Below are 144,179 nucleotides of genomic sequence, written 5' to 3'. Positions count from 1 at the left end.
CATTAATATTAAATAATATTTAGTTACATCAATTATTTTTAATTTAACAAAAAATCTAGACTACAATGCACAAAATTAATTAAGTTAGTGATCAATAAATTACTGACTGTAATTTGTTGATCACTTTTGTGTCAACAAATTACAGTCAGTTTTCCATGTTAAATACATAAATATATATCTAATATAAAATATATGTAATATAAAATATATCTAATATAAAATATATCTAATATAAAATATATCTAATATAAAATATATCTAATATAAAATGTATCTAATATAAAATATATCTAATATAAAATTAAAAAAAAATAGTTAACTTACTCAAATCTTTCCAATTGCACTAAAAAATAGTTTTCAGCTCTTTCCAATTGCACTAAAAAATAAAACAAAATTTGCTTAGCTAAGTTGCCTAGTTCTTAAGAATCTTAAAACAAATAAGTAAAAAACCAAAAACAAACTTTTATTTATTAAAACTACTATATTTAAACAAATTAAATTAAACAAAGAACAACATCTATTCTCCTTAAACGCTAAGAAAAATTTTTCAGCTCATATTTGCTTGCAGACCTTGCTGGTCAAACCATCTGAATAAGAAACACATTTAGAAACTTCTTTAAAATGACAGATGCAACATTGAAGTTTAGACGTTGACTGGACTAATTATTAGTAGATGTTTTTAAAAAATATATACAAATTAACAATACTTTGTTCTTCTACATCGCATAAATCCATCATATGATAAACCTGAAATGAAAAAATGTAATGAATAAGTAAATACAAAGAAAAACATTACATATGAATCGAAAATCAATGTATCTATAGATTATTGTCAATAACAATAAGAGCATAGAAGTAGTCATTTAGAGAAGTGCTAAAAATAATACCATATAAGCTATACCTACATTTATAGATTCAGTGAAATATTTTATACTTATCATCATTTAAAACACTTAAACATATTTATTAGTAAAAATTCTTGTTGAAACCGCTTTAACCAATCTTTATTTAATTTGTAACAAAAGAAATTATACTTAATTTAAAAAAATTGCGTCACAAAATTAATAAATAAGAAAAATCATTTTTTTGTTACAAAGTCTTCAGACGACCCCCTTAACTGTTGTTTATGTTTACATTAGCTTTATATTTTCAATGTTTTTGTTTTCAGCATTAATAAAATTGTCATTTTTAAACCCAATTGGACATTTTGTGCAATAAAAAATTGGTGATTTTGAAAATGAAGCCTACTAAAAAAGAGTTGCCAGAAATGATGAAGAATCTTGTTGTTTCTCACTATCAAAATGCGAAATCACTGTCACAGATAAAAGAAATGCTTTGCATGCCAAAATCCACAGTTCAGTCTATCATAAAAAATTTCTACTGAGAGTTCTGTTCAAAATAAACCAAGAACTGGCCGCCCAAAAGTTCATTCAAAACGAACTGATAAATGGTTGGTACGAAAAATCAAGATGCAGAGAAAGCTGAGCGCTTCTAAATTGACTAAGGATTTAGAACTTGATCTAGGACAAACTGTAAGTGTGCAAACAGTGAGACGATGTTTAAAGAAACAAAATTTTCATGGAAGTGTAGCAAGAAAGAAGCCCTTCATTTTTACCAAAAAGCATGTTTAGAATTTGCTAAAAAGTATGCCTAAAGTTCTGGGAGACTGTAATTTTTGCTGATGAGAGCAAATTTAATTTGTTTAGATCGGATGGACATGTCATTGTTTGGAGAAGATCAAATGCAGAGTTAGAAGAGCAAAATATGGTAGCAACAGTCAAACATGGCGGGGGCGGTGTCATGGTTTGGGGCTGTATAGCGGCTTCTGGGGTTGGTAAATTGCATTTTATAGAAACAACCATGAACGCCCATGTTTATATTGATTTCCTGAAACAAAACTTGAACCAAAGTGCTGAAAAATTGGGGTTGACTGGTGTGTATAAGTACTACCAGGACAACAATCCGAAGCTCAGTGCTTTTGATACACGGCTCTGGATGCTCTACAACTGTCCTGGAGTGATCAAAACACCAGCTCAAAGTCCAGATCTCAACCCAATTGAGCATTTATGGTCAGAATTGGAAATTGAACTGCATAAAATTATATATATATATATATATATATATATATATATATATATATATATATATATATATATATATATATATATATATATATAAAGAAAAAAAAAGATAAATTGCCTCAAATAAACTAACTCTATTCACTTTGACCACACGACTTAGCATTTTCATAAAATATAATTATAAGTACATTTAAAAATCTTACGGGAAACTTTTACGATTCAAAAACACGCGGTATACTGTCGGTTAATGGTTGGCACGGAATGCCAACAGTTAGCCAACTATAGCCAATACTGGCCCGTCAGTTGGACCAACTGACGGGCCAGTATAAAAACGTGTTTACTGGGGATCATACTTTCTAGCTCACACACTTCTTTTAAAAATGCACTTTTTATTAAGCTAGAATTGTCTTTTTATATTACTAGCTAGAACACTTCTATTTAAATATCAAAATATTAATAACTAGATTTTTAAGTTTTGATTTTAAAGAATTTATTGATTGATTTTTTTGTCTGAAATAGTAATAAAGGTGTATTTAGAAAATATTTTGTTAAATAAATAGGGGTCGCAATAACAGGTAGAGAATTAAGAATTTTATTATTTTTTCGGAGTACGATAAAGTTACTAGTTTCTCTTAAACTTATTATTAGTCTATTGAAAGAAGTTTTCTGTAACTGATTCTTTTGGAAGAAAATTCAGGAACTTTTATTTTCGTACCGAATATTACGAAACATTTAAAATCGTCAATGTTCACTTCGCAAATGGTGCTTACGAAACGTAGCCTTTCACAAGTTAAATTAAGAAACAAAACTATTTTGCTAGATACGAAAGTAGCGCTTACGGAAGTCGCACTTGCGAAACGAGCTCTTTCGCTTAATGACGTTTTGATGTCTATTAAGAAAGTTTGTTGGCCAAACGGATATAATTGTAAGAAATAAAATCTTAATATACCAAAAATGTTTAAAATGAAACTTTATTTTCAGTATCGCAACATAGTAACATTGAAAACTTTTATTTTTTGAAATAATGATAAAAACCTAATTTCTTTCGAAACGAAACTATTTCGCACCCTAACTTGGGAAACAGTTCTTAACGGAAAAAAACTTACGAAACGCAAAATAATAAATATTTAATTATGATTTATGAATGAAATACGTACAATTAACAAGGTAACATGCATAAATAAACCTAGACATTCATAAAATAAAGTTTTCAAAATGTCATTTAATGAGTAGGAAGGTTAAATAATGAAGATAACTGAACAACGTTAACATACGAATTCAATTGCGTATTCGGAAACAATGTTTTTGTTGAAATAAAAAAAAACCTAATTTAAGTTAGGAATGCTAAAAATCAATTATACATTAAAATGCGTAAAAATAGCTCTCACTTGTTTTCAAATAGAATGATATTATATTTAGTCATCCCGACAAGAAAGGTATATGTGGGCCACATGTGGCCATAGTGCTTATAAGTGGATTTAAAGCGTGAAACTATATTCTAGATGTTTATCGATATATAAACTGATGATGAGTGTGGCCCACGTGTGAAACACATAATGCGGTCCACATAATTATCCCACTTAATGCGGTATACTCTTTAAATAAACACATGCTAAAATAGATGTGGTTATGATATGGGCCATTCATTATCTTGCCACATCATACAACGCTTTAAACTTTAAAATAAATTACTTCATTCCATTGTGAAAAGCGCAATGATATTTTATGACGTCAGACGCTTATCAATTTAATATATATATTTTTTTGTTAACATGTTTAAGTGGTTTTGTAATGCAAATTTGTGTTTTTTTAGTTTATACGGTATCAACAACTTAAATAAATGTATATATATATATATATATATATATATATATATATATATATATATATATATATATATATATATTTTATATATATTATATATATTATATATATATATATATATATATTTTTTTTTTAGGTATCTCTTTCTCATTTAACGCCCCTTGAAATGCTGCCGCCCAAGACAAACTGTCACAGTGCCTCCCCCTCTCGGCGGCCCTGATTATAGGCCTAACAATGTAAAATAAATTATAAATCTTATTTTTTTCATATATGAACAAAATAAGATTTATAATTTATTTTACATTGTAAAATAAATTATAATTGAGCTAGAAAAAAAAACGAAAAAACTTTTTATTGATAAATTAAATATAAGTAATATAACATGTTATTACAAAATTATATTATTATAACTTTTTGCTTATTTTTTAATATTATAAAGTTTTGGTTGCTTGCGCTTAGGAAAGCTTAGGAGCAGGGCCGTACCGACGGGGGTCGGTACCCCCAGATATGCAAAATTCCCCCCCCCCCCCCCAGATATGCAAAATTCTGTCGGTTTTTGACGGAAAACTCGAAAATCATGGCTTCTGTCGGTTAAAACTAAAATTTGGCTTATAAAAAAAAAAAAAAGATCTTGTCGGTAAATTTCGCTTTTTCCATTTCCCCCCCCCCCCCACCCACGTCTTTGTCGTTCGGTACGGCCCTGCTTAGGAGACCTTGCTAAGCGCGAGGCCTGGAGCGGCTGCCTCAGGACGGTTCTAATATATATATATATATATATATATATATATATATATATATATATATATATATATATATATATATATATATATATATATATATATATATATATATATATATATATATATATATATATATATATATATATATATATATTATATATATATATATATATATATATATATGTATATATATATATATATATTATATATATATATTATATATACATATATATATATATATATATATATATATATATATATATATATATATATATATATATATATATATATTTATGTTCAGGTGGTTTTGTAATGCAAATTTGATTTGTTAAATAGAGTTTCAACACTCTAATTTGCATTACAAAACCGCTAAAATTTATATTGGGTATATTAATAATATATTATTGTTAAAAGGGTATTATATTATTGTTAAGGGGGTAAAAGGGTATTATATTATTGTTAAAGGGTAATATATTATTGTTATTGGGTATATTAATAATATATTATTGTTAAAAGTTATAATGGGTATACCCAATGCTTCCCACGCGTGGGCCATTTGAACTTTTGCGCACAAATTAAGCGTGGCATTTGTTCTTATTTAGTGTGGTTTTAGTGCTATAAACATTAAAGCCACATATGGGACGCATCAGCGCCATCCCATAAAGGAGAGTGGGAAATATATGGTTAACATGCAATTGCCATATATGGCCCACGTTAAATTTTCTTGTCGGGATAAGTCATAAATTTTTTAAACCCAAAATAAACATCAACATAATAACTCTAAATTTTTTTTTTTTTTTTCAGAATTTTTTGTTCTTTTCTTAAATATTAAATAAATTTATACAATAAGATAGTTAAGATTAAAAAAATCGTTATACAGTAACAATTAAAAAATCTTTATACAATAACAAATATAATAGAATATATAAGTATAAAAATAAAAAACAATAAATAGAACGCGGAGACTCGCAGAAGACCTTTAGGTTTTATCATCGAGAACCGCTCGTGAATATTAATTGCATTAAAATAACATTAAATAAAGAATAAAACAAAAATGTCAAAGAAATAATTTGCGAACAATATAAATTTCGTAAGAACATATGAATAAATTTGTAAAGAAATTATAATTGATTCTTATATACAAAGTTTGATAAATATATAATAATATATACAAGATAAATATATACAAAGTTTGTATAAAATAGTACTTATTTCATATACACGTAAATTTCTAATTAGTCTAAATAATTTAACTTAAAGTTAACTTAAGTTAATAAATTAATTTCTTTTTCATAATTACAAATTTCTAAATTAAAATCCGACATGATAAAGATTATGCCGTGTGATGATGCAATTAACCCTCCGTCGGGCGCTTGATCAAATTAATAAAAGTCAATCATTTTTATTTCGTACGAGTTTTTGAGTTGACTTATTGTTCTGCTTTTTAGTAGCTTCATGTCTTTTCATTCTTTTCTTGATGTCTTCTATCTGGATGAAGCTACTCAAAATGATTCATCAGAAAAATCTAATCATCGAAGGACGCCATGCTACTCTTGGTGTTAAAAGGTTGCGTAAACAATTTGATAAGATTTTAACCGAGTCAAAATTTGTTGCAAGAAATATTGGTGTTTTACGTGAGTTTTTAACTAATCGTCATTAGCCAAGTCAAGATGATGCCGTGCTGTATTTTAAAATTAATGTATATTTTGTCATCATTGTCTTGATTCATTCTGGCCTCACGCGACGATTTTAGTCGTTAAAAGAACGTTAAAATAAAAACTTTTTTCAGTCGTTACAAGAAAAACTTTTTGGATTTCTATAGCAGTTTAAAAATTTGAATGACGAAGATGTTGTATTGGCTGCTCAACATTTTCAGCGCAAATATGACAAAGAAATCTCACAAGAACTCGAAAATAAGGTTATATTTCTTAAAAGAATCTATGGTGCTAAATTTAAAGTAGACTACACACCAAAAAAGTTGCTGGAAGAAATTCTTGGACTTGGTCTTTCAGATCCCCTTCCAAACATTACAATTGCATTACGCATTTTTATCAGTTTGCTGCATCGAAAGCTTTGGGCAAACGAAAAGACAATTTTAAGAGTTTGTTGTTTTTTTAATTTTAAAATATATAGTCGACTAGTCGGGTGTTCAAAACATTTGGGTCGGATTATTTTCAGTTTTCCGGGCTTTTTTTTTTAAATAATAATAAGTGAGTACTTTTTAGGACTTGCCCCCCTCCAACACCTTTTATTCCTAGCTTTGCTTATGCCAGCATGACAAACGTTATAAAAAAATCTTTTATATTTCAAGAGCGATAACCCATACCTTGTCATTTCCATCTAATGCATGATAATACCTCTATGTTAAAACAACTTGCGACTCGAAATATCGAAGCTTGTATAGATTGTCAAAGAGTAAGTTATTAGACTAAAGATGAGATATTAAAATTTTTTTGATTAAGGGGAAACCCCCTCCAAATTTACCCAAAGTTTATAACAAATATTTTTACTTATTTATGCATTTTAATGCATGCAGAATTCAAAATTATTTGTTTGTTCACTGATTTTAAACATTTAATGCTTCAAGTTTAGCATATTTTTAAGGTACCTCGAAATTTATACCATAGCAACGCCCATAACAACGGTGTAGCACCTCATTAAAAATCCTAATAACTAATGTGTATTTTTAAATAGCTGCAGTAAAATTGGTTTGGCTTCTTTACTTATCCAGCGAGCTTGGTTTGGGTTCTTTACTTATGCAGCGAGCGAAAAAAGTCTGGTTTATCAAGTCAGTTTTTTTTTTTTTTTTTTTTTTTTTGCTCGTTTACATTTGTCGTATTTTACAAACAAACAAACAAGGCATCTGAAAGAAGATCATAATGATCTTATCATCAGAACCTTTTACAGCTTTAGACATTTTACAGCAAAACAAAAATAAATTTAAAAAAAAAAAATTTCAGTAAACAGTGTAAATAAATCTGACAATGCTATATAAATAAAATAAAACTTCGTGTAAATAAATCTGACGTTACTATATATATAGAATCTATATTATTTATATATAAGATAAAAACAAAAATTAAAACGTTTCATAAAGCGTATTTTACAATAAATTAAAAGTTCTAAACAAAGATTACAAAGTATCATTTAGAAGTACTTGACTACGTCATCAATAGATAAAATAAAATTTTTCAGTTTATATTTGAAAGTGGGATAAGTGTGAAATATATCAAAATTTGACAAAACAATCTTATTCCAAAGATACGGTGCGCGATAAGCAATACAAAACTTATTAAACTTGGTTCGACAAAAAGGTTCATACATGAGAAAATTATTTCTAAGTGTATATTTATTTATTGGTTTTTCACAAAAGAGTTTTTTAGAGACAGATAAGGATAAGTCATTTTTCCACAAATACATAAAGCATAAGACATTAAACACATTAAGCTCATATATATTGAGAATTTTCATTTCAATAAAAAAAGGTTTGGAATGAGTGTACCGATCCGCAAAATTAATTAAACGGATCGCATGCGTCTGACGGCGGTAGAGACATTGTAACTTACTTTTTTCTGTGCTTCCCTATACAATATTTGCATAATTTAATTAACTATATATAAATGAGTAGTAGAGTTGAGTTAAATTTTTTTTACTTAAATATGTTCTGGATTTATATAAAATTCCAATGCTTTTAATTTTTTGTGCTAATATAGTCGATATGTGCTTTCCATGTGATGTTTTCATCAAGAAAAACAACCAAAAACTTTGTGACATAGTGTCTTTTTATCTCAGTATCATCAATAATAATTTTGGGCAAATTTGGGAGTAAATAAGCTTTTTTTGAGACAGGATGGAACAGAATCCATTTTGTTTTGTTACTGTTTAGAGTTAGTTAATTGCATTTGAACCACTTGGATATATTTTTAAGTTGCTCGTTCATGCTAGAGAAGAGTTTGTAAATATCATTATTGGAAAGAAATAAGTTGGTATCATCAGCAAACATGATACTCATTAAATTTGAGGCTTTATTTAGGTCGTTTATATAAATCAAGAACAACAGTGGTCCCAAAATGGAGCCTTGGGGAACGCCACATGATGTATAGAAACTCATAGAATAAATAATAAATAGAAAAATTAGAAACTCATTAGAATAATTATTATTACTAAAAACAAACTGTTTACGGTTTGATAATTAACTTCTGAACTATTTTATGACTTTGTAATTTACTCCATAGTATTTCAGTTTTTGTATCAAAATTTGATGATCGACAGTATCGAATGCTTTCGATAGGTCAAAGAAAAAACCTAAAGTATAATTAGATTTTTCAAAAGAATTTGAAATTTCACGTACAAATTGGATAATTGCATGCTCCGTAGAATTGTTTATTTTAAAACCAAATTGGTTGACGTATAACAAATTATTAGAAAGAAAATAATTGTATAGTCTATTGTACATAAAGCGTTCGAATATTTTTGAAAAAGTGCAGAGGACGGAATTAGGACGATAATTACTGATATTTTTTTGATCCCCCTCTTTTAAAATAGGGGTAACTTTTGCAATTTTTAATCGGTTAGGAAATACTCCTTGATGGATAGACGCTCCATATACTTTAAAAAGAATATCTTTTAATTGTTCAAAACATTCTATAACTATATTACCGTTTATGTCATCTGCACCGCTTGCTTTGTTTTATTTAAGTGATTTGAATGCTCTTTCAAATTCTTGAAAAGATAGTTTTGAATATAATTCGTTGGAACCATTGCAATTATCCATCTTTACCAGAAAATCGTTAAATTTTGCTTTGGTAAAAGGAATTTTATTTGCTAGTTTAGGACCGATGTCAATAAAAAATTTGTTAAACTCATGAGCTATATCTCTTGGAACACATATACGTTTGTTATCAACAATAACCATCTGGGGGAGAGAACCTGAGCATTTCATTTGTCTACCACTAATTTTTTTCATTACTTGCCAAATGCGTCTTGAGTTATTTTCGAATTTATCTAGGAGTTTGGAGTAGTAATTTTTTTCAAGTTTTTACGAACTTTTTCAAATAGATGTTTGTAATCTTTATATATTTTCTCATTTGAAGATGATTTTGTTTTGAGATATTTTATATACAGCTTCTGTTTTATCTTGGATGATTTTTTAAATCCCTTTGTTACCCAAGGATTGTTTATATTTTTTGGAGTTATTGTTCTATCAATAATAGGGAAGTTTGCATCATATACGGAGTAAAAGGTTTTAAAAAAATTATCGTAAATTTTGTCTGCATTGTCATTGAAGTTAATATGCTTCCAGTTCAGTAATGATAATTGGTTTATATTAGTATGGTTAAAAGTGCGTGTTTTAGTTTTGATTTATTTATTTTTATTTTCATATTTTGAATTAAGTGTAAAAAGTATTGCAAAATGGTCAGTAATATCAGATTTTAGGATACCCGTTTGAATATCATTGTTGAATATATCTGTTGTAATGATATTATTAATCAAAGATGCCGAGTTTTTTGTAACTCTGGTCGGCCTATTTATTAAAGGAATTGCCCCCGTTTCAAAAAAGGAGTCATAAAAGTTTTTAATTTTGTTATCTTCATTATACAGAAGACAATTCATATTTAGGTCCCCAAAAATGAAACTCTTTTTTTTTTCTTTAATACCTAAAATATTAATATCTAAAAATACTTTGTTCAAAAAAAATGCTCAAGTTCTAAAACAAGACAGATAAATGGTATGTTAAATAGGAGAATGACAAAGTCTTTTAATAAATATCTCCTAAAAACACACTGCTGAGGTGATATTTATTTAAGTGTTAAAATTCAAGGTGTTAAAGTAGTTAGTTAAAAAAATACACACAAAAAAAAAAAAAAAAAGGGGGGGGGGGTCTGCTACTTAAAGAACTTAAGGCAATACTAATAAAATCATATGTTAAATAAAAGTATGAAAACTCTCCTTTAATAAATAACACCTAAAAACAATTTTTTGAAATTATTTCAGTGTTTAAAATAAGAAAAAGAGTAGTTTATGAAAAATCAAAAAAAACCAAAAAACAAAGCAGTTTGTTTTTTTGGCAAAAAAAACGGGTTTTTTTGCAAAAAAACAAGAACCAAAAAAACGACTCACCTCTAGTAATAAAAAATATTTTCATTCACATAAATAAGCACTCCTCCGCCGCGTTTATTTTACTTGTCTTTTGAGCGAAATTAATTTAAAATGTGGAATATTAAAATTAGAATTACTATCTAAGTCATTCAAAATCCACGTTTCAGTTAAATAAACTATATTAAAACAATTTTTTGTTTCTAACAACAACTAACAACAACTACTTTTGTTTCTAACAACAACTAACTTTTTGTTTCTAACTAACAAGTTAAAAAGTTTTTCAAAATTGTTATTAAGACTTCGAATATTTGCGTGTAGAATTCTAATTTTATTTAAATTTTTGTCATAAACATTTTTAAAAAGAAACCCTTCTAATTCGCATGAATAGTGATATAAGCAATCCAAGCAATTTTTTATATTAAGGTTTATATTTTCATCAGAATTCAATTCAGTAAAGTTAAATCTTATAAATTCAAAATCACTTATTCCAGCCATTTCTATTATTTTTTTTAATTTATCAGATCATTCATTTTAGAAAAGTTTCTTTTTAAAATTTAGTGTAAGAGATAGGGTTTCTAAATTCTTTGCATAAAATTCTATCATATTTAATAATAACATGCTTATGCTCTGTTTTTATGAATAGACAACTCATTCTACTATCTCCTAATGAGGGTAAAGCTCGAAAACTCAGTTTTATAGTTTTGAGGCCGGTTGGTAGTCTGGTTTTTCAAACTATGTGGTAGCTCTCAGAGAGGCTGATTCGATCAACAGCTAAAAAATATCAAATATTAGCAATGCCATGTTGTGCATAGATGGTGTCCCTGTTTGTACTTTTGGTGTGCATTGTTGAGGCCACATTTCGAGCCCTTCGTTTCGACTTGAGGTTTATAATAAGTAATTAGGCAATTGCTTGGACTATTAAACAGTGCACTGAACACTGTCTATGCTAAGAGTCAAGTTTTTTAATATGTTTAAAAATTAATAAAGTACCAAAGCAATAAAACACAAAAACCGTCGGCATCACCAAGTTGTTTAAATCTATCATTCAATAATATTCGCGGTCTTCGAAGTAACTTTTCTTCTGTTGAATCTTATCTCTTGCAAAGTTTACCAGACCGACTTGCTCTATATGAGACTAATTCGAGTTCATAGCGTTGATGGTTATCTTCCTTTGATTTGTAAAGACTCCTATAGTCATATGCTTGGCCTGGAGATTTACAATCGTAAGAATTCACCCATTTCCGGAAACTTGGTTTGAACCCACAAACTATTCTTTTATGTGCTTTCGTTTAGTACCACTTTACTCTATTGTCATTCTCTTTGTTCTATTTCGTTCTCCTTTATCTCAAGACCGCACTCTTTTTATTGATACTTCTGAACAAATTGACTAAGCCCTTTCTCTTTATCCATCAGCCAATACTATTGTTGTTAATGACTTAAATGCTTATCACACTGAATGGCTTGGCTCTTGTGTCAGTGATTCTGCAGGCATTAAAGCCCACAACTTTTGCCTTTCTCAATCTCTAACTCAAACAGTCAACTTTTTAACTCGCTTTCCAAATAATCTAAATCATTTATTTTCTCTACTCAACTAATTTCTTGTTTCTGATTATAGTCATCGCTCAGTTTCTCCACATTCATCCTTACGTACTTCTGATCACAATTTGATCTTTAAAACTATTATCTAATTCTTCTTCATTATCTGAATCCCCCATCATTGTACCTCTTACAACTACCTTAAGGCTTACTGGACTCTTTCCGTAATTATCTTTGTGATGGCCCTTGGGTAGAAATCATTTGCTTTCCTGTTGACAAATTTGCTTCTTACGTAACTTCGTGGAATCAGGCTGGCATGGATTCTTTTATTCCCTCTCGACAATACCAGGTCAAGCCTCACTCTTCTTCATGGTTTTCCTCACATTGTGCTTCTTCAATTTCTAATCGAAACCGTTACTTTCATATCTATCAGCAAAACAATTCTCCAAAAATTAGAAATCTGTTTAATACTGCTAGAAACTATTGTAAAAAGGTTTTGTCTAACGCCAAAGGCCGCTATTCTCAGGTCATAAAATCTTGTATTTCATCACAAAAAATAGGCTCTTGTGACTTCTGGAGAATCTTTAATAGTATCAATAATAATGGTAAATCTGTTATTCCACCTCTCTTGTATGGTTTAGACTTTATCACCTCACCTTAAAACAAAGCTGAATTGTTTGCTAAGAACCTTTCATTAACTCAATCTCTTGATTCCACTAGTTGCGTTCTAACTGATTTAACCGTCAAACAGGTTGATCCGTTGCATGACATTCGTATCACTACAGCTTCTGTATCTAAAGTGATTTCCTGCTTATTCTCTTCTACCGCTTGTGGTCCGGACAACATACCTGATATAGTTTTGCAAAAGTGTTCTACGGAATTTCGTCTATACTTTCAAAACTATTTAACAAGTGCTTATTAAAGTCTTGTTTTCCAGCCTGCTTGAAAGCGGCATCTGTTATCCCTATTTTCAAAAATTCTGGAGAGCGATTTGATTTGTCTAACTACTGTTCCATTAGTCTTTTTCCTATCATAAGCAAGGTTTTTGAATCTTTAATTAAAAAACGCTTAATCTCTTAACTTGAATCTAATAATTTACTTTCTGATTATCAATATGGATTTCAATTTTGCTTTTCCACAGCGGATTTCCTAATAATAATAACCGATAGGTTTTATCGCGCATTAGATAAAAGTGCAGAGGTTAAGGCTATTGCTCTTGAAATTTCTAAAGCTTTTGATAAAGTTTTGCATACTTGTCTTTACTATAAACTTTCTTCTTACGGTGTATCTGGTAACATCTTTAAGACTATTGAATAAGACTATTGAATCCTTTCTTCTCTATGGTAGTATTAAAGTTGTCCTTAATGGACAGCACTCTTCTTCATATTCTGTAACTTCAAGGTTCTATCCTTGGCCCTATACTCTTTTTAATTTACATCAACGATCTTCCAGATACTCTCACATCTAAGGTGGCATTGTTCTCTGATGATACTACCATTTATTCTTGTCGTGATAAGAAGCCAACACTCTCTGATTGCTTGGAGAGGCATTTGGCTTTAAAAAGGATCTCACTTCTGCTACAGCATGAAGTTCACAGTGGCTGGTGAACTTCAATACAGATTAAATTCAGTTTTTTTCAGCCAATCGTTATCGCAGTAATTTAGATCTTCCTATATTTATGAACGGTGTTGTACTCGATGAGTCATCTACTCTTCATCTTCTAGGATTAACTCTTACTTCCGATCTTTCTTGGAAACCATATATCAAATCTGTTGCAAAATTAGCATCTGCTAAGGTTGCATTTCTTTATAAAGTCGACACTTTCACTCCAGATTCTATTCTCTATATCTATAAATCTCAAATCTGATCTTGTATGGAATACTGTTGCCATATCTGGGGCGGATCTTCTAATGATGCCCTTTCTCTTTTAGACAAGGTGCAAAAACGCATTGTAAACATAGTTGGACCTGCTCTTGCAGCCAATCTCCAACCATTATCGCATCGTCGTAATGTTACTTCTCTTTCTTTTTTCTACAAATACTAATTGCGTCTCTTGTGTCATCTCCTAAAATTCATTCTCGTGTTACTCGCCATTCAATTAAGTCTCATTCTTTTACTGTGACTGTTCTTAAGTGCTCCAAAAACTCTAATTCGTCTTCTTTTTTTCCTGGAACATCAGTGCTTTGGAATTCGCCTCCTTCATCTTGCTTTCCTGATTCATATAATTTGCAATCTTTTAAGTCGTCTGTCAATTGTTATTTAGCTCTACAATATTCATCTTTTCTCTTCCAGTAATTCCAAATATATTAGTGGTTGCTTGGAGCCTTATTGGAAGCAAAGATGTTAAAATTTTTTTTTATTTATAATAGTTTAGGTGTTATAAATCCACGGAGAAGTCACGGTTCTATATATAATATTGGGGTTTTTATTACACTATCAAAAATCTTCCATCGGCATTTAACCCTTGTTTTATTAATGTTTATTTGTTAGCATTGGGCTATACTCATAATATTGCAATTTATGGATTCGGACCAATTTTAGAAAAATTTGTTCGAATCCATAATAATTAATTCTTTTAATGGCTTACTTAGTTTATTGAATCTTTTTCAGCGATTCTTTTTATACAATTTGCTTAGCAACTAAAGATGATATTCAAACAAAATTTGAAGAAGAATTATTCGAGAAGCGTACTGTTGATAGCTACAATACAGATTTTGCTAATAGATACCAATAGATAGGCTGAGCAATCAAAACATTTTAACTAAGTCAAAAATCCATGAGGTGTGAAGACTGAATGACCACTTAATAAAATAAGAGGTTATAATGTTACTGAAAACTGGTGTTTGGATATTATGCATACCGTATTGGAAGATGCTGTCCTTATTGAGTTAGGGTGTATCTTTCATGGTTCATGTGTATTAGACAAATGTCTAACCTTATATGATATAAATAAAGCTATGTGTTAATTTTAGGGAAAAAAATGTTGAAGCAACTCATAAATCTGTACAAATTATAAAAATACAAGAACCAGGTCATGTACTTGCATCCTTCATGAAAGCAGTGCAATGCTGGGCTTTTTTTTAAGTGCTTGCCAATAGTTGTAGGAGAAACTGTCCCTTCAAAAAATAAACACTGGAAATCTCTGCTTCACTTTTCCCATTTAGTCAATTTAATATTTGCACCGTACTTTACACATAAAATGTCTGTTTATATGAAATATTTAATTTCTGATCATCTATGTTTAGAAAGTTATACTGTAACAAAAAAGTTAGGTTGGGTCCTAAGTATCATTTTCTTGTACATTTTCCAACTATCATTATGAAATCTGGTCCACTTGTTGGCATGAGTTTTATGTGGTATTAACTTAAAAATTCATTTTTTAAGAAATATGCACACATTGTATGTAGTTATACTAACATTTGTTACTAACTAACAAACAGGCATTACCAGCAGGCTTTGGAGACGCAACTCTCTAATAAACACATCCGCAATTTCGCTACTTTGGTTAAGCACATTATTGAATCTACTTCCTTTTTTTAATGCTATACAGAATACACTGTGTTTCAAATAATGGGAAGAAATTGCTGTTGCAAAGACATTATATAATGCAAGTGTTATATGCAAACAAGTTCATTTTATTGTCGTCAATGTAGATATGGAGACTGGATTACCAAAGTTTGGAAAAATTTTATGTTTTATTTCAAGTGCAAGTAATATTTAAAGGGAAATGTGCAATGGAAAGAATTTAGAGGAGTAGCATTTAGTTGTAGAAGTAGTAAAAACAGACAATTTTATTTATCACCTTCATTCTTATAAAGTAATATATCCTTGTCAGCCTGTTTATGAGATCTTGAAATTTACTGATTTAGTTAATTATCACCCACTTTACTGTCGTTCTTTGTTTGCTAGTTCTGAAAAGAAGCACTTAGTTCGAATGCCTTTATCACATTTTATTATAACAACTTATTATATTATCTATAATATATTATGTATTTAGAATACACACTGTCGTTGTTTTTAATGATCCCTAAAATTTACATTTTAAATTTTTTGCATGTTATTCAGTATTAGTTTATTTACTATACTTTTTAGTTTCTAATACTATTATAAAGCTCAAATTGCATTGTTTTTAATTTTAAAATGTGCAAAGTTGTTCTTTATTTAATACATTTTTTGTTGATTAGTTTTAATCTGTATATAATTATGATGGTATGGTATGCCAGTATGATAATTTTTTTAGACACTATAAAAATCTAGGCTTTCTTTGGCTTTTGCCAAAAAATTTGAGTGTATTTATGTGCATGCCTTTCTAGTTTTTACTTTGTTAAAAGAATGAGTCTTACAGTAAACATACTGGCTTCTTTACTCGATTTAATAATTCTTTCTAATGAAGTACAACAAAATTTAATTGGTATGCATAACTTTCTGGTGTATTTTATATTTTTCTGAAATTTTGTCGTAATTTTTCAATACCAATAATGCAAAAGTCTATTTTAAGAGTAAATACTGTTATTTAGAGTCTAGATTTCCATTAAGATCATTCTTATTAGCCACAGAAGATGATCTTGTTCAACTTGGGTTTAGGATGGCAGAAAGGTTGCTGCAAGCGTGGATTAGAAGTCAAACTATTTTAACACAAATCATTCCATCAGTAAATTAATTCACTCCTTCACTACGCCTATTGAGTACTATTGCACTTTTTTCATCTTCATCCAATACCAATAGCTATCCTAATAATACAGCTCCAAGTTTGATCTGTTTTAAGATTAGTTTCCAAAAATTACTAATGGGTAAACAATACAGTGGAAATACTACCCTAAATAAGCATTTTTAGGGTAAAATCATTTAAATTTTACTGCATTCATTTTAAGATCTATCGATCTTTAAGTAATAAAATCGATACTTTCCTAGAATCATAAATAATCAACTTTTCCTTAGATTAGTATTGTTAACAATAATGATGTTGAATAAATTCGGTAACTCTGTGAAAAAAGAACAAATGTTCAAAACAAATCAGAAATTATTTATCTAAGGGGTCGTCCGTAAAGTACGTGCGCTCTTAGGGGTTAAATATAAAAGTACGTACGCACTAATTAAAAAAAGTAATTTTTCTTAGTTAATGCTTGTATTTCTAACTTATCACCACTAACAAATACTTAACTATTCTAGGTGTTTTTTAATAAATAACTAGATATTTTTGAATATAATAATAAATAAATATTTTTTTTTAAATAATAAAACCATGACTGTGAAATGACAGTTGGGGAGGGAGGGAAGTATACTTGCCCTTAAAGAAGATCTAATTACAATATTTTTTGGAAGCTTTAAAGTTCTTTTTACCAAAGGAACTTAAAAATTACTAAAAGAAGTTAAGGGCAGGGTGATAAAATTTTTTTAAGTAATCACAAATTAAAAAAAACTGTTATCTTTATAGGTTTTAAAACATCGTTTTAATATTGTATATAAAAAATTATTAATATAGTCTTCATTAATCAATTAATCTAAATTGTTGGTGATCTAAATAAAAGGGTGATTTCACCCGATCAAATATGTTTTTGATGACATGAGTTTGATTAAAATTACTTTCATTTACTGTTAAATACGTATCATTGTTTTCAATGTCATTTTTATTTTCCACAGAGGTAGTGTTGATTATGTTTTTAAACACGCGCTTGTGACGCTTAACACTTGCTTTAGAAGCGTGATAAATTTTGCATGTTTTGTAAGTTCTTTTATTAATTTGTTGTGAAATTGATGGGCAGTACAAATTAAAGAAAGCTTCCATCGAAATTTTTGAACCTATATATCCCAAGCGTTGTGTTAGAGAAGAAAAGTAAGGTTTAGGAATATTTCGGTCTACCTTTGGCTCACGAATAAAAATTCCTTCAGCAGCATGAGACATTGCAGCTGGACCTGGTAAAAGACATTGAGGAAAGTATTTTTTCCTGGAACTTCGCCAAGGTTTATAGCAATTCGAAACATCGCACTTCTTTAACAATCATTAAAAAATATTGACTTTGTCTTATTGACGTGATTTTCAATCTTTTTTGAATCTTGCTCTGGTATTGGTGACAGTTGGGAAGATTCAATATATTCAGCACAAACAGAATAGTTATCAGTTACTACATGAGACCATACCTTAGCTAGAGTTTCCGGAGCTTTAGCAAAAAAAAATTTTTATAAATCAATGTCAATTGTTTTTCCAGAGGCATTTAGATGTGTCCCAAAATGATCATGTGGCAAAACCAATCCTGCTAACTCTCGACTCAGCGGAGCCATACGCCATTCAACATTGTTATATGCTGAATAATGAGGTGCATGAGTTCCTGTTAGACATCCAAATCCCATTTTATAAATCTTGCAATTGCAACTTGCAATGGTTTGGGAAACCTTGGATTTTCTTTAGGACCTTCATCACATGCAACAACAAATATAGCTTTTACCTAACCTTCTGGAGTACAAATGTGAAGCTTAAAATTTTCAATTGAAACAAGACGCTCCAAATCACGGCCATGAGTAAAAGCAGTGCTGTTATTATGCTTCATAGATCTAATAGCAATATACGTTGGTCCAGAATATGATACTGCGTCAGCAAATTTTTTTGGATCAATAATATAAGCTGTATAAAAAACTTTTTTTGTGTGTGTTTAACACGTCATACTTTATTTATTTTAGTTATGAGAAAGTTAGAAATACTGGAGTATGCCTAATCAAAACCATTACTGATTCTCCTAATTTTTTTTTTAACTAATGATTTGGATAAAGATGTATTTTTAATATTTATTTAGATGCTGTACTTGTTAAAACTTGTAAATATTGTATCAGCTCTATATTTATGAGTTTATTTTTTCAATCACTTTTTAATTTGATATTTTTTACTAATGAAAAGACAAGAATATATATATATATATATATATATATATATATATATATATATATATATATATATATATATATATATATATATATATATATATATATATATATATATATATATATATGTATATATATATATATATATATATATATATATATATATATATGTATATATATATATATATATATATATTTGTGTTTGTTTTCATAAATATGTATATATACTATTTTAGTATGATTAAAATTTTTATCTGAGTATATGATTTTAGTGAAAAAATACCACTTTGCAGGATGACACAATCGAGAGTGCATTAAAAACCTTAGACGACAGAGGAGTCAAACAACCAATGCTCCTTCATGTGTTTGGTCAATATTTCATCAAAGCAGATAACACAGTTATTACTTTTTCTTGTTGTAGTTGCTTTATAGAGGCTTTGGAATATTTATCTATGACTTTTTATGTATTTGCTGTTGAATATCCAAAGAAATTGAAATTTTTCTATGGATTTTTAGAAAAGGTTATTGGTATGCAATCAACTATTCGAAGTTCGACAATTGCTGACTTGTTCAAGCAATTAATTTATATTCAAAATTTTAAAACAAGTTCCTCTAGCGATATTTAATTTTTCATTTTTTTAATTGTTTTTTTTTTTTTTTTTTTTTATGGATTCGATAAGTCCTGGTTTAAAAAAATTTTCAATTTTCAATTCTTTTATTAACAGTATTTTAATTTTATTAAATAATTAAAGGTTAATTAAATTTAAAGATTATTCAAATTAAAAAATTATTATTTAACTAAAGATAATTAAACTAATTTATTATAAATGTTTCCATATGTTCTGAAAGTTATGTTTTATCTTGTTTGCTTGATAAAAATGAATATATTTTCTATATTTTACTTGATTTGCGTTTGTACCGTATTTGTTTAAGTATTAAATTGTTTATACTTTTCAGACCTTTTTATTAATTTGTTTTCTCCAAAGCTAAAAAAAGTATAACAACCTTTACTTAAGGTGCGTTTTTTTAAAGATTTTGTTTTCAAAACTAAAATAGCTTCTATTTAAGGTTTTATTTTATTAGGACATAAATTATTATTAGGACTTAAAATATCTAAACTATAAAAAAAACTCTTAATCAGAAATCTAAAAAAAACGCTATTAAAAAAATTAAAAAAAAATTCAATAATAAAAACGAAGCCGCAAACAATCTAGTAGCCGTTTTCGAATATAAATAAACTTTTTACAATAATGTGGATCAATATTATGCGCAAAAGTGTGCAAAGTTACTCATAATAGTTTCTAATATAAAAGTGGTAGCTACACACCGGTGTGGAAGAAAGTGTAGAGAAAAACCCCACACTTTCCGCTAATGTGTAGGATCGTTTTTTCTCTCAACAAGATGTCTATGCAATACAGCTCTTCGCAATACAGCAAATACTACTTTGCAATACAGCTCTATTTAATGGCAGCTTTCTTCTTTTAAAGTTTTCTAAGAAAAAACTAACAGTCTATTGATTTAAACGAGAAGAACGTCTGCTTTTTTTTTTAGCGGAAATACTTTTTTATAACATTAACTAGAATATGTATTCAATCTTAAAAGCGTTTTTTTCCTGATCTCAGTACTGTCTCCTCTGTTTCAATAGATACATTACTTCCTAAATTTTCACCAAGTCTACCAACCTTCTCTGGAATGGAAGCCATTGCCGTCATTTAATACAAGACTGAAGCTTGTAATACAAGCACTGTTAGTAACTATACGTTTAAATATAGGAGAAGGCGGGGTAAGATGGCGAATGTTTTGAAAGCCCTTAGTTGTTGCAAATCTTTCAGTCATGAAGCAATAATACTATGTCAGTATGTTTATGTTATCAAAATAATTCATTGCCTGCAAGAATTTTTAGTTTGCAAGTAAAAAAATTTTAAAACAATTTTAAAAAATACCAACTACTCTTAATTAAGTAACACAAAATAAACACAAAATAAACACCAAATCGCCAAAAAATATTGCTAAAAAAGTTACACCCGAAGGACACCATCCATTATAAATAACTGAAACAGAAACATGCGCAAAAGTAAACTTTGCGCATAAAATTGCTTTAATAATATTAAAAAAAAATTAATTAACGTTTTAAAATACAAGATGTAAAATACAGTTTCGTTTTTCACCCATTTTTAAGTTTTTTTAAGGATTTGTTATATGAAAAACCATCTTACCCCATTCCCCATCTTGCCCCGTTTTCCCCTAAACTTTGAAACATTAAGAAGTGTATAGAATAAAGTTCAGATAAACAGAGGTTTTAAGTGTCTTATGTATTGAACCTAATATTACTACTTAGCTGAAAAAACTAGATTTTTATTATTGGGTCTAATACATTTATGATAACAATTGAACTTGTATCATTGTAATATTATTACGACATGTACATTTTGTACTATGCTAAGATACGTAACTAATATCGATGCTACTCGTACTCGTACTAATATCAATAGCTATTGTTATAGCATTATATCAATAGCTACATATCATAACTATGTTGCTAGCTACTACATAACAAGAACTCTATAGCTAATTGGGTAATAGCTACCTATAGCTGTAGCGATATGTGAACATATCGCGGGTTTTTAGTAAGTCATTTTAAAACAATATGTGGAAGCTACAAATCTCAGCATTGTAGCTTGCTAAAACCTAACAATATATTTGTAGGTAGTCAATATCGCTTTAGATATTGGCTACTATAATGTAGCTAATTATAACAAGTTCGTAATTATTAGATAGCTACATATTATAGCTTTGTAGCTATCAACATTATAGCTTTAGATAAAACTACTAAATAAATAAAAAAAATAATGCAATTATAAGCAAGAAAATGAAAAAGTTTGGTATAAATAGTATTCTCAACATTTTGTCCTAACAATTTTCGCAGCCAAATTGCTGTCTTTATTGTTACAAGTTGCACATGGAAAGGTCACACAGCTAAACATCATCTTGTTTTTAAATAGAGCTAAGCAGCTATCAGGGGGTTTTTTATGAGCAACGTTTTGAATCTGTTCTCCATAATATGTTAAAAACTTTAACATATTATGGAACACATGTCTATACAGGTTTTCGGAATTAAAACCTGTATAGACATGTGTTTGTCACGAACCAGGCCTAAACCAAAAACACGTGTATATTACAGTCTTACTAGTTTTTTGTCAAATCTTGCATGCTTTTATCAGTGGTTTCACATTCCTAACAGAAAGTTAATATAATATAATACTGTTTCCGTAACGGTGAAACCATTAACATTATAATTGGTAAATAGTAAAATAGTTTAATTTACGGAATGAAAATCATTTTTGACATGCGTTATTCTTTTTGTTTTAGGATTTAAACAAGCAACAGAAACCAAGCATTTTTTTCTGAGTGGTGCCAGCTGGGTAGTGTTTTTCTTAGAAAAGATATAGTGGAATACTCAAACCTTTTAATCTAGATTTTATTTACTATTGCAAATCTTTAGATTGTGATTTAATAAATATTTGTTAAATCTTGTACATTATGATTTACCGAATAATATATGAGCCCCTGAGATGCATAGCTGTATAAGTCACTCATATCTAGTTTTGAGAAGTTTAATATCACTATGGCTGTGAACAAAAACAGCTGTTTAGTGAGGAGAATAACAAAAAACATTTCCAGCATCATTATCGATATCATTAGACTTATACCACTCTGCCATGTAATAGAATAAACAAAATGCTAACCGTTGGTGGCAATAACTCAAAATATTGAAAAAAGTGACTTATACCACTATGCATCTCATGGGCTCACATAATATTATTAATAGTAGATTACATTGTATTTTAAAATTACAATATATTATTTTATACAGATATCTACAAATGATATAATTCCATATCAAAAACCATACTTTACAATATATTGCAGATTATAATATTATGCAATGTAATATTGCATATTGTATTATACATTATTTATGCATGTTAAACATATGAAAGGCGTAAATAATGCAAAGTAAACTTGATATTTGGCGGTATTAAATTAAATGGCCAAATTTTAAATCAATTCTTCGGGACGACGAAATAACGTTTATTAGAATTTGAAGTCTATCAGTGATTTTTGATGTTGTTTATGATAGTATAAAAACAGCGGTGGATAAAGGGAGTGAAAAAGTTTTGCCATGATCCCCTTAAAAAATTTATTTTTTCATAGAGACACGCAGCAAATAATTCTTTATTTTGATATAAAAAAACGAATTATTTGTTAAGTTAAAAAGCTAAAAAAGGGAGTTAAAGCTTGAAGACCGTTCAAAACGACGGCGTCATTTATTGCATGAGTTTTGAAATACTTTTTGTGTGTTTGTTAATAAGGAGTATTTTATTATAAGAAAAGATATATACTATTATTGCTGAGATATATACTATTATTGCTGAGATATATACTATTATTGCTGAGATATATACTATTATTGCTGAGATATATACTAAGAAAAGATATATACCATTATTTCTGAGATATATACTAAAAAAAGATATATACTATTATTGCTGAGAATAATTTATCTGTAACCTAATGATTTACAATAATAAATTCAAACCATTATTTACAGAAGAATTGTCGGTGATTAAAAATACTTAAAACTTTGGTCAAAAAATTTGAAGAGTACAAAAATCACAAGTTCGATGACAAGGTCAAAAAATATCAACAACAGAAGTTTTACATATAAAAATGTCTTAATGCAATTTTTACAAAAATATATCATTATAAATTAGTTACAGATCTACTGAACATTTCTGTACAAGTTTTGTTAACGTTTGTTACTCAGGTAACAAACGAGAGAAATTACAATATGAAGACCAAGCTTTTAAATATAAATCTGAACATACATTATTGGCTAAAAATTTCTGTTTAAATAAATATATCAATTGATTAACCTAATTTGATCTAATATACAAACGGTTTTTGATCTTCAAAACATCTTGTAGTAGTCATAATTTTTCTATGCATATACTACTCTGCCGTTGTCATTAATATTCAAGAACACTCTGTTGTGGTCATCATCATATTACCCATTTTTTTAGTAGTTGTTTTACAACGCCGCCCTAAAAAGATTGACAATAAAACAATAAAAACAAATAAAAAAAGAATTAAAAAATAAGAACATAAATTCAAATTAAAAACAAATACATTCAATAAACTAGTAGTAATTTAAAATAATCATAATAGTATTTTAAATTTATATCCCTAGTATTTATCCCTAAAACTTTTACGGTATGAAACCACCACAATTAGTTTTCAGATATATTTATTATTGACTAATAAATATCAGCTAATTGAATGAAAGTTACTTTGCTCCCAACTTGATGCACATGCAAATAGTTTTAATGCACTAAGTTTGTTTTTTTTGTGTTAAATTTACCAAATTTATATGGATACATACATACATACATACATACATACATACATACATACATACATACATACATACATACATACATTTATACATACATTTTAGCAGATTTAGGCTAACACTGCACTAATATATTTTGAGTTTGATATTGAAAATTTCATGCCTGATCTTAATCGTTAGTTGATATATGTACCTCCCCAGTTCAGCATAAGTATATCTAAGTCTGTGTATATATATACACACACACACACACACACATACATATATATATAATTCTCTATATATGCATATCAATTACCTTGTTGCCGGCTCTCTGAAAATGAGTGTGATTCAGAGAACATAGAATTACTACCAAAACTGCCAAACATCGAATCTCCAAATCCTCCAAAAAAGCTATCATCTGATTTACTAAAAACACTATCTTCCCCTGAGTTTCTATGTGTCTGATGAAATTGGTTTCCAAAAATATCAGTGTCCTCATCATTATTGTCAAAGATACTGCCAAAATTAAAACTAAATTTATTAGAGTTACTGCTTTTCCTTCCTCCAAAATTTCCAAAGTTTTTGAAAAAGTCACTGAAATCGAAGTGAAAAGCAGATCCATCAAAACCAGCCTTTTCCTTTAGTCCATCTGAACCATACTGATCATATATTTTTCTTTTTTTCTCATCAGAGAGAACTTCATGAGCTATAAACAATAATAGCAACTAATAAAACAAATAAGAAAAATAACAAATTTAGACCCATATACATAACTAGAAATTAAAAATAAAAATATACACCTATACTAGAAGATATATATAAGATATGCACCTCATGAAAACTAATAATTGTAGAGCTATTTATGTTACTGTTTTTCTACTTAATGTTTGTACAGGAAAACTAGAAAAAACACAACTTCTAATGCAAATATCTTGATATAAATAAAATAATAAACTTTGCATATACTTTTATATACCTCTATATCACATCAAATTAAAACCAAAGACAAGATCAAATTTAACCAAGAACTAAGGTCCTTGATAATAGACTTCACTTTATAAGAATTATAATTACTTTTATGGTAATTTAAATAACAATTTATTACCTTCAGCAATGTCCCTGAATATACTTTCTGCATCTTTAGATTTATTTTTATCAGGGTGATATTTAAGGGCAAGTTTTCTAAATGCTTTTTTTATATCTCTTTCACTAGCGTTTCTGGAAACACCAAGTATTTTATAATAGTCTTTTGTTGATGCAAACAACTCTTTTATTGATATACATGTAAAAGTCAAGATAACATAATCCAGCCTCATTTTTTAGAGAATAATTTCTTTTAATAAACTAAACAATAATCATAATTCTAATATTAAAAACTCAAGCAATAAAAGCAATTAAAAAACTAAATATTGGAAAAAAAAATGTTTTGAAATTTCTCTGTCGACATCAGTAATAAAACAATAAAATAATATTCTAATGTTGCTACCATATGTCACCCAAAAATAATTTTACACAATGAGCCACTTTTTATCAGAGCAGATATAATTTATTCAGATTTTAATACCCTGTGCTCAATATCTTCGAACAAGTAAGACATCAACACCAAGTTTTGCATACCCGATAGTTTAATTCGCTTGTTTAAAAACATTATTTATAGTTGAAAAAAGTACACTGGCACAACTTTGATTGGTTTATATAAAGTATAGTTTATACCACAAAAATATTAAAAGTTAAATACGGTTTTGCTATATTTACAAAATTTGTCCGCGCTCAACTTTTACAAGTTTCGGCGAACTTGTAAAACTTAAATCGAAACTTTTTATAAAACCCTCAACTTTGACAATCTATATAACTTCAATTTTAAATAAATTAAATATTTGAATAATTCGAAATAAATAATGATTTAATATTTTTGCTTAATACAACTACTTCATCTTGGGTTAATAAAATTTCTCAAAGTTTTTTTTTTCGTTTATTAAGAACACTGTACAACAACGAAATAAAACGGAAATGCCATTGACACTACCTTATGTATTTTGATTTGGAGATTACGAAAATGATGTCCGTTTTGTTGTGTGACCTACGAATTTTGGTTAAATTCACATTTTCAAATTTTCAATTTTCACTATGAAAGTTGTTAATGTGGTTTTTAATATATTTATTAGCAGTTGTTTATGATTTATTTATTATCATTTCTTTATCATATACCTATTTGCATTTGTTTAACCTTGTATTAGACTAAAATTCTGTTTTATTTTAGATAAACTACAGTTAGCCATGTAATATATAGATATAATACAGTGTATACTGAAACAAGAAATGCCCAGTACTTGTAAAAATCAAGCCGACAACTTTTGCTACATTTGTAGCGAACTGACTTTAAAGAGATGCAGACGAAGATTGACACCACATTTGAAAAAACTGTATGAACTATACTTTGGTTGCAAAGTCGGCGACCAGGATAAGAACTGGGCGCCTCATGCATGCTGTGTGAGGTGCGCTAGTTCACTATCGCCGTAGGCGAACAGGACTCGTGGAGGAAACAAACTGTTTCATGATTCCAATCTTCTAATCAAGCTTGGAATCATGAAACAGTTTGTAAAGGCATTAGATCACGACAAACCAGCATTTCAGTATTTGCAGACCAAATTTCCTAAAATCAGTGACGCCAAAATTAAAGAGGGTATTTTCGTGGGGCCCCAAATACGAGAACTGATGCTGGATGAAACGTTTTCGGGAACGATGGATCAATATGAACTTGCAGCATGGGATGCATTCAAACGGGTGTGCCAGGGATTTCTTGGAAAACATATTGCACCAAATTATGCTGATTTGGTAGACAGATTAATTGCATCCTATCAACAACTGGGTTGTAACATGTCGCTTAAGCTCCATTTTCTTCATTCCCATCTTTCCTTCTTCTCTGTCAATGGAGATGTATATGATGAAAATGGCGTGCGCTTTCATCAGAGTATTGCCACAATGGAAAGCAGATACAAGGGAAAGTGGAGCTCCGCCATGCTTGCAGATTACTGCTGGAATTTGCAGTGCGATGAACCCGATGCAGCATTCAAACGCCAGGCTAAATACAATTAAATAAAAGTAAACAATTTGTGTTAAAAGTGATAATAAACATGTTCATACACTTATTCATACGTATAGAAAAATGCATCTTACGTTACATCTTTAAATCGTTATTACAAAAAATTGTGACGTGCTACAACATAACTGATTACATATTTGGAATCAGCACGTCTAAATTAATAAAGATAACCTAATTTGGTTCTTTTTTTTTTCAAAAAGTTAAAAATTGTTGTACAGTGGAATTAAAGACTTTGTCCCTTTTCCGAACTTTCTTGGGATTATGTTCCATTGGTTTGATCTAAAGTGTTTTAAATAAAATTAAAAAACGTCCGTTATTTGGATTGACTACACATAAAAAGAAAAAGAACATTTGCAAAGTGTTTAAACCGATAAATTTCCTAAAAAACATGCTTTTTCGATCAAAGTTAGTGTAGAGCGGGCTATATCGGGACAGTGGGGCATAACGCGACAGTTATGCCTGAAGCCTTATATCTCAGCTAAAAATTAATTTTTTTTTTAATGTTTTTTTGATAAAACATTTTAAATTATTGTGCTTCATTATTCTAAAAATAAATTTTTTTTAGAGGTACCTAAATTTTTACTTAAATGCATTAAAAGTACCAAAATTCATCAATAAGTTTGCGAAAAACTAAATTTGCGTATTTTCTTAAACAATTTAAAGACAAAAAATTTATCTTGAACTATTGCTAATTTGCTATATTTATTTTAAAGTTTAAATTTTTTAGACAGTATTTATAATCCTCTGTTAGAATCTAGTTTTTAAAAAATATTTGGAACTGAACTTTTTGAATAGTATTAATTTTAGCATGTCAGGATACCAAGTTTTTTATGTAATTGACTATATTACCACCAATTCGTAATGCTGTTTTATCTAATTTGTAATGCGTAACTTTAGTTATAAATTCAAAGAAGTTTTTGTTTTTATAACTTAACTTCAATTATTATTATTATTATTATTATTATTATTATTATTATTATTATTATTATTATTATTATTATTATTGTTATTATTATTATTATTATTATTGTTATTATTATTATTATTATTATTATTATTATTATTATTATTATTATTATTATTATTATTAGTGTTTAATGTAAATAAGGATGGTAAGAAATTATATAAAAAAAGATCAATCATCGTAAAATGGAATGAAGTGCAGTTTTAGCTGTGATTAAAAAAGAACTTGAACTACAAAAGCTGATACATATGGCATATTTAAATTTGCTCTACATTGGCGTATTGCTAATAAGCCAGCTTAATGTTGCCGTCAAAAATGTTGCCGAATAATTTCAGGATATTTTTTGTGCGATTTATTATGTGATCCATAATATTTTTTGCTTAATTTTAAATTTAGTAGTAGTTGCCAAATTAATAATATAGAGGTTAGAGCAGAGTGGAGGTTTCCTATAATAAAACACAACAAGTTTTTTTTATTTTAGTTGTTATTTTAGGGGGTGTAGTTTATATGGGTACGTTACTTTTTTAGGAGTTTAATGTCTGAACATGTTTAAATGACATTTTTTTTACCATTTTAAAGCTTTACAATTAACAAATAAGCGCTGCAAAATGTAAAAACCTTGCTAGTCTAGAGTTTCCTTACTTTGGTTGTCGTTGCATATATTTAAAAGTTTTTGTTTTTTTGCTTTTTTGTTTTCTTATATCAATGAATTTTAGAAAATTTTTAAAAAAAATATTAACTTTGATTAGTTTATCCAAAACTTGTTTCTTAAGTATCCCTATATGCCCCGCTCTACCCTATATTGTTCTTCACTTAATAGGTAAAAGTAAACAAAAAATGCTGACAGTTGCGGCTCTTTTTCTTCGTTTTCCTTGAGACATTTTTTATTGTTTAATTGTCTGCATTGAAATAATTCCAGAACCGAGCAAACTCAACAAATAAAAATAGCATTCAAGAACTTGAGATTTTGCAGGTCTGGAAATTAAGGCTAAAGTTCAATATCCATAATATACATCAATTATATCATACTAAATTATATAACATAAAATCTTGATAGGCATATTACATTTTTGATAAATTTTTAATTAAGTTTGCTTGTATTCCACTTTGGTGCTTTTACCTTTAAACAATCTAATCATTTATTTTGCAGACCAGATATTTTACGGAAATATCTATAAACTAATGACATCCGCAATTTCTTAAAAACCACCTTAACTAACTTACCTACAATTAGTGCGACAAAATTGCTATTTTCAACCAAAATTATTTTAGTAGTCTTTGTTATAAATTTTATTTTACAAACTACAAAAATAATATTAAGCTCATATATATACTGGTAAACCCTTAAAAATTTATATAAAAATTTTTTTTTTTGGGGAAAGATGGGTTAAGATGAAGAATGGGGCAAGATGACAACCTACCTTTATCTCTAAAACTAAATATACAAGCTGACTCTAGATGAGAAGGAAGTACATTATATTTACTAAATTTGTTTATGCTTTCTTTTTAAATATAACTTTTGAGATGCTAAGTATTGAAAAGGTTTTTCATGACGTTGAGTAAAAATTTTTAAATTTTGTTTGAAGCGAGAAGTATTTATCTTGATCAATCTGAAAGTCATGCAAAAAGTATTAAGTTATGATAATTTATTTAAGTATAGTTCTGATTCATTTTGAAGACTGTGTTAGTCTGGAGCAAGATGACGGACAAGTCATCATGTCCGTCATCACAACTAATGTTTTTTTATAAACTGTAGGAATTTTGCCACTAGTTTTAAATCGGCAGGACTTCCTGAAGATCATACGATTCTTCACGCATATTTTTGTAAATTATTCATACCTCCGTTTTTTTGTATTTTTATAAATTGAAAATGTGAAATTTTTATACTTAAAAAAATAACTAATATTTGCATACCTTAAAATTATTTTTTGCATTTATATGTATTTAAACCGTTTAATATATTAGTTACATTGTTTAAATAAACAAGAAAATACTCACCTTTTAATTTAAACAATTAATATTTTAAATTTCTATTTAAAATTGTTGACAAAATCGTTGACAAATCGTTGACAAATCGTTGACAAAATCGTTGACAAAATCGTTGACAAAATCGTTGTTAAAAAAATCTGTTGTAAGCATACGTATTTTTATTTACTTAAACAAGTTAACTTTATAAAATACACGTTGAAAAGTTTAAAAATTATGTGATAAAAGTTGACAATAATTATTTTTAGTTTTTGTTGTTGATAAATCGGATTAATAGTTTTAGTATAAAAACCCACAAAACCATTTTATTTTTATTACATGCAAAAAAAAATTGATAGAAGTTTTTTATTAATAATATTTTGAAAACTTTTTCGCAAGTTAATTAACATTTTTTTATTATTTTTATTATATATTTGTTGTGATTGAATTTTTTTTTTATTAAAAAAATTTATTTTTTAGGTGACGCTTGTTTTGTTAAAACTACCTGAATAATTTTCCAGCAGAATTTTTTACCTGGACAATTTTTAAAGTCTTGGGAATTTGTACCTGGTTTATATCTTTTGTAAATTTAAAAAAGCAAGCAAGTAATGGATGCAGACAGTAACGGTGCAGTATGAGATTTTTACTCCCGCGTTTCTTTTACTCCCTAGTAAAAATTTCATATCAAATTTTACTCCCATTATGAGATTTTTACTCCCATAAAATATTTTGCGGCAAAATGTATTTTTGCAATTAAACCAAATTGTATTTTGTAAATACTTTTAAACGTTTTAATTACTTCGGTTTTTGAGGAGCAATAAGGAAGCGATATATAAATAAAAATATTGAAACCTTTGTAATCTATTAATACAGCGGCGAATGTATTGTTAGAATTATCAAACTATGATAATGTCAAAGCTGAACCAATATCAAAAACGTCGAATCAAGCAACGCATATTTTAATACTCAACATGAAAGCAGTGTATATGTTTCAAATGAAAGAATAGCGAAATGTGCAACTTTTGATATGAGAAAATCAATTGCAGAAAAGTTTGGAATTGTTAGAAAACACTATGTCACCGTTGGAATCATCTACCTAACTCTTTGTCCGATGGGAAATCTATAGAAAGACCATTAAAGGAGATGGAGACTTCTTTTTTAGAGCAGTTTCTTTATCATAACTAGAAACCTTTTCAGTTTACGGCTTAGTAACTTAATATTTCTAGACAACTCAACTGGAATCCACATTGATGCTGTGATTAACAGTTGAAAATCTAGTGCATTTACTTATGTATTTATTTCAAAAATTCTAAATATTGTTATTTCATTTCAATTATTGGGTTTTTTTTTTTTTACGCTCCATATTTAATGTATATATATACGCGGCGTTAATTTTTGTCGAAAAATCTCGCAACGCGAATTGTCCGCGCGACTATCAAAATTAAATGTTGTGTAGACTGGAATATTTTTATGTTTGGTTCAGTCTACGCTAAAATATGTAGTTAAGAAATCAAGGTTTATGGCTTAATTGGTCAAAAAGTGAATGTTTTAATGTGTTAATATGTTAAAATATAAGTTATATTTTTTGTTCATGAAAGAATTTCTATAATTCTACACATTCTTCGTATTATTTAAATCATGATAAATAAGACTACAAAAAGATGCTCGATAAACCACATGTTACCTTTTCCATACACATAGTTTTACATTTGAAATCGATACTTGCATTAATATCTTTCTTTTTAGCTGAAGATTTTGAAAGTTAATAACTATAACTTAAGATATCGTATTCTTTTGTGTAAAAATTTACGCATTTTGTTTTCAAAAAGTCTTTAAACCTAAAATAATTAGTTATCTTTAAAATCTCTAACTAAATATGGACCTAACACACTAAGGACCATATGTGGAATATTTTTAGTAATGAAGTAAAAGATAAGTCTGAGTTTATCTGTAATGTTTCTATGTGACTTTTTGACAAATTTTCAGAAAATTGGCAGCCATTTTAAAAATAAAATGTTTTTTTTTTAAATACTTGATTAAAAAAAAAAAAAAACTATTTTTTAATAAAGACTTATCTTGGATGTTAAAAATTTGTTACATTTTAAATGTTTTTAAAAAGATTTTATAGTTAATAAAATAATTTTTGTACAAATAATATATTTGTTGGTATAAATAGTATATATATATATATATATATATATATATAAAATAGTATGAATAAATGTTTACAAATATCTTAACTTGCAACGTGTAACTGGCTATACATCAGTGTTATTTATGTTTAACCGAGAAATGTAATGAGATCATTTTATGAAGTTTACGTTTATTCTACTTTATCGTGTTATTAAGATATTTAATCTTACTAAATACTACTTTTCATTCTATTTTGCTGAGATAAGCAGACTTAGTAGGAAAAAAAACTGCTTGAAAATTTTTGAAGTTTAAAGTTTTTTCTTTTAATTATTAGATCTTCATAATTGTTTATACTATTTATTATTTTTACTTTTATATTTTTGTTTTCTGTTTTTTCAATGTTTTATTTTGTATTCATGCATTTCAAAGTTATGTTTTCATTAAGTTTTAAAATTGTATGCAAAAGATCTTGATTTTATAATCCTTTTTTTTTTTGTATACTTGTGTTATAAATTCATTAAATAATTTTATGAAGGATAACTTTTTAATTGGTTACATATTATTAACTTATTATTAAGTTATTATTAAATTGATAAACATTTTTATCACTGAGTTTTATTCATTACAACAATTTTATTATTAAAAGATTTCTAGGAATGTAAAGGCTGGTACTACTGTGAATAAAAAGTATAAACAGTTACAAAAAAGTATTTCAGGAATTATAATTAGTATACTTAAATAGACTGTTTGAATAATGTTACATTAAATTAGTAACTAACTGGCATCTTTACAGATTTTTCGAACTGACATTTTAACAGATTTAAATGTTTGCTATTAATAATTTTTTGTACATATGTTGGTGTTTCTCTCATTTATATTCATTAACATCCATTTATATGTTGCTTGTTCAAAAACAAAAGCTTTTTGTGGTATGTTTTTTGACGTTGAATAATATCTGATACAAGATATCAGATTATTATAAACCTTGATGTTTGGGTTAGAGTTATTTAAGTAAAGCCATGATCCAAGCAAGTATTGTGAATTTCATAATAGATAATACAGATTTAATGACTTCCAAAATTGGTACTGCAAACATTGTGGCTTAAGAAGCTGTTCAGTTGTATGGCCTTTTTATTGAAAAATTTGTGCTAACAAATATCAAAAAAAACGTACAAGCAGCAAATTTTTTTGTTTCATTTCTGAAAATCCTTTTGTATATTGATTATATCTCAATTTCGGAAATTATTTTTATTCATAATAGTTGATATATTTTTTAAACTTGAATTTTTTATATCATTTCAAGATATTTTCATACAATATTTATGAAGAAGATAGCATATTCAAAATATAAAAATAATTTGTTTAGTTTTGATAAATATTACCTGTTATAAAAATATCAATAAGATGACACCTTTCCTAATGTCATGCTTTTTATTTTATTTTAAATAAATTAAGGTGTAGATGTATATAGTAGTTCTATTTATTTAAGATTAAGTTAAGTTTAAGGTTAGCTATTTAGTCCACAACATATCTAAAGCTAGGCTGTTCAACAAGCTATGCATGAATATGCATATGAATGAAAATAGCTATGATTGAATGAAAATAGACCTTGGATGATAGATTGGTAGGAAAGTAGTAATTTTTTACTTTTGCTTTTTAGGTATTGGCAGGATCTACTGACAACTTACCTTACGAGGTTAAAAGAACCTCCGACTACAAGCTAATTTAAAATATTTTTTATAGTAGTATGTTCTTTATTTTATTTACTAATTAGATTAGTTATGTTTCATGATTTCTTTAAATTATTTTTGAAGATTGATTAATGTTGTCTTTTTACAAAATTATAAGTTTAAAGAATTATTTTTCATTTAAATTTTTAGTTGTTTAATAATTGATTTTTATTTATGAGAATAATTATAATTAGTGTGTTTTAATAATATTTTTTCTGCGAATATCAATACGATATTATGTTATCGATGTGAGAGTACAATCTCAAGATATTATGTTATCAATGTGAGAAAGAAAAAAAAAAAGAATTAAGTAAACTAAAAAAAAAAGAAGAAGAAAGAAGAAAAAGCAATAGTTGAACTCGAAGATTGTAGTGAATTATAAGAAGAATTTAGTTTGTTTATTTTATAATACGCTTTTAATTTAATGTAATTATTCTTATTTTATTTCATTTTATTTATTTTTCTACCTTTGTTTTGTTTATTCTTTATTTTATTTTTTTTTTAAATTTATTATTTATTTTTGTATACACTTTTTATTATTATTATTATATATCTATATAGTTTGTTAACTTATATTACTAAGTATAAACTTAATAATTTATTATAATATATTTTCACATCTTATAACTTGAATATTTTACTTATAATCATTCATAATTTTTTATTATTTTAATACAATTTATTTTATTTTATACTTATAACTTATAATTTAACTAATTATAACTTATTTTTAATATATATTTACGTTATTCTTCCCTAACAGTGTTAAAAGTATTTTTTTCATTATTAGTTTTAATTTTTAAATAAATATTATTTTATTAATTGGTTTGTATTATTAATAAATACTATTATTATTTTAAATATTTTTGGTTATATTGCTGTTCATATTACTGTTTGTTTCCTTATTTCACTTCATCCAATCATTTCATTTTATAAACTGTACTACTTAAATGTCTACTCACTGGAAAGATTGTTTCAAGAAAATTAATAAAAAAACCATCACTATCTTTAATGTAATCATTGCCTAAACCTTTTTCATAAAAAATGTTGTCGTTTGAATGATATAGAATTTAGGACATTGAAAACTCTAAAACATCTTGGTTTTGTATTTCATTTAAAAAATATATTTTTCCATTTAGTTCTTTATCTGACAAGAAACTGCGTCTTCAAACAATAAATGATAAAGTGATTCATATTAATGAACTCTCACACAACATAACATCTTTTCCCAACACCAAAGAGTCTAATCATTATAATGAACTTAATGACTTCATTTCCCATCAATTTAATAACAACAATGACGATGACGCATACATCGAAGAAAACCCTATTAATTGTAAATAAAGGACATAGAATGTTTCAACTCTGCTAACATCGACAGAAATAGTTTTTCTCTTTTTCAATTAAATATTGCTTCTCTTATTAAAAATTTTGACGAATTAAACTCACTTTTATCTGTTATTACCCATAAATTCAGTATTATTGGCATAACTGAAACTAAACTAAAAAATGACATCCTGCCAACTATCCCTTTAAATCTTACCGGGTATGTTTATGAGCACACTCCAACAAAATCTTATTTTGGAAAAGCTTTACTTTATATACCTAATACTTTAATTTACAAACCTCAAAACGTTCTTAATATGCTTAAACCAAAGTTTTTAGAATCTGTGTTTGTGGAAATCACTTTTCCTAAGAAATCAAACATCATTATCGGCTGTATTTATCGCCATCCTAACATGGATTTTTCAGAATTTACTAAACCATATTTAATTCCAGTTTTTGAAAAACTATATATGGAAAAAAAAAAAAAAACTTTTTTAATGGGCGATTTTAATGTCAATCTTTTATTAGCAAACTCTGACAATTCTGTCTCTGAATTTTTAGACTTCATTGCTTTAAATAACTTTCTTCCCTTTATTTCATTGCCAACAAGAATCACGAATCACTCCAAAACATTAATTGATAATATATTTTCTAATGCAACTTCTACAAATACTTTTGCTGGTAATTTTACAACAGTTTTAGATAATTTACCCCACTTTTTAATACATCCATTATATAGAACCGAAATTAATTCTCGTAAAATTTGCATTTTTCGTCTCTTAAAAATATAAATTGCAAGAAATTATGTAGTGATTTCTCAAAAGTTAGCTGGACTAATGTAATCAATGACGACAAAGGTAAGACTAATAAGTTGTTTGAAGAGTTTTTCACAAGTTTCAATTTTCTTTTTGATAAACATGCACCATTAATAAACACCTTCTGAGACCCCTTGATAAACAATTGCTGTTTATCAAGGGGTCTCAAACTTTGGGTAACACTAGGAATCTTGACTTCAATTAAAATACGAAATAAAATATGTAACAAATTTCTTAAAACAAAGAATCCTAATAACAAACTTAATCTAGAAAAACCATATAAAACATATAGAAACTTACTTGTTGCTTTCACCCGTTGTAGTAAAAAGAGTTAACTCATATCCTTCCTGCTTATCTTCTATGAACTCCATGATATATGACCCCATTAAATTTTTGGAATCTTTTAATTCATTCTCTGTTTCAGTTTCGGAAGAATTACAGAAAAAGAGTCACTCATCCAATACCGGCTTTAATAAAAATCTTAAAAATCCTAATTCTCAATCAATATTCATAAAACCTACAGACAAAAACGAAGTATTATATATTATTCATTCTCTTAATGACAGCAAGGCTTCGGGACCTAACAGCATTCCAATATCTATTTTTAAAGCTCAGGCAAATGGTATCTTTCCTGCACTTTCTGAACTATTTAATCTGTCATTCATCATCGGTGTATTACCTGATATCTTAAAAACTACTTCTGTTATCCCAATTCATAAAAAAAAAACTCAAAATTTAAATGTAATAACTACAGACCAATCTCATTATTATCATATGTAAGCAAACTTTTAGAAAAACTTATGTATTCTCGTTTTTACAACTTTTTGAATAACTCCGCTTGTTTTCATATTTGACAGTTTGGGTTTCGCTCAAATCCACTTCTCATACTCTTATTAGCATTACCGAAATGATTCGTGGTGCAATTGCAGTGGTTCCTTTGCTTGTGGTGTATTCATAGATCTTCAAAAAGCTAATACGGTTGATCACAAAATTCAAATAAAAAAATTAAACTACTTCGGAATACGTGGTATTACTAATCATTGGTTTTCTTTATATATTAAGGATCGCACTCAGTTTGCTTCAATTATTGGATTTGAATCCACACATAAAGTTATTAAACATGGTGTTCTACAAGGTCCCGTTATTGGACCGATATTGTTTTTATTACATATAAATGATTTATCATGTTCATTAAAAAACTCCAAGGTACATCATTATGCTGATGATACCAATTTTTTATATATCAACAAATCACTTACGACTCTTTGTAAAAAAGTTAATCAAGATCTTCATCGCTTATTTAACTGGTTAAATAGTAATCGTATTTCGTTGAATGTCAATAAAACTGAATACATTATTTTTCATTCCCCTCAAAAAACTATTGATAATATTAAAATTAAAATTAACGGAAAAAAACTTTTTCCGTCAAAATATATAAAATACCTTGGAGTATATCTTGATGAAAACTATCTTGGTATAATCAACTGTATCATCTTAAAAAAAAAATAACTTACACGAGCTAACAGAATGCTTTCTTTAATTCGTTACTATGTTTCTATCCAAACTCTTCGAATGATTTGTTCTTCTTTATTCTTTTTTCACCTTTACTATTGCTGCATTGTTTGGGGTCAAAAAAGTAACTTTTTAGTTAATGGCATTGCTAGTTTACTACGCGCATCTATTAGAATAATGACGTTTTCACCAATGAGATCTGATATCCAAAAAAAATTTTCTGAACTAAATATCCTAAAACTCCATGATCTTGTAAAGTTTTACAATTGTCTATTTGTGTTTGACTTTTTCCAAAATAAACTACCAAACTCTTTTTTATATTTTTTATTAAAACAAATGAAGTTCACAATCATCACACCAGGAATACAGAAAATAGTAAGCTATACTATTCTTTTTCCAGCACAATTAAATATGGTAAGTTTTTCACAAAACAACAATGTATTTCCCAATGGAACCAGTGTATTCCTGCATTAATAAAAGAGTCTAAAAAAAAAATATCCCCTTTAAAAATATATTGTTGAAGTGTATTTCTTTATAATTTCTCTCTGTACTGAAGTTGTCTTCGGTATATAATTTCTTTAACGAACTAGTGGTTTGATTTTTGCTTTATTTATTATTTATCTGTATTATATTTATTTATTATTGTGTTATTATAACAACATTTTATATTATTATTATATTTAATTACTATCTATGATATGTACATACAATTTATACTGTACTAGCATGAGTTACCCGGCGTTGCTTGGGCCAATATTTAAACTGGCTTACCTGATATCTGTACACAAAAATGGGCCCAAAAAATGGTCCCCTCTGATCCCGGGGTCAGGGGGGCCCATTTTTGGGCCCCCTTGACCCCGGGGGTTGGGGTACGGGGTCAAAATCCAGCTAAGAACCTTCTCCCCCTCGAGGACTACCCCCATGCCAAATTTCATCGAGATCGGTCCGGCGGTTTGGATTTCTATAGAGAACTAACAAACAAACACACACACACATTGCCTTTTACATATATAGAAGATTACAATTATTCTTAATATTATTGTTACTTTATTATTGTTGTTATTATTTTGTATTATTAAAATAATTATTACATATATCATTATTACTTGTTTAACAATCTTTTCTTTTTTTCTCTCTCTTATTTATATTTTTTATGTTTTTTAGGTGTCACTCCAGTCACTAGTTTCTAGCTATATAAGTGACACCTAACCAAATTCTATTAATTTACGATGAGTATTTGTAAATTTATAATCTCAAGATATCATCTTATCAATGTGAGAGTATAATCTCAAGATATTATGTTATCAATGTGAGAGTTTATTCTCAAGATATATTTAGAAATGGTAGGATGCATACACGGTATATATTACAGTATATAGACCTATGATCCATATGCTTTGTTTTCTTATAAATCAAATTCAAGTTTAACGCAAAATACCCTTTACTGCACAGTGGGCCAGAATGCACTTTTACTGGACAAAATTCATAACTAATTTAATATTAGAGCTATATTCACTAAAATTAGTATGAGTACTAATATGATGTCTGCGCTTTTTATGAAGGTAATATTTTTTTATTTCGTTGCTATGGATACCTTTATTTTGCTTAGCAACAACCTACTTTTGTTATCTGCAGATATTTTATAAGTGCTATATTCACTAAATTTGGCATGAGTACCAATATGAGATCACACTTCTTACAAAAGTGATAATTTTTTAAATTTAGTTGTTATGGATACTTATATTGCTTAGTTACCGGATACTTTCCTTAGTTACAAAGTAATAAATTGATATTTGAATATCTTATCGGATTTTTGACCCACCTATATTGAATAAAAATTGAGTATTTAGGTAAATAATGTTTTAGGAATAATAAAAGCAAAAATAGTGCAAGAAAACGTTATCAATTTTAAATTACATCAAAAAATTATAAAACAATAATATCGTTTGAAGATTGTTTAAGTAATTGTAAAACATCTGAAGGAAATGCTTTATGATTTGTTTGGTGTGATGTTGATTTACGCAATGATGAAATAACAGGATCACTGGAAACTAGGTGTCTATTGATAAGATCAGTATTTGTTGCTTTTCTGGATGTTTTTCGGCTGAAATTTTCGCGATAAGATTTAAAGTCTTTATTTCTAGCCTCTTGAGCTTCCTCTGACATAAGTCCGATGGGTAATGTAAGGCTTTTAATTATGTCATGTCCATGTATCAATACTTTGTGAACTGATTGAGCCATGTAATACCATGGATAAAGGGACACATATAGTCTAAAAGTGTCAAAACAATAATCCTTGAACTTTAAGCAGTCTATTTCAAATCCTGAAGAGAGCGTTACCAAGATAATGTAAAATCTGAATATAAGGTTTTGGTCAATACCCAGAATTTCAGCTGTTTGTTCATATGGTGCAAAAGCACGCCTTGAGGTATTGCCATCATTACTTGTTCCAGAACCACCACTTTTAGGGAAATCAACAACAAGTCCCATTTTGTTCATAAAATCAGTCTGAATCTTTTGTTTAGCTACAGATGCCTTTTCTTTGTGTTCTTTAGATCTTGCTTGCCACTTTCTTGTTTCTTTTTTATATGCAATGTGCAATAACATCTCAAAAAATCGAATCCATGCATGAAGACTGGAAAGACCATATTTGAACTCTCTGTTAGTATAATCTATATTAAGGATATCAAGACTATTCATATTTTTTGGAGAGACACCACACACTGAACAGCATTGGTATGAGTTATTTTTTTCAGATAATATTGTTTGAACCTTCCCATCAATCATTGTAAGTTCAATAATACAATTCACTTCAATAGAAGATCCGCAAACCTCTAATAAAATCATACCCAAGCTTTCTATCTCACTTTTAATGTACTGATCTTCTTCAATCACAGATTCCTTGGATTCCATTTTGTATGCAAATCTTATGGGTCTACAATAGGCTGTGGAGGACAACTTTTGATTTCTCCAAATAGGCACCTTTTCGTTGCTGTTGTTAAATCCAGTCAAATCCAATGGGACAAGACAAGTAATAAATAATGTTTCTTCACGCTTAAAATCTCTGTTTATGTCGGGTTCTGATAAAACTTGTTTATAAATGCTTTGGCCAGTAGCACCATTAAAACCAGCCTTACACGTTAGTGTCATTGTTTTTATTGCTTTGTCGTTCAATATCAAGTGCCTTAGCACAGGTTCCTGAACTGCACAGATTCTTTGCAAAGTATGAGTCATCAAATCTTTTAAAGGAACTGAAGCTGAATAGTCCTCCACTGTTATGTTTGCAGGATAACATTTCAATTTTGCATCTCTGACATCATTGTAAGCGGGGTAGATGTTATATTCTTTCTCCAAGGCTCCGCTTCTAATCAATTGATAGGAAGCTTTTGTCAGACTTGCATCAATTATTAAAGCCAGTGCTTCGTCTGCTGAATATTTAGTTGCTTTATCTGTATTTGATATATTTAAAACATTCTTGGCAGCAATAACAACAGATTCATCTCTAAATTTTTTATTAGCAGCAAAAAATAATTCATTGGATGAATGAGATTCAATTAAACAAGATACACGCCGTTTTTTAGTTTTATTAGAACTATTATCAAATGCAACTGGTTTTCAACCACGTCTACTTGCAGTTGGTTCATTGTCTTTTTTTCTGACAATTAAATATTCATAAAGCCAGTTCACAAACTTCTTTTCAAAATTTTTCACAGTATAGTTTGCAGATTTCCACTTTTTTTTACACAAGTAAACAAATCGTTGAACAGCATGTCTAAAATCAACGTCTTTAAAATCAGCAAATTTTGGCTGAATAAATTTTAATATAACTTCACTAATATTTTGTTTTGAAATACTAAGATTGTTTTTTTGGAGAAAATTATGAATGTCTAAGTTTAACAAAACCATATCTAAATAATTATTGTAACAAGTATTTTGTATTTAAAAGTAAAATGTTATAATATATATGCCGCCTGGACTACTAATACTTGTTAATAATTAAGTTACTACAAGTGTTAGCAATTAAAATTAAAAGTAATTAAATTACTGTCAGTGTTAGTAATTAAATTACTAACAACTACCGAAAATATGTTGTTGCTATGTTATGCAAAGTAAGGTATCCATAGTAACCAAAAAAAGTTAACCTCATAAGAATTCTGAATCTCATTTTAATACATACCCCCAATATTGTGTATTTAGCGCAAGTAAAATACTGTTAAAGCAACGTTAATGTAAAAATGAGTTGTTGCTATGCAAAATTTAGTACCATAGCAACCAAGTTAAAACATACATAAAATCTGAACGGGGATTTAAGGGGACGAGCAATCAATTAAAACTCGATTGAAGCATCATATAGCTCAAATAAATATAAGACAACACATGGCAAATTGTGGTAATTATTAGTTATTGTGCGGCAAAAAATAAGTTTCTTAAGAAATTTTTTTTTTTAATCTGTGATTTTCAAAGTATAACTGAGATAACATGCTATGACAAATTTATTTCACACATTGGTTTTTCTTATCTCTAAATACTCTAGAATAACATGTACTAATTTTTTGTTTCAAAAACGTAGATGTAATTGAAATATAACACAACGTTGATGTCACCGTTAATTACTTATTTATAATTTTTTTATTTTTTTATTTTATCTCAATATTCAAATGCTTAGAGTCCTGGTAACTAAGGGATTTAATATAAATAAATTATCAATAGATTTCTCCTAATATATGTAGATACTAAAATTAAATAAGTTTTCAAGATTAGACAACTAAAATTTTTCCCATTTCGTCCACCTACTGGCCCACTGTGTACTGATAGAAACAACTCGCAAAAAAAATGTTGATATTGATTTGTCTATTATAATTCTATAGCTATATTTTCATGGTTTCCACTTATTATGCCTGTAAGTTTAAAAACACGCGCAAACTGGCAATCGCAAGATTTTTGAACACAAATTAACGCCGTGATATGGCCCTTCAGGCATTTTTTTTTGAAAGTTACGTTCTGAATGTCTTTTAAACATTTTTTAAACATCTTTTAAACGATCTTTAAGTAAGAATGTTTAGAAGCGGGTAATTTTTTTTAAAAGTTACGATCTAAAGTACGCTCTTCTATTCCCCAAAAATGAAGCATATCCTATTATATCCTTGTCGATTCCATATGTTGCATCTTCGAGCAATTTATTATCACAAATTATCAAGCATCTCAATAAATAAATCTTTAAGTAATATTTAAGTATCTAATAATTTCCTCGTGTACCTCGTCGCGCATACGGTTGAAAAATTTTCCAAAAACCGACTTATGTTTATCTTCATTGCCAGTTTGATAAAATAAACTGGTCTGAAGAAGCAGTTTATATATTCTTTTGTTATATATGCTAATATATTTTTTTTCGATGGTCAAACAAAGAGTTAGGTTAAAGCGTCCAACGGCGACATTTTGTTTGTTAATAGTAATGCCTAAAATTTTGTAAATTGATTTAATCGTTACAAAAATATTAAATAATGTTCATATTAAACGGAGTCGCTTTTTTACTGCTTTTTAAAAAGTCACAGTCTTTAAAACTTTAAAAAGTATTCTCAAAATTCAATAAAGTCGAAAAATACATTTTGCTGCAAAATATTTTATGGGTATAAAAATCTTATAATGGGAGTAAAATTTTAGTATGAGATTTTTACTGGGGAGTAGAAATAACGCGGGAGTGAAAACCTCATACTACAAGATCCAGGATTTTTTGGTGTTTGACTTCCAGATATGGAGCAAACTCCAAACATTTGCATGCTTATGCTTATGTCAAATAAAAATGCTTTACAAAAAATTGCAAGTGATTGGAGGCTGGGAACGAAATAGTTTTTTAACTTCATCCAACCCCCCACTCCCCCACCCCCCACCCAAAACGTGAGAGGCATCAGTTTAATAAAATGTTTTTTGTACTATTCTCAACTAGACCTATATTTATTTTTAGATTTTAAGTTTCACAGTATTATCTCACCGCGTTCAAAAATTATGACCATATAAAATTTGTAACCTCCTCAAATTGAGGGGGGTTTAAACTTTATATCGTCATAATTTTTGAACGCTGATAGATAAAACTATGAAGCTTAAAATTTATCTCTTTCTCTTTTTAAATCTTGGTTGCCTACTTTTAAAGATCGGTAAACTCAATCGTATATTTTATATTAATCTTATACTGAGAGAAAAAAACCACTTTCTATTTGTAACAAATATACATCATCAGTTCTAGAGTGCGATGTTGTTAATTTGTTAGAAACAAGTTTGTCGTACGCAGAAGCAATGGAATTAGATTATAATACTATTAACGCAAAAGATGAAGACGTTTTTGTTTGTTTAAATGTAAATGCAAATCTTGCAAAAGTTGCTGACGTTGAGGTACCGAAAAAAGTAAAAGTGCCAAAAGTGAAAACTCAGTTGTACAAGATCAAAAAAAATAATGTGATAGAAAAAGTCTACGGTATTGACCAAAGAAAAAAAGGTTAAAAGACTTTAAAGTTGTTTTACGAAGATCCTGTCATAAATCACTTTACAATATCAAATATAATAATAATAACAAAGAAAAAAAAATCAAATTTACCAGTAAAAATAAGTCAAAATAAACTATATGTAACAGTGCATTTAAAATATAAATATACTGGATAAAATATATGAAACAAAAGAACTAAAAGCAAATATTTTCTGTTGAGAAAATAACTTTATTTAATTTTTTTTTTTAAAAGAAGGTCCATTTTAAAGACAAATCAAAGTTATGCAAAATTATTTTTTTCCATAAAAAAGGACCGCAATAAGAAATAAACAGTTGTTCAAATTTAGTTTTGCAAAAAAGTTATTGGAGATTTTTTTCATTACGAAGATTGTATTTGTTATGGGTTTTACATTATAAAGGTTTATAAATACATTAGGAGATAAATGGTTTTTACATTTAAACATGAAATATTACAAACATTTAGTTTGTATACATTTAAGGGTTTCATTTCTCTCAGAAGTGGTTTTGAATTTGAAAAATGATTTACAAAATTGATTAGGTGAGCTGCGTGTTTAAGATGCTGATAAAAAAATTTAAGTTTAGTTTTGTGGGCGCTTCTCCATACAATATTTGCATAATTTAAATGGCAGTGGATAAACGAATAATTTTATTGTTTTAATTGTTGTTTATTTGACATATGTTTTATACACATATAAACATATGTTAGATAAACATTAACATATAAATACATATTACTATCTACATTTGCTCCAATACTTTCAGCAGCTTTCGTGTTTTACCGATATTTAGGGACAACCTTATTTTTCAATTTTTGTGTCATATTACTAAAAATTATGTTTGTTTGAGATTGGACTAGATTTGCGTCATCAGCAAAAATTTTAGTGGTTATATATATTAAAAATAGTGGTTATATATAGTGGTTATATATATTAAAAATTATAGGGGCCCAACTATGGGTCCCTGTGGGACGTTTTGATCACATATGATTTAAAGCTATTAGCTTTTCTTTAAAATTACTTAATCTGTTTATATATATATATATATATATATATATATATATATATATATATACATATATATATATATATATATATATATATATATATATATATATATATATATATATATATATATATATATATATATATATATATACTAGTGTCTTTGTATGTTGTTTTTATACATTGATAGTGTCAATGAAGTTGTGTACATTGTATACAAAATGCATTCAATCACAATGCTAACACTGCAATTTTTTTCACGATTTAAAACCAAAAAAAATAAAGTCAACGATGCTAAAACTGGTTGGTAAATCATCTAGGTAGACCAATCACTGAAGAACAGATTCCTGCACTCGCAAGGCATATGACTTATTAGCAACAACTGGCATAGGAAAAAAAGAGTTTAAAGAAACCGGAATCTGGACCTTTAATTATAAGATTTTTTTTTTAAATGACTTTGCACTATCATTGGCAAGTAATAACCCAGCGCCAACAAATCAGATTGTTTGCATCAGGAATGATAATGCATCAGGAACAAGTAAGTAAATTAAATTATTAAGGCAATTAGGTTCTTTGTTTATTTCTTAGAACCAAACGTTAAAAATGTCTTTATTACTTTTTTATGCAAATCTTAACCTTATTGTTTCAATCTTTATTATTTAAATATCTAATAATATCATTAAATTATTGGGCACTTATGCTAAATAATAAAATAAAACATAACATAAAAATAAACCTGATTATTTTTATGATGATTTTGATTGTATTTTTTATATAGTCTTTCTATAATATTTTGTTCCAGTATTTTGTGATCACCGAAAAGACAGCTCAGTATCACAGATGCGGTTGACTTGAAGCGGTTTCATCAGTATTGACCATGTCATTTAACTTCAAGTAGTCTTTATTGTTACCATTTGTTAAAAATGAAATCGAAATGTATTCAGTGAAATGTAGATTAAAAGTAGAACCCAGGTAGAAATAAAAGGAAGTGTAGTAAAGCAAAAGTGTAAACAAAGCGACAAAGAATTTTCTTTTTTAAACTGCAGTTTAATTAGCTGCACTTGAGAAACAAGAAAAATTTATAAAGCAAAATATAAAGAAAGTTGGTAAAGAAAAAAAGGCCAGCTTAAAAAAGTTGCAACTAAAAAAAGTTTGGAAGATGATTTGAAAAAACTAAACAAGAATGAAATAGTCAAAAAAAAGTAAAAAAAAAAATTATCATTTAACTTTTGATAAAAAATTGATGAAACTGCATATTATTTATTTATTTAACCATAAAATTGAAAGAAAATTACAGATTTATTTATAATTTTACAAAATTAGGTTTGGTGTCACTCGTATAGTTAAAAACTATTTATTGGAGTGACACCTTAATAAAATAAGAAAATAAAGCGAAAAACAAACAAACAACAAAAAGAAATAATATAGATGGTAACCAAAAAATAATTATAATAAAAAAAAGAACAATCACTATTAAAAAAAGCCCGACTAATAACAAAAAAGGAAAAAGTGAATAAGCTGACATGAGAGATAATGAATGAATGAGAAAATACAACGTTATTGGTAATTTAAATTTATTTATGGTGATCCTATTGATCAATTATTTGGTGATGACTGGGATATATGTAAATTCTATGAACACTGGTGTCATTTAAGTAACGGTAAATATGTTAAACTGAAATTTATTTTTACTGTATGTTACTCTTGTATTGGTTAGACATTATTTTATCATTTTATAATGAAATACAGTGTTTTATTTGACAACAGTTTTATTTTGTTGTGTTGGAATTTCCTACAAACAGGTTTCTGGGTGTTTTTTTTTGCATAGACCTATATAAACATATAATTTATTAGTTTTAAAAATTATATCACATCTTTTTTTATACGTTTTTGATCATAGTTTTTGATGTGGTTTTGGTTTGGTAGAATTTTCTTTTCTTAAGTTGCCATCTATGCGGGGCAAATCGACGACTTAATTTTGAACACTTTCCTAACGTTTTCATGGTTCTGATTAAAGAACTATTCAAAAAATGTATTAAGCAAGTTTTGAGGATATTAGATGAAAGTTTATCTGATGCCTTAAAAGCAATCGGTAGTAGAATATATTAGACTGTCTGCCATATTTATGAATAAAAACTAAGAATTTTACTAACATTGAATAGTTTCAAATGTTATGAACGAGAAAAACAATCCTGAAAGAAACTAACATCGTGATTGGTTAAAACTGATTGGTTGGCGCTTGCTGTAGAGGCTTTAGATCCAATCAAAATGTTTAGTTCAATCGGAATCCGGTTTTAAAATCATAAGATTTTTTTGAAAAATTTTAGAAATTAAGTTTTTGCCACCTTTGAATCAATTTTTTTGGCAAGGCAAAAAATCACTCATAACTTTTAGAGTTAATATCTGACGTAACCTTCTCTTAACGCTCTCTTTTTTCTAAAAATATAAAATTTGCTTGACACTGATTGGTCGACTAATTATTTTAATTCAAAAGTACAAAAACAACCAGTTTTTTCGATTTTCAATAAGAATTATGTTTCACATTTTTCTTGCAGGATTAGTAAGCATCGTAGAAATCTAGTCCAAAAATGCAAAGAAAGATATAAAGGATTTTTTTAATTAATAAAGCTCATTACATGTTATATAGAAATTTATTATAATGCTAACAATTATCAGAAAAATTTAAATAACTGTCTAAAAAATTATTTTAGATGATTTTTTAGAAAACAGGTTCTGTTTAGTAAGTTCAATTAAGTAACATCGTACACATTGCCCAGATTCTTGGTTGTGATTTTTACTCAAATCAACTTATTTTTTTTCTGAAATAACCTATCAAAGTTTTCACAAAATTTTTTTTTTCGAATAAGATTTTTTTCTTGATTATCCTCCCTCCCCCTTTTGTCGATAATTTTTCAAACTTCCCTTATTAAATTATGTCAAAATTTGACTCCCCCCACCTCTTTCCCAAAGAAAATTAAAATTTTTAAAAAGCATACTTTTTTTGCATTTTTTGTAAGTAATTTGATTTATTTAAAAACGTAACATTGTTGACGTCAACTTTTCTTTACCTCCCCCCCTCAACGATTGGCAAAAATTTTCAGACCACTCTCCCTCTATTTTGTTGACATAGTTAATAGACAGCCCCTTAACTATATTTAAAATCCATAGTATTATAAAAAGTAAGGATACTTGAATATTATATTAAGTAAATACATGTATATTTAAAGGTTTATTGTAACTGGATTATAAGATAATACATAATAGTATACTTGAACAATTTCTTTACAAAACATAATTTTGTTTATATTTCGCAGGTTTTTATTTTAACATTGATGTCTAAATAGTTGTTGCTAATTTATAGAGTAACAAGTATATTGGAAGGTTTAGCGGAGCTGGATCTGTTTAAAGGTTCATTAATATCTAAAATTTAAAGATTACTAAAAAAAAAAACTAAAAACAAACCATGAAAAACTTGTAGAGAAGTTCTCTGTATTTTTGTTTTTTTGCAAAAAAAAAACGCGTTAGTTTTTTTTTAGTCGTATCGTTTTTCCTTTTTTTTTTTTTGTCATTCAACGCCGAAAAGCTAGTTTTTTGAGGTCACAACCCTCTCTCAACTCTTTAACTCCGAAACGTGTTTCGGAGTTAAAGAGTTGACGAACAAGGCCGCTACAAAGAGAAAAAGTTGAAGCTGAGGAACAAATTTACACACAAAAACAAATTATCCAATTTCTTTTTGTGTGTTATTTCAATTTAGTAATTTATTTTCTTGGAAGTGATTGGCCAATAAAAAGTATTCATATCCTGTCCGTTATTCATACAATTATCTCTGATCCCAAATATGGCAATTTTGTTTACCTTCCGTAAAACTTATTAATAGCTAATTATTTACCTTCCGTAAAACTTGTATAGTTTTTATTTTAAAGCATTGTTTTGCAAAAACAAAATAAAAAATTGGCAACTACTATATGATTTGAATAATATTATCTCCACAGTATATCCAATACTCCATTTTTTTTAAATATACACAAAACCCAATCATACACTTTCCATACAAGACAACTTTTTTGCAAGGTTGGAGATGTCTTTCTCATATTGATTACTGTCTTAATGTTGTCTGTCTGATTACTGCCATTGCCAAAATGTTATTAAAATAAACGCGAAAAATTAGGATAATAAGTGGGATCCTTAACCATTCCTTTGTTTATGGAAAAAAAATACTTTTAAGGCTAACTTATCGTCAAAAAGAGCTCTAAAATTATTTCCAACATACTAGTTCATCCTCTAGCATACTTTATTATTTATCTAAAATTCTTTAATTGTGTTTTTTTTTTTCCATCATTTTACTTATATGTTTGGAATTAAAATCATTATTACCTACCTCTTACATTTACTAACTATTTTTAATTATAGGGAAAATTGTAACTATATTCTACGCTGCAGCTTTAAGTTATCTGTACCTAAATGTCGAACTGTTTATTATGACTATGAATCCATACAACATAAAAGCATACAAACATAGAACAATCTCTCTTCCCAAATCAAACCTTTTAAATCATTCTCAAAATTTAAAACTGCCCTATTTAATTATAAAAAAAAAAAAATTGTTTATAAATTGTATACCCTTCTAGCACTTATTATTTATAACTGTATCTCTGAGCTAATATTTATCTAAAATTTTTCTCTTTTCTGTTATGTTATAATACTAATTTAAACTTCTTTATTAAATTTATCATTTTAATCTTTCTCGAACTGAAACATTTTTATTAGTATTCTCTTCATCATTATCACTGTTATTACTACTATATTTTTATCATAACAAATATTATTATTCTTACTGTTGTTATTATTGTTGTTATTATTGTTATAACTATTGCTGTATTGCTGTTTTTAAAATTATTGTTGTTATTATTGTTGTTATTATTGTTGTTATTATTGTTATTATTGTTATTATTGAAAATATATTAGCCAATTATGAAAAAGAAACACCACCGAAATAATATATTTGGCGCTACCTAAAAATAAAATCAAAAAGTGTGACAATAATTGGTTTCCTTATATAGGGTTGACGCGTACCTAATCACGAGCTGTTGTTCGTGCAAGTGTAATCGTAAGAAATATTTCAAACAGCATAATTACTTTGTCTAAATCAAACCAAATACAATAAAATAGTCACAAACAAACGATATTTATTCAAGATAAATATTGAGAGAAACTTGAACAAACGCAACTAAGCATTAATATTTTAAGAACGTTGTAGCAAATTAACGTTGTCAGCCCTCCACATTTAATGGGAAAGTCCCTCACTTAATAAACAAACTTTACATTATGCTATAAACTTATCTATTTAATTTTACTGTCAGTTTATTTATTATTACTATTTTTTTTGACAGTTGGTTATTTTGATTGGTTATTTACCGAGTTATTTTGTAATAAATATATTGGTTTATTATGTATAATTTTTTGTCCGTTAATATTTCTCGATAAAGGCTTCTATTTTTTAATATTTATTTTAAAGTTTTTTATTATTGTAAAATAATCTTTTGAAAATGTAAATAAACTTTACGAAACATGTCAAAAATAAAAAACATCGTGTTATTTTTTTAAAAATAATTACTTATTTTATTATGCTATTACGACGTTTAAGATATATATATATATATATATATATATATATATATATATATATATATATATATATATAATGAAAAATGAATGCCAAGCAAAATAACAACTTCAAAAAAAGTATTTATTTACATAATATTACCACATATATATTTAGCACTAGAAGCCTTTTAATGTTTCATCAGTAGTGCTAGTTTATTTATTTTTTTTGTTTCTTTAGAACATAAAAGTGATAAAAATTTATTGATGAAAGTCATTTGCATAAACAAAAGCATGAGACTTTTAACTAACACTTCCTGTTTTAAAAAAAGGAATGTTTTGCAAAAAATCACAGTGATTTAAGCCTGGGAACGAAAATGGTCAAAAAAGTTTAATTCTGGAAAACGCGAGATCAATGAGTTAACAAAATAATTAGTTTTACAATTTAATACTAAATTTATGAAACAAAAAGTACAAAAATATGAAAAAGTGTCGTCATACTCTACAAAAACTTTCCCAAGAAAATTTAAAAATTCTCTACACTTTTTACATGTAAAGTTATCTAACATATGCTAATATTGCCTAGGGAAGTACAAATAAATCTAAACTAAATTCTCTATATATACACCAGAAACGCGCATCAAGATTGATTTATAATTAAAAAAATTCTCTCATGCCAATCCTTTACTTAAATACTTGAATGCATTAAGTATTTATCGAATTAAGATCTACCAAAATATTTTATTCATGCTTAAATATAAGCGCGGATTTGTTCCGACTTGATTTACTAATAACTTTTTTCAAACCAACGCCAACAGATATATCACACAAGGAACAGGAAACTTTACATTGCCATTAAAAAAATAACAATATTCTCGAGACTTTCAATTGCATACCATAGCCCCAATATATACATCAAAATAATACCTCAAAATATAGAACTTATTAAATTGGATAATCTTATTCCCATGAAGGAAAAAACTAATAGATATCATAATTAACTAAACCAGTTTAATCGATATGTATTAAATGTAAAAAATAAATAATAGTAGTAACAATTAAAATTAAAAAATACATACATACACACATACAAACATACACACATAGATACATACATACATAGATACATACCTACATATACACATACATACATACATACAAACATACATACGTACATACATACATACATACATACATACATACATACATACACACATATATACATACATACATTCATAGATATATATATATATGTGTGTGTGTATATATATATTTATTTATATATATATGTATATATATATATATATATATACATACATACATTCATAGATATATATATATATGTGTGTGTGTGTGTATATATATATATATATATATATATATATATATATATATATATATATATATATATATATATATATATATATATATATATATAATAAATAAAATTAACAACTATACAAAGTAAAATATTACTGAACAGTAGACCTCAAAAGGTTAATGTGTGTTTTATAAATTTACTCTTTAGCGCTCGATAAAGTTCAAACGCCGTTCAGAAAAATTCAACTAAAAAAAATCGGCAAAAAACATAACAAAAAAATAAACAAGAAAACAACTATTTTTGAACTTTATTTTTTTGAAGGTTATATAAAATTAAAAGTAGTATTATGATTTTAATGGACAACTTTTGTGCTATAATTAGAAAAACAGGCTGGACATAGTTAAACACCACATAACTGACACTGCCAACTTGTGTTGACTCGAGTTTGGTGCCGAGCTACACATTTTATTTTTTTTTCTATACTAACTTTCACAAGATTGTGACCATATAATGGATTGCCATTTGCTGTATGTTGGGAAAGTGGATATGGAACACTTGTACTTCTAGCCACTTCAATCTCTCTTGATGTTTGCCTTTTAATTACTTTAACTGGAAAATAATCTCCGGCTAAACTTTCCACTATAGCTATTGAAAAATCAATTCTTGACATTGGCTTATGTTCATTCGTATCGAGCTTATACAATAAATAGCTATTTAAAATTGCCCTACCAAATCGAGAAAAAACAGCATTAGTTGTCCACTTAATTGTTTTATGCCCAGACAAGTACACATAGAGCTGTGCATCACCCAAATCTACACCGCCCATAGTTTTATTGTAAAGGGCAACAACATTTGGTTTTATAACTATATTTCCTCTTCTGTTACGCATTTCAGTAAAGCCTGCTTTGGCAACTGTAGATAGTAATATAGGCTTTTTTTTACCATCTTGGTATGCCACACACAACAAAGGACCTTTTCTATATTGACAAACCACCTTGTTTTTTAATTTTGATTTAATGCAGATTTCTGGTAGACCTTTCCTGTTGACTCTTAATGTGCATGTTGCAGTGGTTTGAAGAGCATATAGATCTAGTAACATTTAAGGAGAAGTATAATAATTATCAATACCTAAGTGATGACCTTGATGGAGGGAATTAGTTTGGCACCAAAGACAAAAAACTAAATTATAAGTCATACCATAGGCAATGGCTACTACATCTGGGTCTTTTCCTCCTCTGCAAATTTCAAATTGACACAAATAACCATTAATGCTGTCTAATATAACTTAATCCCAAATCTAGAATGACGTTTGTTTGGCATATATTGACGCAGATGTGGTGTCTTCCCCTTGTAGCCAACCATACTCTCATCTATAGAAATGTCTCTTTGTGGATATTAATAATAAAGACATTTGTCGTTAAAATGTTCAACTAAAAACTGAATTTTATAATATTTATTGAAAGGTTGTTGATTTGGCACATGGATGTCTGTAAAATGAAGAAATTTAGGCAAAAGTTGAAACCGGTCACGATTGAAGAGGGTAACAAACCAGGGAGCAGAAGCATAAGGATGACTTTTATTCCAGTACAGTTTCTCTCTAAAGGATAGGTGTGATACACCAGTAAAGTCAACAACATCAGGACCATGGTCATCTCCTAGAACAAACACTTAATCATCTGAAACATTACCACCAACATCATCAATATAACATCGCCATCAGAAATGAAGTCTACAAAAAAATTAAAATTATCATACCAGTTGATAAATTTGTATTAAATAATATTGTATACAATTTTTAAATTAAAGTTGTCGTGCCTTCATCAAACAAACTGTCATCGATGGAACTTAAAAATTCTTCGCTGGTATAACTCTCAACATCCATACAACTTTCTTCACTGTCGCTCATTTTTAATGCCAAATATATAAAAACAATATACCAAAAGATAGAAAAAAATGTGCTCTATTTAATGCTACCATTTTAAATATAAGAACAGCATTATTTTGCAGTAAAAAGTCATAGTTTCAAAGACCACTCTTAAAGCCACGATCTTAACTCTTCGCGCTCTGACAGCCACGATCGTGGCTCGTCGCGCTCTTAGGGTTAAATTTTTTACTTTATTTTGTATTTTAAAGGTTCTCGATGAAAAGACTTCTCATAGTCTACTGCAACTTTTCTTACAACTGCACAATTTTATTTTGTAGGTATGGCAAGTCCATAGTACTGGTATATTTTTTAAAATCCGGATTAATAGGCAGCACTTTATATTATAAACCACGAATTTTTAAATAAGTTATTTTAAGTATTTAAAACCGATTGTCAAACGCTCATGCGCATAACAGCATTCTTAAGTTTCTTTTGGTATTGTAAATATGTCTGGTGTACATATATACAAATTGAAGACATGTAAATATAATTTTTTTTTTTGAAATTAATACTATTGATTTTTGCAAATCAAATCAAATAATTTTTTTTTTAGCTGGTAGCCTTAGGTAGTAACCGGTATCGGACCTCAAACCTCTTGGTTCTGAGCAAGATCTCGCCACGGCTGCTTTAAAACGTTTTAGTGTTCGACAACAATGATTGTGCGAAACTTCTACACTCCCAAAAATATTATTAGACTTCCATCTCAGCAATATTTTTTAAAACATTTTTGTTTGATATCAGTTTGAACATACTAAAGTATGGACATACCGAAAAATGAACACACTTAAGTATGAACATACTGAAGTATAAACATACTGAAGTTTGAACATACTGAAGTTTGAGCAAACTGAAGTTTGAAGATACTGAAGTATGGACGTAATGAAGTATGAACATACAGAAGTATGGACATACTGAAGTATAGACATACTGAAGTATGAACATACTAAAGCATGGACTTTGCACAATACCTAAATGTCAATAAAAAGTGTCATATGATACCTCTTTTACATGAGCTAGAAGGTTTCTGACAGATTTTATAATGGATGAAACACAATTAGCAAAATTAAGTCTGTAGCAATGAGTAAATATAAAAAACTTATTGGCTTAAATTATATAGATGGCTTGCAAATGTTTACATTCCCCTTTTTAAAAAAACATGCGCGTGCATACTTGTAGGTAGAAAAAACAAATAATCGGAAATTTTCCAACAAAAAACATAAAGATGTTTGTATGTAATGTTAGGAAGCTCATTACCTTATTGATTTTTTTAGCAAAAGTTAAATTATTTCAACCAGTTGTTATGTCATTAATTACTCAAAAAGATGTGAAAACTAATGAGGATTTAAAATTTATGAAGCTTTTTTTGGAAAATCAGCTATTAAAACAAGAAGACTGGATTAAACCAATCCATAACATTGAAGTTGCTCTAATTTCTAGTTCGATCCAAAAAAAGAGAAGAAAAAAGTATGCTAAAGTATATAAACGAGGATCCTTATCAATATTATCATCTACGATAAAGAGCTTGATAACTTAATTATGACGCTAAACGACCTAATAATAAGTCTACAATTTCTAAATATTTTCAAGAGAATATTTATAAAGCAAAATTTTAAACTTTTTACTTTCAATTAATACAGTACTAAACTTAATTGAAATATTCAACTTGAAAAATAAGCTTGACTTGAACAAAGTAAACATATTTCATACAAAAATCTAACATCATAAAAATATCTTTTCAGACTTATCTTAAATGGGAATGGAGCTCTTTTAAAAAGTTAAACTTACCTCACTCACACTTGACGTTGGAGGACTACAATTTTCTGGTCGCAAAATCTAGATTTCTAATTTCCTATACATAATTTTCATATATAGAGGAGTTTGATGTATATAATGTTACCCGTTAATTATATGACTGTGAAAATCATTCAATTTGTTAGATAATATTATGTTAAACATCAATGCCGTTGATCATTTTAATGAGTGTAGCTGATTAATGTAAATGTATATTATCAGGGTGACCAGAAAATTTTAATGTTCATTTAAAACTTTAACATAAAAAGCAACAAAAAACTTCACATAACCCTTTACTTTTATCCAAAAGCATAAACTTGCTTTAAAAGTACTCTCATTGACTTTTAAATAATGATGTTATTTTGAGACTTAAAAAACACATTTTTTGCAATCTTATTTTAATAGTCATTTCAAAAAACTTATAGTTTGCAACTAAATCAATAAAAATTCGCTGAGTTTTGCATAATTTATTTGATTTCCTGACTTTAGCAGGAAGTCCAAGTTGCCGGACACCCTGATTATTTATAAGAAATAAAAGTAAATCTATAGAAAAACATTATATTATTACTTACAGATTAAAAATCTAAATACATTTTGAAGGAGGGTATTAGTTTTAATTTGTCGCTTGTCTGGTTTAAAAATTTATTACTTTTTTGTACTGTACTGAACTCATTTTGTTTCAACACAAGTATAAAGTTTTTAAAATTACCTAATTTTTTTACAATGCCATAATTTTTCTAAAACTAGGTCTTTATTTGCTGCTAACTTACCTACCATTTTCTGTTGATTTGTTACTGGTTCATGTTACAATTGGCACTATTAGGTGTCTCTAACCACTGCACATCGGATGGTAATTTACTACTACTTAAAAATATTCAATTATGATGTTGTTATTTATTAAATTTCAAAAGATTTTTAAAAGCAATATGAATTAAAAAAGCTATTGAGAATTTTTGTTGTTGTTCTACAAGACGAATCTGAATATAAAATTTGCAGAAGAACATAAAATACATAAAAGTTTTTAATAGCAATCAAAGTTTAAAAAAATAATAAAAAACTTTTATTTTTACAATATATAAAAAAAAATGTAACTAATTATTTATGTAATTACATTTTTTAAGTAACTAATTATTTCAATCGTAAGAACACTTACAAAGTGTATTTATATTATGAACTTAGCAATGCATACTTTAAAAGTTTTAATATTTTCTGCCTACAAGTATGCGCGCGCATGTTGTTTACAAAAAGATGTGAATTTAAATAACAAGGAAAGGAATAACATTGATTAGGGAAATGTTTTGTCTTGTTTTGAAATGTAACTTACTGAATCAGAAATGAAAATTTAGACTTTGTGTTTCAATATTTGTGTTAACTTTAGTATCCCATAAAAACTACAAGCATCTCTACTGTTAGTAAAAAGCTCTTTGTTTTTATTTGTAGCAACTATGTCGATATCTATAAACCGAGGAATTGCAAACTTATTTTCAAATTGGTGCTCACCCATTGCCAAAAAATGTGGGTTTTTAGTTTAAATTTAATTTTTTTTAATTTTAAATTGTTTATATCACATTTTTTAAAAATGAAAATAGTCAAACTTTTAGTTTTTCAAAGAGAGTATTTATATTAAGTCTTAAAACAAAGAGTATTTATGCGCTTAAGCACAAACAGTCTTTAAAGTGTTTGCGTTTTTAAGGTGTATCTACCTGTATATTAAAAAGTTTTAATTAAGTTCAAAAATGATGAGAATTATCTCTGTCAGTATAAGTGCATAGAAGAAGAAGCAGGTTTAAAAGGGCGTATTTCCATCACATCCGTACATACATTATGGATGCTGCTTCATTTTAGACATATCTAGACAACCCTATCTTATATCAGTTATACTTAGACATTTTATCTCAGACATACCTAGTATTTTATCTCAGTCATACCTAGACATTTTAGGGAGTCTTTATTGGACCAAATTATTCTAGAACAAGAGAAATCCATAAAAGGGTTCCTTCTATTCTCATAATTTTTTTTTTACCTTAAGGTTTCATAACAAAATACATAAATTCAATAACTATTATATTCAACCATTAAAAAAAAATCATAATATTCAATGCACAACTTAAGATAGACTTCCAAAAAACCATTTTTTGAAAAACTCTCCCCTCGTCTGTTCTCCATGGCAACATTGATCTATGAGTTTATTGTAGCGAAACCGAAGCGTCTAAAAATATTTGTATAAAAAATTTTAATCGACGACATTTCTTGTGGTAATAATAAAGTTTAGGAAACGTAATATAAAAACGTCAATAAAATGTTGTCTAAAACATAATAATAAAACATTTATAGAAAAAAAATTACGTAATACAGATTAACATAACATCAGATTTCGTTATTTTTATAAATCGAAGTTTATATATAAACTTCGTTATTAACAAAATATATAAATATAGAATATTTTGTTTAAATATAAACGAAGAATATATATTGCTTATATATAAGCAATATATATTCTATATTTATACATTTATAGCCAAAAAAGAATTCTCTCCTTTCCATAAAAAGTGACTTTTTCGAAAAATTTTTTTTTTTTTCTTCAGTTTCTCTAAACTCTTTAAAATGTTAATTCGTTGAAACGCTAACTCGTTTTAACGAAAATTAACATTTAGCTTTAAATGATACGAATATTTTGCTTTTCTCGATCCAAAATGACAAAAAAAATTTTTTTTGAGAATATTGCATATGTACAATTCCATTAATATACTTCTTTTAGTTGAGGATACCAAGGGGCAAACTAAGTGATCGCAAATTTCAATATGTAGAAATATTCGTGGCCTTTAAATATTTAGTTTATTGAAAACCATAAAGACAATTTATCAGATTGCAAAAAATTCATTGAAAATAAATAAGTTAAACAAACAAAAAATAAATTTACGACAACTAAAGTATTAAATATCACTAGCTCATGACAAAAGTTAATCACAATATTATAAATACATGATATGTAATATAAATAATAATTACTATACTTCAAGTGAGAATAGAAAAAAATACAATACGTCTGTATTATATTTTTAAATAAAATAAAATTAAAAATCTTTTACAAGCATGAACTTTTAAAAACAGTTTTTAAACTGTTACTAATGTCAACTTTGAAAACAACTTCAAAAACAACATAAACTAAAGTTCAGATTGTTTATAAGCTATTGTACTAAATTTTCTATTTTATTGTAAATAGCTTTTCTGCTTATGCCTTGAAATAATGTTTATACCATTCAACCAATTTTTTCTATGACTTTAAATTTAAAGGTGGAAGAGGTTTTGAGTTTCAAATAAAAGAATTTTACTAAATTAATTGATATGCTATTACTTTTGCTAGAGGGAAATTATAAATTGATAAAAGTATATTTAGAATATATGTATATATATATATATATATATATATATATATATATATATATATATATATATATATATATATATATATATATATATATATATATATGTATATATATATGTATATATGTGTGTGTTCATATATATATATATATAAATATATATATATATACATTTATATATATGTGTATATATATGTGTGTGTACATATATATATATATATATATATATATATATATATATATATATATATATATATATATATATATATATATATATATATATATATATATATATATATATATATTAATTAACATTGTTAATAAAGTGAAAACTCGAACAATAAAAATTAAATTATTTACGTAAAGATTTGTATAATTGCAATATAATTGCAATAGTTTTATATTTATATTTCACCTAGAGTTTCCCATAGATATTTTTTATACAAACTTCGCCAAAGCTTTTCACAAAGTCACTTGTTACACAAATTGTGAGTTTATGGCATTAGTGAAACCCTGCTTAGACGGACTAAAATAAAAGTGGGTCAACTAATTTTTGTCTTATTCATTAATGATTTGCCAGACACCATTGTATACTATATAAAACTTTAGGCTGACGATAGTAAAACTATATTGGAGTCATTAAATTGCTGCAAGATGCCATCTTTTTCGAGCTGACATAGATAAAATAGTTGACTGGTCACACAAGTGGTCACACAATTGGCCTTTTAACACCAATAAATACAGAGTAATGCATGTTGGACGCATTAACAAGCAAACACACTCATACACAGTGACATAGTCAGATTGAACTCGCTGTGTGTCTCCTCACCTAAAAATAGATATTGCGATGATATCCAATATCTTTTAAGTCAAAAGAAGTGCAACAAAAACAATATCTGAGATAAAACATCTACCATATGAAAAAGATTACTTAGGCTGAAATTTGCATCACTTAAGTATCGCAGGAAAATAGGTGACCTAATCCAACAGTTCAAACTTACTCACCATATTGAGTATTCTACTAAATTCAATATCAAATTACAATCTCCGTGGACACAATCAGTGACTTTTGCCTCAACAAAGGTTGCATTGAATGAGAAATTTTTTTACAAAAAGAGAGTAACAAAACACTAGAACTCTCTTTCAAAGGAAGAAGTTAATTTACCTTCTGTATATTTCTTTAAGAAATTTGTATCATAGGCTCCTTGGCCAGCCGCTTTGTACGACTTACCTGGGTCAACATTGAGGAGCCTGATGTAGCTTTCCTTCATTGGTTTAGATTACATTTACACTACAAGATGTACATAAAATTGCTTTTGTATTCTTCAATATAAACATGATAGGACATGGGTTATTTTAATGTACACTTGTATTTATATGGACTTTATTATACTTGTATTTATACTTTATTATACTTGTATTTATATGGACTACTAATTTTGAAATAAATAAAATAAGCAATATATAGAGTGAACTGGAGTAAGAGTAAACGAAAAAAAAAGTGAATGGTCTAGCAATCTTGTTTCTGTTACATATATTGAAAATTAAAACAAAAAAATCTTTAAATATGTGAGGCACCATATTGTAGAGAATTGTGTGCTCTATTTGAAGGTGTAAAAACTGTTTAAAAAAATTTGTTTTTGTCTTAGCAAACTTTCAAATATTCACCCTAGTAAAAAAAAAAGTTTTTTTCATAAAAACCAATTTCAAAACTCCCAAAACTAAAATTAGATTTTGTTAAACTAAAAAGGTTTTGAAGAAAATTTTATGATGATCAAGATTCTCTTTTCAAAATCGAATTAGCTAGTTCTGGAAAAATGTTATGGGTGACAAACTGATATAAATATTTTTCAAGGAAGAGTAAACATGCTAATTGCTCACACTTATGCATTAAGATAAGCGCGACTAAATTATTTAATAAATTAATTTTTTTTTATTAATTAATTAAAAGGTAAATAAATTAGATAGCCTTTGCTATCTATCTAAAATTTTTTTTAACAAAATAACTCGTACTTAAATTTGTAAAACGCAAACAATTTACACTGAAGAGCAATTGCAACTTGCAGTAGAACAAATCAAAAAAGGCAAAAAATCACTCAGTGAGGTTTCAGAGGCATACAACATACCAAAGGCAACTCTTTACAAGCTTGTGCACAACAAAGACCAATCACATGTTAGAGGTACAACTACCGTACTAAGTACCGGATTTGAATTTGTTCTTGTTTCAGTACTTATCAGTTGAGCCAATTGGGAATTCGGTAGAATGTTCGCAGATGTAATTGCAATAGTTGGGGGTTATTTAGTATCTACAAATCAAAGTCATCTGTTTACATCAAGGGGTATATCAGGATGAGAATGGTATCAAGGTCTCACAAGATAATGGAGTTATAAATTAGGCATCAGAGTTGCAGGCAATATTTTGTCTAGCACAGCTTCTTCTTGTACCGAGGACAAAATAAAAAGTTATTTCAAAACACTTCAAAAACAACTTCTTGAAACAATAACACTTCGGGCAATTTGTGGAACTTTGATGAAATTGGATTTTCAGGCAATCAAGGTAAACAGCATATAAATTGCAGGCTTGGTGCTAAAAGCCCTTTTAAATTTGTTGGTAACAACGAAAAAATTAATTATAGTCGGTAATTGTGTCAACACTACCGGTGCCATTCTGCCACCATTCTAGTTTACAAATCAGTCACACAAGTTACTTGCGATGTTGTACGTATTTGCATTGAAGATAACACCAGGCTAATATGTTTATTGTTTCATTCGTCTCAGATACTTCAACAGTTTAACATAGGTGTTTATTGTCAGGTTAAACAAGTTTGGCGCAAATTACTTACAGAATTTTATGCCGCTCAAATTTCAATAACTTAACAAAAGAAAATTTCATTCAACTATAAGCAAAACTTTTTAGTTTTGGTGACACATTTATATGAACACAAATAATCGCTTGATTTCAAAATAACAATTTGTTCCCAATTGATATTACCAAAATTGTTCAATCAAAATAACAAATTGCTCAACCCATCTGAGCCTGTTTCATTATTATCAACTGAGCCTGCTTCATCATCCTCATCCCAGCCTATATCATCATCTAACATCAGTCAGTATCAAACTCCAACAATTCGTTAACTTCAAAATTTAACAACAACGGCAGTTACTCCTGATCAAATGTATCGAATGTTGCAACACTTCACAGAAAGACTCAAAGGGAATTTGTAAAATGTTTCACAGCGCCACCATGTTGAAACACAAAAAACCCCAAAAGAGTTAACATTCTGAGAATTTAAAACCAGTTTCTAAGTACATATGAAGTGATCGAGAAACTAAAGCAAGACGATGAGGCCAAAAAGTCACAGCAGTTAAAGAAATGCAAAAATGACTTCAAGATGAAACTCAGAAGGGCAACATTTAAAAAAACGAGACAAGACATAAATATCAAGAGGTGCAAATAGTGTCGCAGAGTTTGGGAAGAAGCATTGCCAACTCAAAACAACATATGGTATCAATGTAAAGCTTTTAGTTCGACAAATCAACAAACCCAAGTATTGGGTTTATCGATTGTTTACCCAAAAAATATAAAATTGGTGAAGAGTTTTTTTTCATGAAAAAATTCTGCAAACCTGCTTCTGACCATGAAATAACTCAAATTTATTTAATCAATAAATAGTTTTTTTTGCATTTCGGAATAAAATAGTTTTTTTGTAAACTTTGTTCTAATAAGATCAGTTTTCATTTTGTTTTTGATTAATTTAGCTTGATTTTCTTAATATCTTAATCAATTGTTATTAAAATTGTTACTTTTCCCCAATTTTAAAGGGAAAAGTAAACGTTTTTTTTCTTCATAAAAATCGATTTTTTTAAAATTTTCAAAATATTTTTCTCAATTTTTATATACTTATGTAATGTAAAAAGTTCTCTTTAGAACAAAAAAAATAATAATAATAATTATGATTTTTCTTTAAAAAAATAACTTAATTTGAAGCTAAACTGTTTACTCTTACCCCAGTTTACTCTCTCTCTATCTCTCTGTCTGTCTGTCTGTCTCTCTCTTTCTTTCTTTCTCTCTCTCTCTCTCTCTCTCTCTCTCTCTCTCTCTCTCTCTCTCTCTCTCTGTCTGTCTGTCTGTCTGTCTGTCTGTCTGTCTGTTTGTCTGTCTGTCTGTCTGTCTGTCTGTCTCTCTCTATATATATATATATAAATTTTGTTAAAGCTATAAAAAATAAGCACACTAAACTATATTTTTTAGCATAAAAAATAAGCATAATAAACATATTTATTTTTAGAAAAAGTAAAACTAAAAATAATAATAATATTTTCTTATCAAAATAATTTGACATCAGATCTCAGGTTCATTGGACATCAGATCTCTAATTTGTGATTGAAAAAAAGGGCCTAACCTACTAACAATGTGCTGAAAAATATCAAATATCAATAAATGGTGAAATGACGTTTTTGAATAATTTCAAAATAGTAAAATTTAGAAACTAGCAAAAAGATGTCAATTAGAGACTTACAACAAACTTTATCTTTTATCGAAAAGAATAAGACAAAGCAAAAAAATACCCATTGGCAAACATTGTCTGGTGGAATTTTAAGACTACCACGATCTATAAACTTGAGGTAGTCACCAAACTTTTCATAATAAAGTAATGTTTGATTGAACAAATTGTTTTCATTATATTCATTTCTACATACATAGCCAACAATATATATCAAAGACATTTTGATAGTATCAGAAATTGATGACTCTAGTTTTTCTAAATTGTCAAATACTTCGCTACCTGTTTCACATATTTAAAGATAATAACAGTGATGGGTGATTTATATGCAACTTTTCTACAATTTGTTGAACATTTATAAAGTAGGCACCCCCGAAACCTTGTCTTAGTTTCCTATATTCTTTTTCTAAATGGTCACTTGTAAACAAGCCAAGAAAAACATAATCATAACTAGTTGTTAATAAATATTTACATAGATCGACGGTTTTGCAGTGTCATTTGGTAATTGCTTAACTTATGTGGGAAAAATTTTAAGGCAAGTAGATACATTTTGCCTTTCAATTGGCATGGAAGCTATTGCAATTTCATTCAAGTGTAACAATTTGACTAACTATTTTGATTCTAATTGATATAACCATTTAAGGTGATCCCATTTAGCATCATTTTTTTGACATATACTTCATTATGAATAATTATATAAATTTTTTGTTTTTCTTTAATGTTTTTGAAAAATGAGTCTAAGAAACTAGCATCATCAATTTTTCAAACTTTTGATGTAATGTGTGTCAAAGTACTAACTGTTGGCAATTCAAAATCATTTCTTAGTTTATTGTATAAAGCACGAGATATTGAAAAATATTCAAAACTACATACAATTGTATCTGATTCATTTTTTTTTTCTAATCAACTTTGCAGACATAACTGATATTTGTTGCTGAATAATGATTTTCTTATGACTTATTTCAATGACATTTAAAAAATGCATAAATTCCTCAAACTTTGACCAAGAATCTACAATATTTATATGATTTTTACACAAACTTTTTCTAAAACATTTTATTCCAAAATGAAATGTTCAAAGTATAAATTCTCAAAAATTTTAACAAGAAATAAAGAAATGCCATCATAAAACGTAATAGATTGAACATTAATTGTTGTTTCAATCATATATGTTGCTATTGAAACTAAAAATGTTCTGAGATTATTTAGTAAAACATTTTTAAAATCCGTATATCTTGCTTCACCCAACAAAAAAGTGCTAAGTTCATCAGTTGTAACATTTTTAACAACGCTAAAAGATTCCTGTGTTTTGCGATGATGTGGTAATGGAGTAGGAATTTGACTTAAAGGTATTCCTTGCCATACAGATGGTGGCATTTTTAGTCTTTCTTTTTTTTGTACAGTAAATTTTTTGCAAAACTGCTGGCCAAAGTAATTGGCAAATAACAGTTTCATCTGAAACTAAAAGATTAGAATTTTGAATGCTTTTTATCCAAATATTTCTTTGTTCGTTATCTTTAGGGAAGAGATAAACTGGTATTTTTTCAAAGTTTTTATTATTTTTAATACTTTGATAATTAGTTTTGTAGCCATAATCACAACGATTTTTTGAAATTTATAAAGTATAATCCCCCATCGCACAGCTAACAGTTGTGCGATGCCCATCGCACAGCTTACAGTTGTGCAATGAATAGGCCTTTAGTATAGAGCCCAATGCTCAAAACAGATTGTTGAAAATCTTAATTTAAATGTTTCAAACTGTACAGAAAAGACTTAATTCAAGTTGTTTAATAAAATGTCTTCAGAAAAGTAAACCCCTCATTAACGGTGTTTAAAAAAAAACGTTTAGCATTTGCAAAACTGCATATTAACAAGAGTGAAGCATTTGGGAACTTAGTGTTATGGTCTGATGAGAGTAAATTTTAAATAATTGGTTTTGAAAAAGGATAAAAAATTTGGTGCAGATCTTGTGATGCACTTAGATAGAACTCTTAATAAAACTGTCAACCATGGAGGTGATTCACTTATGATTTAGGGATCCTTTGCTTCAAATGATGTAGGAAGGCTAGTGAATGTTGAAGGTATAAAGACAGGGCAAATACATGTTGATTTGCTTTCTAAACATTTATGTCAATCTGCTAAAGAATTGAATTTAGATCGCAAATTCTTTTTTTAACAAAACAATGACCCTAACACACAAACCGCAAGTGGCACAATAATTCCTTAAAAAAAGTAAAGTTAACATCCTTAAATGACTGCTACAAAGCCTTAACACCATTGAAAATGTATGGGCAATTTAAAATCTAAAATACTTCTTAAAAAATAAACAAATGAAATAGAATTTTATGAGATTTTTGTGAAACTTGGAATTCAATTGGTCATGACATCACGTCAAAGCTTGTGATAAGGATGCTGAAACATTTAGAAGCAATTGTAAAAGCAAGAGGTGGTGTAAAAAAGTGAAAATCAGACATTCTCGCATTTGTAATAACAGTTATTGACAAAACATTATACTTCATAATAAAAACTTTCTTACTTTTGTCACATTTATTTGGGATGGAAAAATTATTTTGGAAAGATAGCTAATTTCATTGAATAGAGTTTTGCATTGAATTAATTTATATTTTTAAGTCAAAAAAAAAAATCCCATAACTAATTTTGTGGTCCCATTTGATGTATATACTTTTAAAATCTGATTGAAAATAAGACAAGATTTTAAAAATGAAACCGCTATTTTTGTAGATGCCAAATTTATTTTTGAAAAGTTTTATTAAAAAAATTGATTTTTCTACCAAGATTTTTTTGTAAATTAATAAATTAATATATAATAACTAATAAATTAATTTTTGTAAATTTGTAAATTAATAGTAGCAATGATAAAAGAAAAAGCAACTGTTTTAGTAATAGTCTTAATCTCATCTTGTTTACAACTTAAAACTTTCTCTTAGTAAAAAGACATATTCAAAAAAAAATAAAAAAATAAAAAAAAAAGAAATAAATACATTGTGCTCTGTTTTCAGTTTCAAATGATTTGCTTCTCTAATTTCATTTTTCTCATAATTCTTGATCTAAAAAAAAAAATATATATATATATGTATATAAATCTTCCACATAACTTATTCTTTTTCATACTTTTTCAACTCACTGTATCATTCACCACATGTACACATTTTGCATTTTATTTCTTCACCTTACAAATTACGCATTTTTAAAATTTAAAATTCAAAGCTTTTAGAAGTTTTTTATATTTTTTTTATATTAAGTCACTTCTGAACTTTATATTTTCTATTATGTTTGTAATTTCTTTACCTTTATAAAGGTAATCTCAATAAATAAGTTTTTTGAAATTTTTCAAACTCATGTTTCATACTAACACTTTAAGTACAAATGTATTCACATTTTTTTTAGCGCCTAAAACTAGAGTAAACAACTAAAACACCATGACTACGGTAGGTTAAAAATTATATTTAAGCTCATTCAATAATAAATCAGTTAAGTTATAAATTAATGCTTCCGTTATTTAAAGCCATTCATTTATATTGTAATTTGCCTATTAAAAAATATACTATCAAAATCATACATTCCAACAACCTTTTACAACGAATTGTATATGGCAACTAGTAATTGACTGGGGAAACCCCAGCCCTGCCTAACAATGAAACTGATTGCAAACCGGCCACAACCCTGGTAAAATTATAAGATTTACCATCGGTTGATAGCCTAGACTAGAAAAAAAATTTCAATACTTTATAGATTATAATTTTATGTTTACATTTACTATATATTAAATACTGGCATATGATTATACTTACATTTACTATTTATTAAATACTGAATTTACATATTTTTAAACTCTAATTCCAACAAGGCTGCAAGCAACCACTATAAAGTTATGAGTTACTTTAAAATAGAGGATAGGGTTTCAAAAGCTTGGAAACGGTTAACTGAAGACTTAAAAAGTTTTAGGCTGTATAAAAAAGGAAAACATGAAGATGTGTAAGTGTTACAAAGTTTTTTTAATGTACTAGGAAAAAAACTGGAATAATACAAGTTTGTACAGCATGAAGGGATGGATACAGTAAAAGGATGCAACTTGTTGAATAACAGCCAAGCAAGAATGAGTTTTAGTTTATTGTAATAGATGATAGCTCATTTAAGCATTGACCATAACAGTATTTGTAGAAAAAAGAAAGAAATGCAATCTTACGACAATGGAAGAGTGGCTCAAGCTTGGTAGTAAAAGCAGGAATGCCAACAATATTGCAATAATTTTTTGAAGTAAATAAATGAACTTTGCTGTCTAACAAGAATTGTGGATTTTAAGTCCAGACTTAAAATCCACAAGTCACTGCAAACCACTGCAAAATGTTACAGAAGAGATCAGATTAAAAATTGGCTGCTTGTTCTATGCAATTAAAAAGTAAAGACTTTTTGTCAAGACAAGAGTAAAAAATTGAGTTGTCACCATAGAACCACTTGGATGAGAGAATATAAAGTTTTCATGAAAATCATTATTGTAGATAAGAAACAACACAGGAGCAAAGATAGAAACTTGTGGTACCTTTAAAGTTACTCGAAATGAAGAAAAGTGTAGGCCTTCAGTAATAACTTTAATACTGCTGTTAGAAAGAAATGATTTAATAACCCTCAAAAATTTTATATAAAAAACTAATAATAGAGTGAAGACTAATTGTAGGATAGTTAGAGAGGTCAAAGTGTTTTCTAGATGTTTTAAAAATTGGAACCACTTATTTAGCACTTTTTAATAGTTTAGCAAAAATTTAAGAAAGATCTGGAGAACACCTTTTTAAGACTATAATGGAAATCTTGTTTGAAGTACAAACTGTATTAGTGTTTAATTAAGAGTTAATATTAGCATTGGAAACCAGAGTGATTTGAATGTTTAACAATGGGTTAATCTGTTTAACTGGTATGACCGGAAGAATATGGCCATTAGTTTCAACAGTCAAGTTAGAGGAAAAGTTCTTTGCAAATAACTCTACCCTATTCTAGGGAGAAGTAAAAAGATCAGACCCATGAGTTAGAGATTAAATGTTAGACATACTTTAGTTAATGACACTGTTGAAGATTTTCCAAAAGTTTCTAGAACCAAACATCTGAGAAATCTGATGTTAAGCTGAGTCATTCTCAGTTTACTAAACAAGGTTTAGTAAACTGAGAATGACAGAGCTTAACATCAGATAGGACCTTTTTACATTGGCTTCTTGCAATAATTTCTTTTTAATAATTTTCTCTTAAGAATAAATGTTTTGTTCTTAAGAATAAAGTATTTATTCTTAAGAGAGATGTTTTTGTAAAAAAGATGAAAAAAATGATTGTGGTTTAATAAAGCAACTACTCAAGATGGTGAAAAATGTGGAGTAGAATGAGGTTTGATTGAAGAGAAGGAATAAAAACTTCCAAACTTTTACTCCAGAAGGAATAAAAGCTTCGAAAATGTGCATTTATGCATACATAATATAGATATAAACATATGTTTGTTGTTTTGTTTAGATCCTGGCATACAATATCCTTACATATTTATATAAACTTTAGCATTTATATGGTGTAGTATTTGCCAAAAGAAAAGATAATGAGATGTATATGTGGTGTGATTCTAGCAAAACAAGAAAAGGAGTCATAATCTTAATCAGATTAGAAAAAGTTGCTGTATTGAACAACATTTGTTAGAGAAGCCTAAAGTTATTTAGGTATCAGCATATAGAGAGGTAGCAACTTCAGGAGAGAATGGTAGTGGTAGAAGTAAGAAAACTTGAAGAGAGTGTCTTACTTATTGTATAAATGAGCATTATTTAAGGAAAGAATTGTTTATATAAAAAAACAGCATAAAAAAGGAACTCTAAAGCCTGATGATGATCATGATTATGTTAATGTTGATGATAACTATCATGATCATGATAACAGTATTGATGATTATGATGATCATGTTCATCAAAATGATGTTTATATATGCATATATATACAAATAACATGAATTTTGAATTTAAAAAATATACTCTAGGATGTATAAATGTTTTAGCAGCCCTGGTCATAACCCATCCCTGACCCCAGCTATATTATATCAAACCCAGCCCTGGCCGCAGTCAAATTTCAACTCCGGTCATTTACTAATGCCAACAACCTTTTACAACAGATGTCAACAAATTTTTTATAAAAGTCAAGTCTTGTTAAATGTCAGATTTTGTTAAAATCAACTTATTGATTTTAACAACATAGTTTGCTGTTACCATACACTTCATTACACAAGATTATGTTTATAGTTTTTATTCTGCATGAGTATAATTATTTAAAAAATTATATAAGGAAAAAAATGTTTTTCTTTCAAAAATTTATTATGGGAACTTTTTCATCCTACAATATGCTGATTTGATTAATTTCATTAGTGCCAAAAGCTGCAACACTTTTAAACAGTATAAATAATGTGGATCACTTCAAGACATCCTGAGGCAGTTTGTTAATTGATTAAGTGAAGCAATATTTTAAATGATTTGAAACATTTGCTGTTTCATCAGGTAGATATAATCTGGCCAGAAAGTGATGATGAGGCTAACATTTTTTTATTATCAAACTGAACACCAAATTTGTTCAGAAACATTAATTCAGAAGCTGAAACAGAGACAGATGTACTAGATTTCAGAGGGCCTCAATATTGCAGACATAATGATATATATGTGTGGCTTTTTGATTCCAAAACGTATTAAAGAAAGTATAAATAAGACCAAAGTTTAACTAAAAGAAATCTACTTCAAAACTATACTTAAAGAATATTATAAGTTAACACAAGTATAGATTAGTATAGTTAGCAAGTATAAATATGAATAATTTAAAAAATACAAAACTTTGCCAATATACACTAAAATATCTGAAAATTTTTTATAGCTTGCAAAAAAAAAAAGGATTCTAAAGCAATACTAACAATAATAAAAGCTATAACTATTTAAAATTTGTGTTTACAAAAAGATAAACACAACAAGATAAACACAACTAGATAAACACAACAAGATAAACACAACAAGATAAACACAACAAGATAAACACAATATTTAAATGACAAAAAAGATAAGCGCAACTAAAAGATAAAGTAATGATCAATCATTTCAATGTCAATGCTTTGAACATCAATATCTCAAACATTTCAAATTTTTTAATGATATTTTGATCAATGTATTTTTATGACTTTTAACAAAAAAATATACCCAATTTCTACATAGCATATCAGTTTTAAATCTAGTTTTGTTGACATTCTATCTAAAAATGACTTGACAATCAGCTGAATGTCAAAACAAATCAAAGGAAGTCTTCAAATTTTTAGCCAAAGCCATATACTCTTTAATAACTTGCTCACTTAACTCTACACTCTTCAATAACTTGCTCATTTTTTCCATAAAAAATATGAAGCTGACTAATTTTACCAATATTTTTATTATTTAAATATTAGTTTAAAGTTCTTTTTTTAACTTAATTTAATGTTTAATTTCTCTCAATCAAATCTCTTGTATTTTGTTACAAGATAGTTGTAATAAAATTTTATTACATTGTTATTGTCTTTTTCTATTCATTCTAACAAGTGACAACTAAGTTTTAACACAAATTTAAAAAGAAATTTAACAATGTTAGAAATTTTACTTTATAATATCTAATACATCATTATATTGTCAGTTAAGTCTATTATAAAAAACAATAATAATAAAATAATTAGTATCCATACCTCCTTATTTAATCAAGCCTTTTCCTGACTGATTAAGAATAGTTTTGAACAACTTTTAATTCTATATTGTCAAGTAGTGATGCACTGATGAAAAAGCCAGATTGTGGCTAATATTACGGATTAATGTATGCATATAAAGGTAATATATTAATATTAGGTATGTATTTGCATATTTAAGTTGTGCTTATGCACCAGTAGTGGTTTGGCCTATTAGCAAATGTCGATGTCTCAGCCAATGCCAATTAATCAGCTTAACTATTGGCTGATAGATAAGCAGATATTTTGCTGTTCAATAGTTCTTGTAAACCTCCATTTTCAATTTTCTCCAAAAATTTTATATTGGAGGAGCTTTTGGTAAATTTGCTGGATTCATACTTTCTTTTTTTTTTATTTCTTGTAATTTCAAAAAAAGAAAAGTTGTAAACTTTATAATAAAAAGAGATTTTGATTAGTAATCATATTAAATAAAAAAAGTAAACTTTGGTATTTGAAACTTAGCAATCATCCGTTTGTCAATCTTAACAAAACAATTTTTGAGAAATTTTTATGAATATAAAAGTTCAGAGTTAGTTAAGTTGAGACACTCTCCTATGTTACCCAGCTGAGGTTAGCACTGGGAATCATCCCCCCCCCCCAACACCCCCTGAACAGTTAGGTTAATAACATTGACAAATTAATACATTGTCAAATGTAAAACATATGGTGTTATGTATTGGAGCAAACTATAACATAATACCAAGACACATAAGGTATGTGTAATAAACTGTATTTATGTTACTAAACCAAACTTACATCCTAATTAATAATTAACCACCAACAAAAATATATCTATAAGTCACTCACAATATTTAGAACAAAAACAGATCAATATAGGTGAAGAAGTGAATAAATATAAAAAAAGAAAAATGTTTACCAATTAAAATTTTTTTTTTTTAATATTTCTTAACCTGACCAAGGTTGAGAAGGCTATTTAGAGATTTTAGACAAGGTTGAGAAGACCACTACAGTTGAGAAGGCTATTTTAGTTGTGATTACAATGGTCTCTCAACTCTATAACTCCAAAACATAAACCTTGATAAACAAGGCCGCTGCCCGGGGAAACATGTTGAGCGTGATACTACCAGGGGTGTGGTGGTGATGGAACTCAGAATTTCTTGTCTATGAGAAAAGAGCTCTACCACTACATCACTACTGCATGGTACAGGTGTTATTCCAATGTTCCAAGACAAGTTAGCCTAATGTTCTAAGACCTGTTGACAGTACCTTGCAACCTGTTCTAATAAATTATAAAATAAAAAAAAAAAGGTAAGTTCTCATTTAAACTTATAACAACCTCTTAATCCCTGTATAGCACAACAAACCTTAAATTTCCCTAAACAAAATAGTAATTGAAATAGTAACCTGTGTGGGCTATTAAAAATTCTTATCTGAGCAACTTTCAAAAGATTTGCATAAGTTTGTTGCAAAATCCCTTTATGATTATGTCAGAAAATAGGTGTATTAGAGGTTTGCAAAGAATGGGAGAAGCCAACTCCAACTTAAAACACCTTCTGCCCTGGGAATTTTGGTCAAGTAAAAGCTATATATGGTGTCTAGATAAAAATACTAATCTTGGGCAGATGTTAAAGGCATCCAACTACTGTCTGGTAGAAGGCCTCCTAGCCAAAGACTTAAGTGGTAAACAGATTCTATCTGTTGACCAGCCACGCACCCCTTCTTTATCTATTAAGCTAGCGTAGATAAATTTATAATACATAGCGTAAGTAAATTTATAATACATAGTTTCCAGTTGAGAGTGTTGAATGCTGGATCTTTTTGATTTAATGCATAGGTTTTGATTGTGTATCTATTTTTATGACTAGGCAACTCATTCTAATGAGGGTACTCATTCTAATGAGGGTAGCTCTAAAACTCAGCTTTATGGTTCTGAGGCCGATTAGTAGTCAGGTTTCCCGAACTCTGTGATAGCTCTTAGAGAGGGTGATTCCATCAATAGCTGTAAAGTATCAGAGTACTAACAGCGCCATGTTGCGAATGAATGGTGTTCCTATTAATACTTATGGTGTGCATTGTCAAGGCCACATTTGGAGCCTTTTGTTACAGCTTAAGACTTATTAATGGTAATGAGATAAGACTCAACAGAATAAAATGTAATTTTTTTTCTGTTGAGTCTTATCTCTTGCAAAGTTCACAAGACCTTTTTGCTCTTTGTGAGACTAATTTGAGTTCAGCTATCTTATCCTGTGATCTTGTGTTGATGGTTATCTTTCTTTAATTTGTAAAGACTCTAATAGTCACATGCTTGGCATGGGAATTTACATTCGTAAGAATTCACCAATTTGTCGCTAAACTAAGTTTGAATCCACAGACTAATTTTATATTTTTTTTTTTTTTTTTTTTTTTTTTTGTTTCACCTCCCTAAGGCCCAGAAAGCCACTACAGATAAGGAGGATACTTAATTGTGGTTATAACCCTCTCTCAACTCTATAACTCCGAAACACGAACCTTGACGAACAAGGCCGCTGCGCGGAGAAACAAGTTGAAAATGTGCTTTCCTTTAGCACCACTTCACTCTTTTGCCTTTTTCTTTGTTCTATAACAAAGAGAAAGACAAAAGAGTGAAGTTACGGTGTATCAGGTAACATCTTTATGATTATTGAATCCTTCCTTACTAATTATAGTATTAAATTTGTCCTCAATGAACATTACTCTTCTTCTTATCCTATAACTTTAGGGGTTCGTTAAGGTTTTATCCTTGGCCCTATACTTTTTTAATTTACATTAACAATCTCTCAGAAATTCTCACATTTAAGGCGGCGTTGTTTGCTGATGATACTACCAATTGATGCCCTTTTTCAAGTTAACAGTTGAAATGCATTCATGCTTTATATTTATTGATACAAACATTTCAAGTTCAATAACTATTTTAATTGGACATTGTCCTCAATATAATAATAAATTGATTGAAACCTTGCCTGATTTATCAAAAAAGAAGAGATTGGGTGTTCATTTAAACATTATTTGTGCAACATCTTCGAAAGGAGTCTTTTTATTCCAGAAAAGAGATTCAAAAAAAAAAGGGGCCAGGTAGGTTGCCATTTGAAACTAATTGATGTACTGTAATTGTTATTAGTTTTGAAACAAGAAATATGAATAAGCTGTTATCTGGAAATGCTGCCCTAAAGAGAAATATCACTTGAATAATAAATATTATTTCCATTAATCGAAGAGTGGTTAAATGTGAAGTACACTCATCATCAAGGATTAACAATTTATTAGCAGAAATTCGATACAGTCGACCAAACTTGGTTCAAGCTGTCTCTATTTGGTCACAATTTTTAATGGAATTTTCTTCTTCTTCTTTGGCCTGAATAAGGACTTTGTTTTTAATATTTTGTTGATATATACTTCAATGCACTTAAACTTCCGAGCTGATTGTGTTTGCGATATGCTGCGTTTGTGATCAAACATTGTTTTAAGTCTTTCAATTTTCCTTTTTGTCATTATTTTAGCAATCCTATCAATTCCATGGACACTATGGTGTCCATTTCTAGTGTGTGGATTAATGGTATAGATGGTTTTAAAAAGAATTTTTCAGCAAGAAAGTGATCAACTGTAAACTTTTTCCCTTTATATTGATTTTTCAAACAAAAGCTGTACAAACGTTCTTGACGGGCTTCTTGTTTTTCTTTCATTTTTCTCTGTAACAATAAATTATTTTAATCTAAAATAAAACAAGTTTTGTAGAGAATTGAAAATACTAAAAACTAGTTAAGATTGCAAGTATGTTACATAACTTTGTCTTTAAAGTCATTATCGTTTTTTAGTTATAACCTGTTACTTTAGAAAGAAGTGATGCATCAGGATAATTTTATTCAATAATGGTATTTCTGGTATACTGGACATATTTAAATATTTAAATAAAACAGCAAGCAAACTTGCTAATCCTACTGTACCAAGACTGACAGAGAAAGAATAACTATAATGGAAAAGAAGTTGCTTAACTTTATATAACAAATAGTTGATTCTATAGAACAACTTCGTACACAGTAAAAAGATTTTACTAATACAAAAAATGAAAATGAAAGAACCAGAAGTGTTTTAGATGACTTTTCGTTATCTATTATTAAATTTAAACTTTTCATTTTATATAGTTGTATTAAATGGTTTTAATTTTAAAGTTTTACTTTAAACTTTAATTTTTACTTAAATTTTTTATTTTTACTTTTATTTTAGTTATTTTTTTGGTCAAGAACTTGTCAAGTGTACTGGTCAAACACTTGACAAGTTTGGTCAAACACTTGTCAAGTGTTTGACCAAACTTGTCAAGTGTTTGACCAAACTTGTCAAGTGTTTGACCAAACTTGTCAAGTGTTTGACCAAACTTGTCAAGTGTTTGACCAAACTTGTCAAGTGTTTGACCAAACTTGTCAAGTGTTTGAGTTTTTAGGTGTTTCTTTTTCCTGTATTTTCAATAATGCTGAAGTTTTATTGTGTTCGCTCTAAGATTCTTTTATATATACTTTTATCATTGCTCTTTTTCTCGAAATATGAGTTTTTTAAACGCTGTGATAAATATCTTGTGATTTGTTTCTAAATGCCACATCTTGAGTTAAATGTCACATCTAGAGTTAAATGCCACATCTAGAGTTAAATGCCACATCTAGAGTTAAATGCCACATCTAGAGTTAAATGTCACATCTAGAGTTAAATGTCACATCAGGAGTTAAATGTCACATCTAGAGTTAAATGTCACATCTAGAGTTAAATGTCACATCTAGAGTTAAATGTCACATCTAGAGTTAAATGTCACATCTAGAGTTAAATGTCACATCTAGAGTTAAATGCCACATCTAGAGTTAAATGCCACATCTAGAGTTAAATGTCACATCTAGAGTTAAATGCCACATCTAGAGTTAAATGCCACATCTAGAGTTAAATGTCACATCTAGAGTTTAATGCCACATCTAGAGTTTAATGCCACATCTAGAGTTAAATGCCACATCTAGAGTTAAATGTCACATCTAGAGTTCAATGTCACATCTAGAGTTAAATGTCACATCAGGAGTTAAATGTCACATCTAGAGTTAAATGTCACATCTAGAGTTAAATGTCACATCTAGAGTTAAATGTCACATCTAGAGTTTAATGCCACATCTAGAGTTTAATGCCACATCTAGAGTTAAATGCCACATCTAGAGTTAAATGTCACATCTAGAGTTCAATGTCACATCTAGAGTTAAATGTCACATCAGGAGTTAAATGTCACATCTAGAGTTAAATGTCACATCTAGAGTTAAATGTCACATCTAGAGTTAAATGCCACATCTAGAGTTTAATGCCACATCTAGAGTTTAATGCCACATCTAGAGTTAAATGCCACATCTAGAGTTAAATGTCACATCTAGAGTTAAATGTCACATCTAGAGTTAAATGTCACATCTAGAGTTAAATGTCACATCTAGAGTTAAATGTCACATCTAGAGTTAAATGTCACATCTAGAGTTAAATGTCACATCTAGAGTTAAACGTCACATCAAGAGTTAAACGTCACATCTAGAGTTAAATGTCACATCTAGAGTTAAACGTCACATCTAGAGTTAAATGTCACATCTAGAGTTAAATGTCACATCTAGAATAGGCCATTTTGTTCAGTTTCAATTGAGAAATCTGACCACAAGGATGCAACTTTCTGCTTTTGAAGAAACATTTCATTTCGGTTTCAGCATTTAGAGGATTAGTAAAAGCTGACACAAATTACAGAAGAAGAAATTCTTCATTCTCTATAACTTTAGCCTTAATGTGATAATGACTCAAAATTATCAGGTATGCTCAAATCTATGACAAAGAATGCTCAATTAAAGAAAAATTCAATAATTTGACTTTACCAAAAGTTATAAAAAATTATTGGATCTTACTATACAGGTAACCATAAAAATTAAAATGTTACACTTTAGACATAAATTGCAGAAGATGTTATGACAAAGGAGAAAATATAGTGGGAAAATAAAAAGTGTGCAAGCTCAATTCAACAAACTTATTTCCTTAACAAAATTTGCACCCTGTCCAGCTCTTACTCTCGATCTGGTTGAGAGTGTATGCTGCTGAAGTCTCTGCAATCACGGCGACATTTTTTGGCAAAGTTCAAATTATTTTCACTTTGAAGCAATAAATCTAGTTTAAGTAGACTGAATTTCTGTATGGAAGTTCTATTATTGAACAATCAGTTGAGTTTGTACACACATACTCATTGACAGAAGCGTATATATTTGAATTTTTCTTACCACCACGTGCTTCTGCATTAAAGACGCTTTAGCAATAAAATAAAGATAATTAAAAACTGTGACCTACCATGGGTCTAGAGAGACTAACAAGTTTGGTAATCATTTCAATTTAATTTCCACTAGCCAACCACCTTAACCTTGACACTGTCAATGATGAATTTTCATCAAAGGAAAAGTTGCATCTAAATAATTCACCTAAAGTATCTAAAAATATTTTTAATTCTGTTCTCTAATTATGCTTTATTTATATAATTAAATTTGGTGTGTGGTTTATGTTGTAAGGTTAGTAATTTTAAAGTAAATTTTTTATGATTTTGGTCATTTCTTGGTCTGTGCACGATTTTGGCATGTTATGGTGCTGATTATAATGTACAATATTGTCTATTGTAACCTTCCTATATTCAAACTATCTATATTATATATATATATATATATATATATATATATATATATATATATATATATATATATATATATATATATATATATATATATATATATATATATATATATATATATATATATATAACTTTTAGTATTTAGTTCAAGACAAAGAATTTTCTTATTTCTTCTATAAAAAAATCCATGCAAAATTAAAGAAAAAATCTTGCATAGGCTTTTTGGAGCTAACACACCACGAAAGCCAATATGGCATTGAAAGTTCTTAACAACAATGCAACAAACCATATACCATAAATGGCCTGATTTACAAGATTGTGACAAGATTTCGTTGAATAACAGAAAAGCATAATGCAACTTAATGTAACTCAACAAAGTTTACATATTTAAATCATTAAAAACATCTTTAAATTGTATCATTATCGCATTTTAAAGTATCACATTGTAATTAAATTTCATTTTAAACCACATTAATAACCTTTTAAACAATATAACAAGTATTACTTATGAAATCAAAATTCAGTATTTGAAAAAGATTATTTTTCCTTTAAAATAAATAAAACGATTATTAGAACAATTAATTACAACTAATTAAATGCTGCTAATATTAATATAAATTTAAATATAAATACAACTTATAAGAGTTTTGACTTAACGGAAATGGATTAACGTGGTAATCGCCATTTTGTACATAAGTATGCGGTAGTGGTGTAGTGGTAAGAGCGCTCGCTTTGTAAGCGAGAAGTTCGGAGTTCGACTCCCACCACGTCCCTGGAAGTACCGCGCTCAACTTAGTTTCTCCGCGCAGTGGCCTTGCTCGGCAAGGTTCGTGTTTCGGAGTTAAAGAGTTGAGAGAGGGTTGCACCACAAATAACAACTAAAAAAAATAAAAAAGCACAAAAAAAAAATGAGTAGCCTCCTCGACTGTAGTGGCCCCCCTCGGGCCTTGGGGAGGTGAATAATCTAAAATGAAAAAATAAAAAAATGCAAACAGCGTAACGCTTCTTAACAAGGTCTGATAAATAAAAACCTTTTAAAGTTCTATGTTTGCTTCTTGATAATCAAACATTTGGCCAATTTATCTATTTTCAATAACTCAAGTTTCAATAACATCATTTTTGTAGAAGCCTATACTTTTAATGTGGCTACCACTTTAAATCAGTGGACTACATCTGGTCCTGAAATTTTACTTTTTATTTGTCACCCCATTACACAGAGATTTCTTGCACAAAAAAGATTAATGTTAAAGGTGCAATGAAAAGTAAAACAGATTTATTTTGAATACTGTGAATAAATTAAAAGATTTTTTATACTTTTTTAAGAAGATATGATTTGAAATTTTTGCTGATATTGCCAGTTTATTTTTTATATTTCTTTGATTTTCGTAACCTTCTATTTAAAATTTATTAATAAGAAATATCTATTTCTTACTCAAAGAGATTCTTAAATTAAAACAAACTGTATAAATCTTTATCTTATAACTACCTTATCAGTTTTTTATTTATCACATTTCATCAACATTTTCTTAATCACTTTTCACCTCACCAGTTTCATTCACCAGTTATCAAGATTTTTTTTTAATTTTTCCAACTTTCTGCGTTTTACCAGTTCTCAACATTTTTTTAATCATTTTCCACTTTAATCAAAATGGTTTAAAAACAAAAAAAAAAATTAAATATGCATAAAAACTTATTTTTACCTTTTGCAATATACTTTGAATATGGGGTGGTATTTCTAATTTTTCATAGATGTCACTCAAAGAAAACCTAAAAAAAGAAAAATACACACAATGACTGGCTGAATGACAATGACTAAACAACTCTATAGTAAATTAGTCATTTTTATTTACTTGTAGATTACCAGTAGTACAAGATAAATAGTTGTCTAAAAGGACAAATGAAATTATAAAAAAGTAGCATTCAGTTGTTCAGCACAACAACCAGATAATTATAATTATTGTTAAAAAAAAATTAACTTAAATAATCTATAAGAATATTCATTATGATTATGCTAAAAAAAACTTTTATAAAGCATTTTTTCACTTGTAACACAACATTGCCAATAAACTTTTTGTAGACAAAGTTTGTTTAGGTAATTACTATTTTTTTAAACAGAGAAAAAATGAAGCTAACTTGCACACATATTATCTAATATGAGACTTGGATGTATTTATTTTCAGTATGAAAAACAAAACTTAATGCATTATTAATGAAGCATATACCAATGTTAATAATGTTAGAAGCTGTTTTTTAAATAAATAAATAGTTATAAATACAGGCCCGGAGGAGTGGGTAAAATTGGTAATTTTTACCCAGGTGCAAAAGCTTCGAAGGCACCAAATTTTAATTGTATACTTATTTTTTTCCTGAGAATACAAAAATATATAAGATTATAAGAATAATTATATGTAAGAATAAGTAAACATTAGTTTATAATAAAAACTATAATAACTCAAAAATGTATGTTAATGTACGTTAGTGTACAATTTTAAAAATATTTTAATTAAATAAGAACAAATCATGCATATGAACTTGCTTGTTGCAAAACTTACTTTTAATAGTAAAAGTAAGTTTTGCAACAAAATCTGTTTCAAGAGTAAGAAAAAGTAAGAGATTTTCGGACGAACCTGAGCAAAACTTGAAAAAACAATTATTTCTAAAAGAAAAATACAAAGAGGAGGTTTTCAATAAAGTATTTGAATGCGCTATTATTGCAAAAAAGATTTTTAATTCTGGTATTGCACCTTTTAGCTTTTTATTCAATAACAAAAAGCTCTCAACAGTTGCGACAGAGATTTTAAAATCTTATTGGATTGCATTGCAAAGTCAATTAGCAGAAAATAGAAAAAAGAAAAAATATTTCCGACAAGGAACTAAGTTTTGAATCAATGTTTCTTTCTTCTTGTTTATCTGAAAATTTAGATTCTAAAAAGGCTTTAAAATATTTGTATACAAACGATTTGAATGAATTCTACACGAATTTATCTATTGCATTGTTATTCAAACTTCTAGGGAATAAGAATTTACTTTGAATAACCAAAGTTTTAAATAACTCAAAATCCACTTTAAAGTGACTTATTTCAAGTTACAATCAATTTCTTTTTTTTTAATTTTTATTTAAGATGCCCTAAGAAGTCCTAACCGCCTTAGGAAGCACCATGGAATAACATTTTGATTTTAAAAAAAAATAGATAGTAAAAAGGAAGAAAAATGGAATAAGATGCTGCTTAAGTCTTTTACTAGTGAAAAAAAAAATTATTTACAAATTTTTGAAAAAGTCGTCAAGTTTTTTATTTTTAAAATAACAAATTTATTACAATTTTTTAAAAAATTTTTAAATACTTTTAAATTTTTTAAAGAGTGTATCAAACATCTTCGATATAAAGCTAAGTGATAGTCGGATTTCAACACCATTATTGTTAAAAAGAGACCAAGTTGCATGTGCAATCTCAAATTTTGGCTTTTCAGTACGGAAATTGTTGATTAACACTTCGTTTATATCCTCTTCTACTTCAGTTCAGTCATTGATTAAAATGGTATCCATAATTTCTCGATCTGTGATAACAATTGTTTTACTTGTACAGATTTCAAAATCTAATAGGTGTATGCATATGAAACCGCTGTTTAAAATAAGACAAGTTAATTTTCTTTTTAAGACAAAATTAATGTATGGATGATTATGTGTGTGAAACTACGTTCAATTTGCTTTAAATATCATAGTTTTTAATTTGATTTTATTCATATCTAGATAATTTTATACATCTTTCAAAATGAACAACTTTGTGCCTTCAAATATGCATTTGCGGGAAGTATTACTTCACTATTTTATTTTAAAGAAAACTGCTGCAGAAAGTCATCGTTTGCTTGTAGAAGCTTATTCTGACCATGCTTTATCTGAAACAACTTGCAGAGATTGGTTTAGAAGATTTAAAAGTGGCTATTTCGATCTTGACAACAAGGAACGTGGTAAACCTCCAAAAAAATTTGAAGATTCAGAATTGCAAAGTTTATTGGACGAAGACGATGCTCAATCCCAAGAACAATTAGCAGAAGAGTTGAATGTTGATCAGGCAACAATTTCAAGACGTTTACAAGCTCTCGGTAAAATAAGAAAGGAAGGAAAATGGGTTCCACATGAATTGAAAGAACGTGATATTGAAAGGCGTTTAGTGACATGCGAAATGTTATTGAATCGTTTTGAAAGAAAGTCTTTTTTGCATCGAATAGTGACTGGAGATGAAAAATGGATTTATTTTGACAATCCAGTCCGCACAACACATTATGTTGACCCAGGCGCACCTGTAAAATCAACACCAAAGAGGAATATTCATGGAAATAAGGCTTTGCTGTCTATTTGGTGGGATCAGATTGGTGTGGTATACTATGAGTTGCTAAAACCTAAAGAAACAACTGATGGGCCACTTTACAGACTCCAATTATTCCGTTTAAGAAAAGCATTAGAAGAAAAACGACCCGAATATGCTGAGAGACACGATAAAATAATTCTTCAACATGACAATGCTCGTCCTCATGTTTGTAAAGTTGTTCAAACAGCGTTGAAAACTATCGGATGGGAAGTCTTATGCCACCCGCCGTATTCACCAGACCTTGCTCCATCAGATTACTATTTATTCCGATCAATGTCACATGGCTTGGCAGATCAGCACTTCTCGAATTATGAAGAGGTCAAAAAATGGCTCGATGATTGGATAGCTTCTAAACCTGAGAAATTCTATTGGGATGGAATTCATAAGTTACCAAAAAATTGGCAAAAAGTAGTAGAAAATAATGGAAATTACATTCAAAGAAATATAAATAAAACATCTCCAAAACAAACGTTCTAATTCAAAGAAAAAACAGCGGTTTCATATGCATACACCTATTAAATTTATGTAATTGTCAACAGCTAATTCTTCATCTAATAAACAAATTTGAATGGATCAGCTTCACCATTTAGCTTTTCAATCTGTATTTCCTGTGAGATGCCTGCTTTTTAAAACAATTCTTTACAGTGTTTGCTAATAAAGAGTTTCATAACCTGACAAAAATGCTCATAGCTTCATGAACGTCGATCTTTGGGGGCATTTTACCAGCATGGATATATATTTGACACCTCACAACATTTGTGCAATAAAAAGCCTTCAATGCTCTAATGATTGGTAAATTGGTTGAGTTCTGGAGGCTGTGTTGGATGGTAAAAATACTAATTCTATTGCTATGAGGTTGTCAAGATTAGCTGTACAATAATCTATGATTAGATCAACTTTCCTAACCTCAGCATTGAACTTTGCATCAAGACTTTTTACATAATTAGTAAAGATTTTAGAGTCCATCAGGATTTTTTTTGGGACTTTACCTCTATTTTCCCACTGATCTAGCCATCCTTCTGAAGCCTTTCTGAAGCTCTTATGTTGAATTCTTTTGCAAAACTTTAATCTTTCTCACTAATGACCTGTCCATTATTTGGTACATTTTATTCACGTGAGTTCATAAACCATTTATATACAGCTTTATCAACAGAGCCATGCTTTTCAAAACATAACTTTTGTTTCTTTGTCCCAAATTGAACAGATTTATACTTACTGAATATGTTTTCTTTATGCTTAATCTAGTAAGTTAAAGTTTTTAGAGGAATACAAAACTTTTCAGCTACATTCTTTTTAGTTTAAACTTTTTCCAAATCTTCAAGAGCAAGATTTTCTTTGATTGTCAGTAATGTCTTCTTTTACATAGATGCTATGTTGAAATTTTTAAGACACTATGTTTAATGTAGTGCAGTAAATTTTTTATCTTCAGAATGTCTAGCACCAGGCCTGTATATATATATATATATATATATATATATATATATATATATATATATATATATATATATATATATATATACATATATATATATATATATATATATATATATATATATATATATTTATATATATATATACATATATATATATATATATATATACATGTATATATATATATATACATATATATATATATACATATACATATTGACAATAAATGCATCCAGCTACTGTTTTGTATATATATATATATATATATATATATATATATATATATATATATATATATATATATATATACACATATATACATATATATATATACACATGTATACATATATAAATATATATATATATATATATACATACATAAATATATATATATACATATATATACATTAGGGTGGTTCAAAAATAGGTCATGTCAAAAATTTGAAAAGAGCCCTAGCTTATGATCTGCCTTGACCCCAAAATAGTACTTAAAATTTTTTACAAAAATTTTTTTGATCATCGGAAAGGTCCCCACAAAGGGCAAAAGGGTCAATTTTTGCCCCGTTTTAAGAAAAACTTTACCCCGCTTGTGGGACCCTTAAATTTTAACCAATTTTGAAAAAAAATTATCCAATAACATGGTAATGAGTTATACAACTTAAGTTTAAGGGGCTCTTTTCATAAATAGTTTTTTAAGTAACTTTCAGAAGAATTATAAAACATTAAAAATCATCAAAACATAAAATGTTTTTTTAAAAAAAATAAGTATTTGTTTGAATACAATAAAAAAAAACTTTACCAATACAAAACAAAAACCAAACATTTACAAGTGTTTCAAAAAGTAGATATTAAATAATACTATTGAGTGCAGCTTTGGCATGATCCGACTTTTTTCTACCATTTCGATTTTGCTTGTACACATGAGTAAAAAGAAACGTATCTTGCCTTTTCTCTTCTGAATGTGCTTTATTAACAAGTTGTTGAACTAATTTGACTGTTCTTTCTGAACAATCATTCACAACATCAAGATTCATGATGGCTGTTTCAAATTCTTGATAGAAATCATTTAAAATCCAATACTCTGCAGGAAGCTTCATCCATTGAACCTCAGCTTTTCCATGACCAAGCATGTCAAATATAAGCCAGGACTTCTCTGTAACTAGTGGAACTAAACTGGGAGGCTCATCCTGTGAAAAGTTTAAGTTCTTCAGAATATCTTTATCCAACACCTGTCTTTCTAAGGAATACTCCTCTATAGAGGGTCGTTTTAGACCAAATAGTCTCTTAGCCATGTTGCTACATTCTTTACATTTCTGATCTGCAATTGCTATAATGACTAAATATGGGTCAAGGTACCAAGTATGTCGCATAATGAATTCAGAAACAGCTTGAGCTCCAGCTTTATTCAATTCCTCAAACCTTTTCATCTGCCAGTATGATTTCATATCCTAATAGTTAAGGGTTAGATTTTTCAATGTTTAATTTAAAAATAAATAATATACCTACTTTTTGTATTTATTCAAAATTATATCTTTATTTTAAAACAATTATTCAGACCGTGTACCTGCGTTGGAGCAGTTGAACTTAGCTCCGCTCTAAGAAACCATTCAGTGTAAAAAATGGAAAGAAACTTTGTCATTTCAGTGATTTCATCCTTGCTCTCTTCATTGATTTCAGGGATTTTTTCCATAAGTAGAAACAGTTTTAGGTAAAATAAACTTTTACCCATGAATCTGGCATGATGAACAGCTCCAGGATTGTGAAGTTTAAACCTGTCAGTGTGTGACAGTACCATCAATGTAAGTTCAGCCAATTCTTGATAATCTTTACGAAACTTTCCATTCTAAACAAATTTTTTTTCCTAAGTTATAATAACTTAAATTACTTACTACAAATTTGTAACTGGAAAATTATATGCGAAGTACTACTTTACTATACTATTTTTTGGAAGTAAGAAGAGATAATTAGATTTTAAATTAATTTATAAAGCTATTATTACTCACCTTCTTAAAAACTTTAGTGCTAATTATATATCTGCAAAATTGAATAGCACTCAGCCTTTGTTCATTAATCCAGGAATCAACAGGAGTTGATAATCTTTTTAAATCTTGATTTTCAGTATCTAGATCATTCCAATGGTTCTTCAGAAGTTTAAATAATTTGTTTTCTGGTCCTGAAGTATGACTACTTGGATAAAGCTCCCAAAAATGGGTAACATGACGCTCAACAATATGGTGTCGACATGCAGTTAATAACATAGGGCGCTGTAAGTGCACAATGATTCTGCTACAAGCTCCTTTTGCTTTACCTGTGTTGGCGCTAGTGGTATCAAAGCAAAGACACTGAACTTTATCCTCTAATCCAAAGTTAGAAATAAGTTCTTCTATAGCTTCTTTTTGGTGTTCTCCAGAACCTGAGTCGATTACTGGAATTCCAAGTAACTCGGTTTGTCCTTTAATCCTAGCAAGAACAGCTAACCTATCTTTTGAAAACTGTTTTCCTTCAGTAAGTTCTTTCACAATTTTTCCATCAAAATGAATTGTTATCAGAGAATTTGAAGATTTAGAAATGCTTTTTATATGGTCTCTGATTTCATTTGCACCCATTACCACAGCATTCTCTGCTGCTCTGTATGATGAAGATTTAGAGCATACAAACTCAGACATGCATCCTCCAGAATTGACAATAAAACTGCTAAGAATTGCTGTATGTGGATGTGGAGTTAAACCCTCTCCAACTGCTGTGTGAGCAGTACGGTGCAAGATATCCTTTGGTATGTTGACAGAATTTGTAGGATCAATATATGACTCAATTTCAAATTCACTATCACTTAATTTGCTTTTATTGGTATTAAAAGAACTTAATGAATTTTCAGAATCAGTATCTGATACATTGTTTAATTTATTATAACTCCATTTAGATTTATACTTTCTTTTTAATGAATATTGAAATCTCTTATCCAATCCCCCTAACTTTCCTTTCCTTTCCTCTAATTGGTCTTTAAGAAAAGCTATGTCTTCCTCTTTGTCATTTTGGTTTCTCAACCTATCTTTTCTTATTTTTTCAATCATATTTAGTGGGTTTTCTCCAATCCAGAAAACCTTTTTCATATTTTCTTTAAAGTTCTTTCTTTTTTTAACTTCAGCAGCGTTGTTTCTTTTGCTTAGGCTTTTCAGCTTCATCCAGTCTTTCACCATTTTTGTGACCTTGATCCTATAAAATGAAATTATTATTATTAAATGCTTATAAAAACTTAAAAATATATTTTAGTGTTTTGATAAGGTTATACAGTTTGATCTATCATTACATTAGCTTCTGAGTTGTAATTACTTCAAATCCACCACGTGTCCATGGAGCTACAAGTTTAGATATTATGCAGCAATGTAACTGACTGGTAGGACAATTTGGTGAGAATGATCCACTTTTGTTTGGACATCCTACAATAAAACTCAGTTTAACTTCAGGTTTAGATTTTCTCAGAAAGTTGAAGTATTGAAGAATTTCTTGTGTAGTTGCAAATTTATTGTTAGGAATAGTACAATTTCTTTTTCCCACTAAAAAAGTATCATCAACTCTTTCAATTTTCTTTTTGGGTGGCATCATATAAATTATTAATATTTTATGTTAGTCTAAAATTAAATGTTTACATATAAGTATATTAGATGAAATAATAAGATTATATTTTAATTTTGAAAATGAAATATTTATTTTTTATTTTATTTAAAATCTTTTTTATTCTTTATTCAAAACAAAAATTGTTCAGCAAAAAAAGTTATGTTTTCAAATATTAAATTATACAAAAAAATTGAAATGTAAGATATTTTGAAAATACCCACTAAAAACCCGCTTTTTGCTGAAAAAATGAAATTCTTTGGATGTTTATTTTTGAAAAGAGCCCCTTAAACATAAGTTGTATAACTCATTACCATGTTATTGGATAGTTTTTTTTTTTTAATGGTTGAAGTTTAAGGGTCCCACAAGCGGGGTAAAGTTTTCATTAAAATGGGGCAAAAATTGATCCTTTTGCCCTTTGTGGGGACCTTTCCGATGATCAAAAAAATTTTTGTAAAAAATTTTAAGTACTATTTTGGGGTCAAGGCAGATCATAAGCAAGGGCTCTTTTCAAATTTTTGACATGACCTATTTTTGAACCACCCTAATATACATAAATGTATTGACATTAAATGCATCCAGCTACTGTCTTGTACAAAGCCTCCTACGCAAAGACTTAAGGGATAAACAGATTCTATCTGTTGACCAGCTTCGTATACCTTCTTCATCTATCAGACAGGCATAGATGTATTTATAATACATTATTTCCAATTTAGGATGGTAAATGACTAATGACTAGGCAACCCATTCTATTATCAGCTAATGAGGGTACAGCTCTAAATCTCTTTATGGTTTATATGGTTTTATGGTTCAAAGGCCAGCTGGTAGTCTGGTTTCCCAAACTCTGTGTTAGCTCTCAGAAAGGATAATTCCATCAACAGCTGTAAAATATTAAGTCCTAACAATACCATGTTGCTCATGGATGGTGTCCCTGTTCGAACTTTAGGTGTGCATTGTAGAGGCCGCATTTTGAGCCCTTTGTTATTGCTTGAGTTTATTAATAGTTATGAGGCAATTGCTTGGACTACTATTTAGTGTACTGAGCACTATCTGTGCTTTGAGTCAAGTTTCTTAATCAATTTAAAAAATTACTAAAGTATCAAAAACTATAAAAAAATATTGTCATCACCAAGTTCTCTAAATATATCATTCACTTATATTTGTGGTCTTTGAAGTAACTTTTCTTCTGTTGAGTCTTATCTCTTGCAAAGTTCACCTACTTGATGTATTATTTATATTTGTAAGAATTTACTCATTTGCCGGGAAACTAGGTTTACATTATATTTATAAATACATACAGTGGCTTACCATATTATTGGACTAAAAAACTGAAAAAACACCACTGAAAATCTTTGCTCCTCGCATAATTTTTTTCTCTTTCATTATTTTTTTCTTTTGGAATGTTGCCAAAAATGTTACTTCCTTAATAGCAACATTGCTCATATCTTTTATTGTCATTCTTACCATATGTTGTCAGTTTGAACAGGTCCTTGCATAAAACAATTGATTTAAGAAATCAATCAGTTAGTCTAATCTAATTAAAAACATTTGCATTTTAATTGGCACTCTTATTTAATTTTTTTACTTTTTTTTTTTTTTTGTAATAACCATGTCTTAATAAAGCATTGCACTCTGACATCATTCCGAAATAGCCTGCTGCCGAGGGCTTCAGTACATACATCGAATATCTTATAGCTTGCTGCAGCAACATAATGCAACTACATTAACTGAGGGTTTGGCATGGGGCAGTAATCTTTTTTTAAACATTCTTTGTTTTTTCTTTTCTTTCTGTAAACGCTATATAAACTAATGTAACAAAAATTGATTAATAATTTATTACATAAATACCATATAGTAGATAAATACAATTTTATCTTACTCTAAAAAACTATTTAAAAAAATCTCTACTTGGCAAACTGTACAACATCTTGAAAAAGTTGATCTGTAATAATAAATTCCTCACTGTTTACACATATTCTCTCTATATTCAAATGAATTTTAATGCACTCTAACAGTTCATACAAATATATCCAATACAATGCATTCCTTGGATTAATATCAAGAGCTTGAACTATGCAAGATAATGATTCTAGAAAAAAAAAATCTTCAACTAAAAAAACTAAAAACTTAAAATAAAGTGTAAAATAATCATAAATACAAGGCTTAAACAGTTTTCAGTAACGAAACTTCTCAACTACCAGTGGTGTACACTGGATTTTTAGATATTTGAGTTTTGACACTTACAGGCATTGTGCAAACTATAAACTTTTGTATGTTTATGCTTATATCAAAAAAGAATGTTTTGCAAAGAATTGGGGTAATTGGAGCTTGGGAACAAAAGAACTTTAATTTTTGGGCCCACCCAGTCCTTAATGTGGAAGCAATGAATTTATAAAATATTTTCTTTACTATTTTTATTTAAATTTATATTCATCAACAAGTTTCAAATTTCAAGCAAAAACCTTTTAGTGTTCACTTTTTATGACCTTGCAAAGTTTACAGCCCCCTCAAATTGAGGAAGGTTAAAACTTTATATGGTCATAGTTTTTGAAAAATAAGAGATTATTGCATGAAATTTGAAGTTTGTTGATGAATATAAATTTAGATAAAAATAGTAGAGAAAATATTTTATAAACTCGTTGCTCCCACATTAAGGGCTGGGTGGGCCCAAAAATTAGGGTTTTTTTGTTCCCAAGCTCCAATTACCCCAATTCTTTGCAAAACATTCTTTTTTGATATAAGCAAAAACATAAAAAAGTTTGGAGTTTGCACAACGCCTGTAAGTGTCAAAACTCAAACATCTAAAATTCCAGTGTACACCACTGACTACTGACAACTTTTTAATGGTACTTTTAAATATTTAAAGTCATATGCATACACTTAACAATCTTATGTTATAAATCACTTAACAACCTTTTGTTATAAATCACTCAACAATCTTATGTTATAAATCACTTAACAATCTTATGTTATAAATCACTCAACTATCTTATGTTATAAATTACTCAACAATCTTATGTTATAAATCACTTAACAATTTTATGTTATAAATCACTCAACAATCTTATGTTATAAATTACTTAACAATCTTATTTTATAAATCACTTAACAATTCTGATGTTATAAATCACTTAACAATCTTATGTTATAAATCACTTAACAACTTATGTTATATATCACTTAACAATCTTATGTTATAAATCACTCAACAATTTTATGTTATAAATCACTCAACAACTTTATATTATAAATCACTCAACAACTTTATGTTATAAATCACTTAACAATTCCGATGTTATAAATCACTTAACAATCTTATGTTATGAATCACTTAACAATCTTATGTTATAAATCACTCAACAATTTTATGTTATAAATCACTCAACAATCTTATGTTATAAATCACTCAACAATCTTATGTTATAAATCACTTAACAATCTTATGTTATAAATCACTTAACAATCTTATGTTATAAATCACTTAACAATCTTATGTTATAAATCACTCAACTATCTTATGTTATAAATTACTCAACAATCTTATGTTATAAATCACTTAACAATTTTATGTTATAAATCACTCAACAATCTTATGTTATAAATCACTTAACAATCTTATTTTATAAATCACTCAACAAGTTTATGTTATAAATCACTTAACAACCTTATGTTATAAATCACTTAACAACCTTGAAAGAGCCCATTTTTAAAGGAGATCTTTTGAAACTTAAATCTATTTTTCAACGTTTGTTTAATTAATATAGCCTTTATTGAAGTAGATTTGTATTCTTAATCTTCTTGGCTCATAGATTTTTGCTCGTGCCTTCCTGGAACGTCTATACAAATCTTTTTGTTACCTCCTAATGAGGGTACAGCTATTAAACTCAGTTTATTGGTTTTGAAACTTGCTGGTAGCAAAGCTTTTAAACTCTGTGATGGAATCAGCTCTTTTACAGCTATTGATGGAATCAGCTCTCAGAGAGGCTGATTCCATCAATAGCTGTAAAACATCAGAGTTTTAACACTTCCAAATTGTGCATGGAAGATCCGCTTTTGATGTGCAATGTTAAGACCAAATAAGAAGCCCTTCATTACAAATTTGGTATGATTAAGAAGAATGAGGCAGCCACATAGGTTATTACTATGGGTGTCATACACATACTTAGGGTGTCATACACTATCTGTGATTGAGTCAGGTTCTCTATTAATTACAAACATGAATAATATTTCAATGAATCCTACTTTTGAAAAATTCACTCGACCGACTTGCTTTTTTTGTCTAATTTAAATTGGACTGTTTCATCTTATAATCTTAATATTAAAACATATTATTTTTTAATTTAATAATGCATACTACTTTTTAATTCACAAACTCCAATATTTACATACTTGGTCTGACATATATTTATGTATCAATTCACTTTTTTGTGGTAAAACCAGGTTTTAATTCTGTCTATTTTTTATGAACTTTTGCTTAGCACCTCTTCACTTCATAACTTTTTTTGATAACACTTTTTTTGATAACTTTAACTGATAACACTCTTTTTAAAGTTGTTTCTGATTAAATTGACCAAGTCTTTTTCATTATCTATCAGTTAATATTGTTGCAATTGGTGAATTTAAAGCATCATTACACTGAATGGCTTTATTATCACACTGAATGGATTGGCTCTAGTACCACTGACCCTGCTAGCTCTAAAACTTAAAATATTTGTTGATTCATTCTGTCGTCACACTTCTTACTACTGGCTCAAGGCTAAGTGCTTTACAACTTGGTGCCAAAAACTGCACCTCCAATATAATCTCCTTTGGACAGACATAGAAGCTTTTTCTCCTACTGCAGTGTGCAGCTCACACACTGCTAAACAAGAGGTTTTAGGTTTTAGGTCAAAGTTCCCCAAATATTTTTATGGAATTTTTATCAGTGACTCTTCAGGATACTGTGCCTTGAAGCTTAAAAATCAAAAGGTTTTTTGATTTTCAAGCTTCTAAAATGGTTACAAACTTTTGGAAAATTTTAATATGAAAAGGGAGGGGGTAAGAGTTATTAAGTAAAGGTTTTCTTTATAAAAAGTCAATATTACCATCTTCAAAATATGTTATAGTTAACCCAGTATTTTAGGCTATTAAATTTTGATCACCTCAAGATTTTCTATAGAATTGTTAATGAAACCATATATAAAAAAGTTGTTGTGTAATGCTTTGTTGAAAATTGTTCTAATAATAAGGTTTCCATATTTTTACTTTATTTAGTCATTTCTCTATTTGATATAATAAAAAAATTGATATAATAGAATGTTGCAAATCCTAATATTTGTTTGGTTACTATAAAATAAAAATCACTTTTTAAAAATAACCAATATATAAAAATAAACTTACTTTATGTAGGGATATGTTCTACATGCAAAAAGTATTTAAACTTATTAAAAGAAAGTAAAGACATACTAAATATAATAAAAACTCGACAGCAATTTGCCCAATTATCTAGATTTGTAAGCTCTAGAAATTGAGAAAAATGCAGAGTTTGTTCAAAGGCTTGATCCAGATTTCCACATATGAAAAAAACAAAGAAATCGGTAAGTTTGATTAGGATGTGTAACACTTGCTTTTGTGATTGGGGGAGGAATTTAATATTAATGTACTGAAATGAATGCGTGTAGAAATCTTTTTAAGTTATTTAATACTTCTGAAAAAGTTCAGGAAAAAGTCACTTCGAATGTTTTAACAATTTTTAAACAGGTACTTAAATAAGTGCAACTATATTGTGTAGCGGGTATAATTTAAAAAAAAAAAAACATAAAAAAACTCACTGAGATTTTGACAAAAAATAAAGCCACAAGTAAGAAAATCCTTTTTATTGATTTTGACCTATGATATAGTTAAGAAAAAAAAAAAAAAAAAAAAACTTATAAGCAAAACTACTACTATCAGCTGATTTGTAATTTTTTAATATTGAAAGAAAATAACTCTAGCGCCGGTTGCATGCATGTATTAGCGTTTAAGGAAAATATAATATAAACTAATCTATATAATATAATCTTATATGCGTTGTTCAGCATTTATCAAATGTTTCTTGGCAAATTCTAGACTGTTGTTTGGTGTCAGGCCTATAGCCTATATAGTATATTCGTCTACTCTTTGCTCTGCATTAAAATATAATTGAACTTTACAACTCATTTTATTCCTTTCAATAACCTTTCTTTATTTATTTTTAACTCGACAAAGGTTACATGCTTTTTTTGTGTGTGTTTCATCTTATTTTTTGTCTGATTTATTTTAATTTTGTTTAATTGTATAAATACTCAGATATTTTTTGTAAATATATTTATTTGTTACATTGGCTGGTTATTCAGTGAGTTTATCACAATAAAAGTTAATCTTTGCTTATTTCTCTACAAAATTTTATTGTACCATGGATTCGGATAGTGATAGTGATGTCTTTGCCAATAACTTTTGTTACCTTACTTAGTTTACTGACTAAGTAAGGTAGCAAAAACGACGAGGAATTGCTTCAAGTAAATAGAAGGAGTCTTGTCAATACCATCTAGCGACTCTGAAGAAAGTGATGATGAAGTACTGGACTGGTCAAAAAATGATAATGTGCCTATAATCAAGCCATTCATAGGAAAAAGGGGAATTTTTGTTATGCCAAATAATTCGGAGAGTGAAGTTGATGTGGTTTCGCTTTTTACTGAGGACAATTTATTTGAATATATGGTGACAGAAACAAATAGCTACTTCAACTTATGGGTAGAATCTGCAAAGATATGAGGGACAGATATTGGTCGACGGACAAAACAATTCAAACCCCAATTTTTGCTTAAGTAATGAGCAGGGATTGATTTCGACAAATATGGCATACATAGCATTTTTCTAACAATGCTGATGGAGAGGATAATGATCGCCTTAAAAAGATCCGCCCATTTAATTCTCATAAGAATGGTTTGTGAAGCTACAACCGACTATATTTGTAACTTTCGCATATACTGTGGAGAAGGAAGTTAATTACAACAAACAATTGTGAATCTTCTGCAGCCGTATTTGAAATTATGGCACCACATATATATGGATTTGAAATTATGACACCACATATATATGGATATATTATGGACATAACTATTATAATAGTCTTGACACTTGTGAAATACTTTTACAATATAGATTCTATACATATGGCACTATTTGCACAAACAGAGGCCTTCCTCTTTGTTTAAGAAAAGCAAAACTGAAAAAGGGGGAATCTTTCGTCACCGGCGATGCATTTTATTACAATGTTGGCAATCGAAAAGACCAGTCCGAATGATTTCGACAATACATTCAGCTAATATTGAGAAAGCCGCAATATTGATTGGGTGACAAAAGAAAAAATTTTTAGACCAATATGTGTGGTTGATTATAACAAATATATACAAGGTGATGATTGCGCTGACCAATATTTGTCGTATCACACGTAATACTATATTAATATATATCATTACGATAAGTTACTTTAAACTTAATTTCATTTTTATTATATATACCATTGCATTATTATTAAAATAGTCAACATTTTTACAGGTGGATAAAATTAAAAACCCCGCAACAGTGCCATGTTTGTACTGCGCATAAGCAAAAAAAGCTTTATTTTGCCATATGTGCCAATTTTGTGAAAAGTCTCTTCATAAGGGAAATGATTTTTTTAAATAACATACTTTAGAAAAGTATTAGTGAGTGATTATTAGTTTAAAAAAGTTTAAAAATAATAAGACATAAATATAAATTAATCAATAGAGTTTAATTTTTTGAACAAAATATGCAGATAGTTTATTAAATAGTTTTATAAAAAAATATAAATAATAATATCTGAAATATAATTTATAATAAATAAAATATCAAACACCATGAATGAAATATGATAACTAAAACATAACAATTAAATATAAAATATACAAGTAAGTTTAATAACCAAACATTTTTCTAAAACAAAAAACATTACTTATAGCTGACATTAAAATTTTGGTTAAGGTTTTTCAAATAAAAAAACAAAATCGGGTACTAATACCAGATTCACTGATAAACTGCAGTCAGCGCAGCGGGTACTAATACCCAACCTGCTCAAAAAGTGTTCAGGTGAGTTTATAAGAAAAAGAAACTAGAGCATGGAGTCCAAACACATTTAAATACTGGTAAATTGTTTATTAATATAGCTGCTCAACTTTGTAATGACTTACAGAAAGCATTTCTGTAAGTCATTACAAAGTCATTACAAATTTCTTACCAAACATTAATAAGAATTGGAATTGACTCAGATAAAAACGTTATGAGATGAAGAGATCTTGAACTTAATAATAGTTTTTTTTTAAGAGGAGGAGCTTAATAATAATATTTTGTAGGAGGAGGATCACTTAAAATAATTTGTAGCCTCTTTGATCCAGAAAAAAAAACTATATTTAGTATGTCTTTCTTTTCTTTCAGTAAGTTGACATAAGTTTATTTTTACATATTGATTATTTTTAGAAAATGATTTTTATTTAAAAAATTGCATTATTTAATCATAAAATAGAATATAGCAGTTAGATAACTGTACACAGATATTAAATATTCAGGTTTTACATACACTTTCATGTAAACCTCTAATAGTTTAACGACTTGAATATATTTTAGGCATTTCTTTAAACAACAGCAACAAATAATTTTCTGATACAATAAATGGTCTAATTATTCTTTTCTTTTTACTGTTTTCTTAGATATATTATATATTTTCTGTTTTGGTTATATATCTACATATATATATATATATATATATATATATATATATATATATATATATATATATATATATATATATATATATATATATATATATATATATATATATATATATATATATATATATATATATATGTAGATATATAACCAATATATATATGTATATATATATATATACATATATATATATATATATATATATATATATATATATATATATGTAGATATATAACCAATATATATATGTATATATATATATATATACATATATATATATATATATATATATATATATATATATATATATATATATATATATATATATATATATATATATATATATATATATATAGTAGTAGTAGTATATAGTAGTATATATTTGTCACAACAAAAGTAAAAATAATTGACAAAATAAAAATCATAGAATGTCAGATTATAGTTAGTTTTTGTGAAGCTCATATTGCAACTTTCACTAAGGATAGCTGCGAGCTGTAGTAACATTAGAGCTTATCGAGGCTCGCTTTAAAACTGTTGACAGTTGGAGAACCGATTACTCTATCCGGTAACATATTCCATGCATTGGCAATGCGATTGTTGAAAAAGTGGAAACGAGCTAAATTATTGCTGTACTTTTCACGGTGAATTCTTTCTCTGTGATTTGCTCTTGGTGGAATTGTGATGAGAGGAAAGTGCCAGTTGACTATGTCGATGTTATTAATAATTTTATATTTTTGGATGAGGTCACCACGTTTACGACGTTCAACAAGAGAAGATAAGCCAAGTTGTAAACATCTGGACTTGTAGTCTAACTTTTTTAGTTTGTCTGGTATTTTTGTGGCTCTGCGCTGTATTGATTCAATAGTTCGTTCATCCTTCGCCATATGAGGGTTCCAAGCTGGAATTGCAAACTCAAGTGAAGGACGGATGTAGGTGGAGTAGAGTTGTTTCCATAAAGAAGCATCACGAGATTGGAAAGTGTGTTTTAGGATGCCTAGCATTTGATTTGCTTTACATGAGGCAATGATGGATTGGGTTCCTGCTTTAAGATCATTGGTAATTTGAATTCCCAAGTCACGCTCAGAGGTAGTTGCTTCCAATGTAGTTCGAGTCGTTATTGAACAAGGGCCTAATTCCTCTATTGAGTACTTGAAAGGTGTTAATTTTTTTTGGCCAAAGTGCATGACCTTACATTTCTTTGCATTTAGCTCCATGAGCCAAGATTTAGTCCACTGGACAATTTGGTCAATATCTGATTGGAGTTGAAGTTGAGCAGCAAGTGAGTTGACAATGCTTAGGATTTTAGTGTCATCAGCGTAAATCTTACAACTGTTTTCTTTGCTTATTACATCTGGCAGATCATTGATGAAAATAACAAATAAAATTGGACCCAAGACTGATCCTTGCGGAACTCCACTTGTCACAGGTAACCAATTCGATTGAGTGTCGCCAAGGATGACTCGTTGAGACCTGTTGAGTAGAAAAGCTTTTATCCAATTGAGAAGATTGCCTTCGATTCCGTACATTTTTAATTTGTAAAGCATTCGTTGATGTGGGACTTTGTCAAAAGCTTTAGCAAAATCCAGAAATACGACGTCAACTGGTAGCTTTCTTGCTATATTTCCAGTCAAGAAGTCCATTGTTTCAAGGAGATTTGTAATGCATGCTTTTTTCTCTAAAAATCCGTGTTGACTATCTGATAAAAGATTGTTTGATTTTAAATGCTGCATGATTGCCTTCTTAACTAATTTCTCCATTATTTTACACGGAATCGAGGTGAGGGATATTGGTCTATAGTTTGATGGGTCGATTCTGGAGCCCTTCTTAAATAAAGGTGTTACATTTGCTTTGGACCATGAGCTTGGAATTTCACCATTGTCAAATGACTTTTGAAAGATGAGAGTAAGTGGAGAAGACATTGAGGTAGAACAAAAGCGTAAAACGTGAGGACTGACATTATCTACACCAAGTGATTTAGATATATCTAGTGCTGAGAGTTCCATTAGAGTGGCCAGAGTATCAAAAGATATGCTATTGAGGATTGTGTTAGTTCTACGATCAAAACGGGGAAGATTGTCATTGGATGGCTCTTTGCTGAAAACTGATTGAAATTGATTGTTAAGTGAGTTGGCTATTGTAATTTTGTCAGAGCTAATGATCTCACTGGAACTGGTGACTCGCATAGATGAGATCTGATTTATTACAGAGCGTTTACTATTTATGTATGAAAACAGTCTTTTAGGATTACGCTTATCATTGGCAAGGGCAATTTCGAAAGATTTCAGAGAAGAATGACTTAATTTTTTAACAAACTTTCTAGTTTCCCTATATTCCCCAACCAGTGATGTGATTTTCCATTTTGAACTGACGTTACGAGCCCATAGCGATTTTTTAAGACGAATAAGAGATAATAGTTCTTTTGTCATCCATGGTTGTTTTTTGGGGGATGGTTTGTTTGGCATACGAGGGATAAATTGAAGACAACATTCATTGTATTTGTTGAGCCAAAGTTGGTAACATTGTTCTACATTTAAGTCTTTAAAAATAGATGACCAGTCAACATTATTGAATTCTTTGTTGATTTTTTCGTAGTTACCATGCTTGTATATAAATTTAGAGCTGTTGAAACGTGATAATTTTATGCTGGAAGCCAGTTTGTAATGCCAGTTGATAGTGCAATGATATTGATCAGACAAACCGAGAGGAGGACCGATTTTGATTTCGCTAGCACGATATGAAGAGTCACATATGATGAGATCAAGAGTCTTTGTCATAGGGCAATTAGCAGGTTTGAAAGTAGGGACAGTGACGATTTGGTGAAGATGACAATCTTGAAAAAGAGAGACAAATGAAGAACTGAGACCAATTTTACTAGAGGAAAAGACTGAGTTGGAAGTCCAAGTAATCTCTGGGAAATTGAAGTCACCAGCAATGATGATACCGTTGTATTTTTTAGTCGATATTAAAGTTTTGGCATGGAAAATAGCACTTGAAATCTCTGAGAAGGCTTCGATACCGGAGGATGGAGGTCTATAAATGCAGCCTAGGAGCAGAGTTTCATTCAAAAGCTTTAGTTCAACCCATAACTGTTCTGAATAGTAGGGAATAAAATCTTTGTGTAGTAGGGATTCCTCTATTTTGTTTGAGATGATTTTACTATTTATGTATATAGCTACACCTCCTCCGATTTGGTTGCGACGGTCTGAACGATAGAGGTTGTAGTTCTGAAGAGAGGGAGTTGATTGGTCATTGAACCATGTCTCGGTGATAAAAATAATGTCAAAAGAATTGTTTTCTGCAAGTAAGGACAGTTCGATGAGTTTTATTGGATTGAGGGAGGTTGCATTGGTGTAGAAGCACGAAAGATGAGATAATTTGATGGAAGAGCTGGCCTTGTTAAAGAATGTTGAACTAGTGAGATGTTGAGAGCGACTGAATGGCTTCAGCAGCTGATTTCCATTTGAGGAATGGATTCTTCTCTTTTCCATTGATGTTGACTGTTTTGGATGTGTCAATGCATTTGATTTTTTCGCTGCGGATAACAAATCGAAAGGGTTTGTCAAGTAAATCTTTTGCCAATAGTTCTGCATTTTCTGTAGCACGCTTTTTGTTCAAGTTGTTGAATGTTTCTTGTTCGAGAGGTGTACGGTCTGGGCGAATGCAGACAGATTTTAATTCATCTATTGAGGCAAGTCGCTTTGCATTAGATAAGAGATCATTGCGGTGCTCATTCGAGTCAAACTCAATGATGATCAATTCATTTGGTTCAGGTGCTATTGTAGTTAAACTGGTGGTGTTGTTGATCTTTTTTGTGAAATGCCCAACAACTTTAAAAGCAACATTATAGTTAAGTTTTTTAAGCATACTTTGAACTGAAATTAGCCTCTGATTATTGTCAAAGGATTTTGGAAGACCGACAACTATAGCTCTTTTTGATTTTGTTTCTACAATTTTAGCATTTTCGTTGACTGCTGTGATAATTGCTTTATTGGCTTTTGAACCGTGCTTGACTGCGCTTGCCCAGTTAAGAGTTGTGGTCAAGCTCGGAGATGCTGACTTTGGCTGTTGAAAAAGATTTGCTTTTAGAGTAATATTTTCAGTTTCAAGAACAGATACGCGGGTGAGAAGCATGCTGACTGTGGCTATTAGTTTTGATATCGTAGCATCAAGCTTTTGAGAAGCAGCTGAATGGTTACCTTGACCAAGGCCTGGCCAGTTGGCTGCTAGAGCTGCAAGTTGGTCAGTTGAATATGGTGTAGTCATTATCATCAATGATTTACAAATTGCTCAATCTGATAATTTATATTTGGTAAGAGGGCTACCACTCTGAATAACAGTGGATTACCTCGCGGTCGAGAACTTATTACACAGGGACTTCTTATTACACAGGGACTTATTAACACAAATAGAACTGTTAGTTTTTTTGTGTTTTTTTCCGTGTATATATATATATATATATATATATATATATATATATATATATATATATATATATATATATATATATATATATATAATATATATATAAATATATATATATATATATATATATATATATATATATATATATTAGGGATATGACTTTTTAATTTTTTTTCAAATAAAATGTTTCCTGTATCATAAATCGATGAACTTTTACCTAAAATCATGAAAAAAGGCCCAAATAGCTTTCTGCAACAAAAAAAGGTCACCCCAAAAATAAAAATTTGATTTACCATTTTTATACATTCATTTTTGACCGATGTTTTAATCTTAAGCTTAATTCTCAGCTTAATTCTATTTATTTCATTATTTTGTTATGAATTTATAAATATAACGCCACACGTTACCATGGCAACGAAACGGCCGTGTGCCGGCAAATACTTGGAATTGTTATGTGATGACGTCATTGTGTTACCACGGTGATATAGACGACTGTAACAGACTGTAGAAGATTATAGAACTTAGTAGAACATTCTGGAAGCTCTAAATAATTATATAAGCGAGCTGCTGTCAGAGCTCAGTGTTGATAATGTGAATAGTTCTATGAAGTACTCTGCGTGTAACTGACCTAATAAGGAACTACTGTAGCGAACTAAAGACGCTGTAAGTGTACGAAGTATAAGTAGTTGTAGCATTATCGTTAGGATACGGACTGGATTATCGAACTGTTATCAACATTGACTGGATTATCGAACTATAATTGGATTACTATACAGTTAAAGTATTTTATTAATTAAACGACTTTATTAAACGGATATTTACGCTCAGCTATCCGTAAAGTCGTAACAATATTATATGATGTCTCACAAGAAAAGTCATACCACAGTAACAAAGAACAAGAAGACTTGGACTAAAAATTTGGTGAGATTTCAAGAGTCACACAGAAGAAGAGGAAGCGTGGCTGTAGAAGAACATTCACTCGATGAAAAATCCAGAATACCACTTCAATTGCAGATCGTAGGAAGATACCAGTTTCTCGGAGCATATGTTAAAGGAAGAAAAGAACGAATAGACCAAATTTCTAAGGAAATTACAAAATTGTGGGACAATAAACTGAATTTTCCACGTGTGTCTGATCAAGTGATAAGAGCAAAGCTTATGAAGGTGCTGAAGGTCTATGATGAATGTGTCAAGCGTGGAAAATATGATGTTCTCAATGCATTATTTGACATCACGAAAGTGAATGGCCAGTGGTTATCCTCGGAAGATAAACGTCTATACCACCTACAAAAAGAAAGTAAAGGACAGGTGGGGTACTCAACAGGACAAGTGGCAAGTAAAGAAACCATTCACCCTTCCAAGAGAAGGAAAGTCCAGTCTGGAACAGCAATACCTTCCACATCACAAGTCCTGTCTACCACAGACAGTGGTACTGAATCTGAAAACTGCAAAAGTAAGACTGAAGATGATGAAGACGACGACGGTGATAAAGACGATGATGAGGACACTCAGAAAAAAACTAGAAAGCACTACAAAAGTAAATTTGCTGTAAGTATGGTTACATCAAGTGGAGTTTCCACAAAGAAAGCTGCTAAAATATGCAATGTATTATCACAACAAGGTATTGATATTCCAACTCCAAGTCAATCAGCAATTTACAAGTCCATATTCAAAGAGGCAGGTAAATTAAAAAAAGAAATGATACAACAACTTAAAATGGAACAGTGGTCCTTACACTTTGACGGCAAACGAATAGATGATAAGGAATATCAGGTAGTTGTACTTCAGAATGAAAGAACTGACGTGAAACTTGATGCACTGCGTTTAAAAGATGGCAAAGCTGAAACTGTTGCTGAAAAAATTGCCAAACTTATTGATGAATACAATTTGTGGAATTCAATTAAGATGATCATTACTGATACAACAAACGTCAATACTGGGAAGAGAAATGGAGTTGTTGTGAAGTTGCAACGTATGTTTAAATTAAAGGGTGTCACAATACCACAATTTATCGGTTGTCAGCATCACGTACTAGACAGGATTCTCCGTCTGGTGATGGACGAAGAACTTGGGGGTGATACCAAATCTCCAAACATTGAATACCCATTTGTGTCTGAACTGTTGAATAAGTATGATGAACTGAAGGATAAGTTTGTGAATGGAACTGTATAAATTCTTGATAAATCAGGGTGGAGAGACGATATGAAGTTTTTGTACCATTTAACAAGAGTGTTTAGGTTCTATGAAGAACAAAGAAACTTCCCTCTGATTCACTTTCAGAACATTCCTAATATGAGCAATGCCAGATGGAACTCAAGAGCCATTCTCGCCATTCTGGCGTTCATTCTTATGCCTGAAGCGAGAAAGAATTTGGAGAAGGTTTGCAGGTTCATTTCATATGAGTGGGCAGAACATTGGTTTAGTAGTCAAAAGTACAATGACAATGACTTCAAGAATTTATCTGATGTATTGAAGCCTTACAAAAAGGCATTGCAGTCATTCAAAAATCACTGGAAGAAAGCGCCCTAATATATATATATATATATATATATATATATATATATATTAGGGCGCTCTAGAGAAGCATGGTGAAAAAAAATTTATTTAGTGAAAACATAATATATATATAATATATATATATATATATATATATATATATATATATATATATATATATATATATATATATATATCAATATATATATATATATATATATATCAATATATATATTATAATATATCTAGTGAAAACATAATATATAATATATATATATATATATATATATATATATATATATATATATATATATATATATATATATATATATATATATATATATATATATTAGGGCGCTCTAAAGAAGCACGGTGAAAAAAAATTTCTCTCAGAATCTTGCTCCCTAGCAATTTTCCCATTCGTTCATCTATTTTCTGATAAAATACACAATATCAAGTCGTTTAGTCATGTTTAAGCCTTGCCACCAGCTTCCTGAATATTCCTTTTATTAAAAGTTATGTTAGTCCTTTTTCTAAACTAATCTAAATATTTTTCTAAACTTTTTCTAAATTTTTTTTTAGGAAAAAAATTTAATGAAAGAAGTTAAACAAGAGTTACTCATCAGACAGAAGCAGACTGTGTTGTTTGTTTGAAAAACATTTTGTTTATTTTAAAAATTTTTTAACAAAATATATGACAAACAGATTTGATGAAAACATATTATGTGAAATTTTGTAGCCCTGTATAGTGTATATATTACACTATAATACGGAATCATTAGTTTTGAAGAAATTATTAAAAACGATCATAAATAGACCTGTCATCAGGCAAGATATTGACATCTGGTTATTAGGAAAACGATTAACTGAATTAATACCAACAAGAATTTCTTTGAAGATGCGCTGCGTTTCTTTTTCTTTTTGAAGGACGGGCCGATGAAACAAAGCAAACATGTCAGTTGTAATGGTGCTATAGCTGAAAAAGTTGTAGTGGAAATTCAAAATCAATGGGATTATGCTGGAATTGCAATTCAACCCAAAGACAAAGTTAAAGCTAAAATATTGGATCTCTATAATATTTGGAAAACACTCCAGACAAAAAAATGTCAATCAAATGAAGCAAAGAAAAAACTGTTTATTGAAGATATGAAAAAATACTTTTATATTGTTCCCCAAGATGCTCAAAACAAAATAGAAATGGACCGGCTTCGTGATAATGAGCAAAAAAAAGAAGATGTTAAATTTCTTACAGCAGTTAAATCTCAAGAAAAAGTTATTTTGGAATCAAAAGACAAAAAGAACAAACGAAAAGTTTCTCAAAAAATACAGAGAGCGAGAATTGAATTGGCAAGAAAAATGGCTGAGAAGTCAAAATAATCTGGCAGCAACAATGAGCACTAATCCTGAAATGACAAGTGTTGACTCCCTTGAGTCAGACATGGAATCAGAAGAGGATATTAGTGTTACATGTAGTTCAGACGAATGTGAAGATGAAGATTTTGAATGTCAGGAAGCTGATACTGTAACAAAGAAAACCAAACCTGACAGAGAAGACAAAATTACACTGGATCTTCGTAGAAATCCTTTCAAAAGTGATAAAATTTCAACAATGGCGGACCGCTTTGAATTTATCAGCTGGTAAAAGAACGGCCTTCATGGCGGCTATACTCGCAGAGGGTGGAGCTGACTTGAAATGTGTGACTTTATCAAAAACAAGCAGTAGGACAGCTGCTAAAAAGCTTCGAATAGAGAATGCCAATGAGATTGAAACTACATTTGTTTCCCCGAAGTACATAACATTACATTGGGATGAGAAAATTGTTCCTAAGGATGCTGAATGGCTAGGTGTTCTTGTGGCTGGGATGCCAAACTATAAAGAAGGTAAACTTCTTGGGGTTCCAGTTATCTCGGATGGAACTGGTGCTACAATGACTAATAGTAGCTATTCTCTTGTAGTTAAGTGGAAAGTAGAACAGTCCATTGTTGGTCTTGTTTTCGATACTACTGCATCAAATTCAGGATGGAAAAATGGTGCATGTGTACAGTTGGAATTGATGCTAAACAAGAAAGTAATATATTTTGCTTGTCGTCATCATGTGATGACAGATGATAGAGAGAATTTTGTGTTACGCATGGCAACAGATTTTTGGTCCAACATCCTGTCTGGACACCCCTGAATTCATGGAATTTAAAAAATCTTGGAATACAATAAAGCAATGATCGAATTTCAAAATTTTAAATATTACTGATCGACGTCTCAAGCAACAGAAGGAAAATGTTGTTAATTTCTTGCAACAAATCTTGGCCTCAGAAGGTAACAACATGCCTCATGACGATTACAGAGAATGTGCAGAACTTGTGGAGATATACTTCTAGGAGAAACGCCTCCTCGTGGAGTGCACTGGCTCAAGCCTGGTGCACACCATCATGCATGCTGGATGGCAACTGTTATATACAGTGCTAAAATGTATGCTTTTGGTGATCAGCTGAATTATGATCCTGAAAAAATGGAAAAGTTGCATCGTATTTGCACATTCAATGCCCTATTTTATGTGAAAGCATGGTTAGCCAACCCTTCTGCAGCCAATGCACCATCAAATGATCTTCAGTTAAGCCATGATCTACGTGTGTTCAAGAAAATTGACCCCGAGGTAGCTGGAGCTACAATTTCAGCATTGAACAGGCATATGTGGTATCTGGCAGAAGAAACAGTCACATTTTCTCTCTTTTCAAACTTGGTGTCAGATTTGTAAAAAAAACAAATTGCCAGACAACTTATCAAAGCAAAAAAAGACAAACCACTAGACAAAGGTGTTCTTGTCTTCCCACAGTTAGTATCCTCAACAAAATTGGTACATTTGATTGGCAAGAAATCCTGGCTCCTGTTCAATTTACTTGGAATTGAAACAGCCTGGTTGCACTTGCCTCCAAAGCAGTTGGAAACCGACAATAATTTTCAAGAAGCGGCAATGTTTATACGTCATGCAAAAGTTGTCAATGATTTAGCCGAGAGGGCAATAAAGCTCATCACAGACTTTGCAAATACTTTAACAAGAGACGAAGCACAAAAACAATATATGTTACAAGTGGTGGAACAACACCGGCGCAATGTACCAGAAAAAAAACACTGAAAAATCTATGAAAAAACTTACATAATTGTTTATCCAAATACGGATGGATCAGTATTTTTCTTAGGCCTAACATTATCATATCATGTTAGCTAGGCTAGATCATTGTTTACACCTAAATTTTGATTGCTTAAATTCAACTTTTAATAACTCTAGTTCACTTCGAACAAATTATGTTACTTTTTCAATGTTAAACAATGTGACAAACATTTTTGTCATGGTGGCAAGGCTTAAAACTATTTAAAAATCTTGAAGTATGATTTTTTTCACTTTAAATACTAAAAGGAATGGAAAAACACCTGGGGAGCAAAATAATTTTGAGAAAAAAAAATTTGGAGCACCCTAATATATATATATATATATATATATATATATATATATATATATATATATATATATATATATATATATATATATATCCATATATATATATATATATATATATATATATATATATATATATATATATCCATATATATATCCATATATATATATATATATATATATATATATATATATATATATATATATATATATATATATATATATATATATATATATATATATATATATATATATCCAGTACAATAGAGTCAAGTAATACTTGACTCTATTGTACTGGAACATGCAATACTTGGTCTTGTTGTGGTCCAGATAAGAATCTGGATTACAAGCAGACCACTGCTCTTGGTCCAGACAACATCTTCTCACAGTCTTACAAAAGTGTTCTCCAGACCTCTCTATAGTTCTCTTTAAAATATTTAATAAGTGCTTGACTGAATCTTGTTTTCCTGTCTGCTGGTAAATGGCATCTGTGATTCTAAGTTTTAAAAACTCTGGAGAACATTCTGACCCCTCTAACTATCATCCAATCAGTTTCCTCTTTAATATAACCAAGATCTTTGAGTCTTTGATCAAATACTTTCTAACAAACCATCTTGAATAAAATAACTTACTGTCAGACAACCAATACAGTTTTCAACTCTCTTGCTCTATCGCTAATTTGCTAACTGCTATGATTGAAAGATTTTAAGGTGCATTAGATGGAGGTGGTAAGGCAAGGACTATTGCTCTTGATACGGTTTTTAATTTTCTTGTTTTCTAGAGCTCTCTTTATTACTCTCTGAATTATTCTTGTCTCTAAACAGGTGTTTAAACTTATTTTCCTGCCTGCTGGAAACAGCCTAAACAATATGTGAACCTTGTCTGCCTGTTTGATGGAAACTGACATCTGTATTTCCAAGTAAAATTCTGGAGATCACTCTAATCACTCTAAACATACTACAATCTTCATAAAAATTAACTGTTAACTGATGACAAACATTGATATTCCTATATAAATGAATGGTAACACTCTACTGAGTCCTCTACTTTACATCTTCTTGGATTATCCTTAACTACTGGCTTCTCACTGAAACAATATATACAATCCATTGCAATGTTAGAATCTGCTAAGGTTGCCTCTTATTATTGTGCTCGCCATTTTCTTTCTTTCAATTCCATTTTCTATGTCTATAAATCTTTTAATTGAACTTGTATTGAATATCATTATTGTACTTGGGCTGGTTCTTCTCTATTTAAGATAAAATCCAAAAACACATTGTAAATTTTGTTAGATCTGCACAAGCTGCCAAGCTTGACCCACTGCACCATCATGTATTGTTCCACCTCTTTCTCTTTTCTGAAAATAATACTATGATCGCTAAAGTAAGCTATTATCACTTGTTCCATCAACCAAAAATCAATATCACATGACTTGTCACTCAATCTTTTTGCTATATCCCTTAAAGCTTAAAGTAATTTTATTAATTTAGTTTTTTTTGTGGAACATTGCTACTTTAGAATTATCTCTGAAGATGTATCTTACCTTTTATGTGTGTGTGTGTATTTGTGTGCATGTATATATATATATATATATATATATATATATATATATATATATATATATATATATATATATTTATTTATATATATATATTTATATACATATATATTTATATATATATCAACTTGTTTCTCCGCGCAGCGGCCTTGTTGGTCAAGGTTCGCGTTTCTGAGTTATAGAGTTAGGAAAGGGTTATAACCACAAGTAACCTCCTCATCTGTAGTGGTCTTCTTGGCCTTAGGGAGGTGAATTACAAAAATATATATATTCAATTCCACCTAGTTCAAATAACAAAAAAGTACAAAACCAAGTATAGTTGGTTTATTAAAATTTTAATAGCAATATAGATTTACACACAAAAAAAACAATGCCATTCTAATAAAAAATATTTTCAAAAATGGCAGAAAACTTGAGAAATTGAATTAGAATGATCAAATAATTGTTAAAACTTTAGTTAAAACTAAAATATTAAATCTTTTACCTATATATTTTCCATTTTTTCGATAAACATTATAAGCTAATTCATAAGTAGAGCAATCGCTAGGATTAAATGAACCATTGAGCTATAATAAAAATAACTAAATTACATACACATAATGATATATATGTGTGCGCCAGTATGTGTGTTTATATATATATATATATATATATATATATATATATATATATATATATATATATATATATTTATATAAATATATATATATATATATATATATATATAGAAGGTTATATATATGTATATATATATATATATATATATATATATATATATATATATATATATATATAAAAGGTTAAGGCACTATATATAAATATACATATATATATATATATATATATATATATATATATATATACATATATATATATATATACATATATATATATATACATATATATATATATATATATATATATATATATATATATGTATATATATATATGTATATATATATATGTATATATATATATGTATATATATATACACTTCATTTTATTTATCATTACCTTTATTTAAAACTGAATAGCATTACAAGTAATGATTTGTACAAAAACATTCATCATTAAGTACTGAAAAAAAAAGGTTGCCAAAAATACAGGCAAACATTATTTATGTATTGAAATAGCAGTGGAGCCCCCAATGTTTCATAGCAGGTAGAGGTCGCTAATACCATCATGAAGAATACGGAGGTATTTTTAAATAAAAGATTGTTGATATGTTGGGGTTCTTTGCAGAACAAATGGAAATCTGTTTGGGTTTCTACTGTTGGTGTGAGCAAATTTAGTGGCTATAGGATGGCATGAGTCAGCAAGGATTTTTTTAAGGATATTAATACAGATCTTACCAAGTAACTCGTCAGTGGCAAAACTAATATTATTAATATAGCTGCTTGATTTGGTTACATCAATTCCAATAATGTTTAGAGCATTTTTATGGAAATGCTGCATCTCTTTTTTTGCAGCAGGATGATACAAAGTAAGAACAGGAGCACTATATATCAAGTGACTAATAGTGTAAGATCTAAAAATAGTGTAAGATCTAAAAAATAGTGTAAGATCTAAAATAGTGTAAGATCTAAAAAAAGACTTGTAGAAGGTTGAGCTGAGTGTGTCCGATATTGCTGAGTGTATCCGTCTAATATATTTCATATAGAGCATTAGGTTTCATTCCATTGACAACAGACCACAGTGCAACACCAACTACAATGGATTGAAATTTATTGTAGATTATATAAATTAGAGTAGGAGATAGGCGTTAATGTCAGAAATGAAGAGAATGAACAAAATTGGACCAAGAACACTACATTGAAGTACTCCAGCTTCAATAAATTTTTCAGTCAGTGGTGAGATCATTTGTTTTAATCCTTCGGCAACTGTTAGATAAGTAAGCTGCAATCCAGAAAGTGAGCCAGCTAAGTGAACATTTATTAAGTTTAGCAGTAATTTGTCATGATTGACAAGATCAAATGCTTTTGCAAAATCAAAGAATATTGCAAAAATTAGTTTGTTATTATCTATAACATAACTCCAGTCCTCTAAAATTTGAATAATAGCATCCATTGTACAACGCCCTGGAAGGAAACTGAACTGTTTGTTTGAGACCCATATGTGCTTGGTGGATAAATAATGAGACTGGTAATAATGTGATTAAAAACTTTGCACAATGTGGATGTAATCGCAATCAGAGGTAGTCATTAGATGAGAGCGGGTTAGATATTTTAGGAATCGGTATTATGTTTGCTGATTTCCAATGGTCAGGTAGGTAACTGTTTTCTATGAGGTGGTTAAACAGGATACAGAGTGAAGGGGCAATTTTGAAGTGAGATGAATTGAATGAAAGTGGAGAAAGATCATCTGGTCCTGACAATCCTATCTTTAGTTTGTTGAGTTGGTTGAGAATGTTATCAAGTGTGAAAATGGGGATAATAGGTGAGTTTACTTTTCAGTTGATCAAGAAAGAGAGGTTAGGTTGTTTCTTACCAATCCAAACAATTTGAAAATGATCATTTAATTGGTTTGCTAACGCCTCAGAAATAGGGGTGGTGATTAGTCCTTTATCTGCTAGCCTGATTTCTCACCAAAAATCTGTTTTTCCAGAAGAGAACCCCCTGTTATAAATTCATTTTCTTTTTTCAACTCCTTAACTTCGAAACATGAACCTTTATGAACAAGGCTTCTGCGCGGAGAAACAAGTTTGTTTATTTGAATTTCAAATTTGAAGTTCAATTGAAACTTCAGTTACTTCCTCCTGTTCTCCAGCCTTCTTTTACCCATTTCTAATTGACATTTTTAATTATAAAAAATATTACTTTTAAATCGAAAATAAGTCAATAGATATAGATTTAACGTGAAACTTTTTTTTTCTATTTTTTTATTTCTACAAAAAGTTTAACAGATACGAAATAAAAATTAAACCTAAAAAAACCCAAATTTACCAAATAAAACCCAAAATTACCCTAAAAAACCTACTGGGCCGGGTTGTTTTTTTTTAAAAAAATTGGGTTTTTCCCAACCCTGGTTAAAGACACCCATATATATATATATATATATATATATTTATATATATATATATATATATATATATATATATATATATATATATATATATATATATATATATATTTATATATATTTATATATATATATATATATATATATATATATATATGTATATATATATACATATATATATATATATATACATATATATATATATATATATATATATATATACATATATATATATACATAAATACATATGTATATATGTATATGTACATATATATATATATATATATATATATATATATATATATATATATATATATATATATATATATATATATATGTATATATATATATATATATATATATATATGTATATATATATGGGTTGTTAAAGACACACACATATATATATGGGTTGTCTTTAACGACCACACATATATATATATATATATATGTGTGTGTCACCCTCTTTAAGTCACTCATATATATATATATATATATATATATATATATATATATATATATATATATATATATATATATATATATATATATATATATATTTAAACAACTTTAAAAAGTATTCTACACAATAGAGTGCTCAATGTTCTTAAAAAAACAGAGTAATTATATTAGTAGTAGAAAATCACTTAGAAAATCACAAAGATTCATCAGAAATGACATTTCTGATGAATCTTTGTTGATGAAACACAGTGTTAAATGGAAAAAAATTTTGTTAAGTGATTTTCTACTACTAATATATATATATATATATATATATATATACATATATATATATATATATATATATATATATATATATATATATATATATATATATATATATATATATATATATATTATTTTAAAACATCAAGAAATACAGTTTCTCTCAATACAAATAATATTATTATATAAGAAATTTCTTGTATAATAATATTATTTCTATTGAGAAAAACTGTATTTCTTGATGTTTTAAAATAATATATATATATATATATATATATATATATATATATATATATATATATATATATATATATATATATATATATATATATATATATATATATATAAAGTTTTGATAAAGTTTAGCATGCTGGTCTTCTCCTTAAGCTTGCTTCATATGGTGTATCTGGGAAAGTTTTTGAGATTATTAAACCATCTATTTCTAACCTTTTTATTAAAGCCATCTTCAAACATTATTTTTCATTTCCAGTAACTCCTGGGGTACCTCAAGGTTTTATCCTTGGTACTGTTTTATTTCTTATCTACATTAATGATCTTTATGACAACCTAATATCTAAGGTTATACTTTATACTCTTGTCTTAACAAAAAGTCTTCTCTTTTTGATCGCTTAGAGCAGGCAGCCGATCTTGAATCTGATCTCACTTACAGATTGTAATCTGATCTCACTTACAGATCTCTTAGTGGCTTAAAAATTTTAACTCAAATAAAACTCAGTTATTTACTGCAAACAACTATATCAATACCGTCAACATTACTAGATTAATAAATGGCAACCCTCTCACTGAATCCTCCTCTTTCTGTCTTTTTGGATTATTATTTACTAATGACCTTTCATGTAAACTATATATATTTGATTGCTAAATTAGCATCTGCTAAGGTTGCTTCTTTTTATTGTGCTTGCTATTTTCTTATGCCTGATTCCATTCTCTACCTCTGCAAATCTCTTATTTGTCCCTGTATGGAATACTTTTGTCATACTTTGGCTGGTTCCTCTAATGATGTTCTTTCTCTTCTAGACAAGGTCCGAAAATGTATTGTAAACATAGACCCACTCTATCTCAGTGGGTCCAACTATTTAAGTCTCATTCATTTACTGTATCTGTTCCGAAATGCTCTAAAAACTTTTATTCGACTAGTTTCTTTCCATACATTTCAACCTTTTGGAACTCTCTCCTATCTTCATGTTTTCCTGACTCATACTACCTTAAGTTTTCTGTCAACCGTTTCCTTGCTCTATAACTCTATTCTTTTTTTTCATAGTAACTTCCAACTTTATAGTGGTTGCTTGCAGCCTTGTTGGGAGTGAATCAGAATAAAAAATATATCTATATATATATATCAAATATTATATGTAATTAAATATAATAAAGGACTCAAACAGATCTAAACAAATTAATGACATGGTCACAATTATGGCTATTAAAATTTAATGTCAGCAAATGTAAACGCATGCATATAGATAGCAAAAATACTAGGCATATATACACAATGTATGATTCAGTGCTAAATAGAGTTGAACTACCAGAAACAAAAATTGAAAAAGATTTAGGAATTATGATTTCAAACGACTTAAAATGGTCTAGTCAAGTTAATCATGCGTCTGGTAAAGCTAATAAAATGTTAGGAATAATAAAACATTCATTTAAAAACTTAGACATAAACGCATCTAAATTATTGTACACCTCTCTTGTAAGACCGCATCTAAACTACGCAAATTCAGTGAGGTGTCCTTACTTAGAACAAGATAAAAAAAAAATTGAATCGATACAACGTAAAGCAACACGAACAAAATGTCTTCAAGGGAAAAACTATGAAAGTAGACTAACCTACTTTAAATTAACGACTCTTGAAAAAAGACGCGAACGTAATGACTTAATCCAACTTTTCAAAATAGTAAAAAAAATAGATAACTTAAAATTGGAATACCCACCAGATTTAATAACTTCAAATACGAGAGGTCACAATATGAGGTTTCATAGACAATTAATTAAAAATCCAAAGAGGTACTATTTCTTAACAAACCGTGTTATTAACAGCTGGAATAATTTAGATCAAAAGATTGTAGATTCTAAAACACTTAAACAATTTAAATCAAAGTTGGACTTATTTAAAAACATAAATTGGCTGTTAAAGCCTAGATTACCTAGGCTCTGTACATTGTCATTGTACATGTACACAGTTATTATTAAATAAATAAATAAAAAAAATGTAAATAAACAATGTTTATTGTGTCAATATATAACAGTAAAACCAATTAAGATAAAATTTAGGAAGATAAATATATCTAACAAGTTTTTATACAGGACTGCTCCAACCATGTTGACCATTAAGCATATCTCAAAATTAAAAATTTTTGGTGAATCTTAAATAATGAATATTTAAATATTTCCCAAAAAACAGACCCTTGCGTTTTTTTCCCAGAAAAAAAAAAAAAAAAATGCATCACCTCCATATGTATGTATGTATGTATTAAAATATTTAAAAACATTTATCCAGACACTGTTTTTATGAAGAAGAAAAAAAGATAAAAAACATTGCTTTTTTTTAATTATCCACACTATACAAAAATATCAAAGCAGAAATATTTCTTTAAAAAGTTTCTTTGATAAAACAGAGAAATTAAGAACTGGAAAAAATTAAAATGTTACTAATCTTATTTTAAATTTAAATTTTTTAATAATTAAACTTTGAACAACTTGTTAAAAAACAAAATTACCAGTTTAGGTATGTAATGCTCAGCTAGGTCTGGTTGATTGAGTTTAAGATAACATCGAATAATAGAACCCAAAGTAGCACACAATAAAGCTCCATTTTTAACTGTAAGGTACTTGATACGTTTAAAATATTTTTCTAAAGCATTATTATAATCTCTTTTGTAATACAACAGATCAGCTTCAAACATTATTTGGTGATAACAATCAACAGATTTCTCATTGAACACAGAATTGACAAACCACTAAAAAAAACTGATTGACATATGGATATCTGAATAACAGAAACATTTAGAAAAAAGTCACAATATATTACAATTAAATTTTTATTCCAATTCTATTACTTAAATTAGAAAAAAGAATCAATTAATTTAAAAGTCAAAAAAAAGTTTAAAAGGTTAATTGATTATTGAGCATTTTTTTATTACATAAAAAATTTATTAAAACCATTGGTAACTAATTTCTTTTTCTAAAAAAATTTTTAAGACATAAAAAAAAAAAACTTAATTTTGAAATTAAATAACAAAAACAGAAAACTACCTCTGGTGTGCAGTTTTTAGGAAAATACTGCTCTTCTTTGATGGTTGAATTTTTCAAGTTAGTTTCGAAAATATCTTCATCAAAATCAAATTCCATATTTCAAACATATAACTACTTATGTAACATGAAATTTTTGTATAGATCAAATACTAGAATATTAGAAATGCCATTAGAAAAACATTTATTACAGTATTTCAAAGGTAAAAAAGTTATTAAAATTGAAAAATTCTACAAAAAGGTATGAGGGTAATATTACCAAGGTTTCAATATATGGATTTGTTGAAGAAACTGTGGTTAAAATTTAGTTTTTCTTCACTTAAATTGTTATAACTTTGTTAATTTTTATAGGTGTAGGATGAAAAAATTAAATAACAAAAACAGAAACTGCCTCTGGTGCGCAGTTTTTTGGAAAATACTGCTCTTCTTTGATGGTTATACAAAAAGATGTTGTTACTTTATTCAAGACCACCACCAAATATCAGAGATGTATGTAGAGTAAAATGTGTTTGTGTGTGTAGGAAGGAGGGGGGGGGGGAGTCAGAGGGAAAGGGGGAGGGGGTTGTGGTGTGGTAATGATGCTTTAACACACCCTAGTATCAAAATTATTTTATTTTTAAATACATTGTAATTTTTATTAAAATAAATGAACAAGGTTGAAAAATAAAAATTATTTTTTACTGCATTACAGCATATTAAGTGTATACATAGACATTGGCATTTTCCCCCTTCCCTGAAAAATTTTATTTTTATAAAAGTGTCAATATATGATTGTAACTATAACGTTTTGATATGAAGTTACTATAACAAAATTTGAATGTGTCTCTACTACGATTTCCTGGAATAACCAGGGGACCAGCGGGGAACTGCAACACTATCCTAACTGTTTAAAAATGCATGTTACCCTAATATCAAAAATGTTTTGTTAAATAATAATTATTATAAAAACATACTTTACTACATTAAAAAATGTATCATCATTTCATCCATTGTCTTAGGAGAAGGGGCAACCCCCTTTCCCACAATAAAATTTGACTCAGAGTCAAATACAATATAAAAAAAGTGCAGAAATTTAAAAACTTCTTTTCCATAAAAAACCCTTATCATAAATGTGACAGAAAATATAAAGTTAAAAATCATATTAGGGTAGACAAAAATATCAAAGGTTTATATAAGTTAAAAAATATGTCTTTAGAAACACTTGATCAACTTTATTGAATATTCAAGAAGAATAAAACGATTTATGAAGAAATGAGTGAATCTATTTTTTTTTAAATAAATCCTTCAATTAAAAATAAACTTATGAAATTAATTAATTTATTGTTGCAGACTGCTATAGTATTTAATAAATGAAAAATGTTTACTATAATACCTATTCCTAAGGTAATGTGGCCCCCCAACATATGAGACCTAATAACATGCAACATCAACTATGAAAAATTACTTGAAATGTGTGTTCACTCTTAACTATCTAACTACTTTGATGTAAATAATCTATTTATTACAAAACAGTTTGGATTCAGGAAAGATTGCTCAACAGAAACAGCTGTTCAAAGAAAAACTTTGAACAGATGTTTTATAAAAAAAGAAGAAACACTGGATAAGCATAACAAAAACTTTGAGAAGCTCACTGAGTAATTAATTTAACATGATCTTAAATTAAATATTAAAAAATCAATGTCAATGCTTATTGCACAATCTAAGCAAACAAAAATATGATTAACACAAGCTTTCCACAACCTAATTATTGTTTTGGGTGGAACCATACTTGAATTCTGTGAAAACATCAAGTTTGTGAAAACTTAAGGAAAGAATTTTTTCCTTTAAGTTCATTTATTATTCTTATTCTTAATTTATATTCCTATTTTTAAGAACATGATAGAAAAAAGAAAGAGCATACCTTCCACATTTACTAAAGTTTAGTAAATATGGAAGGTATGCTATTTCTTAAAATTAAGCCTAAATTATATTTAGAGTATATCTGATTTCAAAAAACATTTTACCAGGAAGAGTTCTATTTGCTGTGTTTAGTCTAAATCAATCAATCATTTATTTCACTTTATAAAGTAAATACAAAGTAAGGATCAGTCACAAACAGTTATGTAACTGACAAAAACATGACAACCTACAAATATTCACTTTAAAATTGGACAAATATACAACATATTACTAGTACATAAATAATATCAGTAATATTAGAATAATTATATAATATTAATAAAAAAATTAAAAATAAAAACAATAACACTAAAAATAACAAAAAAACAGGTACTTATAAAGAACGATATCAATACAGTAACAAAAACATCACCAATAGCATGCTATTTAAGAAAGTAGGCAAAAACAACTTGAATTTTACAGGTGTAAAAGATAACCTCAAAACAACATGAAAAACAATTATTGAAATAAAACACAGCAGAAACTGTACTTATTATTTTTATCTTGGATAAGTTCCTTGTCTTTGTTAATGAAGAGAGCTCTGCATCCTTTTTTTAGATACATATTTAAATATTGTATGCAATAACAACAAATTGGTACATACATTTTACAAAACCAAAGACTTCTGTACGTCTTATGACCTCACAATAAATTCGTCAAAGACACAGTTTATAATATTTAAGAACCCTAGAAAGAAACTGCCAGATAATTTACAGATGGTAGTAGATGGTTATATAATCAATACTGTCAAAACAGTTAAATTGTTAGGAGTAACCCTTGAATGGCATCTTACCTTTGGTTCTTATATAGATAATATTTTTAAAAAATGTCATGGTATCTTGTGAGTTCTTTCGAGAGCTAGTCGGTTCCTAACTCAGGACCTTCTAAAATTGGCTTATATATCATTAGTAAGATCTCAGCTTGAATATTCTAGTGTAATTCTTGTATCTGCATCACCATCACAGTTAAAGAAACTAGACATAGTTCAAAAAATTGCTTCACAAATTATTTGCAGAGCAAATCAAGATGCTCATTCATCCCCTCTTCTTACTACATTAAAACTAATCTTACTAAAAGATAAAAGAAAAAAGCATGTAGATGAACTTGTTCACTCTATTATAACTAGAGATTGTCCTCCAGCCTTTTATGATCTATTTGGAGATTGTACCGAGGAGGAAACTCATAAAGAAATCCACTCTCGTATTAAAATTGGTCAGAAACAATTTGTTATAACTGGCCATCAGATACTAAATAACAGTTGAGCAAACTGAGAGAGAAATACGAAATAACAAAAATTACAAAAAAAATACATAATATAAAAAAACAAAACAAAACAAAAAAAATACAACAACAACAATTCGAAGAGCGGAAAAAAGATTGGTTATTTAAACTATTGTAAATAAAACTCTTAACTTAACGGCACTGTATCCAGCTCTTTTTGAGTATAAAAAAGAAAATATAATAACAATACATTGCCTTGATTTCAGAGGAAAGATAACTCCATGATTTAATGGATTGATAATGGAATTATTGCCATACTTAATTGTTTGCTTTAAAAGTACTCTAAGTTTGTTACATGATGCTGATTATGCAATAACTTTAATTAACAAATTTATAATAACTATAGAAACTTATTGGTAAGTTATTATCCAAACTGTCCTATACAAATATGCAATTCAATGGAATACTAGATCTTTTAGCTTCATCATTTTTGAGAGATTGTAGAAGATTTTAGAGTCAAATCTATTAGATTTGAAATGAACTATTTTAAGTAATTTGTTTTGAAAGTTTTCTATAATCTTTGTATACTTTGCCCCCATATTTGACAACTATAAAGCATATGCCAGTTAAATATAGCATACCATATATTTATAGGTGTCTCGTAGTTAACAAAATGCCTGATATTTGCCAACATTCGATTTGCACAGATGAGTTTAGGTGGAGTTTGCTTCAGTTGGTGTATAAGGGAAAGGTTTTTATCTAATATTATTTCTAAATACTTTATTTGACAAACAAGGTTTAGCTTTTGGCCACTGATTCTGAAATTTAATCTTTTATGAGCTGTAACACAGGAAATACAATCTAATTTTTTATATAAATAAAATCTTATAACTTTCTTCAATATAATTTTAAAAAATCACACTTTAATAAAGTTTGACTATTCTACTTTTTAAAAGAACTATGCTACCAGACTGGCGAAAACGCAAACTTGTCAAAACTTTTCGGTTCCGTAACACGCATTTGCGCATACCTATAATAGTCAAAAAACGTAATAATACGTATTAATACGTTTTTTAGGCGTGTTAAACACCTCTTGTAGTTACTGGAAACCTAAAATTAAAAATCGAGTAGTATAAATTCAGAAGATCAAATGGATAAAATGTAAAATAATCGATGGCAAAAGTTTTAGGTACTATTATCCTCTTTTATCTTTAAAACGCAATGAAAGTTTTAACTTTAATTAAAAAGATAAACAAACATTTAAAAATTTGAAAAACGATTTTATGGAGAACTCAAATTCTGCTATAAAAAACTCATTATTTGAGCATCTTGGATGCGTATAGCATATGGGTAAGCGCTTACTCCTGCATCAAATTATTTGATGCATTTAATGATTTTATGTTTTGACTTTTAAAACCAAAATGCAAGGTATACTTTATACATACGTGTACAAATTTTATTTCAAAATTAGGAGTTCAAGCCACACGGAATCCAAGCTAACATGTTAATAATAAGCAGTTTGTATTAGCATTTCCACAAACATTTTTATAAATTTTAGCAATTAATTTCTTTAAATAACGTTCTAAATATGAAATATTCGTTTCTATTAAATATTGATAAATGGAGCTTTTCATGATACTTCGAAATTATTATTGTTATTCAATATATTAAAAAAGGTCTCTAGAGTTGTACGCACAAATTATAAATTTATTTCTAATCAATCTAACATTACTAAACTTCTTTAAAAACTTTTAGACTATAAATTGATCTCTTTCTCTTTGACTCTTTTAGTTATTTCATTTGATAATTTGGTTGTCAATCAAAACATTTTACTTCCTATGCATTGTAAAATTACTGAAAAAATCCAAAAAGCTCTTGATACTGATCATTTTGTTTGTGTTGTTTTACAATTTACAAAAGCTTTTAATACTTTTAAACAACAAGCATTATGCAATTCATGGAGTTGAAAGTAACTGGATTTTATCTTATTAAATCGGAAACAATTTTGTAAGTATTAATGATTCTAGTTGTTGTAAAAAGTTGTTTGTGTGCTCGTCAAAGTTTAGTTTGTAAAACAATTTTTACTTAAGTTTTGTTCTTAAAACTTAACCTACTCGTAAGAATTTTTACTTTGCATTGTTTTTATTTTAATTTAAACAATGTTGTCAAGTTTGGAGTCAAATCAGACACATTAGAATCTTTTAGAAAACTCTAATCTTTCCTACACTATAAAATGTACTAATCTTTTTTTTTGAGTCTCTATATAAAAATTAACCCACTTCCATTGCAATCCTTTTCACAAAAATACTCTTCTGGAAATATATATATATATATATATATATATATATATATATATATATATATATATATATATATATATATATATATATATATATATATGTATATATATATATATTATAAATTCTTTCTGATGAACCTACTGATGTTGAAACACAGTGTTGAAGTAATCAAAAATTAGATAAGTGTTTTTACTTATTTACTGATACATACATACATACATATATATATATATATATATATATATATTTATATATATAAATATATATATATATATATATATATATATATATATATATATATATATATATATATATATATATATATATATATATATATATATATATATGTATGTATGTATCAGGCCCGTAGCAACCGGGTGGGCAGCAGGGGTATTTGAAAAACCCCCACCCACCCCCACCCTCAATAATTTTTCAAACAAATAATTTTAAAGTTAGTTTTTAGAAAAAGCAAGCAATTACAAATAAGGAAATCAAAAAGAAAAAAAAAGAACAGAAAAAATCTAATTTTTCACCCGAATTTTCGGCGTAAATTCTGTTGACAATAATTCGAATTATTTATGTTTACGCATGAATACTTTTTTAACAAATAAATCAGTTACCAATTACAACTTTACTAACACAACGTTTAAGATTTTATTGCCTTGTTGTAAGAAGTGAATATTGTGATAGAGTATTTAAGTTGGTTTAAGTGGGAAATTAAATTGTAAAATGGATAAGAAGTTAAAGCAGACAAAACTTACTTGGTTTAAAAAAAGGTATGTGCTCATGTAATCAATATTTCTTTTTTGTCATTTTACCTCTTTTTGGTAGAAAGAATCCAAAAATCTGTAGTCCGTGTATTTGTCAATAGGGACGGAAAAGCAAAAAAATGAAAAGCAAGTTTAAATATAAAGCATAATTAAATTAATATTTTTTTTCCTACTTTAACCCATCTTTTTCAAACGAAGTTAACGTGATAAACGAGAATGATAGATCTAAAATAGATCTCTGTTATTGAATCAAATAGCAATTTAGAAGGCAGATTGAATCTATTAACTGATCCTTACCAGGCAAAAGATACTACATTTCCCATTTGTTTTAGACCATCTTTGTCAAAAGATGCTGACGTGACAAATGAGAATGATAACTCTAAAGTCTCTGCTATTGAATCAAATAGCGCTTTAGAAGATAGATTGAATATATTAACTGATCCTAACTAACCAGATTTTACATTTCCCTAAAGGAGAATTAATGGTGTAATACGCCGTTTCTAAGCCACGTGGTTCAAAACCTATCCATGGCTCCATTATGACGTTTGTACTGATTCAGCGTATTGCATCACATGCATTAAAGCTATTCGTTTATGTGCTATCTCTTCATCTAAAAAGCAATCTGCATTCACCATAAAAAGATTCATTAATTGGAAAAATAAATATAGTGCTCATAAGATTTCTCATTCGCATAAAGAGGCAACATTGCGTGTTTTGAAGGCTCCGAGAGAGTACAGAAATGTTGGGGCTATCATTTCTAATAAATTTCATTTAGAACAGCTCAACAATAGAAAAATACTTTTAAAAGTTCTTTCATACATTTGGTTCTTTGGTAGTTTTATCCATTATCATTTTGTAGAATATTATTAAAATTTATTATTCATTGATTATGAAACATTCTTTTTTTGTATGCTTTTGCTAACTATAAAATTATTAAATTTGTTACGCAACACGTCAAGCAATTCCGCTAAGAGGTGACTGGGAAAAAGAATAAGGATCAGAGTTAAGTTCAAATTTTCATCAACTACCGATGATAAATTCTGATTATAAAGACGAAAAATTAATAAAACAGCTGGATCGCAAGAAAATGAAGTATACCTGGCCTGAAGTACAAAATGAAATGATAAAATGAAATGAGGTATTTTTTTCTATCTCAGTCCTGTGAATATATATACACACACATATATATATATATATATATATATATATATATATATATATATATATATATATATATATATATATATATGTGTGTGTGTATATATATATATATATAATATATATATATATATATATATATATATATATATATATATATATATATATATATACACACACACATATATATATATATATATACACACACATATATATAAATATATATATATATATATATACGTATTTACGTTAAATGTCAACGTAAATTTTTCAGATAATGGCACATAAGATATTGCGCGATTTCTTATCAAAAATCTAGTTAGGAAGATTAGACACCATCATGGTAGATCAAACGTGTGATTCATCTAATCTTGAACAACTTGTTATCTATTTTCGCTGGGTGAATGACGGTTTACAAATTCACGAAGACTTTATCGGCCTTTATTCAATAGAAATTCCTGATGCTAATTCAATCATAAATATCATTCGGGTATTTATACTGCGATAACATGCAAATTTAAAATTTGTTTAACTATTTTGTGGGCTGTATGTTTTTACTATTTTATCGATTGAAATTTTTTATTTTTGCAGAAATTTGTTGTTTAATTTCAGCTTTAGCGTTAAAAACTGTTTTGTATTTACAGAATGTCATTTTACTTATGAGCCTTAGATAATGCTCGTGGACAATGTTACGATGTTGCAGGTGCTATGGCAAGTAAAAGAAAAAAAAAAGGGTTGCAACAGTGATAAAAACATTGAATCGAAAATGCCTCTATACACATTGTTATGGGCATGTCTTAAATTTTGCTATCGGAGATTCTGTTAGAAATAATAAACTGTTGTCAGAAACCTTTGGAACAATAAAATAAATTTGTAAACTTGTAAAAAAATCTTCAAAAAGAGTAACTCATCTAAAAGAACTCAGTGAATTAAACGAAAATGAAAACCGTGGTGTTCATTCATTTTGTCCAACTCGCTGGACTACTGGACTATTCGTGGGAATCATGCCAAGCAATGATTGAAAATTACAATGAGTTAATGTACTTATAGGAGTGGTCGTTGGAAAATGTAAATGAAGCTGACATGATAGTGCGTATCCGCGGTGTTATGATATGCATACAGCAATTCGATTTTCTTTTTGGTTGTCTTTTGGGAAAAATGATTGTAATGCAAACAGATAAATTGTCAAAAACTTTACAGGATAGCGCATGCACTGCTATAGAAAGCCAGCAATTTGCTTCTAATACGGTTAAAACATTGATGTCAATTAGAAATGATCAGTCATTTGTGGGATTTTGTAAACTTGTCAAATCCTCGCAATTACGATTGCAGTTTGAAGATCCTTATATCCCAAAGAAGGAAAGACGCCCTGCTAAAATTGAAAGTTATTATACTGGTAATACCACGTACTATCCTGAAACAACTGAGGAGATAAATGTATATCGAAAGATTTATTATGAAACTCTTGATAACGTAGCTGAAACGATAACAACTCGTTTTGATCAGCCAGATTGGGTTGTTTATTAAAATATGCAACAAGTTTTCACGAATGCACTTAACGGCGAAACCTATGACAGAGAACTCGATGTCGTATTTGAAGTATTTGAAAATGATTTTAGAAAAGTTGAACTGATTGCTCAATTGCAAAATCTTAGGTTCTACTTGAAAGAAACAGTCGTAAGTGCAAACGAATTAGTTTCATTTTTACAAAACTTAAGTGCGGGTAAAAGGCACTTTATACGTCAAGAAGTTATTTTAACGAAGCTTCTCCTGGTTATGTCTGCAACTAATGTCGTAAGCGAAAGATCATTTTCTGCTTTACGACGCGTAAAAACGTATCGATACAATCGACAACAACAAACAAACGCTTAAATTATATTATGTTATTAAGTATTCATAAAGATAGGACTGACGCAATTGATATGATGGAAGTTGCGAAGGAGTTCGTTGATTGGGAAGAAAACGCTTAAACTTTTTTGGGCGTTTCTACAAATAATAAAAACGTTTTTGGACGTTTCACCCAAACATAAAAAGCTGTGGATTTACCTTTTCTGTCTTTTGAATCAGGTAGAATATGAAACAAAGTTTCCTTTATACACTTCAATCAAAATCATAAGGTTTTTATTTGATTTATCCATAAAGTCCTTTACCTACTCAGTAGTTTTGCATTCCACCTAATATAATTTTTGTTCCTACGGGCCCAAAATATATTCTGAACCTTCGATCGTCCTATGAGTTCCGGATTCCGACTACGCTTTTTATTAAAGTAAAAAATATGTTTACAGAAATTTGCCGCCCAAAAAAATTTACTGCCCTAGGCTATAACCTATGGTAAATCTGATTCTGATTTATATATATATATATATATATATATATATATATATATATATATATATATATATATATATATATATATATATATATATATATATATATATATATATATATATATATATATATATATATATATATATATATATAAATGAATTATGCCGCAAAGTTTCAAATATATTAAAACGGCTTATTTTTTAGGCTGATATACTATAGATATAAACTAAAACATAAAGTGTCTTTATGTTTTAGTTTATGTCTATAGCAGGGTTGTCCAACGCGTGGCCCGCGGGCCAGAAGGTGGCCCTCGTCAGCCTATGGCATGGCCCGCATATCACGGTCCATTAATTTTGAATTTTTATTTTAATAAAAATTTTAAATAACAATAATAAAATAAGTTCTACAGCAACAGCGTATTATTTATATATTTATAATTCGAATTATACATTCGATTTCGATTATATTTTCACTATATAAATCTGCATTTGAAACAATAAAACGCGCGCTAAAGAAAAAACATTATTTTTATATATTTAATAAAGATGGCTTCAGCTAAAAGACGTAGATGTGATACTGAAAGCGGTCATGGGGGTCGTGTATTTAATCTTTCTCGGACAACTGACTATTTTGTACATGAACAAAGTAATTCTATTATATGTCTAATTTGTTTGGAGAAAATTGCCGCGTGTAAAAGTTATAATGTGAACAGGCACTACACTACAAAACATGCTGTAAGTTATGACAATTTAAAGGCTAATTTCGAATTGATAAGATTGAATTGTTGAAGAAAATTTTTCTTGCACAACAATCAGTGATGAAAACTAAAGTGATTAGCTCTTACAGTGCTACCAAAATAAGTTTTTTAATGGCAGAAGCTATTGCAAAAAGTGGTAAACCTTTTTGTACTGGAGATTTATTAAAAAACTGTTTAAAAATATTTTGTAAAGAGATATGTCCTGAAAAAACACCTACTGTTGAAGATCTTAGCCTTTCAAACCAGACTATTGCTAGAAGAGTTGAAGATCTATCAAAAAATATTGAATTATCATTAAAAGAAAAATTAAATAAATGTGAAGCCTATAGTCTGGCACTGGATGAATCAACAGACAGAGGTGATACTGCTCAGCTAGCCATTTTTATTAGAGGTATAACTAGTAACTTTGAAGTAATTGAAGAACTGTTAGATATTAATCATATGAAGGACACAACAAGAGGAGAAGATACTCTCTCTGAAGTGAAAAAAACATTGGTGAAATTTGAATTACCAGAAAAGGAACTCTGTGATGTCACTACAGATGGAGCAAGTGCACTAACAGGAAAAAATATTGGATTTATTGTATTACTTAAGAAATCCATTAATCATGAAATTATTTCATATTACTTCATTATACACCAAGAGCAGTTATGTACAAAAGTATTGGAGATGAAGAATGTTATGGAACTTGTTATTCATACTGTTAACTTTATAAGAAGTCGTGGCCTTAATCACAGACAGTTCAAACAATTACTTGAAGGTTGTGGTAGTGAGGCTGAAGATGTAATTTATTTCAGCCAGGTTAGATGGCTTAGTCGAGCTGCTACTCTGAAAAGATTTTGGATACTATTACCTGAAATAGTGCTGTTTCTAAAAATTAAAGGGAAAGACACAAGCTTGCTTGAAAATATTGACTGTCTGAATGATTTGGCATTTTTGATTGACATGACTCAGATGTTAATGGAATTAAATCTTAAGTTGCAGGGTAAAGATCAACTTATTAGTAAATTGTTTGAAAATGTAGAAACATTTGTTTTAAAATTAAAACTTCTGAAACAACAATTAAGTTCAAAAGTACTTGTCCGTTTCAAGGCATTATCAGAAAGAAATATTAATACAATTGACTCTGAAAGATATTGTACTCTTATTTTAAAATTAATTGATGAATTTGACACAAGATTCTGTGATTTTAAAAAGGAAAAAAATGAGTTAGACTTATTTGCGCATCCATTTTCCATCAAAGCTGAGACAGTTAGAAATGAATTTCAAATGGAATTAATAGAATTGCAAAACAATAAAGATCTTAAAGAAGCCTACAAAGAAATAGAATTGTTAGAATTTTATAAAAAATACATGAGCATTGAAGTTTTTCCTCATTTGTGCAGACATGCTATTAAATATTTTTCACTTTTTGGAAGCACATACAACTGCGAACAGTTATTCTCAAAAACGAAGCATGTAAAAACAGAACAGAGAAATAGATTGACAGATGAACACCTTACTAATACCCTTCGAATTGCATCATCAAATATAAAAGCAGACATAGATCATTTATGCAAAAAAAAAACAGTGTCAAGTTTCACATTGATCGAACTTTTGTATAACTTCACTTTGAACCTTAACTATGAGTGTAACTGTTTATTTAAATTTAAATAAAAACTTCAAATTTAATAATTTTTATTTTGGGTATTTTATGTTTGTGGCCCTCAAGTTGATTTTGAAACGAATTAATGGTCCTTACTGTAAGAAGGTTGGACATCCCTGGTCTATAGTATATCAGTAATAGTTTATACCACTTTCTGTTAAAAATGGGTAAAAGAAAAGAATTAACCTTTAATGAAAGCGAAAATTTTTCTGGTTGATCAGAACGTCTATTCACAAGTTCAAATATTTAAAAAAAAAATGAAAATTTCAAGATGTTGTGGTGAAAGGACATTACTGCGACACAAAGAAAGTGGTGCCCATGCAAGTAAAAAACGCTCTGGAAGACCTAAAAAAACTAATAATTACAAGATAGAGAAAAAAAAGTCTTTATCAAAAAGAAGATACTTTATCAAAAAGAAAATTCAGATCTATGTACAATCAGTTAAATAATGTTAAGATAAGTACTTCGACTATGAAAGATCACAGAAGATATTTGGCTTGCACAGGCGTGTAGCTGCTCGTAAACAATTATTAAGGTCAATAAATAAGACAAAAAAGCTAAATTGGGCTGCAACACATACATATTGATCAGTTGCACAATGGAAAAACATTCTTTGGATAGTTGAGTCCAAATCTGAAGTTTTTGGTTCAAAACGTTGTGTTTTTGTTAGCAGATATGCAGGGAAAAGGTATTCAGGAGAATGTTTACTACCAAAAGTAAAACATGGATCTGGTTCTATCACTGTTTGAAGATGTTTTGGTGATGAAAATGTTGGGAACCTTCACAGAATTTAAGGAATAATTACAAAATTAGTTTATAAAGAAATTTTAGAACATCAAGAACTACCGTTTGGTGAGAGATTATTTGCAAATCAGTATGTTTTTATGCATAATAATAAATCATGCATTAAAACAGTATAGTATGATCTGAGACATACTAGAAGCTCTGCAAAAGCTATTTAAAAGATCTTCAACTGCATGCAAATACTAAAAATAATAGTTACCGTAATCACCAGATCTTATCCTGATAGGAATGCTGTGGGAAGTACTTAGTAGGAAGGTGCGAGAAGAACAGCCATCTTCTATAAATAACCTTTGGCACAAATTGCAAGTGAAATGGAACACGATACAACCTGAAACACTTTGTAAACTAATTAATTGTATGCCAAATATCTGTGCAGCTGTAGTAAAGAATTTTTTATTCTTAATAAAAAAGAAGGTTATTTTAACATTCAAAATAACTTTCTTTATTCTTTATTCATAATATATATATAAATAAATATATGTACATATATATATATATATATATATATATAAATATATATATATATATATATATATATATATATATATATATATATATATATATATATATATATACATATATATATATATATATACATATATATATATATATATATATATATATATATATATATATATATATATATATATATATATATATATATATATATATATATATATATATATATATATATATATATATATATATTCTTGAATGTAGACATCATGTATGAGAGTATGTAAATTATCATTTTATAAACATCAATTAATACGAGTTTCTCTCGATACTAAATTTATTTTTATTTATTTTTATTTTTATTAAAGAAATTTTCGCTGGATTGTTGTTACCAGCGTCTTCAGCTTTAAAGATTTTTTTATTTTGTTTTTTTGTATCTTATTTTTAAAACGGCAGTTTTATTTTTTGTCAATGGGATGGTTTCATCTTTTTCTGACGTAAGTGCGCCATAAATGGTGTCCAAAATTTTGTTGACACATATTGACCCTCATCTAAATTGATACCGGTTTGTTGAGGGGCACATTGGTGGTACTGTTTTTCGAGTGCCTCACGAACTTTCCTATCAAACTTTTTAGCATCAACTTTTAGAGTTCTGCAACTGTCCCAGTTAATTTGTTGTGAACAATGTCTCATGTGTGTAGGTAATGCAGATCGTTCTGTTTTATTTCCTATTGTACTGTTTTTGTGTTGCTGCATGCGTGTTTTTATTTGCATTTTTGTTTCACCTATATACTTTTTGTTACAATGACATTTAATAGGGTAGACTCCTGGGTGGCTGTTCTTTTGTAGTTTGGATTTATTTCTTGATGTTAATATTGCTTCTAGGTTCAGGTTTGATTTAAATACCGTTTTATATCCAACCTTCCTAAACACCTTACGTAATTTGGGAGACAATATTGGTACCCAAGGTAATGAAATTATTGGATACGTACTGGTGATGTTTTCATTGTTTTTAGTAGTCTCTAGTGATTTTTTGTTTTTCCGTTTTATTTCTTTTAAGATTTTTATGAGATTAGACTGTTTGTAGCCATTTTCGACAAACACTTGAATAAGGAACCTCAGTTCATTTTCCATATGTTTTTGACTGCATACATTAAATGCTCTATGTACGAAACCCTTGAATATTCCATTTAAAATTTGTGGGTCATGGTTTGATGTTGCCTTAATCACTTTGCGTGTGATAAATAATTGAATAAATAGATCATTTAAGTCTATTTTGCTATATCATACGAAATTGAGGAACTTTTTCCTTTTTAACATATGTTTTCATAAGAAAAAGGGTTCTAAAAGCCAGAAAGAGCCTGCGCTACCCAACACAGAGCATCACTCAACTTCGTGGTGACATGGAGCTCATTGTTTACTTTGCAACAATCAGCCTTTCTCCATGTGTGACTTTATCCCGTTCCACAGACTGCTTGCTCACTTTGACTTGAGTTTTAAGGTTAAAAGTGGTGACTGCATGGTTCGCTTCAAGATACCTCTACTTTTTAGGAATCTGCAGATGGCCATGAAGAGTATATTTGACACGGAGCTTCCTCCTTGCGACCGAGTTGCAATCAGCACTGAAATCTAGACCTCACGCAACAACGATCCATTCATGGCGGTGACTCTTGATTACATCACCAAGGAGTTTGTTCTACGAAAGGTAACTGTTGGAGTTGTTTCATTCCCAGAAAAGCACACTGGTCAGAACATTTCTACTCAGTTGGACAACTTGGTTAAAAGTTTTGAGTCACTCAAAATGGTTAAGAAGCGGGTTGTTGTGTGGGATCAAGCTTCAAATATAAAAGCTGCAATGAGAAAGTCAGAGACTATTGGTGATGTTGAAAGAGGTTCAATCACGTGCATTGACCACAAGCTTAACGTGGCCCTGGAAAGGACTGTCAACAAACAGCAAATATCAAGGCTGCCATCAATGCATGCAGGACAATCTCCACCCAAGTCCATCACTCTCCTCTTGCTAAAGAAAAAGAAAAATTTTTTAACTTTTTAAGTTGATACGAATACAAAGTTTTACAACTTAATATCAAATTTTTAATTTTAAACAAAGTTTTTTCAGAGTTTACAATTTCATGCGAAGTTTTTTACGAATTTTTATTTTAGTTTTTATTTCAGTACCCTACAGAAAGATCACTGCTCCTTGTGCTACCAGATGGAACTCTGTCCAGATGATACTTCTAGACATTGACCATCTCGAAAGTGTGCTCTTCGGGCTGACAAAAAAGAATGGACCACACCCATTCCTACAGATAAACAATTTGAGCTGGTTGCAACCATTCTGCCACACCTGACCACATGCCGAATCATCTCTGAGTCAATGTTGAGTGATAAGAAAATTACAATGGATAGAGCACTGACAGCCATTGTTCATCTTATGGATAAATGTGCTTCTCTGAGAGTTAATGAAATTAGAAAGAACAGTGTCACTGGAGTAGGTCCTTTCATGGTTGAGCTCATTCGAAAAACGATTCCCAAAAGGAGGATGTGAAATCATGCCTTATGCTGTAGGCTGCCTGCTACACCCCTTATTGAAAGGTCAACAACTGCACGCTTATGGTGTAAGGAATAATATTTTTGACAAGCTGAAAGCCAGTCATCCTACAACAGCAGACTGGATGTCAAACCAGCAAGGTACAATCAATATCTCAGATGAGATCACCCATGAGCTTCTTGAAGATGATGGTGAGACTGAATTCTGGAAGGCAGCAGCAGAGGTAATAGCTATTAAGTATCATATAAATAAATTTCTTTAAAACTAGTTGAATATACTTTTACTAATCGTAATGCAATCGAACAAACAGTCATAAAAATTTTAATTTTAGGATAGTATGTCATACGGGGGAGAGGGGGCGGTTCGAAATTAAACTTTATACAAATTGTTTGGATTTAAAAAATTTTTGATTAAAGTAAGCAAAGTTATATATACGAAGTTTACTAAACGTTTAACTTCTTTTTTATTCTTTTCAGACTGTGTCCAGTCAACTCAGGCAGACAAATGAGGGTCCTCCGATTACCTTCGAGTGGGCAAAATTCAGAGAAACAACTGTGATAGGTTGAAAGGTTGATGTCCTTAACTGGTGGAGGATACATTGCAGAGAGATACCCATCTTGCAAGAATAGTACGGGAGTATTATTGCCTGCCAGCCTCAAGTGCCTCAAGTGAGCGGACCGTTAGTGAAGCTGAACAGGTGGTCCACGAAAAGAGATGCAGGTTGTCTCCAAAAACTACTAAGAAGTTGGTCTTCATCAACAAAAACATCGATTTGTTAAACTCCTTTGTACCTGTTTGGGAATACTCCATGGAAGAGCAAATGGCAGCTAGACCTGCTCCAGACAGAGATCAAAATGATGATGATGATGATGATGATGATGATGATGATGATGATGATGATGATGATGATGATGATGATTATGATGATGATGATGATGATGATGATTATGATGATGATGATGATGATGATGATGATGATGATGATGATGATGATGACGATGATGATGACTGATGACTCAGACTAGGATGATGATTATGGTACCGCCACATTAAAAATGAAATCTCCAGTATTGTTATAAGTATATTTTGATTTTATTATTTATAATATTATAGATATTCTCATTCTTCTTCTTCTTATTATTATTATTGTTATTGTTGTTATTATTATAATTATTATTATTATCAATAATATATTATTGTAAAATTTTGAGGAAACAAATATCTTGTTGTTGTTAATGTTATTGTTGTTGTTGTTATTGTTATTGTTGTTGTTGTTGAACTAGAAAGGCAAGACAGACATCATTTGGGGGAGCCCAAATGATGTCTGTCTTGGAAGCAAGGCCAGGAACTAGCACAAAAAAATGAGAATGAAAGATTGGAAGCGGACAACTAAATATTCTTTTCTAGGGTAGCCTGCTAGGATTATTTTAGATTAGATAATCGATAATATGCAAATAATTTTTTCGCATATTTTAGAATTGGATTTTTGAAATCTAGAATGATTATTAAATAAATACAAGGTTTTAGCATATCTTTTGTATATTCTTTATTTCTGTAACGTTACTGTATGTAAACTGCAAATTTTTATTGTTAAGAAATTAGAACTTAGAAAGACAGAGATTGTTAGCATATACCAAACCAGCAATCGCTTCACTTTACTTTATATCGGTGTCTTTGAACCTGAAAATAGGTAGCTTCTCATCGACTGCGATTTTTTCCAAATTTAAGGGATAGAGTAGGAGTCTAGGAGATTAGAAGGGAAGAGCATAATAGTACTTGTACAGTCACATACAAGTTTGAAAGCCTTTAGAAGTTTTAACAATTTTAAAACACGCCATTTTCGAATTTACACAACTTTTTACGATTTTGAAAACCGCGAAAATATATTTTTTTCGAAATAATACGATTTTGAAAACCGTTTAATTAAATTCCATACAACTTTTAACGATTTCGAAACACGTTCACACACGACTTTTAGCGATGTATTTATGTATGTATATATATATATATATATATATATATATATATATATATATATATATATATATATATATATATATATATATATATATATATATATATATATATATATATATATATATATATATATATATATATATATATATATATATACATATATATATATATATATATATATGAGGAGTACACGGGAAAAAACGGCAGTCTCATTTTAAAAGTTTTGAGAAAGTATATAAAAAAAGCATTTATAAAAGTTTTCCTATAATGCATAGAAGTAAATTAGAAAAAATATTTTTTGATTAATTTATCTGAAGTTTACATTGAAGTAAACATTTTTAAAACAAGATTTATCTATTATTTTTTTAATGTTTTCAGTCAATTGTTTTTTAGAGGAAAAATACCCGAATGAGCATTAGTATTGTCCAAAACTCTCGCCTTAATGCTATCATTACTCATGAACTCTTTAAGAACATCATAGGTAAATTCAGCAAGTTTTTTTTCATTTACTTTGGGTACATCTTTGTAAACTGTTCTAAAAGGGTCTTTCCATTCACAGATGAAGCAGATAACAAATTTAAATTACTATTTTCTTCTAATAAAGTTCTTAAAACTGATGGTTTACCTCTGTCTACAATCCTTTTCCCGTCTTTTCATTTAGATAAAGTTTTCTAATTAAATCAATAGTTATGTTTCATCTCGTGTTTTACATTCCGTTGAAGAAATCTCTTATTCATTAGATAATTTGTAAATATTACGATATCAGCGAATTCCGTATATTTAACTTTGATTAAATAAACACTATCCCTCTTTTTTTAACCTAAACATATCGTTACAAAAACACTTTGAGAGTTTGAATTTAATACCATCATAAACTATCATAAATTAATTTTGGTTTTTTTATTATTGGAATAACTGAAACAAGATTAAAAAGAGAAACAACCTTTCATCCGATTCTCATTGATAATTACAACATTGAGCACACTCCAACTGAATCCTATTGTGTTGGTACATTATCATATTTATCAAAAAAATTAATATACGAATGAAGATATTATTTAAAGATTTACACAACTAACTTATTAGAATCCATATTTGTTGAAATTTTAATTTTCTAAAAAGTCTTATATTAATGTTGGTCGTGTTTATTGACACCCTTGCATGTATATCAGTATTTTTAGCTTGTCTGTCCTACTTCAAAAAATTAAATCAGAAAATAAATCTGTTTTCTAACTGGGTAATTGTAATATTGAGCTTATACAATCAAATAATAACATTGTGACGTCGTTTTTTTAACTTTTTTTAATATTGGTCTTTTATTACTTTGCCGACTAGATTTACTGATCGCTGCTACAATCATTGATAATGATTTCTCTAATTTAATAACTAATGAAATTATCTCAGAAAATTTGACAACTTCTATTTCTGATCCCTTACCTCAGTTTTGAGTTTCTACCAATTTCAATACATTATTTATACCACCTAGACACAATTTATATAGCGGGAGTTTTAAATACTTCAATAAAGAAAATCTTGAATCTGAAATTAAATATTGAATGTTAATGATGTTATAAAACCCAATGGTACAAACTCGTGTTTCCTAACATTTATTTCTGAAACAACATTGATTTTAGATCGCCCTACTTAAAAATATTGTTATCAAGAGTTTCGAAGGTCGATTTAAACCATGGATTTCAAACGGGGTCATTCCGAGGAGGGGAGGGGCAGTGTTTAACCTCCAATAGGAAAATTTTATTCATATAATAGTCGCCAAAAAAAAAAAGGTACCAGAGTCTTTTTTTTTTAATTTTTGTTTTAGGCGCCCCCAGAAAACTTAACGGTCTTGCCACAGAGAATCGCGGATGTGCATTTAAATAGGAAGTTCACTCTTTTTTTCTTACCGATGGCGCTAAATGTGTCTAGAGCTCATTTCGAACACTGGAATACTTGCTTATCAGAGGAGGGGTGACATCTATATGCGTGAGGGTCTCTGAAGGTCCCCTGAGCTTACGCATATTATGTCCAACAAGAGCTTTAGCTGCTATAATTTTTTTTGCTTCAAGTTTTTATAATGGTTGAAGAAACTTTTCTCTTTATAACATAGTTTTTAAAACTTTTTTATTACCTTTAATTGCAAATATAAAGAACACCATTTTTGAGTCTTTAGATCAATTCCGCTCAACAGCATTAACTTAATTTTAGTTAAAAGTTTTTGAAAAAGTGCCTTAATCTACTATAGATCCTAGCTCTAATGGGTTCTAGCACATAATTATTTAACGTAATTGTCAAAACGCAACATTATCAATTTTCACAAAATATTTTTAGAATTCCGACCAAGAAAGCGCTTATAATTAAGAAAATTGCCAAATTTGAACAAATGCTCGTGATTTTAAGACTTTTTTTTTTAAAAAAAGAATCTTCGGTTTGGATTTTTTTGCTACAAACATTTGTATTTTACGTTTTGTATGTTACGGCAAAATTTATCATTTTAACTTTTTTCGACTTTTCATGATTTACATCATTTAACGAAAATATGTCTTTGTCAGCATATATTATGCAGGCGCTATAATTATTAAAAATCAGTTCATTAAGGTAATTTAAAAAAAAAATGTTTTTTTATTTTTCAAACTTTTTCAAGCAGACCCAGATTTAAAAATAGAAGAATATAATAAAATCATTTTGGAGTTTGCTGCAATTAAAGAAAACGTTATTAATCAACATTGTTTATTAATTTTATTAAAATTTAAGTAGGAGATTTATTAAAAAAATAACTTTTTATTGATGATTTTTAGATATAATTATATATTATAACAATAGAACGATTTATTATGAAATGTATATATATATATATATATATATATATATATATATATATATATATATATATATATATATATATATATATATATATTTATATGTAGTTTTTGACAGGGTTTATATAATGGTGCCAATTTTCAAGAATAAGGGCGACGTTGAGAGCTGTACTAATTACAGGGGAATAAAGTTGATCAGTCACAGCATGAAAATCTGGGAAAGAGTAGTGGAAGCTTAGAGGAAAAGTAGAGATCTGTGCTCGGCTTAGAGGAAAAGTAGAGATCTGTGAGTAGCAGTATGGTTTTATGCCAGCTAAGTGCACCACAGATGCTATGTTTGCTCTGAGAGTGTTAATGGAAAAGTATAGGGAAGGACAGAAGGAGTTACATTGTGTGTTTGTGGACTTAGAGAAAGCTTATGATAGAGTTCCGAGACAGGAGCTGTGGTATTGAATGAGGAGGTCAAAAGTAGTGGAAAGGTATGTGAGGGTGGTGCAGGATATGTATGAGAACAGTGTGACAGCAGTGAGATGTGCCCTTGGACTATGATGTTTGCTGATGACTTGTGATCTGTAGCGAGAGTAGGGAGCAATTGGAAAGATGGTAAACTTGGAAAGATGGAGGTATGCTTTGGAAAGCAGGGGAATGAAATTGATCAGGAGTAAAACAGAGTGTGAATGAGAGGGCAGACGTATGGATAGGTCCAGTTACAAGGAGTTGATTTGGTGAAGGTTGACAAGTTTACCTACTTAGGGTCGAGGGTACAGAGTAATGGAGGAAGTGAAAGAGAGGTAAAGAAGAGAATGCAGGCAGGGTGGTGTGGATGGCACAAAGTGTCTGGTGTGATCTGTGATAGAAGGGTGTCGGCTAGAATGAAGAGTAAGATCTAAAGGACAGTAGTGAGACCTGTTATGTTGTATAGACTGGAGACAGTGGCACTGACAAAGAGACAAGTGAGGGAGATGGAACTGTCTGAGATGAAGATGTTAAGATTCTCATTTGGAGTGACGAAGAAAGATAGGATCAGAAATGAGTTTATTAGAGGATCAGCACATGTAGCATGTTTTAGAGATAAAGTTAGAGAATCGAGATTGAGATGGTTTAGACATGTACAGAGGAGACAGGCGAGCCAGGAAGGTTTTGGGGATGGAACTTCCAGGTAAGTGGAGGAAAGGTATACCTAAGAGGAGGTTTATGGATGCAGTGGTGCAGGATATGAGAGTGGCTGGTGTGTCAGTGGATGACACTCATGACAGGGCTAGATGGAGGAGTTTGATCCGCTGTGGCGACCCCTAAATGCCGAAAAAAAGAGAAGAAGAAAAAGAGGAAGAAGAATATATATTTACATACATATATATATATATATATATATATATATATATATATATATATATATATATATATATATATATATACATATATATATATATATATATATATATATATATATAAGCCTTGGCCATTTTTGTAGTCATATCAAAATTTTAATACACACTGTTTCTCAAAAGTCTTTTTGTATGGTATAAAGAGGATTTGCAATTTTTTTTTTTAATTGTCAAGTTAAATGCCCGCCGATGGTTTTAAAGTTTAAAATTCCCCTATTTCAGGGCTTTTTTGTACGTTCAGTGGGAATAGTAAACTTGGTCCAAATTCATTCATTTAAATGCAAGATGAACTGTTAGGACCTTATAAATTATCAATTAATTGTAACAAAGGATCAACGCATATATAAACCTCCTCTTTAGTATATAACTATCTCGTAATCTATTAACTTAATGATTGGGAAGTTGCTTGATTTTTGAAATCTAATTTTTTAACTCGCTCATTTAATACTTAATTCGTAATAAAAAATATATTTGAAAAATATGTTTTTGCCCCATTGTTAATTTTTGTTTAAAGAAAATAATAATAAATCCATAATAATCCCCCAAATGACTTCATCAGTTGATAAATGTCTCTTCGTGGGCACTTCACTTCAGTGTAAACCATCGTTATCAAAATGTCACATGTCTTAATAATAGTTAAATTGAATCATTGTAAAAATAAACAAATTTTAATAATAATTTTTTTATTTTAAAATAAAAATAAATGAAATTATAATATTTCTATGAATTGCTGCCACGCGCTCTGAGCCACTTGGGAATTGCGCTTGGGAAATTTTATAAACTGTAGTTTGTTTTGGTTTTTTAGTAGTTTATGATTCGCATGCGGTTGAAATATAACATATTAAACAAAATATAACATATCTAACAAAAAAAGTAATTTTCATTAGTGTCTCAAGAAACAGTGAACAAATTCCCTACAAGAGCAAGTTATTTATGCGAGCAAGTTTATTTACAAGAGCAAGTTTATTTATGTGAAATTGTGTAACTTTTTTAGATAACTAATAAATAAACTTAAAGTGTTAGTTATAAAACAATGAGAACTAGAGAAAGAGGAAGATTTCCGAGTCCTCAGCAAAAAACACAGGTAAAGTAAAGAGTAAAAAAATACTGAAAAAGACAAAGATTCCTAGTTGGAAATACCCTGGAGAGGATGGAGAGGACCCAGCTTCCTTTGAGGAAGCACATTATCTTATACTATCTTTACCTATGTGATCTGTACCTCAGGAATCCGCTTAAAGAGTTGGTGTCTTGCCCTGATCAAAACAAAACTTTTATATTGTTTTACATGTATATCAATCCATCATTTAGTTGTCAAATGGAAATAGAATATGAATTAGAATTTCATTGCACTAATTTTAAAATACCCCCATTACACCAAAAGTTCCATCTGTTCCCTTTATCATGTAGTTGGACAAAGATGATATTTTAACAAATTTTTTTCTAGATTATCCTGCATTGAAGGTGGTGCTAACTGTGAGTTTAGATATCTCCTTTCTGGAGTCTTGGTTCCTTGGGGAAGAACAGAATTTCCAGTTCTGACTGTCCATTATCTGCGGGATAATTTTAATCAGTTTGTGGAACAGTACATTAACCTGAGTAAATCTGAGGAGAAGGTTGGAGCTGGCTATGAAGTATCACGCAAGAAGTTTATCATTAAACTTGAAGGTAAGAAGCTGCAATATAGTAATCTCTGTCAATATAAAACAATCATATAGTTGTTTTTTCAACTGTTATTTTGGACAAGTTTGGATATGGATCTGCTGAAGAGAAGTATGGAATCTAGTAGGTTAAAGATGACTGAAGACAATTTGGAGGATGAAGCTTTATACATGATTAGATGATAGACAGAAAGATGTCGATTGATAAATTTGATGGAAGGTTTGAGTTTGTTGCACAGAGATCGGAAAGACGAAAGAATCAGGAGAAACCAAATGTTTTTGTTAAGATTGAATTTGACACTGTTGACATTGACTTTGCATCAGATATAACAGAGAGTGAACCGAGTTCTGATGACGATAATTTTGAAATACCCTAGGAAAAGACTTCACAACACATTTTAATTGTCTAAGGATATTTTGTCTCTAACTGCCAGAACTGCCATTGGCATGGCTATCAGTCCTCATCAGGCAAATGCTTTAATTACTTCTGTTGTAGAGCAGTCTGGTGGAGATATAGACAAAGTAACATTATCTAAGACTTCAGGACAAAGAATCTCAGACAAGATTATACACCAGGAGGCTGCTGCACTCTGAGCTAACCTAAAAAAGAAAGTTAAGGAAAGCTAATATGCCAATTATTGTGCATTTTGACGTAAAAATTATCAAGGATTACACAGGCTCAACAGATGAAACTAAAGATAGACTCTGTGTTCTTATAAAGCATGAGGGATAGAAACATCTCCTTGGTGTTCCAGGAGTAGCTTATGGGACTGGTGAGGCTCAGTTTGAAGCAATTCAGAAGTTGTTGGATTCTTATGATATTAGTGAGTGAATATGTGGAGTATGTTTTGACACTACAGCTTCAAATAATGGATGCCTCAGAAAGGCTTGCACGAGATTAGCTCACTTTAATGACCGATTATTGCTTATGTCGGCATGCAGACACCATGTTGGAGAAATCCATTTATCCCACTTAAGTTCTAAAGTTACAGGAAACAGAACTGTTGGACCAGAAAACCAACTGTTAAAGTCTTTGAAAATAAAGTAGTCTGAAGTTGGAGCAGATCAGGTTGAAACCCTTTCGAGGTTTGAAAATGACATTGGTGGAGACTGGCTAAATAGACAGGCCATACTTGCATTAGATGTCTTCAAAAACTTGAAGAACAAGAATATTCTGAAAAGTGGTAAGGTAAATTTAAAAAGGTTTTGTAAAACTTAAACAAATCAATATGCCAACTTTTTTTAAACATTTAAAAACATATAGGTTTTATTTCTTTCAGACATTGGAGAAGAGAGGCGACTATTTGAGTTAGCAAAGTTGGCTATAATGTATCTAGATGGGGGATGTGAACCTGCAATGTACAAGGTTCATGGGGAAAGCCCTTTATTACCTGAAGTTTCAGCTCCTTTTTTCCAAGAACCAACATGTTATTGAGATAAGTGATAATCTTATCAAAGAGATCAAAGGAATGGCAGACTTTATTCCTATCTTCTACACTTCCTGGTTCCTTACTTGTGAGTTTTCTGACTTGGCTTCAGTCAAGTTAAAGTAGATAAATATATTTAAAAAATAATTAATAGTGGGATTTCATTGTGCAGTATGCAAAATTCATTTTAAAAACATAGTATTAGAAGTAATAAAAATGTATACATGTTTGTACTGCTTGAATAGAGGTAAAAATAATACTCGAATTAATTTAAATTTATTTTAGGATCAGTTCAGTTATTGGCAAATGTGCCACTATGCCCAGATTTAACCTGCTGCTGAGTCAGTACTGAAGTCGTGGAGAAACCACACTTGGTATCTAGACCCTTCTTTGGTAGTAATTGCCTTGGCTTCCAAGGACAGTAGTAACTTGGCGTAGATGGAGGAGATGACCAAGGTTCTGTTTGTCACAGAAAGAAAACCACTCGGAAGAGATAAAGTAATGACGGAGATGCCTCTAATGCATGTTTACCTGAAGGAGAAGGTAAACATGCATTAACAAATTTCATCAAAAAGGAGAGTTGGGCTATGTTCAACATCTAAGCCTGACTATGGAGCAATGTATTTGGACGGAACTACCGCATCAGTTTTGGTATAGGTTTCCCGGATACATCAAATTCCAGAAGTTTGTAAACTCCATTGATGTTGTTAATGATTGCTCTGAGCGGGCTGTTAAGCTTATCCAGCAGAATTTGGAGAAAGCCAAGAGCCAATATATATGTATATATATATATATATATATATATATATATATATATATATATATATATATATATATATATATATATATATATATATATATATATATATATATATATATATATATATACATGCTCTGCATTTTGATATGGTAGCATGTAGCTATCGTTCAGGGCTCCATATTCTGCTAAAGTTGAATGTATAAAAACTAAGCCTTTTTTATCAACAGAAACTTCACAACTTTCTGTTGGTCTCCATTTGTTGTATGTTTTTCCAAAAATACTCATGACAACTCATGTTTTTAGTTGAGCTTGAAAAAGGCTCCCTATTTTTACAGGAAATTTTTCTGTGCTAGACTTTATCTTTAAAATTGGTCTATACCAATGTTTTAATTTTGGCTGATTTTTAAACGATAAATGAATTTGCTCAGAAATAGAGGCCAACCCTTCATCACAAATGTTATATGAGTTTTAATTTTATAATGTTAAAACTCATATAACAAATTAAAACTCATATAACAAATGTTATATGAGTTTTAATTTTGGCTGATTTTTAAACGATAAATGAATTTGCTCAGAAATAGAGGCCAACCCTTCATCACAAATGATATATGAGTAAACATTTTCTGAAAAGAAATGTTGCTTTGATTAATCTCAACCAATACCTCATCAACATTATTTTTCTCTGATTCATTATGAATCAGTTCAATTTCTAAAATTGCTTCCAGTAAACTATTATTAACAATTTCTATTATTATTTCTTGAACCTCTGTGTAATCGTCATTCTTAGCATTTAAATTCAAGTTGGGATTGATGTTTACTTTATCAAACTACTTTTGTTCTAAGGGAAAAATAGAAGCTTTTTAAATAAAAGAAAAATAGAATCTTTTTAAATCTGAAAGAGAACTAAATTTTTTAGTCCAGTTTTTTTCAATTCCACATGTATTAAGCAAAACCCTCATTTTATCTGAAAACTCATTTATTGTTAGAAAAACTATTTTGGATAGTTTACCAGCAAATGATTGGTAACAAGTGTTCAAGTAAAGCGTTTTTTTCTTTTTAAGGTGATAAATTCAATACAGGGATAACTTTATTTGTTTTTTGTTTATCTAGCATTGCAGTTACAGATGCAACAAAGCCAGCTAAAGTACTGGCATAACCTCTAACATAAACTAACCTCTACTGGCATAAATACTATTATAAAAAAATATATACTAAACGGGTTATTCTATTCAATGAGCTTAAAGTTTGCTAAAAATATAATAGAAAAAACTCAAATCGATATTCATAAAGTAAAACGTGAAGATCTTCAAATAACAACAGAATCAGTAACGGTAATGACTAATGAAATTCTTAACTATTACACGAATGATCTTTCTAAACACACGATGCTAGGCTATTTACGCAATAATTTAAGACTTAGATGTATCAGAAGATATTGTATTGTTAAAATTGAAGAAGCAGACAAAGCAAGAGCAGCTTATAAGAGAAATTTAGCAGTTAAAAATAGGTTACTTCTTATAAAACTTTTTTTATAAAGTAATCTATTTTTTTCTAGAAAAAAGTTCTAGCTCTTCTAAATTTTTAACTAGATAATGGATAAACTATGTAATAGAGATCATGGACTCTGGGAAAGCTCAAGCTCTTGCCGAACTTACTTCGCGATAAAGTAATTACATTTGATGATTACAAATTAGCTGTAAAGGAATATATAAATGAACTAGCTGAACGAAAACCATTGGTCAAGCCAAAACTTGCACCAAAGCCAAAGGTTTTACAAATTATATTTCCTAATAGGGTGCAAAAAGAAGATTACCTAATTTTAAACTTAGCAAAGAAACTAGCCAGCTCGGAGGTTGTATGCTAAACTACCACAAGGCTAATTACTTGAGTCTGATGCTTTATAAATGAAATGACTTGTATTTATAAATGAAATGACAGCAAAAATTGAGAAGTTTATAGAAATTAAAACTAAAAAAATTGGTCAAAAAGTGACACTAATTTTAGTTGCTAAACCAGAAAAAGCATCACCTAGCGTTGATACTTTAACACAAATTGTTTACTTGCGCTCAGGTGTAGCAGCGATTCCTAATAAAAATAAAATTAAGGTGGCTAAAGACAACAAAGAAGAATTTGATAAGTACGTTAGCGAGTTGCGTGGTATAAAAAGGCCACAATTCCGTGCAAGATTTGCAAGAGTTACTTGTTATATATACTTATATGTACCTTACCTCTAGTCAGAAATAATAAACATTTCAAATAAAGTTATTTTATAGGACACGCTTGTTCAGTAAGTGATTTTACAGTTTCAGGATATTTTTCTACTATTTCAGAGAGACATTAATATTAAGTCGTCCACTAGATAATATCAGCATGAACACCATCATTAACAGCGAGGCATGGATATCTATCCCATGGGTGACCAGTGTTATGTAACAAAGTTATTGTTTCTTTTTGTTTTTTTCTTAAAGTTAAGGCTGTAATGCTGTAATCCCATTTACATTCTTCATCAGCTGGAATTTATACAATTTCTAACGATCCAACATGCACAGCTTTTTGAGAAGCCTCAATTTGCCAAGCATAATCAAATTTTCTGCATGGAGGA

The 144,179-nt window shown here is 28.8% G+C and overlaps 4 protein-coding genes and 1 pseudogene across 5 annotated transcripts; 2 read left to right on the top strand and 3 right to left on the bottom strand.

Annotated features, from left to right (window-relative positions):
• Positions 1 to 23,847: 23,847 nt before the first annotated feature.
• On the bottom strand, positions 23,848 to 25,928 carry LOC100213507 (dnaJ homolog subfamily B member 9). Its single transcript, XM_065814538.1, has 3 exons — positions 25,654 to 25,928; positions 24,865 to 25,254; positions 23,848 to 24,258 (listed from the first exon to the last, which is right to left on the bottom strand). The coding sequence occupies exons 1-3, from the start codon at positions 25,862 to 25,864 to the stop codon at positions 24,191 to 24,193; spliced, it is 669 nt and encodes a 222-aa protein (XP_065670610.1). The 5' UTR covers positions 25,865 to 25,928; the 3' UTR covers positions 23,848 to 24,190.
• A 32,356-nt stretch (positions 25,929 to 58,284) lies between these two features.
• On the bottom strand, positions 58,285 to 115,783 carry LOC136089029 (uncharacterized). 2 transcript variants are annotated; one of them, XM_065814536.1, is made up of 7 exons: positions 115,633 to 115,783; positions 115,098 to 115,337; positions 109,100 to 109,181; positions 89,851 to 90,031; positions 80,233 to 80,299; positions 67,124 to 67,189; positions 58,285 to 58,442 (listed from the first exon to the last, which is right to left on the bottom strand). In XM_065814536.1, exons 1-7 carry the CDS (start codon positions 115,726 to 115,728, stop codon positions 58,341 to 58,343), a joined length of 834 nt encoding a protein of 277 aa, XP_065670608.1. In that variant the 5' UTR covers positions 115,729 to 115,783; the 3' UTR covers positions 58,285 to 58,340. The 2 variants fall into 2 exon arrangements, with proteins under 2 accessions (XP_065670608.1, XP_065670609.1); XM_065814537.1 differs by lacking the exon at positions 67,124 to 67,189.
• On the bottom strand, positions 85,179 to 87,930 carry LOC136089132 (uncharacterized). Its single transcript, XM_065814855.1, has 4 exons — positions 87,638 to 87,930; positions 86,334 to 87,543; positions 85,895 to 86,173; positions 85,179 to 85,778 (listed from the first exon to the last, which is right to left on the bottom strand). The coding sequence occupies exons 1-4, from the start codon at positions 87,928 to 87,930 to the stop codon at positions 85,179 to 85,181; spliced, it is 2,382 nt and encodes a 793-aa protein (XP_065670927.1).
• LOC136089131 (uncharacterized) lies at positions 93,458 to 95,245 on the top strand (annotated as a pseudogene).
• A 10,106-nt stretch (positions 115,784 to 125,889) lies between the features above and the next one.
• LOC136088373 (general transcription factor II-I repeat domain-containing protein 2A-like) lies at positions 125,890 to 127,757 on the top strand. The gene is made up of 2 exons (XM_065812078.1): positions 125,890 to 126,078; positions 126,120 to 127,757. Exons 1-2 carry the CDS (start codon positions 125,890 to 125,892, stop codon positions 127,755 to 127,757), a joined length of 1,827 nt encoding a protein of 608 aa, XP_065668150.1.
• Positions 127,758 to 144,179: the final 16,422 nt, after the last annotated feature.

The sequence above is a fragment of the Hydra vulgaris genome, chromosome 12 (genome assembly GCF_038396675.1).
Source record: "Hydra vulgaris chromosome 12, alternate assembly HydraT2T_AEP".
In the NCBI taxonomy this organism is placed as follows: domain Eukaryota; kingdom Metazoa; phylum Cnidaria; class Hydrozoa; order Anthoathecata; family Hydridae; genus Hydra; species Hydra vulgaris.
This window is presented reverse-complemented; position numbering and strand designations above follow the sequence as displayed.

What these genes read in the sequence shown, in the direction of transcription:
- LOC100213507 (XM_065814538.1), bottom strand. Translation starts at nt 25,864, where the DNA reads ATGAGGCTGGATTATGTTATCTTGACTTTTACATGTATATCAATAAAA. An exon ending in ATTCAGGGACATTGCTGAAG is followed by an intron (nt 25,255 to 25,653) that starts GTAATAAATTGT and finishes TATTGTTTATAG; the next exon opens with CTCATGAAGTTCTCTCTGAT. An exon ending in TTCAGAGAGCCGGCAACAAG is followed by an intron (nt 24,259 to 24,864) that starts GTAATTGATATG and finishes CAATCTTTTTAG; the next exon opens with GGCGGCGTTGTAAAACAACT.
- LOC136089132 (XM_065814855.1), bottom strand. Translation starts at nt 87,930, where the DNA reads ATGCCACCCAAAAAGAAAATTGAAAGAGTTGATGATACTTTTTTAGTG. An exon ending in GCACTAAAGTTTTTAAGAAG is followed by an intron (nt 86,174 to 86,333) that starts GTGAGTAATAAT and finishes AAATTTGTTTAG; the next exon opens with AATGGAAAGTTTCGTAAAGA. An exon ending in GTTCAACTGCTCCAACGCAG is followed by an intron (nt 85,779 to 85,894) that starts GTACACGGTCTG and finishes CTTAACTATTAG; the next exon opens with GATATGAAATCATACTGGCA.
- LOC136089029 (XM_065814536.1), bottom strand. Translation starts at nt 115,728, where the DNA reads ATGGAATTTGATTTTGATGAAGATATTTTCGAAACTAACTTGAAAAAT. An exon ending in CTAAAAACTGCACACCAGAG is followed by an intron (nt 115,338 to 115,632) that starts GTAGTTTTCTGT and finishes AGTTTTTTTTAG; the next exon opens with TGGTTTGTCAATTCTGTGTT. An exon ending in AAAAAATGGAAAATATATAG is followed by an intron (nt 90,032 to 109,099) that starts GTAAAAGATTTA and finishes TTTTTTTTCTAG; the next exon opens with AATCATTATCTTGCATAGTT.
- LOC136088373 (XM_065812078.1), top strand. Translation starts at nt 125,890, where the DNA reads ATGGCTTCAGCTAAAAGACGTAGATGTGATACTGAAAGCGGTCATGGG. An exon ending in ACTACACTACAAAACATGCT is followed by an intron (nt 126,079 to 126,119) that starts GTAAGTTATGAC and finishes CGAATTGATAAG; the next exon opens with ATTGAATTGTTGAAGAAAAT.